The 102,139-nt window shown below is 41.8% G+C and overlaps 1 protein-coding gene across 3 annotated transcripts; it reads left to right on the top strand.

Moving 5' to 3' along the window:
• The first annotated feature begins 46,962 nt into the window (after positions 1-46,962).
• On the top strand, positions 46,963-93,629 carry FBLIM1 (filamin binding LIM protein 1). Of its 3 annotated transcripts, none has more exons than XM_056795732.1 (9): positions 46,963-47,219; positions 53,184-53,307; positions 57,813-58,085; positions 65,143-65,330; positions 67,548-67,665; positions 69,777-69,946; positions 74,199-74,377; positions 88,040-88,157; positions 93,248-93,629. In XM_056795732.1, the coding sequence occupies exons 3-9, from the start codon at positions 57,842-57,844 to the stop codon at positions 93,359-93,361; spliced, it is 1,131 nt and encodes a 376-aa protein (XP_056651710.1). In that variant the 5' UTR covers positions 46,963-47,219; positions 53,184-53,307; positions 57,813-57,841; the 3' UTR covers positions 93,362-93,629. The 3 variants fall into 3 exon arrangements, with proteins under 3 accessions (XP_056651710.1, XP_056651711.1, XP_056651712.1); XM_056795733.1 differs by lacking the exon at positions 46,963-47,219 and adding an exon at positions 50,364-50,538; XM_056795734.1 differs by lacking the exon at positions 46,963-47,219 and adding an exon at positions 50,364-50,542.
• The last annotated feature ends 8,510 nt before the right edge of the window (positions 93,630-102,139 follow it).

Below are 102,139 nucleotides of genomic sequence, written 5' to 3'. Positions count from 1 at the left end.
AATGGGGGTTAAGTGACTTGTCCAGGGTCACCCAGATAGGAAGTTCCTGAAGTGATATTTGAACCCAGGAACACCTTGACACTTAATTATTGAGGACCGTTCTCCAAATAGTTTCTGTTTATGTGTCATATCTGTTGTTATTTGGCATATTAAAAATTAAAATACCTTCATATTATTATAAAAATAATTTTGACCTCATGGTCCACTCAAAGGCTATTGGGGATTCCCAGGGGCACTGAATCCCACTGGTATATAAAATGCTGCCTTGGACACATGTATTTAAGATGCTTGTTAGTCTGAATTGGCCTGGTCTGCTTCCCTTTCTGATTAAATATCTCTTTGTTGATTTCTCCTACCCTGCTCTTCCTGTGGAATTCTCCATTAATCTTCCTACATGTCTCCCCACTTTCCTTTGGATGGTGATTCTTTGGAGATTGTGGTAATCATGTTCCCTGCTTTACAGTATCACACAGTATGTTGGTGATAGAAAAATGGGCCATTAAATGTATTGCAGTTTCCCAAAGGTAAGCCAAGCCATTCTACTCTGGTTCAATTTTGCACCCAGGTGATTATTCATCTATGGTGTCCATCTGAGATACATATACACCCATTAATCCACTATTCATCCAACTGCATGCTATAAACTGGTAAATTGGAAAGGATGTGTTGACAAATTAGCAATTAACTCTTGGAAAGGGGGGAATATCAGACTTCACATAGGGTTTTCTTGGCAAAGATATTGAGGTGGTTTGCCATTTCCTTCACATCAGGAAATCAAGGCAAGCAAGGTTAAGTGATTTGCCCAGAGTTACACAGTTAATAAGTGTCTGAGGCTAGACTTGAACTCAGAAAGATGAGTCTTCCTGACTCCCAGATCAGTACTCACTCTATCCACTGTACCACCTGCCTGTCTACAGGACACACTTTAAAATTTAATGTCATTATTAATATATTCTCCTTCATTTTCTTCAGACAATCATCAGAATAATATCTGAAGAGTCAGAGCTCTACTAAAAACTTAACAATGAGCTTTTCAGTGGTTTGAGTTGTCTCCATTACACTTCTGCACTCTAGTCAAGTTTTCCTGTGTGAATGGGCCAGACTCTTGATTAGTGAATTAATCTAGAAGCCTTTGCAGTGTTTGGGGCCCTCCACCTGCAAAAAATATCATTGCAAACAAGAGCATCTGGAAGACCTGATCATCTGTAAGGACCCTCTCTTCCATCTGAACTTTGTGCCAGACATCCTTTATGATGTGTTATAACTAATATCTGTTTTATATATATACATACATGTACATATTTGATATCTGTTATAATATTCTAATCCTATATGTATTATACCTTTTGAGGAATCTTGGCCCAGTGCCTGGCACATAGGAGATACTCCTTGAGATCAGGGACTATCTTTTTGCATCCCCAAACTTAGCATGACTACCACATAGTAGGTGCTTAATAAATGTTTATGTATGAAATAAATCTTGTTTATTTGATTTAACACATACATGGTGTGGAAAGGAAACAAGACTGACAGTTGGTGGGGGAAGGGGCAACTGGGAGTGGCAGTTGGGTCTTATGACTAGCACTTCCTTTCTGCCAGTTGTACTTTCTTCCTGGGGTTGGAGGTGGGAGAGTGTTAACTTCCCAGTCTGGATTAGGAGTGCCTCTACTCGGTTCAGCCCGAAGACACAGGCCCAACCAGCTCTGAAAGTTAGAACTGTTCTTGTTGCTTTCTATCTACTGCTACGATTCTGAAATTGACAAAACTAGCACAGATATAGCGGTAGATTATTCACCAGCCTGTGAAGCCTGGCCTCAGCTCTAAAGCTGAGAAAGACTCCAACCTTATTTAGGGACCTCCCTCTTCCCTCTTTCCCTGGTATCTCTCCAATCCAAACTGGTTATTAAAATTTCTCTTATTAGAATATCGCAGTCAGATAAGTGGACTATCTTTTCTGGGCATAGAGGGAGCTGAACATCAGCTCAGTCATTCAACAAATGGTCCTTATTGGACCCCTGCTGCTGCCTCTCGGCAGGGGGCATCTCTCACCTTTGCCTCACCGGCAGCAATGTTCCCTCTCTCACTTAAACTCCTCCATTCCCTGCTATAAACCTTCAGTATCCCCTGTTTTTTTCCAATCCACACATCTCTCCCAATAAATATTACAGTTTTTGGCAAGCCAGCTAGGAGTCAAACCTAGAATCTTTTAAAATAACATGGAAAAGAGACTTAAAGGCAAAAATTCTTAACCTGGAATCTATGAATGTGTTATTATTTAATATGTTGATAACTATGTTTCAATATAATTGGTTCCCATTGTGTAATTAGAATTTACTCCCCAGGACTCTCTTACCTAGCATTCCATTTGCATATTTGTGCTATGAACTAATGCTCGGGAGATATAAGTTTTGTGTGACCCCGCCTCTCATTCTCTTTTCCCGGGAAGGTGGTGGTAAAGGTTGGGTAAGAGCCAGGCAGGAGAATTTTACCCACATGTTTTAACTTAGGCTTTATACTTTTGTTCTTTTATTTCTTATACTTTAAGTGATTACTGATAAATCTACTAATAAAATATAATACTTGGAGTTATTGATGTTAATTTAAATTTAGCATTTTTGGTGACCCAGGTGGGACAGAATCCTTGATCTTCTTTTAAAATAGCCTTTGAATAAAAATAAGGAGTAGATTATTTTGAGAAAACCACATTTCTCTCCTGCTGGGGCCCTTTTTGCCCTCCTCCTCAGGGGAACTCTCTTCAGAGTCTTCCTGGCACAGGAGACCCAAAGTGACTGCCCATTTTGGTTTGTGGGACTTAGTCTGGGGGAACTTGCTAAGCCTGGAGCTGCCACCCACTTGCCCCATCTTTTGAGCAAGGCATTTTTCCTGCATGGAAGGTAAAGTATACATTTCCCTTATATTCTAACAGCTGAGTGGCCAACACTGGCCCCCTGCCTCTCACAGACCCCAAACCCATAACCACTTGGTTTCAGCACCACTGGTGTCCTATTGGCTTGGAGTTGAGATGCCCTCATCATAGGTAGGAAGTCCAATGAGCTGGGGATCTTGGGCCTTTTCCATGCTCCCACCCCACCCCCTTCTAGCTTCCAAGTTGATTTTAAACTGACCCTGGGGGTTTTCACATTCCTAGCTGAGAGGGTAGAAACTGAGGGGTTAGCCCACATGGGAGTCTCCCATGCTACCCTCTAGACCCTAAAACCCAACATAGCAGTGGGGCAGCTAGTAGCTCAGTGGATTGAAAGCCAGATTTTTGGAAATTAGGCTCTGGTTTCCTGACCCAAACATGAGATGGAGTCTGTATTCTATACTCAAACACCCTTTTGTTCTCCCTGGTGTTTTAGCCCCTAGGTGGGAGGGAAAGGAAGATAACTCTTCAAATCCTCTTAACTTTACTTAGTACATTGAGGGTTTTTTTTTTCCCCTATAGGAAAATGTGTTTTATTTTACCTGTAATCAAAAGCAATAGAGGGTATCTGAGTAATAATGATGCTAAAAAGCATGCCCCACTATATGAAAGAGCATTACCAAAGAGTGTCTTTTCTTACTACCACTCCTTAGTGTACTTGTATCAATAGGATACCTTGCTGTTAGCTTGAATAATCTCAAGATTCAGAAGGGAGATTCATCTCCCTTAATATCTAAGCATGCCCAGCCTCTGCAACACATCCAATATGGAGTTCATCCACACTATGCTTAGTGTGGAAATCCCTCTCAGTATGGGAGATCCCAGAGCCATGATCAAAGGAATCTAGATGGATGATGATACTTGGGGAGGGAAGGAACCTCAATGAGTCTGGAGATGAATTTTAAGCCTTTTTAGACTCCATTGCCTTATTGATGTTAACTGTTTCAGTTTGTTCCCCTCCCAGGAGTGAAGAAGTCTCTGTAATACAGCTATTAGAATTGGAGAAAAGGACTCTTGAATTGATTGATCACATGTAAAGCCTTCTATTAACATTGAGTGCCTGTATCCTGTCATACTTGTTGTATTTGATGATTGTTTGCTTTAAAATTCAATTTTGTTTTTTAAGTTCACCTATTAATCTAATCTGATCTAATCTATTCCATTACACTATGTCATTTTCACCTACTGTGTTTTGTCCATTAGCTATATGTTCTGTTACATTGTCTTTATTTGTACCCTCCCCCTAAAACTGGACTGGAGAAAATATCATTATTGTGATATTGAAATCACTTTAAAAGACTGATATATATTAATTTAAGGTCACCAAGGAATTCAGCTATGTAATTCCTAAATGAAACACTCAAGTCAGCTGCCAACTTTTTTATGGTGTTTTAATTACAAACAGGAGGAAGAAAGTATTGAGGGAGAGAAAGAGAGGGAAAGGGGAGAGAAGGAAAGAGGGTTTTAAATACCCACTCTGCTCAGGCTGAGCCAAAGTGGACTTAAGACCCTGAATAGGCAAAGCAAGGAAATAGATCAGTCCTTATCACTCATGTGACCAAACTGGAAAAAGCAGTCCTCGGGCTCCTCCAACTCCAAGCACCAGCTTCCAACTGATTCTAGCCCTCCTCACAGGAAGTCCTGAGAACTCCTGAGCTGTCCTCTACCTCACTTCCTGCGTCTCACGTGTGCCAATGGTGGCTCTAGCTTTACCTAGGACCGCCCAGAGGTCTGACTTTTTTTTGCACATGTCTGTTGAAGGCCATATTCTCAAATAATTAAATCTTGAGTTTTGCTGCAGCCCTTTATAAATCCTGTTACCCTGAGTAGGGTGGAGATTGTAGTTTCCAAGACCTGATTCTGTTATTCCAAGTATCTCTATTGTTATTGATCAGGAAATAGCTAAATCCCATCTTCTAAAGAATGGTCTGAATAGGGTGGAGTGGTTTTTAAATTCACATTATAAAAGTCCCATAAACAACTTGGACATAGGTCCTTATGGATTTCGGATTTGTCATCAGATCCATCAAGGCCACATGTTGCCTTAGTGGCATTTTGTTCCTTTTTGCCTTTGTTAATTGTTATACAGATGATGATGGATGGAGTCCATCAAACTGGTTACAACCTGTATCCATAATCTTTAGAGAATTTAATGAGCTAAAAAAAAAACTCAATTGATTTTTTTTAAACCCTTACCTTCCCTCTTGGAGTCAATACTGTGTATTGGCTCCAAGGCAGAAGAGTGGTAAGGGCTAGGCAATGAGGGTTAAGTGACTTGCCCAGGGTCACACAGCTGGGAAGTGTCTGAGACCAGATTTGAACCTAGGACTTCCTGTCTCTAGGCCTGACTCTCAATCCACTGAGCTACCCAGTTGCCTCCTTAATTGATTTTAACAAGTCTTCAGAAGTGATTTTCAGATATCTAGGAGCACCACTACCTCTGACTGATCATTTGCCTACCTTTGAGTTGTTTGTAACAAGAGGTAAGGATCCATTTAGTAGTTGAAGTGAAGTGCAATAGCACTATTGTATTCCCCACTTCCATGTTTATAAAAATATAATGGTTGAGGCATCAGAAGTGATTTTCACTATTGTATTCCTTGTCTCCATATTGCAATGGATGAGAGATATAAATATATGCCTTTTGCAGCTGTCACAATCTCATACCAGAGGAGGGAGGGTTTCCCAAGGGACTTGGTTACCCCTGGATGGGTTTTTAAAAAAATTTTTATAACTCTTCAGCTTAATCTACTCTTTTACCATAATGATCTAAATTCTTGGTGAAATTTTAGACGACTCAAAAGGTCCTTCATCAGCAGTACAAAGGTTTTCCTGGGCTCTCCTGTCAAATTTTGGAATGATGGTAGTAATAGACTTTGTTAGAAATATCTCAGCTAAAGTTAACAGATTGGCTAGATCTGGGGAACTTGTGACAGGTAACCATAAGCTTCATAGGTTTTTAAAATGTCACACAGCAAGTATCACACAGCAAGAGACTCATGTGAATCCTAATGCTACTGTCATTAAATGGACTCTTGTGATTTTGGGGATTTTGGTACTTCTTTGAATATGCATTAGCTGCTGTACTACTTTTTAAAAAAGCTGTTACTTGATGAAAATCATGTGCACTCATACTGTGGATTATGGTCAAGTTAAGAAGGAAATAGATCTCATTTTGGGGTGAGAAACCTTTGTATTGTGCTTCTACTTGGCTGACCCCTTTTCATGGAATGTGAACTATATATATATATATATATACATATATATATATATATATATACATATATATAATATGTATGTATGTATGTATGTATACATATATATGTAAACAATAATATTTAAATGTATATATACATTTAAATTTTAGTATTGTTTTTCCTTGTATGTGCAATAGAGGATTTTTTTCTTTTTTCTCTCATTTTTTGTACTTGAAGAACATTACCAGTATTAATGTTTTTTTTTGCACTAGGATAAGTTTAAAATGTCCATTAGCCCAATGTCAATGCATACCTGAAAGCTTTAGACACCTGTCATTGATTGTTAAATATTATGAGACTTTGATTAATAATTGTGTCTGATTCCAGGAGAAGGGATCACAAAAGAGCCTCTGCACAATGCCAAGGAGCACAAAGTTAACCTGCACAGTGCCTAGGAGCACAAGGTCTAGGAGACCAATCAATCTCAGTGGGGTTGATGAGATTCTGTGCCAAGTCAGGGGACTTGAACTTATTTGGGGGTTGAGGAAGTAGCTCCTTGACACCCTCAGATGCAGGATTCCCTCATGCCAAATCCAGACTTCTACCAAGTACCTCAATTTGGCTGCCATTTTGGCTCCCCTATCCCTGAGAGCAAAGGTAAAATCAGACCATGGAATATTTCCTTTCTGCTTCAAAAACTAGTTTCATAGTATGGCAATTTTCTGTAGTCCTGGCTACTGATTGGATAAGTATATAATTGCTACTATAGGCTTGTGGGATATAAATCACTTTAGTCAGGCCCTGACTCAAGGACCTGTTATGGGCTTATTCTTCCTTACTTAGAATTTTTACACATGAGACTTTGAAATTTTATGTTTCATCCAGAAGTTACTTTTTTCTCTTTTATTTGTTTTTTTTTATGTTTTTGATTTTTTTTTGACAATTGATTCATAATACCTCATAACTCAGCCATGTATCCCGGGGTGATACATATGTTGTTTAACACTCTCCTCAGAGGGGATTTTATTGTTGTCGTAAAATTCTAGATTTATAAAAATTTTTCTTGTTGGAGAGTAATTTTAGGATAAGAAACTTGCTACTTCCCCAAATCAAGAAAGTAAATTGTTTGGAGAAGGTGCCATAAAGAAGCCTGCAGAAACAACACACTGAACCAAAAGATCTAGAATGAACTTTGGGATGTAGTGAATTGAAGTGTGGAGGGTTGAACACATTAATTTTGAATGTAAACTCTTATGCCAAAGGATATTGCCCCCTAATTTTTGTCAATGCACCTAGCAATCATCGGTTTTGTTCTCTTTCTCTTTTATTTCCCTCTTATCCCCAAATTATTATAATTTCCCCTTAAAAAGTGAAATATTATATGTGCCTCTCAATTAAAGATCTTTAGAGATATAAGTTGGTTATGTGTAATGATTCATTGGGGAAACTAGGCATGTAAATCTGAGAGATTTCTACATGCTCATTTCCCAATGGAATCACAGGAGAGTTTGTGTAATTAGAATTTGCTCCCCAGGACTTTCTTTCCCAGCATCTCATTTGCGTATTCACACTACATACTAACATAGGGAAGATATAAGTTTTGTGTGACTCTCCCCTTGCTCTCTTATTGGGAAGGTGGTTGTGGATAAGAGCCAGGCAAGAGAATTTTACCCACATGGTTTTACTTAGACTTTATACTTTTGTTCTTTTATTTCTTCTACTTCAATTGATTACTAATAAATCTTATAAAATATAATACTTGGAATTATTGGACATTAATTTAAATTTAACACCATCTTTTTCATCTAATTTATATAATTTGAAAGCATTATTCCAAGGGGTCCACATAATTCATTGAAATGCCAAAGTATATGAAATGGTTAAGAAACTTTGCTCTAAGGTATTTTGTTCTTCAGATTCAAATGCTATTTTTATAGTTGTCAAAAAACAGTAGGAATAAAAATGCTATTCTGTATAATCGTAAAAAACAGAGTGGGATTTTATATTTGCTACAGTTTTCATTCAGTTGTGTGACCGTCAAATAAGGAAGTCTTCATCAAGGATGCCTTTGATGAGTGTGTAGACTGTTACAAAGATTTCACTAGGAAGGTAGATACATAGGTCAGTAGTTACTGATGTTTTACTGATCACCTTTTCTGGTAGTAATAAAGACTATGAACTTCTCCCCAGGAATTTATATGGTGTCATAGTAGTTAAAGCCCTAGTCTTGGAATGAGGAAAATTTGAGTTAAAATCCTACCTGTTACACTAGTTCACCTTTTGTAGTCCTTGAAAAATAAAATAAAATTGTTTAAGATACTTAATTTTTTTTTCTTTTAATCTCTCTTGGTCTCAGTTTCCTCATCTCTAAAATGAGGAGGCTGAACTAAATGTACTCTGAAGTCCCTTCCAATCTAAATCTAGGATCCTATGATCCTAGCTTCTTCTCTTAGGTATCTTGAAAACTAATCTTTTAAGGCCCACAAAATGCATCCCCTCCAGCAAAGAACTCCTCTATGTATTTTTTAAAAACCTTTATCTTTTGTCCTAGAATCAATACTAAGTGCTAAATATTGATTCTAATAAGAGAGAGCAATGTTAGGAGCTAGGCAATTGAGATTGAGTGGCTTGCCCAAGATCATATAGTTAGGGAGTGTCTCAGGTCAAATTTGAACCCAGGACCTCCTGAATCTAGGCCTGGCTCTCTATTCACCAGTGCTACCTAGTTGCCCCTCCTCTTTGTATTCTTGTTCTAGTTCAGCTAGTCTTCCCCTCTTTGTTTCCTTTAGCATTATCTCTATTCCCTGAAGCAGGAAATCAGAGACTGTGATATTAGAGTACAGATAAAGTGGTTTCATTCCATTGATATAAAGAATGATTTGTTACTGTAATCTTGAAAGATCTTTTCCAGTTTTTTGCTTATCATTCTCCTTTGAGTGTCATCTTTAAGTATTCTCAGGAAGATTTGCTTTAATTGGGTTTCTTGCTAAATTTTCTGCAACCTTTGTTTTTCCTTCCATCAACTCTCATTCTTTTATGAGATGATATTCATAATCTTCAAATATCCTCCTCTATAAGACCTTACCAATTGCCCTTGGCTGCTCTACAATCTACTGAGCAAGGAGATCAAATGTTTTCTGGGTAAAGTTCTTTCCACAGACTTTTGATCTCATTGTGGCAAGTGGTTTATATCAATTAAACTTTCTTAGGATGTGATGATTTGTGTGTATTGATCTGTATCTATTCTTTTATCTATTTCCCATTTTTTTCAGAGTTAATTAATAGCTTGTTGAATAAAGTCAGGTTGGAGCTATTTTCATTGAATGCCATATCTTCAATTTTAATATTAAAATTTAACCTTTGTTTTGTCATCACATAATCATATCTCTATCACCACAATTGTTTCTTGTCAATTTCATTTTTTGTGATGTTGTAGGGTGCTCTCCACGTCTAGATCCTCTAGACTTTCCTTACTGGAAAAGTGATTTGTAGGGATGAAGCTTTTGGTCTCTTCCATTTCTTAACTTCTTGATTCCACATTTTCTTACCTCCTCAGCTTTGTTTTGAAGTCATGAAGTGTTTAAATCTTTGGTGTTTTAATTTAAAGGATTGCTTGTCAAGCTCTTTATAGCATTTCCCTTAAATTAGGCAGCAATTATTTTCATGGTAGTATTTTTATAAATGCTCATTATGAACTCTACAATAGGAGAGCATCAAGTGTTCCATAGAATGTTTCTTCTTGCCATGATAACACCAACTTCATTATTTCCCTCTCTGAGAAGGACCTATACTGCACCATCTCATTGATCACTGGGCAAGGATCTCACATTTAGTATTCTAACAGCTAAGTTATTGTTTAAAACATTCTGTATGTGGCATTTAGCAACCTCTCAACCCTTTTTCTCCTTTTAAATGTTTTGACAAAGATATTTCCTAGCACAAAGTACATGGCCAAAATACCAGTTAGTTGTTTCGTTGCTAACAGAAAGGGGGAATAATTCCTTTAGCTTAGACCATGTCACGCTAACGCTGACCATCATAACTAACTTTAACTTTGTTGCCCATCCACATTGACTTCATCTAGAGCCATTGTACGTCTCTCATGTTTCTCTGCCCTTTTCATATTCATCATTCCTTTTGACCATTCCTTCTCTGCCAGGGCTACTGAAGAAGTGGAACCTCTCTACACAGGGCTGAGGACCATTTTGTATTTTTCTTTGATTCATGGGTTGCCACAATCAAGAATTCATTACCAAGAACTCAGCAAGCTATTGATGGAGGTTTTCCATACTTGCTCAGGCTAATCAGACACAGTTGATTGCTAGGACTATATTTTAAGCTTTCCAACATGATAGAACTTGTCAGAGCTGGAATTGTACTACAAATTCTGAGAATCCAGGTCCATGGCATGGTGAAACATTAGGGTTGGACACGGTAGAGAAACTCAACTAAATATTCAGAGGATATTTATTAAGTGTCTACTTTGTGACCACAGATGAACAAAAATATGGCAGAACCACTGTTCTTAAGGAATTTATTGTCTAATTAGAGTGGTTATGACATGTACATTGTAGAGACTGCTTTATATAAGGCAGAACTAAATTCCTAACAAAGGGGCAGAGGAGAATTGATTAAAGTAGAGAGTTCTTTTAAGTGAGCTACATCTTCAAGGAACATGAATTTCAGAGATAGGAGAGAAGAGAGTGTGCTTATGAGGAAGATGGAGCAGTCCCCATGAAAACAGAGGGCAAGAGAGCACAGAGCCAGATCAGGGACCAAAAACAGTCCCACTGGGAAAGACTATGGAGGTTTTTGAAGGAGAGAAAGCAAAACTTTACGTACTAGTTTTGACACCCAGGGCAAGCAACATCCTACACTCAAAATCTTTAAAATTTATGATGTGAAAATAAAATAAGTCATTAAGAGAAATCAAAGGGAATTTTAGAGACTCATAGATGGCTTTTTTTTATAATCAAGAAGCATTTATTAAGCATCTACTATATGCTAAGCATTGGGGATATGAAGAAAAAATAGGTAATCCTTACTCTCAAGGAATTTAGAATGTGAATGGTCATATTTTATTCATTGATTACAGTAAATTCCAATAATGCATATGTGCCCAAATATAAAATGCTACATCACAAAAGAATTTAGAGGAGATGCCTTTCCCAAGCATTCTAGAAGAAGGATGATTGGCCAAATAAGGGATAGAGATGATCATAAAAGAGAAAATGGACAATTTTAAATACGCAAAATATTCAAAGTTTTGTGCAGATTTAGCCCCGCAACTCTGAGGTTGTGAATCTTATGGAGTTTCATGCTTACCTGAATGGTTTACACATCCCCCAACAGATCAGATTGTTGAATGAATGACACATTCCTGGTACTTTTCAGAAAACCATTGATTTTTCTCTTCCTCAAGTTAGCCTTTCTTAGAGAGCACCAACTTATTGTGAAGAAGTATGTGGATTTATGGTCTTCACAAACTAATACTTAGCTCTGAGCTTACCGACAATTGGTTAAACACTGTCTCTTTCTGGGACCTGCCATATTTCAGGGAGCCTGGTCACATGCCATTGTCAAAATGGAGTTGGCTTGCTACGCGATCAGACTGTATCATTCAATTAATCTTAGCCTTAGCAAAGAATTGGTAAGCAAATCAATGGGACAAAACAAGAGAAGAATGCATAGTAAACACCTACCACACACTATTTCTAGCCCAGTGATTAATACATAGCATTGATTCCAAGACAGAAGGTTTAAAAAAAAAAGAAGAGATATAAGGAGATAGGCACAGTAATAGGCTAGTGGTGTATCAGTCCAACCATTCTGGAAAACAATTTGTAATTATGCAAGAAAATTAATTAAATTGTCATTACCTTTGGACTAGACAACCCAACACTAGATTTTGGCTAAGGAAATTTAAGAGAGAAAAAAAAGTCCAATATATACCAAAATATAGCTGCACTTTTTGTGACAATGAAAAAAAATGAAACAAAATGGGTACCCATCGATTAGGGAGTGACTAAACAAACTGAGGCATACAAGCAAAATTAAATATTATCACAGAATGATGTATAAGTGGAAATTTTGTATCCTTTGGACTTCATCTCCCAGAATTCTTCCCTCGCTCCCCAAATTCCCTTTTTTCTCTTTCTGTTTACATGTGTCCTTTACCTTATGATTTTTTTAAACATTATTTTATTTGGTCATTTCCAAACATTATTCATTGGAAACAAAGATCATTTTCTTTTCTTCCCTCTCCCCCCTCCCACCACCTCTCCCATAGCCCATGTGTGATTCCACTGGGTATCACATGTGTTCTTGATTCGAACCCATTGCCATGTTGTTAATATTTGCATTAGAGTGTTCATTTAGAGTCTCTCCTCAGTCATGTCCCCTCAACCCCTGTAGTCAAGCAGTTGCTTTTCATCAGTGTTTTTACTCCCACAGTTTGTCCTCTGCTTGTGGATAGTGTTTTTTCTCCTAGATCCCTGCAGATTGTTCAGGGACATTGCATTGACACTAATGGAGAAGTCCATTACGTTCGATTATACCACAGTGTGTTTGTCTCTGTGTACAATGTTCTCCTGGTTCTGCTCCTCTCGCTCTGCATCACTTCCTGGAGGTTGTTCCAGTCTCCATGGAACTTCTCCACTTTATTATTCCTTTTAGCACAATAGTACTCCATCACCAACATATATCACAATTTGCTCAGCCATTCCCCCATTGACGGGCATCCCCTCGTTTTCCAATTTTTGACCACCACAAAGAGCGCAGCTATGAATATTCTTGTACAAGTCTTTTTGTCCATTATCTCTTTGGGGTACAGACCCAGAAGTGCTATGGCTGGATCAAAGGGCAGACAGTCTTTTATTGCCCTTTGGGCATAGTTCCAAATTGCCCTCCAGAATGGTTGGATCAATTCACAACTCCACCAGCAATGCATTAATGTCCCTACTTTGCCACATCCCCTCCAGCATTCATTACTTTCCTTTGCTGTTATGTTAGCCAATCTGCTAGGTGTGAGGTGATACCTCAGAGTTGTTTTGATTTGCATCTCTCTGATTATCAGAGATGTAGAACACTTTTTCATGTGCTTATTAATTGTTTTGATTTCTTTGGCTGAGAACTGCCTGTTCATGTCCCTTGCCCATTTATCAATTGGAGAATGGCTTGATTTTTTGTACAATTGATTTAGTTCTTTGTAAATTTGAGTAATTAAACCTTTGTCAGAGGTTTTTATGAAGATTGTTTCCCAATTTGTTGCTTTTTTTGATTTTAGTTCCATTGATTTTGTTTGTACAAAAACTTTTTAATTCGATATAGTCAAAATTATTTATTTTACATTTTGTGACTCTTTCTAAGTCTTGCTTGGTTTTAAAATCTTTCCCTTCCCACAGGTCTGACATGTATACTATTCTGTGTTTGCCCAATTTACTTATAGTTTCCTTCTTTATGTTCAAGTCATTCACCCATTCTGAATTTATTTTGGTGTAGGGTGTGAGGTGTTGATCCAAACCTAATCTCTCCCACACTGTCTTCCAATTTTCTCAGCAGTTTTTATCAAATAATGGATTTTTGTCCCCAAAGCTGGGGTACCTTATGATTTTTAAGCTGTGGGTAATGCCTCCCTTGCTCTCTTTTCCATGTGGGAGGCTGGTGAGCTTTCTCTGTTTCTCTAGCCTTTTATTTTCCTCTTTCTTCAAGTTAAATATGAATAAATATTATTAAATATAATACTTGGAGTATTAGATATTAATTTTTAAATTTTACAATAAAGAACAATGAATGAATATAAGGAATTTCAAGAAGTACAGGAAGATTTGTATGAATCAACAAAGAAGGAAATAACCAAGAATAGGAAAACAATATACACACTAACAACAATGATATTAACAAAAACAACACAAAAATGAGGCCCGAATCTTAGTAATTGTAAGGATCAATCAACAACTCCAAAGAACAGGTGAAGAAACAGACCTGTCCTTCTTTGATAACAAGGTGGATCACTAGGGATACAGAATGTTCAAAGCACTGTCAGATGCTTTTGGATGGGATGGCTTAACTGTTTTTCTTTAGTAAGAGGGAAGGTCCAGTGAGTAAGGGAATACATCTAATAATGACGATGATATAAAAACTAAGAAGGGAAGCTGGGTGGCTCAGTGGATAGAGAACCAGGCCTACAGATGGGAGAATCTGGGTTAAAATGTGTTCTCAGATACTTCCTAGCAGTGTGACTGTGGGCAAACCTCTTAATATCCATTGCCTAGTCTTTATCACTCTTCTGTCTTGAAACCAAAACTTGGCATCAACTCTAAGATAGAAGGTAAGGGTTAATAAAAAAAAAAAGTATTAACCAATCTTCTTTTATACATTAGTTGCCAAAGGATGCTAACCCAAGAGATCTCAAAAGAATTACAGATGATTAAAAAATTCTTTCTTATGAAAGCATGTTCCTAATAATAATAATAATAATAGAAATGCAAACAAAAACACCAAATTTCACCTCATTCCTAGCAAAGTGGTAAAGATGATGGTAATAGATTAAAACAGTCAATGCTGGAAGGGTTGTAGAAAGATAGGCACAAGTATAGATACATAGCTCGAAGGAGAGAGAGCTAGACCTGGAGACAGGAAATCCTGGGTTCAAATCTGGCCTCAGGCTTTAACCCCCATTACCTTAGCCTTTACCACTTTTTTGTCTTAGAACCAATACTTTGGGTTGATTCTATGACAGAAAGTAAGGGTTAAAAAAAAAGATAGGCACTCTAATACATTTTTGGTAGAGCTGTGAATGAGTAGAACTATTCTGGAAAACATATAAATGATGCATGTAAATTCTGGAATTATCCAAATTAGCATGGCAAAAAAAAAAAATTCAAATCCTTTGACTCATGATTCTATTGCTAGGCATATACCCTGAGGAGATCACAAGCAAAAAGAAAGGATCCATATACACCAAAATACTTATGACAGCATTGTTGGGGGGTGGGGGGGTGATAGCAAATAACTGGAAACAAAGTAGTTTGGGGAATGGCTAAACAAATTGTAGTGCCTGATTATAATGCAATATTATTGCATTATAAGTAACTTTGAATATATGAACACAGAGAATCACAAAAAGACTTGCATTAACTGATACAATGTGAAGGAAGCACAGCCAGGAAAACAATATATACATTGTCCATGACAATGTAAATGGTAAGAACAACCATCACAAAAGAAATAAAATGAATGTTACAAAATTACCAAATAAAACTTAATCTCAAAGAAGAAACAAAAGAAAATATCTCTGCCCTGTTCATCCTTTGCAAAGGTGGTGATGGGAGGGGTCCATAGATGTTGAACATTGCAGAGAATATTTTTTTTTTCCATTTATTGATCAGCTTTTCTAATTTTCTTTTCTTTTTTTCTTAAAACAAAAACCTTGGTAATAAAGAATGGTTCTCTTGGAGGAGGTAAAGTAGGAAATCAAGGAATATAAAAGCAAAAGGTATTAATAAAAATAAGCTTTAAAAACCAAAAGATATCAACCAAAATTACTTTTAAAATTGTAAGTGACCTCAATAGCTTCCTTTTTAGAACTAATTCATCTTGCCAACCAGATTCTGAGCTCCTAGTTAGAGACTAGGCATTTATAGCTCCTAAAAAGGTATTAAATTTTTATTCCCTCTAAATTTCAGTGCACTAAGCCAAAGCTTTGTTTCCCTTGTCCCTGAAGTTGACTTTATAAGTAAATCCTGAGATTTCAGGAATTCTGAGTTGCAACAGGACTAAAGTGAAATGTCTGTGTCAAAAATTGTGAACCGTCAGGAGCAGAGGGTCACCAGGCTGTCTAAGAAGGAATAAGCACTCATCAGAAAAACCTTCTAATCAGACCCAGCTATGAGTAACAATCTATTTCTAGCCTGAGTAAGATATGGCAATCCAGTCTCCAAAACAAAACAAAACAAACAAAAAAAGAATTGATCTAGAAGTAATATGGCGAATATATATATATATATATATATATGTGTGTGTGTGTGTGTGTGTGTGTGTGTGTGTGTGTGTGTGTGTTCAACTGGGAGGGACATTATAAATGCATATAAAATAAAGAAGGAATATATGCCATAGCATCTAAATTCTTAAAGTAAATGTTACATGAGTTACAGAGAATTAGACAATAAAAACCATAATGGTGGAAGACCTTAATTTATCTCTCTTAGACCTAGATAAATCTAATAATAATTAAAAAAAGAAAGACCTGAATATAATTTTAGAAATATTAAATATGATAGACTTTAAAGAGCATTAAATGGGGATAGAAAGGAATATATCAATCTCAACTGTATATGGCACCATTTCAAAAACTAACCATGTATTACATCATAAAAACCTCATGAACAAATGTCGATAAGCAGAAATATTAAATGTATGTTTACTGGCAATGCTATTAAGTCATATTCAATAAAAGGTCTTTGAAGCAAGCATTAAAAATTAATTGGAAACTAAATATCTTGTTACTACAGAATGGGTGAATTAAAGAATAAATCATAAGAACAATCAATAATTTCATTAAAGGTAATGACAACAATTAGTCAACATAACAAAATTTTGGAGATTCCACCAAAATATTACTTAGGGGAAAATTTCAATTTCTAAACACTTTCATCAATAAAAGAGAGAAAGAGCAGATCAATTAATGGAACTAAAAATCCAAAGAAACTGATCAATTAAAACCCCTCAATTAAATACCAAAATGGAAACCCTGACAATCAATAAAAAGATTAACAACACCAAAAGCAAAAACAAACAAACCATCAAATCAATTAAGACCAGGAACATACATACATACATACACACACAACAAAATGGACAATCTATTAGCTAATTTGTCTTTTAAAAAACTAAATTATTAATATCAAAATTGAAAAAGGTAAATTCACAACCAATGTACAAGAAATAAAAGAAATTACTAGGAACTATTTTGTCCAATTATATGCCAACAAAACTAATAATTTATTTTATTTTAAATTCAAAGGTATTTTATTTTCCCAGTTACTTAAAATAATAATTTTCAATATATATTTCTCAAAATCATAAGATATAAAATGTCTCCCTCCCTCCCTTCTGTGCCCATCCTACACTGGGAGATGGTAAGCAATTTGATCTGGCCTATAAATGTATTATGCAAAACACACTTCCATATTGGTCATTGCTGTATGAGCATACTCATACAAAAGCAAACCCCCAAATAAAATTGTAAAGACACTGATATGAAAGATTGTATGCTTTGATCCACTTTCATCAGATCTTTCTCTGGAGGTGGATAGTCATAAGTCCTTCAGAATTATCCCAGATCATTGCGTTGCTGAAAGTAGCCAAGTTTTCACTGTTGGTTATCTTATAATATTGCCATTACTGTATACAATGTTCTCCCAGTTTGTGCTTATTTCACTCTGTCTCTGTTCATGTAGATCTTTCCAGATTTTTCTGAAATCATCTTGTTTATAATTTCTTATAGCTCAATAGTATTTCTTCACCAACATATACCACAATTTTTTTTCAGCCATTCTCCATAAAACTGATCATTTAGTGGTGGCCCAAAACTGGAAAACGAGGGGATGCCCATCAATTGGGGAATGGCTGAACAAACTGTGGTATATGTTGGTGATGGAGTACTATTGTGCTAAAAGGAATAATAAAGTGGAGGAGTTCCATGGAGACTGGAACAACCTTCAGGAAGTGATGCAGAGCGAGAGGAGCAGAACCAGGAAAACATTATACACAGAGACTGATACACTGTGGTACAATCGAACGTAATGGACTTCTCCATTAGTGGCGGTGTAATGTCCCTGAACAACTTGCAGGGATCCAGGAGAAAAAAACACTATTCATAAGCAAAGGATAAACTATGAGAGTGGAAACACTGAGAAAAAGCAACTGCCTGAATACAGAGGTTGAGGGGACATGACAGAGGATAGACTCTAAATGAACACTCTAATGCAAATACTATCAACAAAGCAATGGGTTCAAATCAAGAAAACATGTAATGCCCAGTGGACTTACGCGTCGGCTATGGGGGGTGGGGGGGAGGAAAAGAAAATGATCTATGTCTTTAACAAATAATGCTTGGAAATGATCAAATAAAATATATTTTTAAAAAAAAACTGATCATTTAAAAATAGATGAGGGGGCAGCTAGGTGGTTTAATAAATAGAGAGCCCTATACAAGAGGTTCCTAGGTTCACATTTGGCCTCAGATTCTTCCTAGCTTTGTGACCTTGAACAAGTCACTGAACCCACACTGCAAAGCCCTTACATTCTCCTGCCTTGAACTAATACATGGTATTAATTCTAAGATAGAATGTTGGTTTTTTAAAAATAAATTAATTGGATGAATATTTGCAAAAAAAAATAGATTAACCATGTAGGAAATAGAATGTTTAAATAACCTAATCTTGGGAGGAAAAAAAAAACAAATTGATTAAGCCATAAAAGAATTCCCAATTAGGGAAATGGGTGACAGAACCAGATGGATTTATAAATAATTTCTACCAAACATTTAAAAAACAATGAATTGGGGGCAGCTGGGTAGCTCAATGGATTGAGAGCCAGGCCTAGAGGTGGGAGGTCCTAGGTTCAAATCTTAGCCTCAGACACTTCCCAGCTGTGTGACCCCAGGCAAGTCACTTGACCCCCATTGCCTAGCCTTTACCACTCTTCTACCTTGGAGCTAATACACAGTATTGACTCCAAGACAGAAGGTGAGGGTTATTAAAAAAAAAAACAATTAATTATAGCACTATATAAATTGATTAAAAAAAAGAGAAGGGGTCCTATCAAATATTACTATTATACAAAGATAGTCTTGAAATCTAAATCATAGAGTTAAAGCAGAGGAAGAAAACTATAGACCAATACCTCTAATGAAAATTGATGTAAAATTTTAAAATCAAATATTAACAAAGAGATTATAGTAATATATCACAAATATTATACAACATGTCTGGGCTGAATTTATTCCAGGAATGTAAGACTGTTTCAGCATTTGGAAAACTGTAAATTTAAGTGATTGGGCTAATTAAAAAACACAAAACAACAAAAATCATATGGTTATATTAAGAGACCCAGACAAAACTTTTGATACATTTATAACAGTCATTCCTGTTTTCAAAAAAACAAAACAAAACACTAAAAAGCATAGGAATAAAGAAAACTTTCCTGAATATGCAAATTAGTTTCTTTCTAAAACCAAAGCCTAGCATTTTCTGTAGTGGGTTAAGTTATAGGTCTTTCCAATAAGATCAGGTTAAACTAGGCTATCCATTATAATCACTACTATTCCATAGAATGCTACAAATACTAGCTATAGCAGTAAGACAAGAAAAAACATAAACAAAGAAGTTCTTTCAGATGAGGTGACAGTTTGCTTAGAGAATCCTAGATAGTCAACTAAAAAGCTAATGGAAGCAGCCGATAATTTCAGCGAAATTGCAGGATGTAAAATAAACTCACATAGATCATCAGCATTTCTATATATTACCAACAAAATCCAACAGGAAGAGAGAGGGAAAAACCCATAAAAATTTTCTATAGAAAGTATAAAATATTTGGGAGATTACCTGCCAAGATGCATAGGATCTATGTGAACACAACTATAAAACATTGTTCATGGGTAGGTCAAGCCAATATAACAAAAATTACAATATTGCCTTAATTAGTACACTTATTTGGTACTGTAAATTAAACCAACAACAGATTCATTTATAGAGCTAGAAAAAATGACAAAATTCACCTGTAGAAGAAGCACAAGATTCAGAATAGCAAAGAGAAAAAAATGGGAGTCTTAACAATAGTAGATCTCAGACTATACTACAAACCAGTAATCCAAAACAATTTGATAATGATTTAGATAATGATTAAGATTAAGATAATGATCAGATTAGGTACAGAATTTATAAGAGCAAAGGAGCATAGTAGCTTACTATTTGATAAATCCAAAGATCCCAGTTACTGGGCCAAGAAATCACTATTCAACAAAAACTGTTGGGAAAGCCAGAAAACAATCTGGTAATAGAAAATCACTCCATATACCAAAACAAGTTCCAAATGGATACATTACTTAGACATAAAGGATTACATCCTAAACAAATTAGGGGATCAAGGAAACAATAACCAATTAGATCTTTGGATAGGGAAATAAGCTCATGACCAAACAAGAGTAAGAGAGGGTTGTCATCATTGGTGGTGGTGGTAGTAGTAGTTTCATAAAGTGTTTTTTTTTTTAATATGCACAAACCAAAAAAATGCAGCTAAAATTAGAAGACAATCAGGTAACTAGGGTGTGGGAGATCCTTGAAGCAAGTATCTCTGATAAAGGCCTCATTTCCAAGATATATAGGAAATGGATTTAGATTTCTAAGAATAATTAGTGATTATTCTTATCAATTAGTGATATATGAATTAGTGATAAATGATCAAAGAATATAAATAGGCAGTTTTCAAAGGGAGAAATTCAAACTATCAATAACCAGGAGAAAAAATTGTCCATCAACTGGAGAAAGGCTGAACAAATTATGGTATGTAATTATACATCTTGATTACATATAATATATAATAAATATCATAACATACATACGCATGATGAAATACTATTGCACTGTAAGAAATTATTAAAGAAGGGGTGTTTTCAGAGAAACATGGGAACATAGATATATGTTTTGCTTGACTATACATGATTGCAACAGAAATTTAATTTTTCTTACCTCCTCAAGGGGGAGGGATAAGGGGGGAGAGAAAAAAAATGTAGATCTGAAAATAAAACACAACTTAATTTTTTAACCTTTACCTTCTTTTTTAGTATCAATTCTAAGTCAGAAGAGCAGCAAGGGGTAGGCAATGAAGGTCAACAGCTTGGAAGTTTCTGAGGTCATATTTGAATCCAGGTCTTCCTAACTCCAGACCTGGTGCTCTATCCATATAGCTGTCTCAAGTTAATTAAAAATATATATATATGGGGGACAATTTCAAAGAAACCAGAAAAGACTGGTATGAAATGATTGCTATACCCATTACATGGGCAATGACAAAGCTGGAAAAGACAGGTGAAGTAGCAGGTACCAACATTGCTTGACTGGAAAGGAGTTAAGGGGTGAAGTAAAATCAGGCAGGATGGTTAAAAGATATGAACAGACATTTCTCAGATGAAGAAATTAAAACTGTCTTTAGATATATGAAAAAGTGATCCAAATCACTATTAATTAGAGAAATACAGATTAAAACAACTCAGAGATGCTATCTCACACCTATCAGATTGGCTAACATAAAGGAAAATGATAAATGTTGGAGGGAATGTGGAGAAATTGGGACACTAATACACTGTTGGTGGAGCTGTGAAGTGAAACAACCATTCTGGAGAGTGATGTAGAACCACAAATCTGTGCATACCCTTTGGCTCAGCAGCACTGCTATTAGATCTGTATCCCAAAAAGATCAAATATAGGTGAAAAGCACGTACTTGTACAAAGATATTTCTAGCTGCTCTTTTTTGTGGTGACAAAGAACTGGAAACTGAAGGGATGTCCATCAATTGAGGAATGGCTGAACAAGCCATGGTATATGATTGTAATGGAATAATATTGTGCCATAAGAAATAATGAACAAGACAATCACACACACACACACACACACACACACACACACACACAACTGAAAAGACTTACATGAACTGATGCAATGTGAAATGAGCAGAACCAGAAGAACACTGTATGCATTAACAGTAATAATGTTCGGTGATCAACTGTGAATTACTTAACCATTATCAGCAATGCTAGAAGCCAGGTCAACTCCAAGAGACTCATGATGAAAAAGGTTCTCCACCTCCATGGAAGAAACTGATGGAGTCTAACTGTGGATTGAATTTTCTTCATTTAATTTTCTTCATGAGTTTTTTCTTATAGAAGCACATTTATAGCTGATATCACAGTACCTGCCATCTCGGGGTGGGGGTGGCGAGAGAGGAAGAGAACATGGATAACCAAATATCAAGAAATTATTATTAACAATTGTATCTACATATAAGTTGGAAAAGAAAAAATATAATAAATAAGAACTAAGTGTAGGGGGTGATGATCCATCACCAATAAGGAAAGTGGACCCCATGGCAGAGTTCTAGAGATGAAAGAATTAAATCGTCTATGCCTCAGTTTCTCCTCCAGTCAAGGAATGGCCTAGAAATAAGGGGGCAGTGTGAGGTCTGTTTTTTTATTATTATTTTGGCAGCTATGTAATAGATGGATTAAAAAGAGGAGAGAGGAGAAACCAGGAAGCAGGTTATTTCAGCAGTCCATGCAAGAAGACATGGCCTTTTCAGTGGTAAAGAAGAGATACTAAGGCAATAGAAATGAATCCTGAGGGGCAGCTAAGTGGCTCAGTGGATAGAGTGTCAGACCTGGAGTTAGGAAGGCTCATTTTACTAGCCTCAGACATATCCTAGTGGTGTGATCCTGGACAAGTCACTTCACCCTGTTGGCCTTTGTTCCTCATCTGTAAAATGAGCTACAAAAGGAAAAGGCAAACCACTCTTTTGTACCTTTACCAAGAAAATCCCAAGAAGAGGTCATGAAGAGTCAGAATGATTGAAAAATGGTTAAACAACAAGAAAGTCATCCAGTGGCATATGTTATAAGGAAGGCTCTACGCCTCCAATGGACAGTAATACATACTAGACCCAAATAGTGAAGCTTGCCTTAACTAAGCTCTGGTAAAAAGTACAGCCAGGTAGTCAGGGAAGGGATATCAAGCAACAAACATTTAGGAAGCACCTCCTATCAGGGCAGGCTCCTTGGAGAAGGTAGGAGTGGAGTGGATACAGCCTTGTGCTCCCCAATCCTACATCTGGGGAAACAGCTCAGAGGCCACACCTGGATGGCGGGCAGGGGGGCACAGCAAGGAAGAAGTAAGACTCAGACCCCCAAGTTCCATCTTGAATTGAGGCTGACTCAGAAGTGAGTGCCCTCCTCTCTCCCTGAGTCACTGGCTTCTGGGCTTCCCTTGTTCACCATTGGGTGAGGATGAGAAGGCTAGGGAGCAGCAGAGAGCCTTTACTCCAAGGGCCTCAGCCCCCAGTGTCTGAAGGAGAACTTCCAGCCAAAGACTTAATATTCTACTGGGAAAGAATTGTATTAGGCCCCAGAGATCACAGAGATGAAAAATCCCAATTCAAATTAGTTCCTGATGGTCTACATCTCAGATTTTTATTAGAAATATTGCAAAAGTTGCCCACCCAATGCCCATTGCACAAAATAAAAACTCCTCAGTCAATCTGCCACTTAAAGCCCTCCATTCTCTGGCTCCTACTTAGATTTCTAGTCAAATTTTATACTGATCTCTTCCATAGACTTTCCTTTCCAGACAAACTGACTTACTTAGTAGCTGCCACTTGAAGTGGACCATTTATCTTCCTATGCATAAATCATCCACTAAATCATTTTTGTCATTGTCATTGTTGTCTCCTCCTTCATCTCTTTCTCCTCTATCTTCTTCTCTTCCTCCTCTTCTTTCTCCTCTTTCTTCTTCTCCTCCTCCTCCTTCATCTCTTTCTCCTCTTTCTTCTTCTCCTCCTTCTCCTTCATCTCTTTCTCCTCTTTCTTCTTCTTCTTCTCTTTCTTTTTCTCCTCCTCTTCCTCCTCCTTCATCTCTTTCTCCTCTTTCTTCTTCTCCTCCTTCTCCTTCATCTTTCTCCTCTTTCTTCTTCTTCTCTTTCTCTTTCTCCTCCTCTTCCTCCTCCTTCATCTCTTTCTCCTCTTTCCTCTTCTCCTTCTCCTTCTCCTCCTTCTCCTTCATCTCTTTCTCCTCTATCTTTTTCTCCTCCTCCTCTTCTTTCTCCTCCTCCTCCTTCATCTCTTTCTCCTCTTTCTTCTCCTCCTTCTCCTTCATCTTTTTCTCCTCTTTCTTCTTCTCCTCCTTCTCCTTCATCTCTTTCTCCTCTTTCTTCTTCTCCTCTTTCTCTTTCTCCTCCTCTTCCTCCTCCTTCATCTTTCTCCTCTTTCTTCTTCTCCTTCTCCTTCATCTTTTTCCTCTCTCTTCTTCTTCTCTTTCTCTTTCTCCTCCTCTTCCTCCTCCTTCATCTCTTTCTCCTCTTTCCTCTTCTCCTTCTCCTCTTTCTCCTTCTCCTTCTCCTCCTTCTCCTTCATCTCTTTCTCCTCTTTCTTCTTCTTCTCCTCTTTCTCTTTCTCCTCCTCCTTCTCCTTCACCTCTTTCTCCTCTTTCTTCTCCTTCTCCTTCTCCTTCTCCTCTTCCTCCTCCTCCTTGGGACAGAATGGACCTAATGACCCTGTAGGCCCACCCACTGACCCTTAGACTCAGGTCCTGATGATTTCCAAGCTCAAGTTTAGTCTTTAAGAATCTTGCATGTTATACTCCCCATATACACATCAGCTTGGGTACCTGATGAAGGGCAAACATCTTCTCTGAGCAGGAAACTTTCCCTTCAAAAAAGGAGGAAGCCAGGGCCTATAGCAGGCACCCGGCCAGGTAGGGTCCGGAGCTTATCAGATTCAGACAAAAGTCCTGGGTTCCGGTGATAGGCTCTACTGTTTTTCCTGGCGCATACCAATCTCTGAAATTGGAAGCAGTTCAGGGTGTAGCCTGGGGCCCTGGCTCTATTTCATATCTATTTAAGCCTTAGTTTCTTTATCTGTAAACTAAGGGGGTTGGAATGGGTATTTTCTAAGCTTTTTCTCTGCTCAAAAGTCCTTGTTCTTAAGTTCCCACAAAGTTTGACATTCTGGGTTCTAAGGTCTCTCCCTGCTCTGACATTCTATGCTCTGAACTCCCTCTCAGATCTAGCATTCCCTGTTCTAAGGACATTCCCAACTCTGCCAATTCTGAGTCTTCCTTTTTAAAAATCCTCAGGGAGCAGAGGAGAGGGAGGAGGCTGGTGGGGAAGAGCTGGCTTTTCTCTTCTTCCAGGGAAGTGACTAGAGGCCTCAGAGACACATGACTAAGGGGGGGCTGGAATCTTTGGGTACAAGGGCAGTCCTCTGCTCTCTCCTCCCTCCTCTAAGATGTACATTGATCAGACTATATGCTATTTGGACTGACTTGAGAAAGATCTAGAATTCTCAGGATGGGGACTCAGAAGCAAACGAGCTCTGTGAGGGGATGGAGGTTCAGTGACAGAATGGGGTCTCAGTCAGGGACATAGAAAGCTCAGTGAAGAAATAAGGGGTCTCAATGAAGGCAGCATGGGCTCATTAAATAGGATGGTACTCAGTGACTCCAGGATACCATTAATAGGAGTATATGGGGGCAGCTGAGTAGCTCAGTGGATTGAGAGCTAGGTCTAGAGAAGGGAGGTCCTAGGTTCAAATCTGGCCTCAGACACTTCCCAGCTGTGTGACCCTGGGCAAGTCACTTCACCCCCATTGCCTAGCCCTTACTGCTCTTCTGCCTTGGAGCCAATACACAGTATTGACTCCAAGATGGAAGGTAAGGGTTAAAAAAAAATAGGAATATATCCCAAGGAGATCAAAGTCAGTGAGAAAGATCTCTTATACCCAAAAAATATTTATAGCAGACCTTTTGGAAGTAAGAAAGAACTAGAAATAATAATAGCTAACATTTATATAGCACTTACTATGCACCAGCCAGTAAATATTTTATAGATGTTAGCTCATTTGGTCCTTACAAGAACCCTGGGAGGTAAGAGCTAGTATTATCCCCATTTTACAGATGAGGAAACTGAGGCATTCAGAAGTTAACAGACTTGCTCAGGGTCTCACAGCTAATAAGTATATCATGTCATATTTGAATTCAGGTCTTCCTGACTCCAAACCCAGAGCTCTATCCATTGTACCACTTAGCTGACTATAAAAAAAGAAAGTAGATGTCCATGCCCTAGGGCAGTGATGGTGAATCTTTTAGAGATCAAATGCCCAAACTGCAACTCTCATGCATCATGTGAGCCTCTCCCTTACCCCACATAAGGAAAGGAAGAAGCACTCCCATTGGGCTGCTGGGCAGAAGGGTGGGAGGGTGATGTGAGAAAGTCCTTAAGCATGTGTGGAGATTAGGAAGGGAACAGCCCCTTATACCATGCTCTAGCGTGTGCCACAGGTTTGCCAACATGGCCCTAGGGAATGATTGAACAAATTGAGATGCATGAGTATAATGGAATATTATTATACAATATGAAAAGATGAATATGGAGAATTCAGAGAAATTTGGGAAGACTCATGTGAATGGATGCAAAGCAATGTGAGCAGAATTCAGAAGGTGATGGCCATATTAATTTAAAAGAAAAACAATGCTGAGAGACTTCAAAACTCTGATTCATACAGTGATCAGTTGTGACTTCAGAGGACTGGGGGTGAATCATGGCTTAGCAGAGAGGTGGTGGACTCAAGAATCAGAATGTGGCCTACATTTTCAGACTTGGTCAATGTGCTGGGTTGTGTTGCTTGGCTATACTTTTTTGGCACAAGGGAGATAGGGGAGCCATTGGGAAGTCACAGTGATATAAAACCAAGAGCAATAATATAATGTCTAAAAAGGTGGAGGGGGAAGAGGATGAGGTATGGGGTCAGGATTCGCAGACAAGGTGAGCTATGGACAATAGTTGTGTTTTCTTGCTCTCTAAGGAGCCTCTGTGAGACAGTTAAGGAGAGAATGGGTCTCTCCTTGGCCTGTCTATCTCCCAAGCTCTAGTTCCCTTCTTTGGGGCAGTCTTCTTCCTTAGGGGTCAGGGGAGAAGCTTTTGGACTCTGGAGGAGTGTGTGTGCTGGAAGCATTGGTGGTGATGGAGAAGCGAGCTAGGGAAGTGTCTGACTCCAGACAGCCTTGGGCAGGGGAGCAGCCCCCAACCGTGGGAATGAGCTGAGTTAGGGCACAGCTGACTCAGGCCTCTGGAATCACTGAGAGTTTAACGCTGAGACAGCTGTTGACACGGCCTGACTCCCTGGCAATGGGGCTCAGGGAAGGGGGGCTGGGTTTCCTTATGGGTATGACTCCTGACTGCAGCCTGGGGTCCTCCATTCTAAAGTCTGATCTGTGAGATCTTTGGGGAGCAAAGACAGAAGAAGTCATTCAAGAGGTAGGAGAAGCTGGGCTGGGAAGCAACTCTTCGATGGAGACTTCTCCAGTGCTCTGAAGGGTCCGTCTTCTCATAGAAGGGGATGTTCCCTCCAACCTGCGGGTCCCAACTTGTCCAGGCCTGCCAGCCTGGGCAAGGCACATTCATGTCGTCCTATAAATTCCCCACGGGGCCCACCCAAAGTGCCGGAGGTTCTTCTCATTTTCTCTCAACATTCAGAGGATGCCAGTGGAGCTCACAAACTAGTCATCAGTTATCGTTTGCTATGGACACCCACAGCCCATCTTCTTTCTTTGCTTATGCATTTCTTTGAAAGCAGTTTTTCCAGTATTTTTTTCCAGGAATTCCTTTTTTGTTCTGGAAACACAAGGCAACCTGTACTCCTCCATCCTCCATCTGTGAGCATCTTCAGTGCATTCTTACTTCTTGTTTTTGTTAAACCCTTACCTTCCATCTTAGTAACAACTTGAGCTAAGACTGTGAGGAGTCACACAGATAGGAAGTGTCTAAGGCCAGGTTGGAACCCAGGTCCTCCTGACTCCAGGCCTGGCACTCTATCCACTGAACCATCCTTTTTTCTTAAACCATTACTTTACATCTTAGAATCAATACTGCATATTGCTTCCAAGGTGGAACAAAAATAAGGGCTAGATAATAGGGGTGAAGTGACTTGCCCAGGGTCACACAGCTAGAAAGTGTCTAAGATTAGATTTGAACCCAGGACCTCCCATCTCTGGATCTGATTCTCAATCCACTGAGCCATCTACCTGCACCCCCTATCCTTACTTCTTGATGAGATTTGTGATTGGCTATGATCAGGGATATACTGGTAGATATTTAACAACCAGCTACCCTGTGAATTCTAAAACTATTCCACCCTAATCAGACCATACTTTAGAAGATCTGATTTAGCTATTTCCTAATAAATAACAATAGAGATAATTGGACTAACAGAATCAGGTCTTGGGAACTCTACATTTCTCCACCCTCCTTAGTTTAACAAGATTAGGAAGGTCTGCACCAAACTCAAGGATTAAGTATCTGAGAAAAATGACCTTCAACAGACACGTGCAGAAAAAGCAGATAGACCCCTGGGTGGTCCTAAATCAAGCTAAGCTATCATTGGTACAGATGAGATGCAGGAAAGTGATGTAAAACCGTCTATACAAGGCATGTCACTGGCTCTCTTCACTCTCTTTCCCTGGAGAGGAGACTCTGGCTGGCAGCATACTAGGCGTTCTGACATCTTGGAGTGGTGGCAGTTATTTTTCTGGGTTTGGCAGTGAGTTTGCCCTTGAGCTGATTCAAGTTCTGGTATCTTGGCTGAGCCCTTTGGAGTTCAGGCAGATTCTTTTCCTCCTTACTCTTCAAAACCCTTACTTTCTAGATCTCCTAATCTTCCCACCTGGTACGATACAGGTAGGAGAAATCCTACTTTTTTTCCTTCTTCCTTCTTCTTAATCTCCTCCAGTATATCAATTAAATCACCATAAATTTCCAGCTGACTTGGGTATTTTATTATTTGGGATTTTCCCTGGTGACCAATTAGATTTTAAATTTTAAGTCACAATGCTAAAATTATCCTTTACAACCCAAACATGTAGGACACACTTCTAAGTTAAATATGCATCATTGATATTTTTTCATCACTTTAAAAAATCTAAATAATCAACAAAATAATAGATCAGGTCTCAATGTGTATCCTTTGCTGATTTCTAAGGTGCAAATGATCACTCTGAAAACCTAACTGCCTGTGTCTATGGCTCCAGCACACCCTTCTTTCTCCATTTTGGCAGAGAGGAGGTAGACTCTAGGAGAAGAATGTGGCATACATATTTAGACTTGGTCAATGTGCTGGGTTGTGTGGCTTGGCTGCTGTACTTTTTTGGTAGCAATATTAATGAATTGTATAAGTGTAATAGTGTAATTAGGTAAGTCATCCAACTTCCCTAGAAGAATATTGCCTTTAGAAAGATGGGTGCTGGGAGGCAGCTGTGTGGCTCAGTGGATTGAGAAGCAAGGCCTAGATATGGAAGGTCCTGGGTTCGAATCTGCCCTCAGACCCTGCCTAGATGTGTGATTCTGTGCAAGTCATTTAATCCTAATTGCCTAGTCCTTGGATTTAGCTCTCTCCTGATTGTAACAGCGAAGGTACTTAGCTCTTCCTTGATTGTGAAGATTGAATTGTAATCCTCTATTTGTTGATTTCATCCCCAGAAAGGTAAGCACAGTAATTGAAGTTGAGTGGGAAGATCTGCCCATGTTAGATTTGCTCACCAAAGGTGTAAATCTCCCACTTAATCATGAGGTGGGAGATCTGTGACCCACATGTGCAATAGTGGGTAACGAATTAGAATAGACTAATTGCTTTCTGGGCAGTCCTAGAGCAGAACGTCTGTTGTGATTGGTAGACTTGAAATTTAGGGGAGATGACACAAGAGAAAAAGATCTCTAAAATGAGGACAATGGAAGGGAAAAGAGAAAATCTTCGACTCAGAGTTGGATTGGAGGAACTGGACCCCTGGGGGAACTCATGCAGGAGACCTCAGACTGCTTTCCTTTTAGACATCACTGTTGGTGAGTGAAAGATTGACTTAGTGACCCTGCCTTTCTGGAGGCATGAAGCCTCCAGGAAAAAGGCCCATGAGACTCTCTTCCCCTGCCTAGGGCTTAGAATTTCTAACTGGTATCAGAGGAAGCCAGAGCTTGCTCTCTCTCTCTCTCTCTCTCTCTCTCTCTCTCTCTCTCTCTTTCTCTCTCTCTCTTTCCCTCCCTCCCCTTTTCTCTCTTCCTTAATATCTTCCCTCTATTGTAAACAAACTACCATAGATTCCATTTACTTTAGTAATTCATTTTGGGATTTAGAAACCAAATCCCTGGCAACCACCTATATAAATAATCAGAGACCAACCCCAAATAAATTTAACACCCTTATCAATATTTTGCCTTAGCACCAATATACAATATTGATTCAAAGATGAAAAGCAAGGTAAGAAAGAGAGAGAGAGAGAGAGAGAGAGGGGGGGGGGGAAGGGAAGAAGAGAGAAACAGAGAAAGGAAGAGAGAAAAGAGAGAGAGATAAAGAGAGAAAAAGGGATAAAGGGAAAATGGAAGGAAGGAAGGAAGGAAGGAAGGAAGGAAGGAAGGAAGGAAGGAAGGAAGGAAGGAAGGAAGGAAGGAAGGAAGGAAGGAAGGAAGGAAGGAAGGAAGAAGATGGGTACTGAATCTGCAAATATAATGGATAGGACTCAGAGCATGAGGTATTGGAAGAGGGAGCTCCCTGAGTTACTAGGTATGGTTAATATGTAAATCGATTGGAGATTAAAAATTCTTTTACAAATGTTGGGATCTGTTTTTACATGCAGTTGGGAAGAAAGTTAAATTAAATTAAAAAAAAAGAAAAGTAGTGGTCACCCCTAAGGAATACAGTCTAACCAGAGGCTCTGAAACCCTTAGACTCAACCCTGCTCTTCCCCCAGAGAGGGGAAAGGAAAGGAAAGAAGGGACTAAGAGCCCTTCCCATCTGTGGATATCCTAAAGTCCCTTTCACAGGCTGATATTTTCACTGGGCTCCAGGGTTTACAAATCTTACACTAACTATGAGGCAGAGAATGCAAGAATTGCTATATCCATTTTACAGATGGGGGAAGTGAGGTACACAGAAACAAAATAACTTACCCAAGGTCACACAGCTAGTATGCAGGATATAACAGGCTCCAAACTTGAACTACTGTCATCCAGCTCCAAGACTAGCTCCCTTCCTACCATATTGCCAGTAACATCTGTAACTATTTCTGATTCTTACAAAATCTCTCTTAGGTAAACAGTTCTCAGAGATGGAAAGGACCTAAAAAGATGTCCAATCCCCCACCTTTATGCACTGAAAATAACGTATCATTATTCCTATTTTATAGATGGGGAAACTGAGGCTGGGCTTAAGTAACTTTCATTAATCTGCCGACTCAATATAATTTACTGATCTGCTGAAATGGGACAATGAAGCTGGTCATATTCTCCATGGATTGAGACAGCTGCTATAGTTCAGCAGTGAAGGACTGAAACTCTGAACCAATCTGACCATCACTCCTTGATCCCAGGGACCATATCCCAGGTATTATATCAAAGATGATGGTCAGTTAAGCAAAAAAGACCCTGCCTACCCATTCAGGAGGCTTAAAAGGAGAAACATTTTCCATTCTTTCCTTCTTTTCTCTTGGACCTGAGTAAGGAGGCCCCTCTCCCCTTAAAGGATGGGGATAAGGTTTTGTTCCAAATCTTTTTTTTATGCCCATGCTTGGAGTTATTCAAGGAAAATCTTGAACAAAGCATAGATTTGGCTCATATCTAGGGACTCCCTTGAGAGGGATTAATAGAATCCCTTCCAGAAAATTACTAAATGTACAACGTGGTAGATATTAGGTACAGGACAACTATTTATTTACTTCAAGACAAAACAAATACTTGTGAGTGAATATCAACAATTACTTAAAACATCAAAGAATAACCCATCATGAAGGATTCACAAGAGCACATGAACAGATTGAAAAAAACATAAAAGGTTCCCAAAGAATTAATCAAAAACCATGAAGAGCTACAGAAACACATTATTTATGACCTCTCTTACATTCCTCACAGAGGTAAAGATTGCTAGGAGACTTGGAGTTTCTGAACATATTTCAATTTGTATTGTCTAACAACTCGTGGTCTATATATTTTTAATATTTCTATTTCTTTAAATTACATTTGGAAGCAATTTTTAAAACCTTTACTTTCTGTCTTAGAAGCAATATTAAGTTCCAAGGCAGAAGAGCAGTAGGGGTTAGGCAATGGGAGTTAAGTGACTTGCCCAGGGTCACACAACTAGGACATTTCTGAATTCATATTTGAACCCAGGACCTCCCTGTCTCCAGACGTCTAACCACTGAGCCACCTAGCTGCCCCATAGAAGCAATTTTAAGCAATCATTTTCTGAAATTTTTTAATATAAATTCTCTCCCTCCCTCTCCTCCTCCTCTCTTCACATAAGGAAAATAATCTCATAAAGATGGTCCTTACTTTTTAATTCACCTGGTATGCAGGGTTCATCTTCCTGGAAATAGTCATTTCCTGCACTGAGAATGATAAAGCTATAGGAAGCGCTTGCCATTGGGTAGCCAGAACTCCAACTCCTCAAGGGCTTTGGACTTCTCAAGCTCACACAAAGCTAGACTTGGAATGTCTGTCTCAGAAGACACTCAGGAAAGGAAACCCAAATAGCAGCTAGGGATTGGAGATGAATTCCAGGTTCATCTAGACAAATGGTCCTATTGCCATTGGTAAAAAGTTTTTGAGCATCTCAGACAAATGCTGTATATAAAATAATATGTATATATTATTTGTATACATACACTAATATTGTATGTTTTTGCATATATAATATATTATATATTGTATATATTGTTTTTATATATACAATAATATTGTATATTTTGTATATATGCTAATATTATATATTGTATATACTGATATTTATGTTATTTGTGTATATACTTATATTGTATACATTTATGTATATACTAATATTATATAGATTTGTATATATGCTATTTATATACTATTTGTATACATACACTAATATTGTATATATTGTGACAAGGAAATCACTTTAAAAGACTGATATATATTAATTTAAGGTCGCCAAGGAATTCAGCTATGTAATTCCTTAATGAAAACTCAAGTCAGCAGTTAACCTTTTATGGAGTTTAATTACAAACAGGAGGAAGAAAGGTATTAGAGAGAGAGAGAGAGAGAGAGAGAGAGAGAGAGAGAGAGAGAGAGAGAGAGAGAAGGGAATAGGGCTTAAATACCCCTTCTGTTTAGGCTGGGCCAAAAGGCCCAAGCCCTTAGATAGCTGAGGCAAAGAAAAGAGATCAGTCCCTATCACTCACGTGACCAAAATGGAGAAACAGTCTCAGGGGCCTCCACCTCCAGCTTCCTTCAGAGCAAGCTTCTCAGAGCACAACCTCTCAGAGCAAAACCTCTCCAACCAACCCCCCTCTCGTCCTCAGACCCCCCCTATCTTTAAGGAAACCATCCAAGTTCCCTCCCCTCGGTTCTCACATCTACCAATCACTGTCCATGTCTTCCCTGTGCCAATGGTGGCTCTAGCTTAACCCAGGACCACCCAGAGGTCTGTGGCTTTGCACATGTCTGTTGAAGGTCATATTCTCAAATAATTAAATCTTGATCCTTTGCTGCAGCCCTTCCTAAATCCTGTTACCCTGAGTAGGGTGGAGATTGGAATAATTAAATTTTGATCTATGCTGCAGCCCTTCCTAAATCCTGTTAGGACTGAGTAGGGTGGAGATTGTAATTTCCAAGACCTGGTTCTGTCATTCCAAGTATCTCTATTGTATCAATTCTAAAATCAATCATGACTCAAAGAACTTCCTGTTCTATGCTTAAGCATAGGTCAAAGCCCTTTCCATTGTTCAGCAAAAGGTTTCTGTCCTAAAGTAATCTTAAGAAGGGAAGGAGAAGAAACCTCCCATGCCAATGGGGTTCACATTCCAATAGACTATCAGTAAGAAATTTTCCAAGTATGAAATTTCCCAATGGTGAAATTTCCAACATTTATAAGTCTAAGAAATTTTAAGGTTTACAATATGTGTGTATATAATCATATATTATATATTATATATACTGATACTTATGTTATTTGTGTATATACTAATATATAGATTTGTATATATATTTGGATATTACTAATATTTTAGTATTATTTGTATTTATACACAGTGATATAGATATATATAAGATTATATAAATTTGTGTTCATATGATTATATATATTTATATACATACTGATATTTAGATATTATTTGTACATATACCATCATATATGTGTATATACTAATATTGTATATATACTAATAGAATATACCTTCATATGCATTTAGTTGTATATATTTATATATACTAATATATAATTATATAGATTAATATTATATCTGCATATACACTTGTATGTTTTTATACATTTTATATATCATATACAATAAGTATACTGTATGTTATTTGTAAATATACAAATATTAAATATATCATCACATCTTTTTGTATACAAATTAATATTCATATACTAATGATTATAATTAGGCAGCTAGATGATACACTGGTTATAGGGGCTGGGCCTGGAGTCAAGAAGTTGTTGTTCAGTTGCATTCAGTTGTATTCAATTCTCTGTGATGCTATTTGGGGTTTTCCTGGCAGAGATATTGGAGTGGTTTGCCATTTCCTACTCCAGCTCATTTGACAGATTAGGAAACTGAGGCAAGATTAAGGTACTTGCCCAGGGTCACACAGTCAGGAAGTTTCTGAGGCTATGTTTGAACTCAGAAAGATGAGTCTTCCTGACTCCAGGCCTGGTGCTCTATCCATTTTGCCACCTGAGCTCAAATCTGATGTCAGATACTTACTAGCCAGGTGACCTTGGCCAAGTTTACTTCATTGGCCTCAGTTTCTTCAACTGCAAAATGGAGATAATAACAGCACCTGCCTCCCAGGATTGTGATGAGAATCCCAGCCCATCCATGGCTACTCATTCTGGGGCACTCACTCTGGGCCAGTTAAAATGAAACAGTTTCCTGACTTCCTTCTTCAAGAAGCCTTTCGAGGGAGACAGCTTGGTGGCTCATTGATTGAGAGAAAGGCATGAAGATGGGAAGTCCTGGGTTCAAATTTTACCTCAGACACCTCCTACCTGTGACTCTGGTCAAGTCATTAAAGCCCATTGCCTAGTCCTGACCACTCTTTTGCCTTAGAACCAATATGTGGTTTAAAAAAAGAAGTAGAAGAAGAAGCAGCTTTTCCAGGGGCAGGTAGGTAGCAGGATGGATACAGCTCCAGACTTGGAGATGAAAGTTCTGGATTTAAATCTGACCTCAGACACTTCCTAGCTGTGTGACCCGGGGCAAGTCCTTTAACCCCCCCATTGCCTAGCCCTTATGGCTCTTAATGCCTTAAAACCAGAAGGAAGGAAGGAAAAAGAAAAGAAAGAGAAAGAAAAGAGGAGGCTGATAACAGAAAGAGATGGAGAAAGAAAGGAGATGGAGACAGAGAAAGAGAGATATAAACCTTTTTTTTTTTTAAACCCTTACCTTCCATCTTGGAATCAATACTGTGTATTAGCTCCAAGGCAGAAGAGTGGTCAGGGCTAGGCCATGGGGGTTAAGTGACTTGCCCAGGGTCACACAGCTAGGAAGTATCTGAGTACAAATTTGAACCCAGGATCTCCCATCTCTGGGCCTAGCTCTCAATCTACTGAGCCATGTAACTGCCACCTAGTCAATTATTTTTGATACAGCCCCCAGTGAAGGAGGCCTCAGAGACCAATAAGGGATGTCCAAATGGTTGAGCACTCATGCCCATCTCCATGAAAGGCACTCCATTTTAGTTAGAGTGGCATCTCTGATTACCTCCATTACACATTTATTAAGTACCCTCTTTGTGTTTAGTATGAGTTCCCAGTGCTAAATATCTTAAAGACCTGGCCTTCAAGGAGCTTACAGTCTAATCAAAATTTATATATATAATTTAGATATAATATATAAATATTATATGACTATAAATTCATATGTTATAATCTAATTGTAAAGTGAAGACACTTGCATAAAGCTATGGGATAAGGGATTGGTGTAAGCCCCAAGGAGAGTGGGTTGGAGAGACTTTCACTTTTCTGGGGAAGAACCAAAGAAAGCTCCCTGGAGGAGCAGCACCTTAGCTACTCCTTGAAGTGAGGGAAAGATTACAACAGAGAGATCACTCAAGATAGCAAAGTGGGGGGCAGCTGGGTGGCTCAGTGGATTGAGAGTCAGGCCTGGAAATGGGAGGTCCTGGGTTCAAATCTAGCCCCAGACACTTCCCAGCTGGGTGACCCTGGGCAAGTCACTTGACCCCCATTGCCTAGCCCTTATCATTCTTCTGCCTTGGAGCCAATACACAGTATTGACTCCAAGATGGAAGGTAAGGGTTTAAAAAAAAAAAGATGGCAAAGTGGGATATTTTGGAAGGATCTCTCCATTTGCCCCTTCCCTGTATCCCCCTTTACCCCAAAGATTTAAAAGCAGCAGGACTGGGAGCCTGGAGGGAAGAGTCTGAGACAAAAGACTCCACAGTACTTTACTCAATCAGAGAAGGAAAAATTCTAGCATCTGTTCATTCATTATTGAATCAGGCTCTGTCTCAGGCAGCCTTCTCTGGTTTAACAACCTCCTTTAACAGCTCCTCATCCTTATCAACCATTCTCCCAGCCAGGATTTCATTTGATTCCTCACAACAGACTCATATACAAGAGCAGGTCAGGAATTACCTCCATTTGATAAATTGGGAAACGAAATCCTAGAAAGGAGAGGTGACTTGCTTGAAGGATCATTAGTGGCAGAGCAGGGACTAGAATTAGAATGTTACAGCTGGATGGCTCTTAGAGCACAGACTGTCAGAGCTGGGAGCACAACTGGAACACAGAATGCCAGAGCTGGGAGGACCCTTAGAACAGAGAATGTCAGAGCTAGGAGAGACCTTAGAGCAGAGAATATCAGAGCTGGGAGAGATCTTAGAGCAGAGAATGTCAGAGTTCTGAAGGGAACTTAGAACAGAGAATGTCAGAGCTAGGAGAGACCTTAGAGCAGAGAATATCAGAGCTGGGAGAGATCTTAGAGCAGAGAATGTCAGAGCTGGGAGAGATCTTAGAGCAGAGAATGTCAGAGTTCTGAAGGGAACTTAGAACAGAGAATGTCAGAGCTAGGAGAGACCTTAGAGCAGAGAATATCAGAGCTGGGAGAGATCTTAGAGCAGAGAATGTCAGAGTTCTGAAGGGAACTTAGAACAGAGAATGTCAGAGCTAGGAGAGACCTTAGAGCAGAGAATATCAGAGCTGGGAGAGATCTTAGAGCAGAGAATGTCAGAGTTCTGAAGGGAACTTAGAACAGAGAATGTCAGAGCTGGGAGAGACCTTAGAACAGAGAATGTCAGAGCTGGGAGAGACCTTAGAACAGAGAATGTCAGAGCTGGGAGAGACCTTAGAACAGAGAATGTCAGAGCTGGGAGAGACCTTAGAATGTCAGAGCTGGGATGGATTATGGAATGTCGACTGTCAGAGCTGACAGAGTTAATATAACCCCTCATTTTACAAATAGAGAACTGAGTCCCAAGAATGGGAAAGTCAGGTTACAAAACTAGTTGGTGAAAGAGGTGAGGCTAGAACTCAGGTCTCCTGTTTCTCAGCCAAAGTGTCCTTTTCACCAGACCACACTGGCTACAGAGTGTAAGATTCCCTCTGAGATACAGAACAAGTGCTATGTTAGGACAATGTAGCAGAGCACGCCCTGCCTGGGAGCACTGATCTTCCTCCTCTACCCTCCCCTAGCACAAGTCCTAACCTACTTCTTGTCTTACCGATTCTCTGCACTTCACAGTTGGGATCTCAAAGGCCATGGAATCCAACCATCACTAAACATGGCATCTGGGAGGAGAACCCCACTCTCCCAGGGCAGGCCACCCTGTTTCTGAAAAGTCCAAAGATGTAGCTATGAAGTTTTCCAGACTGTCTAAATAGTCATCTTCTCCACGTCAGGAGGTAAGGGCTCTTGGACATTAGATAGCTGTGAGTCCAGAAAGAATGCTTGTGAACTCTGGATGCCCTGAAATGGCACCCTGAAAGCATGATCCCAAATACTGAAACTGGCCAGAACCATCATGGCTGCGTCCTTACCATGGTCCAATCTACAGGGTTCTAAACATGGGCAGCCAAAATCCAACTCAAAAATGGTGCCCCATCACCAGTCCCCCTCCTTGCACAAAAGTCAAAGTTAGGTAAGGAAAGAAAAAGCTCAGAAGTCCCTCCAGAGTCAGAGCTCAGTTGTTTGGGGGGTTGTAATGGATCCTCTTGTGTCTGACCTCTTAGTCTATACCACTTCACTCTTGCTGGAGGATAGCATTGTAGGGGAGACCCCTGCCTGCATCACCCTCTGATCCCCTCTGGCTGCAACTTTTCAGCCTTGGTCTGGGGGTTGTGATCTGCCACTTTTCGGATCTGGATCCCTGATTCCCAGAAAGGAGGTGGGAGGAAGACTCAAAGAGACACCCTAGGAGGAGTGTGATGATAAAGGAAGGTAAGAAAGTAGAAGAGGAAAAGAGGAGGATCCTGGGGGGGAGGGGGGAGGGCTAGCAGGGAGAAGGAGAGGAAGTAACAGTTCTTGGCTGGCTGCCAGACTCCAGAGTCTGCCAGCCCTAGGATCAGGTGAGCCCCATTGTGGGCCAGAAAGCTAATCTTTCCCTTTGGGGAGTAAGGAAGGGTGGAGTCACTCAGATGGGAGGGAGAGACCAGGCTAGAGAAAGGACAGTGTCTCTGTTTTCTCTGTCTTGCCCTTGATTCTGGGGCAGCATGGACTAAGGCTCCATGGACCAACAGGACTCAGGACCCCCAAACTCTAGGGAGCCAAAGACATTGGATTAGGAGCACATCTGGCAGGAATTGTTTCCTCCTCCCCATGCAACCTGGTCTGTGCCTATCAGAACTCCTGCAATGAATTCTCAACTGAGAGTAAGAGAGGAGGGTCACCTTTGGATCATTTTTCCTTCTTTGCATATAATTTGCATATACCTGACAGATTTTTCTCCTGAGCACCCCTTTTGTTCTCTCTCTTTCTCTTCCTTCTCCCCTATTCAACATCACCCACCCAGATCTCTCTCCTATCCCTTTCCCTTCCTCCTTGAAATGTATAGCCTTAAAGGTGGGCTACCTAGAGCCTAGGGAAGGTGGGAGGCATCATGGCCAACATCTTGTAAAATTTTGAGCAGCTTCAGTTTGGAAAATCTAGCAGCCTCTTGAGCAAATAATTCTCCTCCATTGAGACTCAGCTTTCCCAACCTGAAAATTGGGGATTGAATTAGAGGATCTGCCGCCCAAAACCCAGATGGCCAGAAAAGGGAGTCAGTGGGAGCAAACTCAAAATATATCCATGGGTAATAAGCATCATAGCCTGTTTCCTGCTATCCACTTGGCCATCTTCTTGCCATATGTCCTGTTGTCAAGTACCTCTCCCCTATCCTTTTTGTCTGAGAACTCAAATTTGCAACATTATTGCTTCCAGAAAGGGTGTGCAGATCAACTTCTCTATGGCTCTGCAACCTGTCCCTGTGACTTCCTAGACCAAAGCACTCTTCCCTGACAACCACTACCCGCTGCCTGTTTTTTCTCTCATTGTTTTTCTCTCATTGTGAGCTCTAAGACAAGAACTATCCTGACTTTGTATTAGTGTCCTGGATCCTTAGCTTCTTGTTAGCCAAAAGTGCTTGCTTAAGAAGTTCTTTTCAGGGGGCAGCTGGGTAGCTCAGTGGATTGAGAGCTAGGCCTAGATGGGAGATCCTAAGTTCAAATCTAGCCCCAGACACTTCCCAGCTGGGTGACCCTGGGCAAGTCACTTGACCCCCATTGCCTAGCCCTTACTACTCTTCTGCCTTGGAGCCAATACACAGTATTGACTCCAAGACAGAAGGTAAGAGTTTAAAAAAAAAGTTCTTTTCATTCATTTATTTATTTCCCTTTCATTTATCTGATCATCTATATATGATCTAGCCATGTAGATATTATCTGATCAGATATATATGATCCAATGCTTAAAGGTCCTTCCCATTTCTAACATTCTCTCTTCCAAGGCCCCTCCCAGCTCTGACCTTCTGTGCTCTAAAGAGAACTTCCCTTTTCCTTCTCTGGCAGATAATAATTAATAACAACAACAAAAGCTAGTACTTTTCTGGCACCTTAAGCCTTGCATAAAGCTTTATAAATGTTATCTCATGTAATCCTCACAAACCCAGAATGAGGCAGCTAAGTGGCACAATGGATAAAGAATCAGGCTTGGAAGCAGCAGGTCCTGGGTTCAAATGTGACCTCAGACACCTCCTAGCTGTGTGACTCTGGGTGAGTCCCTCCCCCACTAAGGGGTTAACTCTTAGCCTTACCACACTTCTGTTTTCAACCTAATACTTAGTATTAATTCTAAGACGGCAAGAGTTTTTTAGTTTAGTTTAAATTTTTTTAATTCTTAAATTTAAATTTAATTTTAAAATTAAGAAAAAAAATTTAAAGATTGTCAGAATAACAGTGATGAGAACCAACGATCAGAGTCTAGGACCAGCTTGGAATTTAGGAATCTCAGAACTAAGTTCAGTTCAAGAAAAGATCCAGGGGGTGGGAATGGGAATGAGACAACAAAGTGGGACATGGGTGCTTTATGTATTTGAAGAGCTAGCGGGTGGAAGAGGGTTAAGATTATTTATTTCAGTCTGTAAGAATAATTTTAGTGTTTTGACTTAATATCTAAATAAGTTGTCGCCATGGGAAATTCCCAAATATGAAAATACTCAAGACAGCTGGGATTTATGGAGATTTTAATTAATAAAGAAAGAAGGTATTAAGGAAAGGAGAGAGGGAGAGAGAGAGAGAAAGAGAGAGAGAGAGAGAGAGAGAGAGAGAGAGAGAGAGAGAGAGAGAATTAATTTAAACTGCTCTGGCTGAGGCTGAGCCAAGCAGTAGAAAAAGGCCTAGGCCATTTTGGCCTAGGCCTGAACCTAAGGGAGAGGGAGTCAGTCTTTTTCACTTACCACAAGACCATCTCCAAGCAAGCTCCAGTCCTCTACTGAATCTCCTGAACTTCAATCAGCCTGAACTGACTTCCAATCCAAACTGAATTTATTCTCCAAACTGAATTACCTCAACTGACTTTTTACCCCTTCCTTTTAAAGAAATTTTCTGTTATGTCACCTTCCCTAAATTTTCATGTCTACCAATCACAGTAGACTCCAGGACTGCCTGTTCTTAGTTTTCACCTCCTTTTGTTCTCACCTTGTCTAGTTAAATAAAATCTACTGAGTACTTCACACCTCTTTGTTAAGCTTGCCTTTTGTAAGTTGCTTGACCTTTTAGGTACTAATTTAACCTTTATAGGTACTTAACACCTTTTAGTAGTAGATCTAAAAATAGACCTAGCTTAAGGTTCTAGCTTTATCATAAGGTATGAGTTGGGGACTTTCATTGTTCAATCAGGAGTTTACAACTTCATCTTCTCCTAAGGCACTGTCTGAGTAGGGTGGATTAATTTTAAAAGTTCCCAATATATTCCTGATCAAGTATCTCCATTGTTACAATAGGGGAATAGCTTAACCAAATCTTCTAAGGTAGAGTCTGAATAGTTTTAAGATTCACAAGTCCCATCTGTCAGATATGGAGGCTTTAGGTAGAAGTTAGAAAAAGGCAAATAGATCCTTGAGGTCAGGAAACACTTCCTTACAATTACAGCTATCCCCCAAAAGGAATGGTTCCTTCCTTAGGTTCCCCCTGAAAGGAGATTTTTTCAAGCCAAGGCTGAATTAGTCCTTGTTTGGGCATTAGCAAGTGAATAGCAGAGCTGTGACAGATCACAGAATCATAGTGTTAGAACTGGTAGAGATATCATCCAACCAAAGCTGGAAAAAGAATTCCCATTCCATCATTTCCAATAAGAGACTTATGAAACCTCAGAGGTAAGAGGGATCTTGTTTGGGGGGTATAGTTGGGCTAAGTTGCTGCTTAGCTCCTTTCCAACTCTGAAATTCTAATTGTGATTTCAGCATTCTAAGTTCTAAAGTCCCTGCCAGCTCTGACATTCTGTGTTCTAAGACATCTCCCAGCTCTGATATTCCCTGTTGTAAGCTCTCTCCCAGCTCTGACATTCTGAAGTCTCTCCCAGCCCTGATGTTCTATATTCTAAGGGCCTTCTTAACTATTGACATTCTGTATTCTCAGGCTCATCCCAACTCTGACATTTTGTGTTCTAAGGGTCCTCCTAGCTCTGACATTCTCTGTTCTAAGGACCCTCCCAACTCTGATATTCCATGTTCTAAGATCTCTCCCACTTCTGACATTTTCTGTTCTAAGAACCCTCCCAGCTCTGACATTCTGTGTTCTAAGCTCCCTCCTAGCTCTGACATTCTGTGTTCTAAGCTCCCTCCCAGCTCTGACATTCTGTGTTCTAAGCTCCCTCCCAGCTCTGACATTCTCTGTTCTAAGCTCTCTCCCAGCTCTGACTTTCTGTGTTCTAAGGTCTCTCCCAGCTCTGACATTCTGTGTTCTAAGCTCCCTCCCAGCTCTGACATTCTCTGTCCTAAGCTCCCTACCAGCTCTAGGCTTTCTGGTCTAGCCCTGACATTTCTTGAGTTATTTGTTGGGTATAATGTAAAGTAAATTATTTTTCCAGCAGCATGGGTTGGATTAGATAGACTCTAAGGTCCCTCCCAATTTTGACACTCTGTGAGTCTATGCTCTGGGTTCTCATTCCAACTGTGCTATTAATTCACTGTGTTGCATTGAGAAAATAACTTCACTCTCCGGGCCTCAGTTTACTCTTCTATAAAAATAAAGTAATCAAGCTCAGTGAACCTCTGATGCTCTAAATCTCAGGCAGCTTCTAACTCTAGGTTATGAGAGAAGAAAGTGGGAACAGTGGGAATACTTGGAGGGCTCTTGCAATCAGGCACTATTACCTGTGTTATCCATGATGTGGTAATGGGATGAGGTTTAGCATCCTCTCATGCCTGCTTGGTATGAACAAAGCATAAAAGGCCTGTGCCCTCTTCAACTCTGTCTCTGGTCTCTCCTCAGCAAAGGGCTGAAGTGGAGCCCAGGAGATATTTGGCTTTGAGGACCCAAGTGGGCACTCACTGGTTTTATACAACAGAGAGATAGACAAGGAAAGAGAATGAATACCTGGAAAGAGGGCGAGCCAGCCGGAAAGCCTGGTGAGAAAAATCAGACAGTGAGCTGGGATTATTTTCTCAGCTTGCTTCCTGGGTTTTCATTCCAGGAAGTTTGCCACTGCTGACAGTTGGTAAATGAAGGAGAGATGTTTGCAGCCATGACCTTGATGGGGCCGAGCCAGCTTCAGTGAACAGAGAAGGGATCAGGGAGCTGAGCAGGGGTTGGTACCAGGTTGGAGAAAGTGAGAAGACCAGAGCCAAGGCTCCTGGGAACTGAGAGACAGAAGATCCTTCTTCCCTGATCCTGTCTCACTTTTGTGGAGCTCCAGCCATGAACTTTGGGGAAAACCAGAGTCTAGGGGATTTTGGGATTCCTGGCTGCCTGGGCCCTGGAGAGTCCACAATCCATGGGCTGTTGCACCATCAAATGACAAGATCACAGACTTCAAACTGGATGGGACCTTAGAGGTGACTGAAAGTAATTAATTTCCTCATTTTACAGATGAATAAACCAAGTCTCCTAGAACTTGCAAATGTCTGAGGCTTGATTCAAATTCAGGTCTTCTTATATCCAACTCTCTTCCTTAGAAATCATCTAGACCTGATGTTCTAAGCATTTGTGTGTGTGTGTGTGTGTGTGTGTGTGTGTGTGTGTGTGTGTGTTGTCCCTTTGGCAGTATCTGGTGAAGCCTGAGGACCCCTCTCAGTTTAATGTTTCTAAATGCATAAAATAAAATACAGGATTAGAAGGGAAGCCAACTATATTGAAAAACAATTATTAAAATATTTTTAAAACAGCTAAATTTATGGGCCTCAGGTTAACCTCTTGATCTAATCCATCTCATTCATTTTTTAAAAACCCTTACTTCCATCTTGGAATCTATACTGTGTATAGGTTTCAAGGCAGAAGAGTGGTAAGGACTAGGCAATGGAGGTGAAGTGACTTGTCCAGGGTCACACAGCTGGGAAGTGTCTGAGGCCAGATTTGAACCTAGGACCTTCCATCTCTAGGCCCAGCTCTCAATCCACTGAGCCACCTAGTTGCCTTATGTGGACAGCATCTTGAAGTCAATTATTTCTTTTCTTTTTTAAACTCTCACTTTCCATCTTAGAATCAATACTGTGCATTGGTTCCAAGGCAGAAAAATGGTAAGGACTAGGCAATGGGGGTTAAGTGACTTGCTCAGGGTCACACAGCTAAGAAGTGTCAGAAGCCAGATTTGAACCCAAGACCTCCCATCTCTAGGCCTGGCTCTCACTCCACTGAGCCACTCAGCTGTCTCCATTTGTTTTTAAACTTTTACCTTGTGTTTTAGAATCAATATTAAGTGTCAGTTCCAAGGCAAAAGAGCAGTAAGGCTAGGCAAAACTGGGATTAAGTGACTTGCTCAAGGTCACACAACTAGGAAGTGTTCAAATGTTTGAGCTCAGGACCTCCGAGTCTCCATCCACTGAGCCACCTCACTGACCCTCATCCCACTCATTTTACTGGGGCAGCACTTGGAACTGAAAGTTGGTCCATGAGCCTCCAGGGTCTAGAGGAAGCATCCATAGACTATGAGAGATCTAATTTTGACTTCCAGTTCCAACTCTCCACATTTCCTCAAATGCATCCCCCAAACCTTCTCATTGCCTCTGTTTTTTTTTTCCATCTGAAAATGAGGATTACAACCCCTGCCACTTCCTTCTCATGTTCATGAAGTTGGCAACCTGGATGTGACAGCTTACTTCAAGGGAATATGATTTCTTTGCTGTGGACACTCCCACCACTGGACCCTGGGAAACTTGGGAGCAAATAGAGCCCAAGGGGATGGGGTTCCAGAACGGATTCTGAAAGTCGGACCAAGAAGAGCAGGACGTATATGGGATGAAGGATAGGGGCAGGATGTGGTGGGTCGCTTTGACAGATAACCAAAATCAAAGTCAATTCACCACACTGGAGGACTTGGACAATAACAGTTGGTCAACAAATGTTTATTAAGTTCTATGAACTAAGTGCTTTGGGCTAAGTCTTGGGGAGAAAAGAGGCAAAAACAGGGCTTCCCCCCAAGAAGCTTCCAGCCTAACAGAAGAGACAATCTGTAATCAGTAAATGGAAGATATATACAGAATAGATGGAAGTCCCTGGGTTATTTGACCCTAATTTCAGTTCAGTTTGGCAATCATTTCTTAAGCATTTTGTGCCAGGCACTGAACTAAGTGCTTTGAGGAGACAACAACAAAATGAAGCAAACACCTCAGTCACCTTAAGAAACATCCCTTTCAGGGGTGTTCAGTAGATAGAGAGTAAGAATTTAGAGTCCTGGGTTCAAATCTGGCCTCATATACTTTTTAGCTATGTGATCCTGGGCAAGTCACTTTAGGACTGACTCTAAAAAACCCCTACCCTTCCATCTTAGAATGAATATTGTGTACTGCTTCCAATGCAGAAGAGCAGAGAGGGCTAGGCTGTGGGATTTAAGTGGCTTGCCCAGGGTCACACAGCAAGAAAATATCTGAGAACAGATTTGAACCCAGGACCTCCAGCTGTCTCTAGTCCAGGCTCTCAATCCACTGAACCACCTAGCTGCCCCTCTTAAGTATTGATTCTAATACAAAAGGTTGGGTTGCTGTTTTTTTTTTAAATCCCTTGTGCTAGGGGATTGTACACACATACAAATAAATAAATATTAAAAAGCGGGGGAAGGGATGAGAGAATGCTTAATGTGTATTTCCTAAGTAGTTTAGTAGAAGAATTCTCCTGGCATGCATGAAGGCTGGGTTCCCTTCCATGCCTTTTGATGGTAGACTGATATAATGGAAAGAACACTGGTTTTTGGAGTTTGGGGACATGGATTCCAATCTTACTTCTGACAATTACTAATTACCATGACCTTAGTGAGCACTTAACCTCTCTTGACCTCAGTTTCCTCATCTGTAAAATGAAGCATTTGGACCAGAGAGCCTCTGAGATCCCTGTGAGTTATGGACGTCTAGGGGAATCCAAAAAGGGCATCCCTTGAAAGGGGGAGCCATCTGGAATGACTCCCAAGCCTGGGGTGTTTTTTTTAGGGTATTGACCCATTTTGAGTATGTTTCTCTCATTAATGGGGTTGAAGGGGTCCCTCCCCCTCACGACCTCCCAGGCAGCAGATGGGGGGGGGGGCTGGGAGAGCATCTGGGGAGGGGGTTCCTGGGATGGGGAAGGGCAGCTTCACCAGTAGCTACAGCTGTGTGGTTTTAATCAGGGAGCACCAAGGCGGAAGTTACTGTTGACATCGGAATTGGACTCGAGTTTCTCTCTTAAGCTGCTTTGCTCAGGGCTCACCAGGCCTCTGGGGACTAGGTGTCCCTTGTCCCTTCCACTGGCCCCATCCAGGGTTAACCTGTGGCCCCTGGGGGCCTTCGGGAGACCTCTGCAGAGTAGTCTTCCTCTCCTCTCTCTTGAATGGAGCCCCCATTCTCTCTGTCTCTTTCGGGGCTGAGGAGGTCCAGGGAGCACGGAGCCCCCTCCCCAGGTGATTTCTGGGGATTAAATTAGGTGTGATGGCAGAGGGGAGGGATTCAGGGAGGTAGAAACCCCAGACGACCTGATTCCCAGCCTCGGCCTCAGCCTGCTGGCTCTCACCCAGGTCCCTTGCCCCGGGGGAAGGGAAGTCACACCTCCAGGCAGACAATGGGGACAGTGACTCTTGGGACAGTGTTCCGCTGGGAAGGGGGCCGGGCTGGGCCAGGCCTCCATCCTAGGGGAGAGGACAACGATCAGGGATGGGATTTCTCCCCCCTACCTGCCCCGGACCAAGAACAAACAGTCCCAATCTCAAGAGTGCGGCCAAGGAAAGGGCCAGGGCGAAGGAGCGAGGGGACAAAAGGAAAGCAGGGGAGGGGGCGAGCGTTGGGGCAAGGGGAGGGGGACGCCGAGCCCCAGGGGCAGGTAGAGGAGCAGTTTCCTGTCCGCGGTTCCCCCTAGAAAGCTTTCACCTTTTATGGTAAAGGGATTGCCGTGGGACCGGCTGGGAAAGAGGGAGGAAGAGAAAGAAGTGGGGGAGGGAGGGAAGGAGGGGAGGAGAAGAGGGAAGGAGGGAGGGAGGGGAGGGGAGGGGAGGGGAGGAGGAGAGGGAGGGAGGTTTGCAGACAGGGGGCTGGGAGAAAGGAAGGGACTGTGATGTCAGCGGGGAGGCTCGCTTACCTCCCTGACCCGGGCAGAAGGCACTGCGGGGCTGCCGGAGAGGGAGAGCGGGACTGACTGGCGGCGCCCGGAGCTCAGGTGAGTGGAACAATGGGGACTCCGCGGCGGAGGGGAAACAGTCCGGGGGATTCTGGGAGGCTGCGGGGCCACGGGTTCGAGCCCCAACTCCGCTCGGGATGGGGCGGGGAAGGGGCATGGGCTCTCCTCCCGCCCTGGGGGCGAACCCTCTGGAGAATAGAGGCGAACGAAGCTAGGGGAGCTGTCCCTAGTGGTGACCCGGTCCGGGGGAGACGTCGAGAGGGTAGGGAAGAGGGCTCACCCCGAGGGCAACACCAGTGCCCTGCTGACCTCAACTGCCCCAGCACCCCCAGCACCGGCGGGCGCCCTGCCCAGCTCCCTACAGATGGTAGAGGAATTAGCCCTGGCTCTAAGCAGAGATCCCCCCCCCCCAACCCAAGGATAACTAGGCTTGGAACTAAAAGAGCACTTAAAAGTCTTCTAGGCCAATCTTTTCACTTTAAAAACTAGAAAACTGAGGCACAGAGGGGTTTAGTTATTTGCTCAGCGAGGAATTCGAACTCAGGTCCTCCAACTATGAATCCAGAGTTCTCCCACTACACCAGTTCCAAACTTCTGTTTCTAAATCTGACTCTGGGACTCCTTGTTTGATTCCAATCCCTATACTCATGGAAGGAGGGAGGGGAAGATGGGTGATGGGAAGGACTGGGTACTTTAGGGGTGGGGGTCAAATCTTTCACAATCCCTTCGACCCCTTTGTTCCCTGGACAAGAACTCTGGGTGCTGCCCATTCCTGGGACACCTTGTCTGCCTCCTTGGTTGGGTTGAGAGGGAGTTTGTGGAAAGGCAGAAAGGCCCCCTGGCCACAGCTTAGGACCTGCCCCCAAGAAGCTAGGGGATAGATACCTTCCAGAGAGCTCCCTGGATTCCTTTCAGATGACAGAATTTTGACCTGGGTGCAATACCAGAGGTCAACAAGTACAAGCCCTTCATTCTACAGGTGAGATCCAGAGAAGACATGCTTAAGAGTCACAAAGCAGCAGATGGAGGACTTTCCCAAACCCAGGACTTTTTCCCCATCAGCAATCAGGGGTGGGGGTCCCCTCCCCCTCATTCCACCATCTCTGTTCCCACAAGGAGGGGAATAGTCAGTGAACATTGCCCAGCTGCTTGGGGCCTCCCATCCACTCCCGAGCTCTGCTTGCTGGAAGGAGAGGCTGGGAAAGGCTATTTTTGTGACTTCTAATTATCACAGAAGATTAAACCCCAGCCCATCCCCCTGCGGCAGGACTGAATATGTGCCCCTTCTGGAGCACTCCCTTACCACCCAACCTTTGCCATCCTCCCCCCAATGGCCAGCTTTGTGTGTGTTTATTTGATATCTTTTGTTTTCACATAACTTTCAGTTCCCAACAGAACTGTTCCTCCTCATAACAAAGAATTTAAAAAGAGGAGAAAGAAATGAATTTACCAAAATTTCCCCAAACATCAACTAAGTCTGATAACACATCTAATGTCCTCATTTCTGCAAAGGAACACTCCCATCCCTGGAAGTGATTAGATTAAGGTATTAATCACTTACTTGGTGCCAGATACTATGCTAATTATTCCATCATCTTTCCCCTTCTCAGCCCTTCCAGACTCTCATTTATAGAGTGGTCAGTTAACAAGCATTTCTATGGCATTTCTCCCATCATTCCCATTTTACAGAGAAGTAGACTGGAATCTGGGAGCTGAAGAGACTTATCTGGGGTGCCACAGCTAGGAATTGTAGAGGCAGTGGCACACTAGAAAGAGACCTGGATTTTGAATACTTACCATTAGTGGGAATCCAGGTAAATCCCTTTGCTTCTCTGAGCCTCAGTTCCCTTATCTGGAAAATGGGAATAATTTCATGCTTGAACTACCTCCCTCATAAGATATTTGTGAGAAAGCATTTTGTAATGAAATGGGGGTAAGTGCCAGAAGGGAAAACTTGAACTCAAGACATGTGACTGCCAGATGGAAAGGAGAGGCTTTTCCCAAGTTCTCAATCACTGTATGTACTCTGCTCCTTTTTTATTCTGCTAGGGATGATTGCTTGACTTGGTTCATGTCTGTATGTGTTTGTGTGTTGAGGCTCAGGATATGAAGGAAGCCCTAGTTCTAGGAAAAATAAAGGCAGGAACAGTGAAAGCTGAGGTGGGGGAGGGAATATGCATTTAAGGTGCTAAGCATTTTTAGAAACGCCTCTTTTAAAGGGAGACTTAGGGGATAGCTAGAGGGCTTAGTGGATAGAGCACCAGGTCTGGAGTTAGCAGTGCAGTACCTGAGTCCAAATCTAGTCTTAGATACTTCCTAGCTGTGTGACCCTGGGCAAGTCACTTAACCCCAATTGCCTAGACCTTGGCCTTCCGTCCTAGAGTTGTTACTAGGTCAGGAAGTAGGGGCTTAAAAAATGTTTTTAAAGGAGAGAGGCCTGATAGTTCTGGTTCCAATTTTTCCCAGCCCCATGCTCCAGTTTGGCCTCAGACCAAAATGCTGGTTAAGTCACTAAAAAATGTATCAAGCCACAGCTTTTCCGGGGTGAGGAAAGGGTAGGTCACCCCGATACTGTTTGACATTGATAAAACGATTGGCTAGGCCAGAGCCCCTCCAGACCTGCTAGATCCCCTGGGGATTTTGCCTCTTTGGGGGGCAGGGATGAGGGACCCAAAGCAGCCAGCTCCTGCCGGCCCCAGCTCCTCCTCACTCCTGGACTGAGGAGCCCTGAGGCTCAGGCTAGGGCTGGGTCCCAGCCGTCTCTCTCTTCCTTCCTCAGAGCAGGAAATGACTTTCCTTTTCTTTGTTCTTACTTTCTCCTTCCCCACCCCCCAGACTGGATATCCGCTTGGTCCATCGGAGGCAAAGCTGAAGGGGGATGCGAAGTGGCCCAGGTTGGGGCGGGGCGCGTCCCGATCCCCAGATTGGTGGGGAGTGACTAGCTCTATCCTCGGGAGAGCTCTGGCCCTTTAAGGGAGGGAGAGAAGAGGGTCTGACCACCCCCACCACCCCTCCTCCCCTCCCACAGACTTCTGGGGATGACCATCGAGGGAGGCTGGGTTCTCCCCCTCCCCGCCCCCCACCGCGGCCCCAAATGGGGTCAGGCCTCCAGCCCAGCGCAAGGGTCTTTGGGGTGGAATGGGATTTGAAAATTCCAAGCTCCTCGTTCCCATGGGGACTGACTTCCCCACCAGTAACCACAAGCAAGGCCGAGAGAAGGGGGAGGGCAAGAGCCCCGGAGTGCGTTTGCACAGCTGTCAGCATCTGGGCTGCAGGGCCAGATTCCTCTGCCCCAGGCTGCCGCTCCGTTTTTCTAAAGATCCAGGAAGAATGACTTTCCCAGAGAGGGGGTGGCTCTGTGAGTGAGTGAGCGGTGGGGGCGCTCCATTAGAATTGGGGGGGGGGGCTCTGGGCGTTGCTTTGGGGGGTGAAGGTAGGGTGACTGCTGAGAAGGAAAGCTTAAAGGAAAATTGTTAAGGAGTTTAGGTATTTCCCAGAACTGGAAAAAGGACCCTCAGAGATCAGCTAGAATTCTTTCCCCAAAAGTCAAACCCTTACTTTCCGCATGAGTAACCTAAGACAGAAGGGCAAGGACTAGGCAAATAGGGTTAAGTGACTTGCCCAGGGTCATACAAGTAGAAAGTCTCTGCAGACAAGTTTGAACCCAGGTCCTCACAACTCCAGACCTGATGCTCTATGCCACTTAGCTGCCCCATAACATCTTTTCAGAAAGAGAAGTTGAGGCTTAGAAAGGATCACACAGCTAAGAAGTAGTCGATTCTGAGATTTGAACCCAGGTCTTCTGACCCTTAATCTGGTGCCCTTTCCAACACCAGAAGGCTAACCATCTATTTGAGTGTCCTCAGTTCTCAGTGACAATAACAATTCTCTTGGGCTTGGCTATATAGCTTTCCCAGCAGGCACAGCCATATGAACACAGCATTCCTCAGACTTGAGACACTTGAGAATTTGGGGGCTCCTTATATCATCCAAAGGAAACATCGACTTAATTAAAGCACCCCATCACTGAATGTCACCAGAGAGGCACCTGGAATTCTAAGCTTAGATTATATCATCATAGATTTAGAGTAGGACAAGACTTTAGACTGAGTCTATCCCCCTCTGTCATTCTGGGGAAATTGAGGACCAGAGATGTTAAGTGATTTCTTTGCAGTAGCTGAGATTCCCAACTCCGAGTCTGAGACTGGTGTTCAAATCCCAGTTCGGAGAGCAAATTTGAGAAAATTATTAACAATCAGAACCTTAGCTTCTTCATAGGATTGTTGTAAGGAAAATATTCCCCATGCCTTAAAGAGATATAAGCATGGGAGCTAATAATGGAACTTCAGATAGGACAACCTGAACATTACATTTCTGGCCTTTTACCCAGGTCTAGAATTAAGGGTGTGCTGGCCATTGTTTAACAACCAGCTCCCCAGGGGAACAAATGTATACAAGGTGCACTTTTATGTTTCATCTGCATTATTAACATTTCCTCTATAACTTTCTTAAGTCTAGACAATCAAAAACAATCAATTAAGCCCTGATTTGTCACATTTGCTGATTTTTCAGGCATAAAATTCTCACATGGAAAATTTAACAGTCCATAAAATTGTGGACTGGTTCCTATATATCCCTTCCAAATAAAGGGCCCCCTTTTTCTGAAAGTTTAAGATTCCCTTCCACCCCAACTTCTCGAGGACTGGGGACCTCTCCAGACAGTCTGTGGTGGCCAGGATGATCCTTCGTGGATTTGCTTTTTATCACATCCAATGCCTGGTCCTTTCTTTGCCATTGCAGGGTAACACTGACCCCAGGTGTAGACCCACACCTAGTTCAGACCCTTCTGAGGCTCTGAGACATCTGCTGACCAGTACAGCCAAGCTGACTTCTTGTAGCTTTGTAAAAGTGCTGGTGCATAGTGAGGGCTTAATAAATGCTCATTTCCTTCCTTCCTTCCAAGGGTGGCAAGAATGTTGGAATGTTGGTCTTGAAGTCAAGAGAAAGACCTCTGTTAGCTGTGACTGGGGTGTGTGTGTGTGTAAAAGAAAGAGGGAGAGGGAAGAGAGAAAGAAAGGAAAAGGGAAAGAGAGACAGAGAGAAAGGAAGCAGGGAAAGACAAAATGGGGCAGAGGAAGAGAGAGAAAGACAGAAGGGAAAAGGAAAGGACAGAGAAAGAGAGACAGAGACAAAGGGAGAGGGAGAGGGAAATAGATAGACTATGGGCAAACCATTTATCTGAGACTTAAATTAACCTCCCTTATGAAACTGAGGTCACAATACTTGTGCTATTGATCTCATGTTGAGGTTGTAGCATCCATTCTTGGTAGGGAGCAGGTTCTGGAGCTGGAAAAGACCCCAGAGTCCATATTAGTCTCATCTTCTCATTTTAGAGATCAGGATGCTAAGAAGGTCTAAGGAAAGTTAAGTGACTTGCCCAAGGTCATACCACAGATGATTTGAACCTAGGTCCTGTGCCTCTAGGGCCAGTCATTGCTCCCTCCACTGGACCATGATGTCTTCCCTAGAAATATGAGTTGTTATCAAGTAACTTGATGGTGTAGAATAGAGTGAAAACAAAAGTGAAATGCATTGTGAATTCTCCCACACTTGAGATCAAGAGCTAGAAACCGTAGAATCATAGATCTAAATCTGACAAAGAGCTTATTGACCACCAGTCCAGTTCCCTCACTTTACAAGTGAGAAAATTATGGACCCAGAGAGGTTGTGACTTCGTGGGGTTACACAGATAATCTGAGAGGTGGGATCTGAATCCAGGTCCTTTAACTTGTCAGGGATGTTTTAGGGAATTTTTGTTTAGGAGGACTGGATAGTCTCTCAACTCCTATCAGCTCTTGTGTTCTGTGATTCCATTTGCAGAACTTTTATAATCCCTAGCCTTTGGGGTTCCTGGGACTGGACCAATGACTCTAGGTGGGGATGATTCTTGGGACACCCTCCTGGAGCCAGGTAAATCCAACATCTGCTCTGCCTCTCCCCTAGAATGTCTTCCTGAACCCCGATTTCCACTTCCAACTACTCCCAGACCAGTGGATTCTTCTCAGTAGAAGGAACGCCACTGACCAGGGAGTGTAAAGAGCTGAGTGGCTTGGCCCAAGAAAAGTAGGTAAGTGTGGGGTGGGGCTCTCTAGGGAGGGCTTGGGGGAAGCAGTCATTGGGTGTGTGAGTTGGGTTGTGTTGGGAGGTTGGGAAGGAGCCCTTCCTTCTCCCAGGATCAATCATTAATGTGGTGAACAGGGAGAGACTGCCCTTTGCACCATCCAGCAGAGCATGGAGAATGGGTAGGGCGCAAGGCTCCTGAGTTCTATTCCCATATCCTGGTCCCTGGAGGCCTTCCAGGAACCTCAGTTGGTCAGTTTGTAAAATGGAACTCCTGAACAAGGGTTCATTCCCAGGAATGGATGAAGGGAAGAAAATACAAGCAGAGGTATTTGAGAATACTTAGAAGGGGAATAAATACATCAAAAGAAATAATCATATTGTACCTATATCTCTTCCCCTTCCTTAAACCACTGAAGGCAACTGTGACCCACTAAAAGTATTGGAGATATAGAGATAAATATATTTTAAACCCTTACCTTCTGTCTTTGAGTCAATACTGTGTTTTGCTTCTAAGGCAGCAGAGTGGTAAGGGCTAGGCTATGGGGGTTAAGTGACTTGTCCAGGGTCACACAGTTAGGAAATGTCTGAGGCCAGATTTGAACCCAAGACCTCCTGTCATTTCTAGGCCTGGCTCTCTATCCTCTGAGCCACCTAATTGTCCCTTGGGGTTTAGAGTGAAGAAGATCTGACTTCATAGACTGCCTCTGACCTTAACTTAGCTGTTTTTGACCCTGGGGAAGTAAGATGTCACAGATAGTGATGACATTTTGGTCCTCTGAATACAAAGGACAACCATCACCTATCTTAGTCAACTCCCTAAGACTTATCTCTCTAGGCAGAGGTGATTTACAGTCCGCTCTGGGGAGTTCTCCCAGTGGCACTTTTTGGCTGTACAATGCCAAATTGAACCCCACCCTTTGAAAAATGATCAAAGTGATCACCCTGGTGCAAATATCAATAATACAGAAACAGGTCTTGATCAATGACATGTAAAACCCAGAGGAATGGCTCATCGGCTACAGGAGGGGGGTAGGAGGAGGGAAGGGAAAGAACATGATTCATGGAACCATGGGGAAAAAAAAAATCTAAATTAATTAAATAAATAAATGTCCCAAAACTTAAAAAAAAAATGATCACAGTTGATTTAGGGCTAAGAAGAATCTCAGAATATAGAATACCAGAGCTGGCAGAGACCTTAAAACTATAACTGAGAATGTTGTACCTGGGAAGAGTCTTAGAACACGAATGGCAGTGCCAGCAGGAGTTCTAAAGACCCTCTAGTCCAGGGGGTTTTCACCTAGACTTCTTGAAGAGATTTTAAAGGATCCTTGAATTTGGGCAAAATTTTACACCTTCGTTTCCACAAATTTCCTGGGTTTTGTACATTTTTTTTCCAGTTACTTGTAACAATTGTTTTCTGACATTTTAGGGTTCAGGCTTTCCCCCTGCCTCCAGGCTGTAAATAGTCTGATATAGGCTATATCAGTACTTTCATCCAATATATATTTCCATATGGCTCATGTCAGTCCACTAATTGAAAGCCAACATTTCCTTCAATTATGAACTGTAAAATAATGTTATTCTGAGCAAAAAATAGCTAGCCCCCCCTTTTTTAACCCTTACTTTCTGTCCTAGAAACAACTCTAAGACAGAAGGGTAGGGGCTAGACAAACAAGGTTAAAACTTGCCCAAAACCATACAGCTAGGAAGGATCCGAGGTGAAATTTGAACCCAGGTCCTACTGACTCTAGACCTGGAGCACTACCCATCATTATGTCACTTAGCCTTCCCCTATATCCCACTTATCTAGCCCTTTAAGGGTTGAGAAACACTTTATAATTATTATCTCATGTGAACTCCATAACAACCCTGGGAGATAGGTGCCATTATCGGTCCCACTTTACAGATGAGGAAATCAAGGGAGACAGAGGTTAAGTGACTTGCCAGGGTCACACAGTTAGTAAATGCCTGAGGCTGGATTTGAATTCCAGTCTAGCCCTCTATCTACTTTGCCAGCTAGCAGTCTCTAGGAAAGAGTCCATTGACTTTACCAGACTACCCCAAAAATAATCCAAGTCCTTAATTTTACAGATAAGGAAAGTGAGACCCAAGAGGGGAGATTGAATTTACAAAGGTCAGCACACTAGTCAAGGTCAGAGTTGGAGTTCAAACTCAGATTTTCTGATTTTAAATTCAGTATTTGTTTGTTAAACTATATTACATTTCCCCCAAGTTTTTTCAGAGGAGAAACTGTGCTAATCATTTCTAGCCTCAAGCACAATGCTGGGCACACAGCAAGGCACTTAATAACTGTTTATTTATTGAACTGCATGGCTCACACTCAAATCTAACCCTCTGTGGTTTACCCAGTGCTCAAGATTGTCAAAGCAACCCTGTAAAGCAGACAGTGCAAGCAGTATTCTCCCCATTTTATAGACAAGAAGACTAAGGCTCCAACAGGCAAAGTCCAGGGTTTCACAACCTTGCCTTAGGGGCAACACTTTGGAAGAGATGCTTCTGTCTTCTCAAGGGAGGAGCCCTTGAATCTATCCTGTATGGGTCTAAATTTGCACACGTGTGTGCCAGCATGTCTGAACTCATGTACGTAGCTTCTCGGCTTGAGCTCTCTTGAAGCAAATGTGACAAGGAAATCACTTTAAAAGATTGATATATATTAATTTAAGGTCGCCAAGGAATTCAGCTATGTAATTCCTAAATGAAAACTCAAGTCAGCAGTCAACCTTTTATAAAGTTTAATTACAAACAGGATGAAGAAAGGTATTAGAGATAGAGAGAGAGAGGGAGAGAGAGAGGGGAGAGAAGGGAATAGGGCTTAAATACCCCTTCTGTTTAGGCTGGGCCAAAAGGCCCAAGCCCTTAGATAGCTGGGGCAAAGAAAGGAGATCAGTCCCTATTACTCATGTGACCAAAATGGAGAAACAGTCTCAGGGGCCTCCACCTCCAGCTTCCTTCAGAGCAAGCTTCTCAGAGCACCTCTCCAACCACTCAGAGCCAAAACTCTCCAACCAACCCCCCCTAGTCCTCAGACCCCTCTCTCTTTAAGCAAACCATCCAAGTTCCCTCCCCTCAGTTCTCACATCTACCAATCACTGTCCATGTCTTCCCTGTGCCAATGGTGGCTCTAGCTTAACCCAGGACCGCCCAGAGGTCTGTGGCTTTGCACATGTCTGTTGAAGGTCATATTCTCAAATAATTAAATCTTGATCCTTTGCTACAGCCCTTCCTAAATCCTGTTACCCTGAGTAGGGTAGAGATTGGAATAATTAAATTTTGATCTATGCTGCAGCCCTTCCTAAATCCTGTTAGGACTGAGTAGGGTGGAGATTGTAATTTCCAAGACCTAGTTCTGTCATTCCAAGTATCTCTATTGTATCAATTCTAAAATCAATCATGACTCAAAGAACTTCCTGTTCTATGCTTAAGCATAGGTCAAAGCCCTTTCCATTGTTCAGCAAAAGGTTTCTGTCCTAAAGTAATCTTAAGAAGGGAGGAGGAGGAACCTCCCATGCCAATGGGGTTCACATTCCAATAGACTATCAGTAAGAAATTTTTCAAGTATGAAATTTCCCAATGGTGAAATTTCCAACATTTATAAGTCTAAGAAATTTTAAGGTTTACACAAGACAACTACCAGGCTGAGAACAGGAGAATTTAAATCAGCAGATTAGACAATGTTACAGAGAAGGTGCTGACAGGCGCTGGTGTAAGGAGCTTCCTCATCAGGAAGTTCCTTCTACAAGGGAAATCAAAGCACTAGCCCCATCTTCATCCTTCTCCTATTGAAATACAAAGCACTATGCTTAATTCTGGAGGTTGTTGTTATTTTTAATTTTTTTTAAACCCTTACCTTCCATCTTGGAATCAATACTGTGTATTGGCTCCAAGACAGAAGAGTGGGAAAGGCTAGGCAATGGGGTGAAGTGACTTGCCCAGGGTCACACAACTAGGAAGTGTCTGAGGTCAGATTTGAACCCAGGACCTCCCATCTCTAGGCCTGGCTCTCAATCCACTGAGCCACCCAACTGCCCCCTGTTGTTATTTTTTAAGGGGAAAAAATGACTTGTACCTTTCCTCAGAAGTAGCTTTTTGTCTAAAGAGCTAGATCCTACTAAGCACATTAGCAGGTAGAATGTGAGAAGGGAAAGGGAAAGTCAGGATGATCAGGGAAGCCTTCCTAGAGGAGGCAGCATCTAAGGAGTTGGGTTTTGAGAGAAGGGAGAGAATTCAACAGATGGCAGGAGGGTAGCACTGAAGGAGAGAAGAGATCAGAACAAGAATAGGAGACAGAAAGGATTATAGTTTGTCTGGGACATGAATATGTGAGAGGTTGTGCTATGAGATGAGGGTGGACAGAGAGATTGAAGCCAGACCATGGAAGGAAGGAATGAAGGAACAAAGGAAGAAAGAATGGAAGAAAGAAAGAAAGGATGGAAGAATGGAAAGAGCACAAACAGGCTCTTCCCTAACTAAGTCTTCTCTTTGCTTTAGCCATCTTCTGAGAGAAAAGCCAGAAGGAGATGATGGCTACCAAGCCAGAGAAGAGGATGGCCTCCTCTATCTTCATCACCCTAACTCCCCCTCGACGGAACACAGCAAAGGTGGATGAAGTGAGGCAGGCAGCCTGTGCAAGTCGGTCCAGTCGGGCCCGGGAACCTCCCTTGTCCAAGAAGCCCCCCAGTGATTCTCCAGTGGGCAGACAGGACCCAAGGGTGCCCAGCATTCCCCCAGCACTGCCCCCACCTGTTCTTCTACCTAATGGAGGTAAGACTGAAAACTGGGGCAGGGAACCTTGGGCAAAGGGCACACAGACTTGGTCAGAAAGGCTAGTGGGCACCTTAACTGGCATCTTAGAGCTTGTCATCAATAGTGCAATTAGCAGGCATTTAGTAGGGACTGTGGGACTGAGGAAATGGGTTCAGCATTCTATACCCACTGTGTCACCAGCTACCTCGTGGTGCAAGATGCTAGAGAACCAGACACAGAACACGGGAAACAGTCCTTGTCCTCAAGCGTTTATGCTCTACGGAGGGGTGTCTTCATTTAACATTGTCAGGTCATTTGGGGATTTTTTATTTTGCTCTTAAATACCCAAAAGGCACTTTGGGGGGAAGCATGAAGTAGCTTAGCTCTATGAATAAAGCAGAGCACAAAACTGCAAGCCAGTTTCTTACTACTTGCTCTTAGAAAAGGTGCAGAATACATTTCACATGGTTTTCTCAAAACTTCCCTCCCTGTCTGCACTTCCTTCCAAATTTTCTTCTGTTCCCTTTTATCTATTTGTCTATGTTTCAGCGACACTTTCATGGTGCTTGTTGCATTTGTCTTTATTGCTTTTTAAAGCTTTATTTATATCTTTTATTTTTATATCACAGTTATTTTAAAGGGTATGCGCCTTCCCCCCCCCCCAAGTAGTTTTCCAGTCCCTTCTCCAACTCATTTTGCAGATGAGAAAACTGAGGCTACTAGGGTGAAGTGACTTGCCCAAGGTCACACAGCTAGTAAGTGTCTGAGGCCAGATGTGAATTCAGGAAGATGAGTCTTCTCTGTCTATTTTTCCATTTACCTGCTCCAACAACAACCACCGCCACCCTTTCCTTGGTAAAAAAGGGGGGGAAACACAATTAGGTAAAATCAGAGCTGTGTCATGTGGTAAAGGATGGAAAGGTTTGCAATTTATCCAAAATCCTATCCTAACAGTCAATATCACAACAGAGGCAACATTCATACCCATCATCCCCCACTTTGCCAGTTTAGGACAGTAAGGAAGGTAATGAGCATTTATTTTTGAATTCTTAATTATTTATTAAATAATAAAAGCAGGTTGGGGAAAGCAAAGGCACATTATCACGATTGGTTGTCTCATCTGAGCTTGCCACTCACCATATGCCTGTCCTCCCCCTTCACTCCTGTGGCTCCTAGCAAAGAGGTGGCCGACTTCCTTAACAAGCAATTATTAAGCACCTACTATATGCCAAATAATACAATGAGTGCTTTATAAATATAATAATAGTTACTATTTATATAGCATTACTATGTGTTCAGTGACAGAAACAAGAAGTAGCTTCCCTCAAGAAGCTTACATTCTAATGAGAAAAGACAACATTTATATAGGAAAAAAATACCTACAAAAGTATTTCTGGGGGAGAAGGAACAAACAACCCCTTTAGGACCTTGGTTGATCCCAAACTCTCCTCTCAGCCCCATCCTCTGTAATAAGAATAACTTGCATATAGCCCTTTATGAAGCTCTACTATTTGGTCCTCACAACAACCTTACGAGGGAGGGAATGAATTATTCTCATCCCCCATTTTACAGATTTTTGGAATCCAGCCCTTTCTGGCTCCAAGTTTACAACATCTTGTGAAAGTCATAATAGGAAGGGCTCTTAGAAATCACTGAACCCCTTAATTTTATAGATGAGTTGTTATTGTTGTTCAGTCATTTCAGTTGTGTCCGACTCTCCATGACCCAATTTGGGGAGTTCTTGGCAAAGATAGAGGAGTGGTTTGCCAGCTCATTTTACAGATGAGGAAACTGAGGCAAACAGAGTTAAATGATATGCCCAGGGTCACACAGCTAGGAAGTGTCTGAGATCAATACATTCAGTCTCTGGACCTGGCTCTTAATCCACTGAGACACTTAGCTTCCCCCTTGCATATTTGTTGTTGTTGTTAAACATTTACTATGTGTAATTAGAATTTTGCTCCCCAGAACTCTCCTACCCAGCATCCCATTTGCGACTTCACACTGAGGATAGGTAGGATAAAGTTCTGGTCAACCCCACCTCTCTCTGTGGAGAATTTACTCACGTGGTCTTATTTTTGTTAGATAATTAGCTTTTACACTTCAATTTCTTTTTTATTCCTTCTGCTTCAAGTGATTATTAATAAACCTTATAAAATGAATACTTGGAGTTATTGATATTGATTTAAATCTTACAACTAGAACACTCCTATGGCCATGTCTTCCCAGTCTTGTCCTTGTAAAGTGAATTTCTTTAATCCAACTGTAAGACTTTACACTTTAACTCTATTAAATTTTATCTTCTTACACTCATGCAAGGTTGGGCAGCACTCACCAGCCACTAACTGTGCAACTTCAGGGTCATCCACTTAGCCTTTTTGGGCCCCAGTCTCTTCATCTGTGAGCAGCTAGATGGCACAGTGAATAGAGCCCAAAGTCTGAAGACAAAAGACTCATCTTAATAAGTTCAAATCTAGTCTCAGACATTTTCTAGCAGTGTGACCCTGGGCAAGTCACTTAATCCTGTTTGCCTCGGTTTCCTCATTTGTAAAATGAGCTGGAGAAGGAAATAGTAAACCACTGCAATATCTTTGCCAAGAAAACCCCAAATAAAGTCATGGAGAGTCAGACACAACTAAACAACAACATGACTGTGTCTAGATGGGTTCTCACCAACTCTGGAATTCCATTATTCTGTGTTTCTTGGATATTCCACCCTCCCAGGGTGTTGGAGACATCCTTCAGTTGTCTTTTCCCTCCCCATTCTAGAAAAGGCTAAGTCAAAGCTGGATGGGTTCTCACCAACTCTGGAATTCCATTATTCTGTGTTTCTTGGATATTCCACCTTCCCAGGATGTTGGAGACATCCGTCAGTTGTCTTTTCCCTCCCCATTCTAGAAAAGGCTAAGTCAAAGGGAAGGGGTCCAGTTTGGAAGAACCAAGGAGAAATAATCTGGGAATAGAGCAACTGGTTGTATAGTGGATAGAGTGTTAGGCTTGAAGCCTGGAAGACCTGAATTCAAGTCCAGCCTCAGCCTCTTACTGGTTGTGTGACCCTAGGGAAATCACTTAACCTTGTTTGCCTCAAAAAGAAAGAAAGAGTCTGAGACCGAGATGGGCACATAGCATAGCAGCTGGGAGAAAGACAGGGAGAATAGTTTGGCAAAGACTTTCTTGAGAGAGCAGCTGCTCCCTGGCTTTCCTCGGGACCCCTGGGCAGGCGGTCTTCTCCCTTCTGGCTCTCCTGTCCCCCAGCAGAATCTCTGAGCCCAGCTTGAGCAGCTGTTCAATCCCACAGACACCAGAGCAGAAAATGCCTGTGATGGAGCCAGGAGCTGCAGCTGTTGGGGAGAGGAGGTCTGGAGGACAGATTCTCCTTCCTCAGAGTCCCAGCTTGGAGAGCTCTTTGGGGATGTGCTAAGTTGTGTTTGTGTGTTGTGGTGATTCAAATTATCTTGAAAGACTGATTTTCCTTAATTTCAAAATAATTTATTAATGGATGGTCAGGACATCCTAATGACTTTCTCAACCATCATGAGACCCACAGAAACTCCTGGGCCAGCTACCTATCCCTTGAACATCCTGAACCTTTCTAATTGGTGATAGCTAATGAGGATGGGGTCCATCAGACCCTCAGCCCTTCTCCAAACGGACAGGTGGAGTTTGCACCCAAAAAACCCTTCTCCCTTCCACTTATGGACCAAATTCTGTTAAAAAGGAAGCCATTCATTGGGATTCCCAAGGAAAAGGAAAATGGAAAAAGCAGCAGACACAGGAATACACCGTAATTCTCCCTAATAGATAGGAATAAATACAGTATATGAGAGAGAAATTCTCCTGATATGTGTATGTAGGTGGGCATGGGAAGGTCGGTATATTTGTGCTTATCCTGACCAAACCATCCCTAGCAATTGTCAGCAGAAGCCACTTCTTCGGGCAACACCTTCGGGAAATCAGACAGCAGCTTCTATGTCTCCAGCCCCATCTCCATCCCCATCCCCATCCCTCTCCTCTGTAGTGAAATAAGTATATTAAAATAATGGATAAAACCTACAATTATAACAAAATAACAATTTCAAGGGAAGGGAAGGGAGTTGGGACAATTTATCTAAACCCCAAATCAAGTTGTTATCTTACACTGCCTACCACTTCTCTACCTATAAATCTATCTCCTACAACTAGTTAAATTAAACCCCTTAGTTAATATATAAATTGGGAAGGAAATGAAGATAACAGGAACGGGGTTCAGAGGAAAGTCTCACTGACAGTTGTCCTTCTGAGTCTTGAACAGCTCTGCTGAAAATCACTCTTCAGCAGCAGCAGCAGCAGCAGCAGGGATAGGCAGAATATCAAGGAAAGCCACAGGAGAGGGAGTAGCTGGCGCTCTGGATACACCTCAGAAGAACCAAACAGAAAATCCTCCTGGCTGCTTAATGGTCTCACCCAGAAAAAGAAACTCTCTGCCCTGTAGGATCTCCTGCTCCTGCTCATTTCCCTTTAACAGGAGCCAGAATAATTTGCCTGTAGATAGTGCTTGAAGGTTTCAAAAATACTTTGGATGCTCTTGTTTGATTGTTGCAACAACCTTATGAAGAAGGAGTGAACTATTCTCATCCTCCTTTTACAACGGAGACAACTGAGCCTTAGAACATAAAGGACTTGACCATAGTCACAACTTGCTAGTAAAGGTGTTACATGCAGAGTTTGAATGGAGGTAGCACAGTGGATGATGGAGCACTAGGCTTGGAATTATCTTCATAAATTCAAATTCATCCCCAAACACTTTCCTAGCTGTGTGACCCTGGGCGAGTCACTTAATCGTGTTGGCCTCAGTTTCCTCATCTACAGAATGAGCTGGAAAAGGAAATGGCAAACCATTCCAGTACCTTTTTGGAGGGAAAGTAGTATTTTCTCCCCTAAACCCTTACCTTCTATCTTTGTATCAGTTCTAAGACAGAAGAGCAGTAAGGGCTAGGCAGTTGGGGCTAAGTGACTTTCATAGGATCACACAGCTAGGAAGTATGGGAGGCCAGATTTGAGTGAAGATCCTCCTGATTCCAGATCTGGTTCTCTAACCACTACACCACCTAGCTGCCCCCACTCTAGTACCTTTGCCAAAAAAACCCACATGAGGTCATCATGAGTCAGTCTTGACAAAACGACAACTCTCAGTTCCAAATCAAGTCCTCTTTCTCTGTGATACTTAGTAAGACTAATACATTCATTTAGCCATTTAGTCTGTGAATCTATTTCAATTATTATTAATAATAATAATAGTTAATATTTCTGTAGCACTTCAAGGTTTGCAAAATGCTGTAAATTTGAACCATACAACAAGTCATGGGAAGAAGGTGTGATTATTATCATCTTGATTTTACAGATTGGGGAGTTGAGGTAAACAGGTCATACCCAGGGTCACATAGCTAGTGTCTGAGTCTAGATTTGAACTCAGGTCTTCCTGGTTCCAAACCCAGTCCTCTGTACACTATGGCACCATCTAGAGGCCTAGAGACCTGATGCAGGGAGGTTCATTTGGAGGCTTATAAAATAGTTTTGAATTTCCTTTCCCTGCCTTTCATTCAAAGCCAGATTATTTTAAAAGGTTAAGTAATTTAGCTGCATAACCCTGGTCAAGTCCCTTCTTATTTCTGGGCCTCAGTTTCTCCATCTGTAAAATGAGGCCCATGCACTCAGTGTTCTCTAAGGTCTCGTTTCTGACTCTAAATTCAATGATCTGTTACAATGAAGAGGTTGATGGCTCTCAAGTCAGAGAAGACCTGAGATTCAGACCCATCTCTAATGTTTACTACTTAGGTGACCTTGGGCAAATACATTACCTCAGTGGGCCTCAGTTTCCTCATCTGTAAAATGACAGGGATGGCCCAGATGGCCCCTGAGGTTCCTAAACCTGTGATCCTATAAACTGACTGGGAATTCCTAGTGGGGGAGAGGATTTGGGGGAGGAGCTGGGCTGCGTAGGGTAGCGGTGACATTCCTAGTTGTCATGAAAACAGGGGTAGAACTTGGGAGCCAGCTCCTGCTCCCTCCCTCCCTCCGAGGCCCCTAAAGCAGTGCAGCTCAAGAGGCAAAAAGCCCTGTGCCCCTTTGGGACAGCCTGACCCTGCTTTGAGACTGGCACTAACCCAAGCCCCAGAAGTCTGCCTGGGTGGCTCTCTCCACGCCAGCTCTGTGATTTCCCAGTACATCCCATCTGTCAGGCTTAGGAGTTAAAACTAGTGATCCATTCACCCGCTGGCATTTGTTCCCACAGCAATTATCCACCATTGTTGTGGCAACCTGGCAGATGCTGGGCGTGTGGTTGTGGGGATGGCTCCCTGGTGTTAATTACACCGGGATAATTGTTAGCAAACAAAAGAAGGAGGTTGAGAATTGCTGCTGGCTGACCACTAACTTAATCCTGCTCATCCTTCTCCATCCCCCTATCCTTAGAGCCTCTCAAGACCTGGAGAGACACAGCAATGACTAAGAGGCAGGATTTCAGGGGACCACTGCCTCCCCCTTCAGTTTTCAGATACCACCAAGATTTTGGGTAATCTTGGGCAAGTCCCTCCAATTCAGTGCTCTGAGCCCTGGTTCCCTCCTTCATGAAATCTCTATGGGCCCTCCTAACTCCAACATTCTCTGTTCCAAGTTCTTCCCAGCCCTGACATTCTCTGTTCTAAGGTCTCTCCAAGCTCTGACATTCTATGTTCTAAGGATCTTCCCAGATCTGACATTCTTTGTTCTAAACTCTCTCTCAGCTCTGACATTCTCTGTTCTAAGGACTCTCCCAGCTCTGACATTCTGTGTTCTAATATCTTTTCTAGCTATGACATTCTATGTTCTAAAATGGCATCATCTCTTTAGATTAGCTGTTCAGAGGGCAGGACTCTGAGAAGATTGGATTTGGGGAGTGGGATTTTATGGGAAAGACTAAGAGGTCTGAGGGCTGAATGCTGCCAGTACCAAGGTAGGTCTTGATGGCATGAGGGAGTATCTAAGACAAATGGCACCTTCATGATTTCACCAGAAGTTCCCATCTTGGTCTCCATCTTGTTCTTTCTTCTATGTTCAGGGTCCTCCCTTCCTCCTCCAGCCCCAGATCCTGAGGACAACTTCCCTGACCTGGATCTCCTTCCACCTCCACCACCCCCTCCAGCCTTCCTGCTCCCACCAGATGAGGACTGCCTGGCCCAGGACGGGAATTTGCTCTCAGAAAATCTCCAGCAGCTGCATGTGGCCCCTCCCCCTCCCCCACCACAGGTACTGGTTCCTGTAACCCCCCAAAAAAGTATAGCAGCCTCTCTGCCTCCTTGTAACCTTATTGGGGAATGGGGAATGCTGGGCAGAGGCCTAAAAAAAGAAGAGAAATCCTTGGCCTTGGAGACTATTAGAGTCATTCCTTAAACTCTAGGAAGCACCAACTGCATCATAAATGGAAGAAGATATATTTTTAAAGACCCCAAAGAAAAGGAGCCCATGTTCTTCCTCTTCATCCTTTCCAATATCTAATAATAAGAGTCACAACAGTCATAGTGATGAGAGTAGTAATAAGAATCATAATGATGACAACAAACAGTGCACATTGCCTGAGCATTTTCTGCTAACCAAGCAGTATCTAGCCTTATTTTATTTCATACTTAAAATAGCCCAGTAAAAGTGGTGCTGGTACAAATATTTTTATCCCAATTTAACAGATGAAGAAACTGAGGCCAAGACATGAAATTACTTGCCCACATAATTCATAAATGTATATAGTGACTCAAAGCCACTTAACTCTTTGTTCAGACCTCTTTCCATTATACAATAACCCTGGCTATTTGGAAGACATTTCTTCTATCTCCCCTGAATTTCTTATGCAGAAGAGGAACTCTCTGTTTCTTCATCTGCAAATGAGGTGGTTGTAAAAAATATATATATATTTCTAAGAGACTTTCCCAGTTCTCATATTCTCCATTCTTAGGTCCCTCCCAGCTCTAACATTCTCTGTTCTAAGGTCTCTCCCAGCTCTGACATTCTCTGTTCTAAGCTCTCTCCCAGCTCTGACATTCTGTGTTCTAAGCTCTCTCCCAGCTCTGACATTCTCTGTTCTAAGGTCTCTCCCAGCTCTGACATTCTCTGTTCTAAGGTCTCTCCCAGCTCTAACATTCTCTGTTCTAAGGTCTCTCCCAGCTCTGACATTGTCTGTTCTAAGGTCTCTCCCAGCTCTGACATTCTCTGTTTTAAGGTCTCTCTAAGCTCAGACATTCTATGTTCTAAGCTCTCTCCCAGCTCTGACATCCTGTGTTCTAAGGCCTCTCCCAGCTCAACTATTCTGTGTTCTTAGGGCTCTGACATTCCCTGTTCTAAAGGGCCTCTAAGCTCTGACATTCTGCATTCTCAGGACCCTCTCAGTTCCACCATTTTTTGTTCTATGTAATCTTTTTGGTCATAGATCGGGCCATTTCCAGAACAATGTTTTAGTTATTGGTTTTAAATTCAAAACAGAAAGAAATAAAAACAAATTTCATTTAAAAAAAGATGATTTTCCCCCCATCCAAGTTCTGGACTCTATCATTATATAACCCTCACCTTTGGACCCGGCTTTAGAACCTCTTTTAGAAGATCTCTTCGAGCTCTGATGTTGTGCTCAGAGCCCTCTTAAAACTATCTTAAAAGTATTTCTTGTCCTGCTTGGCCTCAGACAGCATAACGGAGCCATGGGAAGAAGCTGGGAAGAGAGTGATTTAGGCATGATGCCAGGAAAGCCTTCCTCCTGATAGAGCTGTTCCATAGTGGAATCATCAGGATCCCCCTCACAGAAGGTCTACAGGCTAAGCCTGGATGACCTCTGGTCAGTGATATTGGCCTAGCTGGTTGCTGGCTCCCTTTCTAATGCTGAAATTCTGCAATTTGAACATTCTCTGCCTGTTGGCCCCTTCCAACTCTGACTTCGCTTGTTCTGTGATGCTACAAAATCCATTTCTCTTGCTTTATCCTCAGTGGAGAGACAAACCATCTGGTTTCCCAGCCATCCTATGATAACCAAAACACTTTTGGTTGTTCATAGACTGGTGAGAACTGAGGAATGGAATGAGGAGAAGTGCCCACTTGTCTACTGAGGCAGGCTTAGGCCAAAGGCCAAGGGCTCAGGGGAAAGCAAGATCTTGAGCAATTTCTTGGGAACTAGACGTAATCAATCATCTGTGTTATCATGGGAAGAGCCTGGGGCTGAAAGCAGAGAGACATGAGGTCTAGTCCTAGTTCTGTCCCTAATTTGCCCTATGACTCCCCACCCCTACCAGGGCCTCTGTTTCCCCATCTATAAAATATAAATTTCCTCCTTTGTGATGAGAGCCCTACAGTAATGCATGTGCTTTGTCATTGTCAAGAGCTGTGCAAAGATGGGAAGAGGGTTAAAGCAGGGCATAAAAATGTTTCCTGGTATTGGAGCTGAGTATCTGCTCTCAAGTTTTTTTTTCCTTTTTGTCTCTATTACAGGTCCTAACTGAGCCCCACCAACTCAAGCCTAGACCCAATCACTTCAAGGGAGTAGAGGAAGAGCTGCCACCACCTCCTGAAGAGTCATCTGGCATCCCAGAAAGGGAGGAGTCCACAGGTATCCCCATGGGTAGAGGGCAGGAGTGATGGCCCTCCTAGTCAAGGCCCAAAGAGTTTCCTGCTCTGTTCTGGGACAACCAGAGATACCGAGAATAAGGAGAGGCTTGGGGAGTAGAAGGGGAGGTCATTGTCACCTCTCCATGTTGGCTACAGTGTGGTACAGTTCTGAAGAGCACTTCTGCTTCCTAGCACTGTGAAGGACAAGTTAGGAGAATTAGATTCCACCTCTGTCTTTTCTACAAAAAGTCACATAACCTTGAGTGAATCCCTTCCTCTCCCTGGGCTTCAGTTTTACCCTTTTTTTTTTTAAACCCTCAACCTCCATCTTAGAGTCAATACTGTGTCAAGGCAGAAGAGTGGTAAAGGCTGGGCAATGGGGGTCAAGTGACTTGCCCAGGATTACACAGCTGGGAAGTATCTGAGGTCAGATTTGAACCCAGGACCTCCCATCTCTGGACCTGGCTCTCAAACCACTGAGCTACCCAGCTGCCCCCTCAGTTTTATCTTTTGAAAAACAAAGGGGTTGGATTAGGTAATACCCAGACTCCTTTCCAGCTCTGACATTCTGTTTTCTGAGTCCTCCCAGCTCTGACATTATGTTCCAAGGCTTCCCCCAGCTCTGACGTTCTCTGTTCTAAGGTCTTTCCCAGGTCTGACATTCTCTATTCTAAACTTCCCTCCCAGCTCTGACATTGTCTGTTCTAAGGTTTCTCCCAACCCTGATATTCTCTGTTCTAAAGTCCCTCCCAGCTGACATCCTGTGTTCTAAGACTTCCCCCAGCTCTGGCATTCTCTATCCCAATGTCCCTTCCAGCTCTGACATTCTCTGTTCTAAGATTTCTCCCAACCCTGATATTCTCTGTTCTAAGGCCCCCTTCATCTCAATAATTCCTCTGGGTTCTCTTTCTAATAAATTCTCTTCAAATCTGGAAAAATATATGACACTGTCCCCTAAAAAAAGTACAGCAAGGCAAACCTCAACCAAGAAAGCTTTGAGCCTCTAGGTGCATTTCTAAGACCTAGACCAAAGTGAGACCTTAGCCATCATCTGGTCCAACTCCTTCATTTTCTAGTGGAGGAGCCTAAAGCCCAGACTTGCCCAAGGTCCCACACTAGTAGCAATGCTAGGATTTGAAGCCACATCTCCTGATTGAGCTCAGGGGTCTTTCCACTAGACTACACAGTGTTCTCTCTCTGTGTCTCTCCACATTAGTGGGTCTCTCTTAATGATTATTCATTCTTTTTACCCACAAAGCACCACTACAATGTGAATTGTTCTTACAAAGAGCATCTTTTTTTTCTATACTGAGAGCAATGTCAGTTTCTCTGCTCCTTTTTTTAATTTAATTTAATTTTTCCCCCTGCTACATGACTCTTGCCTCTCACCCCTCTTCTCTCTCCACTCCCAGAGCTGACAAGCAATTGTACTGGGTTATACATGTGTTATCACTTAATACCTATTTCTGTATTATTCATTTTTGTAATAGAGTGATCTTTTACAACCAAACCCCCAAATCCTATACCCATATAAACAACTGATAAATCATATGTTTTTCTTCTGCATTTCTACTCCCAGAGTTATTTCTCTCGATGTGGATAGCATTCTTTCTCATTAGTCTCTCAGGGTTGTCCCGTATCATTGCATTGCTATTAGTAGCAAAGTTGATTACATTTGATCGTTCCACAATGTTTCACTTTCTGTGTACAATGTTTTTTTGGTTCTGCTCATTTTGCTCCACATCAGTTCATGGAGGTTCTTCCAGTTCATATAGAAATCAAGCAGATCATCATTCCCCAATCGAGGGCTGCCCCCTAATTTTCCATTTTTTTTTGCCACCACAAAGAACAGATTAGAATAATTTTATAAAACCTTTTTTTATCATCTCTTTGGTGTATAAACCTGGTAGTAGTACTGCTGAATCAAAGGGCAGGCTGTCTTTGAAAGTTCTTTGGGCACACTTTCAAATTGCCTTCCAGAATGGTTGGATCAATTCACAACTCTACAAGCAGTGTATTAGTGTCCCAATTTTGCCACATTCTGGTGGGCTGAGAATGGTTTTGTATTCTCTCAGGATGGGCTCCTGACTCTCAATGTATCCCATCCCCCAGACATCTGTGCCTTCTGCCACAAAGTTGTGTCCCCCCGGGAGCTGGCTGTGGAAGCCATGAAGAGACAGTACCATGCCCAGTGTTTCACATGCCGAGCCTGCAACCGACAACTGGCAGGCCAGCTTTTCTACCAGAAGGATGGCCGGCCCCTCTGTGAACCCTGTTATAAGGTAGGTATTCCCTGTTCAGCCCTTGGGAGGGCTTCTATAGAAATGAAGATGGAGGAAAAGGCAGAGGACTCATGGAATCATTACTTTAGAACTGCTAGGGATAATAGAGGCTTCTATAAGACTCCAACCCTTCCTCTTACACATGGAGAAACTGAGGTCCAGAGAAGTTATATAGCAGGGGCTAGTTTTCAAACCTAGTTCTTCCATCCTCAAATCCAAGATTTTTTTTTCCTTTCGTCATGACAGGTTGGATGATGGGGAGGAGGGAAGAAAAAGGTGGGAGAACCTATTACCCTAGAGGAACTCAAAGTGAAAGAGGCAGGAAGGGATTAGAAAGGTCCTGAAAAGAGGCCCCTTTAAGAAGGAATTTAAGGGGCAGGTGGGTGGCTGGGTCAATGGACAGAGAACCAGGTCTAGAGATGGGAGCTTCTGGGTTCAAATCTGACCTCAGACACTTCCTAGCTGTGTGACCCTTGGCAAATCACTTAACCTTAATTGCCTAGTCCTTACTGTTCTGCTGGCTTAGAACCCATATTCAGTATCAATTTTAAGATAGAAGGTAAAGATTCAAATAAAAATTTTTAAGGAATTTAAGGCTATATTGGCCTAAACTGTGTCCCCGACACCTAGAATCCTTTCAGAAGAGGCTACAGAACCACTTGTCAGTTGTATTGTAGATAAGGATTCCTGCTACACTTTAGGGATTTGATTAGATGGTTCCTGGGGGATCATTGAAACCTGAAACCCTCTGATTGTTTAGAAAATAAGATAGGCCAAAAATGAAAGAAAGAAAAAAGAAGGAAAGGAAGAAAAGAAAGGAGGGAGAGAGGAAGAAATAAAGAGAAAAAGGAAGGAAGAGAGAGAGAAGGGAGGGAAAGAGAAAGGAAGGGAGGGAAGAAGAAAGAAATAGAGAGGAAGAAGGAGAGGGAGGAAGGAAGGAAGGAGAAAGAAGAGAGAGAGGAAGAGAGGGAAAGAGGAAGGGGAAGGAGGAAGGGAGGAAGAGAAAGGAGGAAAAAGAAAGAAAAGAAAGAGAGAGAGGGAGGAAGAGAGGGAAGGAGGAAGGGAGAGAAAGAAGGAGAAAGAAAGAAAGGAAAGAAGAAAGAGATGAAGGGAGGAAGAAAGGGAGGGAGAAAGAAAGGAAGGGAAGGAAGAAGAGAAAGAAAGGAAGAAAGAGAAGGGAGGAAGAAAGGAAGGAGAGAAAGGAAGGAAGAAAGAGAAGGGAGGAAGGGATAGAGAGAGAAAGGAAGGGAGGGAATGGGAAGAGAAAGGAAGGAAGGAAGGAAAGAGAAAGAATGAAAGAGGTGAAGAAAGGAAAAAGAGAAAGAGAAGAAGGGAAAAGGAAGGAGAGGAAGAAAGAAAAAGAGAGAAGAATGGAGGAAGGGAGGGAGAGAGAAAGAAGGAGAAAGAAAGGAAAGAAGAAAGAAATGAAGAAAGAGATGAAGGGAGGAAGAAAGAAAGGGAAGGAAGGAGAGAAAGAAAGGAAGGAAGAGAAGCGAGAAAGGGATAGAGAGAGAAAGGAAGGGAGGAAATGGGAAGAGAAAGGAAGGAAGGAAAGAGAAAGAATGAAAGAGAGGAAGAAAGGAAAAAGAGAAAGAGAAGAAGGGAAAGGAAGGAGAGGAAGAAAGAAAAAGAGAGAAGAATGGAGGAAGGGAGGGAAGGGATGAGAAAGAAGAGGAAGAAAGAGAAAGAAAAAGGGAGGAAGGAAGCAAAGGAAGAAAGAAAAAGAGCAAAAAAGAAAAAAGAGAGAAAGAAGTAAAGAGGGAAAAGAAAGAGAAAGATATTCAGATTCTTCACCTAAAACTATCAAAGAGTCTTCCCCTTGGCCTCCTCCACTCTGTTTTGGTTTGGGTTTGTTATTAGATAGTAAGGTATTGTAAGTATGTTGGACTTGTAGTAAGGAAGCCTTGAATTCAGCCTTGAATAATGACTCCTCCTTTGCGGTATGTTGTTATGAGGATCAAATGATTTAACCTATGGATGTAATCTATGTTTTGTAAGGCCTGGGAGTATTTTATTATGGCTCAATGAGAAGAATGGAAAGAGAGGAGAAAAGGAATATATCTGGAGGGTAAGGAAGAGAAAGATTAGGAAAATTCGCTCACATAATTCTTTTAGTAGATCCCTATTTACTAACAGGCTGCTAGATGGCACCATAGTACATACAATGCTGAGTCTGGAGTCAGGAAGACCTGAGTTCAAATTTGATCTCAAACACTAGTTGTATGATTGTGGGCAAGTCACTTAACCCTATTTGCCTCAGTTTCCCCATCTGTCAAATGAGATGGAGAAGAAAATGGCAATCCACTCCAGTATCTTTGCCAAGAAAACCCCAAAATGGGGTCACAAAGAGTCTGCTGAACCAACAAGCAGACAGCTCTACATACAAAGAGGAAAGGATAGGAGGAACAGCTCATCTGAACTGGCTAAAGAAAGGAAGAATATGTACATACACACAAAGGGTTGGGTAATACATTTCATTCAACAGAAAAATAGGAGGGAAAGGGGAAGTGGAATTAGAGGGAAGGTAGATCAAGGGAAGTCCTAAACAAATCAAACTAAGGAAATAACAAATATAACTATTTAAACTGTAAGAGTAAAAATGAATAAATACTCCTACTATTTAAAAATATGTAGGATTTTTAATCCTAAATCAAAAGAGAGAGAAGAGGGGAAAAAAAGTTCTTTCAGTCAAGTGAGCGGAGCAAAGAGAGCAGAGACTCCCACCTGCAGCACTTTACCAAAAGCACAAGCTCTGAAAAAAGGGCCTTGCTGGGTCTCCACCAAATGTATCTCCCAAGCCTCCTTAGACAAAATGAGGACGTAACTTAAAAGGATGCTGGGAATGTAGCTCGGGTGTTGCAAATTTTCCATCTGCACAATGCTTTTTTTTTGAGGCAACAAAGAATGGGAAACTGAGAGGGAGCCTATCCATTGGGCAATGCCTTAACAAGTTATAAATAAATATAAATTATATATTATGTGCATAATATATAATAGAAATAGAAATAAATTCCCAAAAGTTCATAAATATGATGGAATCATATTATATTATAAGAAACAATGAAGGGACTTGTTTTATAGAAACCCAGGAAGACTTGTATGAACTGATGCAGGGCAAAGTGAGCAGAACCAAGAGTACAATGTATTCAACAACAGCAATATTGTAAAGGCAAACAACTTAGAGAGACTTAGGAACTCTGAGAAGTGCAATGACCACCCACAATTCCAGAGGACTCACAATTAAACATGATACTTATCTCCTGATAGACTCCATGTACAGAATTTGACAATTTTTTTGGATATGCCCAACATAGATATTTGTTTGGATTGACTATACATATTTGTAACTGTGCTAGAGTTTGTTTTTCTTTAGTTGTGTTGGATTTAAATTAATATCTCCAAGTTCTTATTTTATATCACTTGAAATAGAAAAGGTAGATAAGTATGGCAGGGCAGGGTTTGAGTATGAGGGTAAGAAGGCAGATTTTTGCTGATAAAAAATGGGGGGGAAGTGCTTTGTACATCTTAAACACTATATAAATGTTAGCTGTTATGAAACTTGCCTTTATTGTAGAAAATACAATTTTATAATAATCCCATTCCTCCCTTTCAGAATCTGGGGGCCCCCAAGGATAGACCCCAAATAGTAGCATAGTAGAAAGAGGAATGGATTTGTAGTCATAGAGCCCTGGACTTCAGTTTCTACAACTGAAATGATAAGATCAGTAGAGGGACAAGTCTGGAGACAGGAGGACCTGGGTTCAAATTTCATTTTAGACACTTCTTCACTGTGTGACCTAGGGAAAGGCACTTAATTAATCCTAGTTACCTAGCTCTTGCTGTTCCTCTAAGAATGGAGACATGGAGCAGCTCGGTGGCTCAGTGGATTGAGCCAGTCCCAGAGACAGGAAGTTCTGGATTCAAATTTGGCTTCAGATACTTCCTAGCTGTATGACCCTGGGCAAGTTTTGACTCCCATTGCCTAGCCCTTAGCACTCTTCTGCTTTAGAACCAATACATTGTATTGACAGTAAATACATTGTATGGACATACAGTAAAAGTTTTAAAAAAGAAAAAAAATGATAGGATCAGTTGAGATTCCTAAATCTAAATTTAATTCCTAAATCTAGCTCTAAGTCCTATTATCCTATGACTCCCAGAGTTCTCTTCTCCCCCTTTCTCTTTCTCCTGTCTCTTCAGGGGCAGCCCCCAGCAGGCAGCCCCTCCATCGGCTGTGGCTTTCTTCCCCCAGGACACTCTAGAGAAGTGTGGCCGGTGCCAGGCTGTGGTCCTAGAACACGTCATCCGAGCTCTTGGCCAGACTTTCCACCCAGACTGCTTCATGTGCGTGGTGTGCTCCCGGCGCATTGGGGATGAGAGCTTTGCTTTGGATGACCAGAATGAAGTCTACTGTTTGGATGACTTCTACAGGTAGAGTGTGATGGGGAACTGGAATGGCGAGAGGGAGGAGGAGCCTGAGTATGGCCCACTAAAGGGAGAAGAGATTGAAGGAAGCGGAGAAGAGAAGGCTGGGGGGTGGGAATGGGGAGACAGGGAGAAGACATGACCACAGGCTAGCAGCCCACTCTTCTTTTTCTTAATAAATTAAAAAAAAACAACTTTAAAATATATCTGAATATTATTTTTAAAGACTGGGACTCCTTATCTTACCCAGGCTAGATGTTCAGGGGCTACTCATGGCCCATTTCCACAAGTCATTGACCTGCAGCTTTCTAACCTGGGCTGTTCTCCCAAGGGCTCCCCATGTTGGTACCTGACTTAGTGAGGACCAGGATCTGTTTGGCATAGTCCACTGCAGCTTGAACTCCCAAGCTCAAGAGATCCACCTGCCTTATCCTCTTCCAAAGCAGAGGGGTCAGAGCTGTGGGTCACCATACCCAGTCACCCCTTCTTTTTCCTTCCTCAATTTCCCTGATGACTCCCTTTAGTACAATATTTTTTAGAACAATTTAGTGCAACTTTTAGTAAATTTAGTACACATATATTACAATTTTAGTATAATTTAGTACAATTTTAGTACAAATTCATTTCAATTTAGTACAAATATATTACAATTTTAGTACAATTTAGTACAAATTATTATAATTTTAGTACAATTTATTACAATTCTAGTACAAATTTATTATAATTTTAGTATAACAATACAATTTTTATCAGATTTAGTACAAATTTATTACAATTTTAGTATAATTTATAATTTTCATACAATTTAGTATAACTTAATACAATTTTTAGTGAATTTAGCACAAATTTAGTATAATTTTATTACAATCTTAGTAAATTTAGTACAATTTTCAGTAAATTTAGTACAAATTTATTACAATTTTAGTATAATTCAATACAACTTAATACAATTTTTAGTAAATTTAGTACAATTTTTTTTATGAGTGAATAGATGAACAAAGAGCTAACCTCTTTAATGAGAGGAAATTATATTAAGACACATTTTCTCTCAGGACGAGAAAGATTATCCTAAGAAATTAGAGCTAGTTGACAATGAAATAGGCTAACACATGGTGTAGTGAGCTCCTCGTTATTGCAGGTATTCAAGAAGCTAGAGGATTACTTGTTGGGGCTGTTAAAGAGAGGATTCCTGTCCAGATAGAGGTTAGACTAGAAAGGTGGGTGGTGCAGTGGAAAGAGCATTTGCTTTGAGCCTGGAGGACCTGAGTGTGAATCCTCACTCTGCTTACTTGTAACCTGGTTGACTGGCTAAATCATCCAAAGCTCTCTAGGTCTGTTTCCTTATTTATAAAATGAGAGATAGAAGGTGGTGGCGGCCAATTAGATGATCTCTGAGATCTCTTCCTACTCAAAACCTTGACTAGGCAATAAAAATTGAGTCAAACACTGTGTGCGAGGTGGTGCTAAGGACTCAGGATACAAAAATAAGAACTTAGACAAGCAGTCTCTGCTCTTAAGGAGCATATACTTTAATGAGGAAAGACAACATGCAGAGTGAAGCTGAGGGGCAGCTAGGTGGCTAGAAATGGGAGGTCCTGGATTTGAATCTGACCTCAGACACTTGCTAGTGGGGTGACCCTGGGCAAGTCCTTTAACCCTCATTGCCTCACCCTTACCGCTCTTCTGCCTTGGAATCAAAACTTACTATCAATTTCAAGATGGAAAGTAAGGCTTTAAAAGAAAAAGAATTTCTTTCTTTCTTTTTTTTTTAACTTTAGGAGAGAGGAAATGAGGCACAGCACTTAGTGTAGGACCTGGCTATGTTGTTTAGTCATTTCAGTGATGCCTGACTCTTTGTGACCCGACTTGTGTTGGGGTTTTTGTTTTTGTTTTGTTTTTTTTTTTTTTTGACAAGAATCCTGGAGGGGCTTGTCTTTTCCTTCTCCGACTCATTTGACATATGGGGAAACTGAGGCAGAGGTGAACTGACTTGCCCAGGGTCACATAGATAGTGCCAAAGGCTCTGATCTTCTTGCCTCCAGAGATTGTACCATGTAGATGCCCACCTGGCCCATAGTAGGTACTGAGTGTTGAAAGATTGAGATAAGTTTTGGTGGCAGGAAATACCTCGCAGGGAAGATAGTGGCATCAAACTCAAATAGAAACAGATGTCTGCAGGTGGCACATTCATTTAGAAAATGACGAATGATCAGGCTCTCTCTTTGTGTTTTCATTCTGTTAAGCATTTCCTAATTTTATGGCCTGGGTGGGGGATTTTGAGGCCCTCTTGTGGCCTCCCACCCACAGGGTTGGCTCTTCTGGTCTAGAGTGCCCTCAGGCTCTTCATCTGTACCAGGAGAAGGTTGTCCTGGATCTTTTTAGGGGACCTGGGCCCCTTTGGGTGACGCCTATGGATCCTTTCCCAGAGCCATATTTTTAGATGCATCAAACAAATGCATAACATTACAAAGAAAACCAATATATTGAAAAATAGTTGCCAAAATATATTAAAAAGCCAAGTTTGCAAACCCCTAGATTTAGATGATCTCCGCTTGTTGAAACACTGGATAAGGTACTGAGTCTGGAGTCAGGAAGACTCCTCTTCCTGAGTTCAAATCCAGCCTCAGACCCTTACTAGCTCCAATCCATCATTCATTCAGCTACCAAAGGATTTCCCTGAAGCACAGGTCTGATCCCCACCTTCATACTCATAAACTCCAGTGGCTCCCCATTGCCTCCAGGAGCAAATATAAACTACCCTTCACAGCCTACCCCCTTCCTACCTTTCCAGGCTTCTCACACCTTACTGCCTGACATATAGCCTTTGATATAGTGACTGGCCTTCTGGCCGTTCTCTCTGGTCTCTGGGCATTTTCTCTGTCTGTCCCCCATGCCCAGAATGTTCTCTCCTCTGCTCTAACTACTGATCTTCCTGACTTCTTTTTTTTTTTTTTGCTTCCAAAGGTCTCCATTTCTTTTTAATTTATAATTTAAATGAAAATAAATTAGTTAAAATAAAAATTTTCAGTTCTCTATAGAAACAATTTTTTACAATTGTGTTTTCTGCCAGTTTAAAATCCAGATTTTCTCCTTCCCTCTTTTCCTCATCCCCCCCATTCCTAGATGATAAATAATCTGATATAGGTTATACCTGTACTTTCATGCAATACCTATTTTCTCATGTTGTGATAGAAGATACACATCACACATACAATAGAAATCTCACAAGGAAATATATAAGAAGATGGCAGCATTTGATCTGCCTCAGATTCCACTGATTCCTTCTTTGACTGTGGAGAGCATTTTCATCATGAGTCCCCTGTGGTTAACTTGAAGACTTGCTTTGCTGACTGCCTTTTTAAAAAATAAATTTATTATTTTTTTAACATTACTTTTCATACAATTTTGAGTTCTGAATTCTCTCCTTCCCTCGCCCGCCCTTAAGAAGGCAAGCGATATATACCAGTTATCCAGGTGAAACCCTGGAAAACATATTTCTATATTAGTCATATTGCAAAAAAGGGGGAATCAAAGGCAGAAAAATAAGAAAGTGCAAGAAGGATGCTTGAGTCTGCTCTCTGAGTTCATTGGGTCTCCATTGGTGGAGAGCATTTTTCATCACAAGTCATTTAGTCATTTGGAATCCTCTTGTAGCATGTATTGATCAGAGGAGCTACTCCTTTCAGAGTTGATCATTGTTTTGATATTACTATTCCTGTGTGATGTTCTCCTGGTCCTGCTCACTTTGCATCGGTACATGGAAGCCTCACTCCCTTTCAATCCCAACTAACGTCCTATCTTCTACAAAAGCCTTTCTCAATCCTTCTTCATTTTAGTGCCTTCCCCCTCTTAATTATTTCTTATCCTGCCAGTACATAGCTTACTTCTACATAATTATTTGGAGAGTAGAGACTGTCTTTTGCCTTTTTTTTTTTAATTTTAAAAATTATTTTATTTGGTCATTTTTATACATTATTCACTGGAAACAAAGATCATTTTCTTTTCCTCCCCTTCCCCCCTCCCGCCTTTCCCTCTCCCATAGCCGACACATGATTCTAGTAATTAGTTCCTGGCCCAGAGACAGTTTCTAGCACATAGTAGGTATTTAATAAATGTCTATTGGCTCATTAGAGTGAAACAATTTCCCTGTGGGCACAAAGAGTATCCCAATGTTCCATGGAAAATAGTATATTTTTTTGGAAATTTTTATTTAATTAGTTAATTTAGAATATTTTTTCATGGCTACAAGATTTATATTCTTTCTGTCCTCTCCTCCCATAGCTGACCCACAATTCCACTGGGTTTTACATGTCATTGGTCAAGACCCATTTCCATATTATTGATATTTGCATTGGGTTGACTTAGAGTCTACATCCCCAATCATATCCCCACCAACCCATGTGATCAAGCAGTTGTTTTTCTTCTGTGTTTCCGCTCCCACAGATCTTTCTCAGGATGTGGACAGCATCTTTCTCCCAAGTCCCTCAGAATTGTCCTGGATCATTGCATTCTGCTAGTAGAGAAGTCCATTGTTAGATTGTACCACAGTGTATCAGTCTCTGTGTACAATGACTTCCTGGTTCTTCTCCTTTTGCTCTGCATCACTTCCTGGAGGTTGTTCCAGTCTCCATGGAATTCCTCCACTTTATTATTCCTTTGAGCACAATAGTATTCCATCACCAACATATACCACAATTTGTTCAGCCATTCCCCAATTGAAGGGCATCCCCTCATTTTTTAATTTTTTGCCACCACAAAGAGTGCAGCTATGAATAAGAAAATAGTATTTTCTGACATTAAAAATATATGAACATGGAAAAATATTCTAAATTACTTAACTAATAAAAGTAAATAAAAATAAAATCTATATAGAGGGGGCAATCTAGGTTGCTCAGTGGATTGCAAGCCAGTCCTAGAGATGGGAGTTCCTGTATTCAAATCTGGCCCTGGACAAGTCACTTAACCCCCATTGCCTAGATCTTACTGCTCTCTTCTGCCTTAGAATCAATACATAGTATTGATTCGAAGACAGAAGGTAAGGATTATATATATATATATATTTCCACATAAGTTTTCTGAAGTTATATGATCCAAATTGTTTCCCCCCACTCCCACCTCCTTCCCTCCCCCTTCCTGGTGCTGGCAATCAATTCAACCTGGGTTATACACGTAATATCCCGTGAACTATAGGTGGTATTGGTTAAGGTTAAGGGCTCAAAAAATTCTCCTTTGGAAAGTGTTACAAGGGAATCACTTTAAAAGACTGATATATATTAATTTAAGGTCGCCCAGGAATCAGCTATGTAATTCCTAAATGAAAAACTCAAGTCAGCCGTCAGCCTTTTTTTGGAGTTTAATTACAATAGGAGCAAGAAAGGAATTAGAGATATATATAGAGAGAGAAAGGGGAGAGAAGGGAATAGGGCTTAAATACCCCTTCTGTTTAGGCTGGGCCAAAAGGCCCAAGCCCTTAGATAGCTGGGGCAAAGAAAAGAGATCAGTCCCTTTCACTCACGTGTCCAAAATGGAGAAACAGTCTCAGAGGCCCCCACCTTCAGCTTCCTTCAGAGCAAGCTTCCCCAGAGCCCAGGAACCACACTGCTCAAAAACTCCCCCTCCTTCAGTCTCCAGCCCCTCCTATCTTTAAGGAAACCATCCAAGTTGCCTCCCCTCAGTCCTCACATCTACCAATCACTCTTCATCAATTTCCCTGTCAATGGAGGCTCTCGCTTAACCCAGGACCGCCCAGAGGTTTCTGGCTTTTGCACATGTCTGTTGAAGGTCATATTTTCAAATGATTAAATCTATACTCCTTTGCTACAGCCCTTTCTAAATCCTGTTAACTTGAGTATGGTAGAGATTGGAATAATTAAATTTTGATCTAGGCTGCAGCCCTTACTCAATCTTATTAGGACTGAATAGGGTGGAGTATCTCCATTGTATCAATTCTAAAATCAATCAAGACTCAAAGAAATTCCTGTTCTATGCTCAAGCATAGGTCAAAGTCCTTTCCATTGTTCAGCAAAGGGTTTCTGTCCTAAAGTAATCTTAAGAAGGGAAGAGAAGGAACCTCCCATGCCAATGGAGTTCCCATTCCAATAGACTCTCAGTAAGAAATTTTCCAAGTATGAAATATCCCAATGGTGAAATTTCCAACATTTATAAGTCTAAGGAATTTTGAGGTTTACAATCCCCCCTGATGATCATTGGGAGACTAGTCTCCCCATTGATCATTTAATATAATCATTTTGTAGTTCTAAATTCACTTCTAACTAAAGATATATACAATATTCAATTTTCTAAGAGAAATTAGAATAGTGAGAGAGGAAATAGAAAAGAAAAGAAAGCAAAACCAATGTTTGCTAGGCGCATTGACAGAAAGCCAAATTAGGGGCAGTCCCTTTTGGCATAAATGTTACAATAAATGTTCAATCAAAAGTTCAGTCCAATCAATCACATCCAAAGTTCATTCTTGATCTTCTTGATGAAGTGTAGGTTTTTGGCATCTTTCTGCAACAGTTCATTCTCTGGATATAAAAGTTTCAAGCTTCTTTCTTGAAGATCTTTTCTCGAACAAAATCAAAATCCTTGAAATTTTTTTTTTTTTATAACAGTAAAATCTTAAACAAAAGTCTTGGATTTTTATAAAAATACAATCTCAAACAAAAAAAAAATTCAAAAATTCTTAGATTTTAAATTAAAATACAATCCCCCCTGAAGTAAGTATTTAAAAAAAAATATATCAAGTTTAGCTCAGAATGCAATGTTCAGTTATGGGGGTGTATGTGTCAATTATCAAAAGAATAGAAAAATAATCAAAAACATAAGAAAAATTCAAAATAGACCTTGTATAGGTCCAGTTTAAAGTAATTTCTATCTCACAAGTATGTAGGACAGAATGCAGTAATATTTCATTTAGCCATTTGTAGCCAAGACTACAGGAAGTTGCCATAATATAAGAAGAAAAGAATTAGAATTCTATTTTGATGGGGAAATGTCATTCCCTTGTCTGATTTTTTCCTCAGGGATATAGGGAGCCAGCATGATAGTCAAGCTTTGTACTTGTTTGAGTACTTCAAAAGGAGTGTAGATACAAGGAAGTCCTACGACTTAAACATAAGTTAAGCGTCGCAACCTTGAGTCTCACTTTAATATTTCATGTGTGCTCTATTGGCACTATTCAGGTTTAGTCTGTGCTCCTTGTTTTTATCCCTTTTCCTGGAATCAGACACAAACATTAATCACAGTCCTATAATATTTTATCAATAAATGGCAGGTTCCCATAGTTTAAAGCTTTTAGGCATATATTGATATTATAGCAAGAGTATATATATTAACTTGTATTACTGCAGGGAAAAAAATATTAATATTAATTATGTGTACCTTCAGTACAAAAAATGAGAAAAAAAATCAGTAATTCAATATATTCTTGAAAGAAAAAAGAAGCATCCATTTGTCTATGGATTATTATCTCCAATTTATATGATAAGATAGAGTCACAATTCATATGATAGGATAGAGTCAATCAGTCTCAGCAGAAGATGCTTTCTTCACATGTGAGCAGTGAATCCAAGAGTCTCTTTCTCCAATCTTTATAGATGTTGGAGTAGTTAATAATATTTGGAATGGTCCTTCCCAGGAAGGTTCAGTTGCTCCAGTTCGCTTGAAATTCTTGATATAAACTTTATCTCCTGGGTTCAGGTCATGCAGAGAAAAGTCTAATGGTCCAGCTTGTACTGCAGCTCCAGATTCATGAAGTTCACGTAGTTTGTGCTGTAACTCCTGTATATAGGAAGCAATAGTAATATCTCCCCCTAATAGCGATGTATAAGCCGGGGAGAAAGGCTTAGCCTGTATAGGCGGATGTCCAAAAAGCATCTCAAATGGTGAAATATGTAAGTCTCCTCTAGGCCTGCTTCTAAGATAAAATAGGGCCAGAGGGAGAATTTCAGGCCATTTTAAATGGGTCTCAGTGCATAATTTGCCAATCATAGTCTTAAGTTCTTTATTCATCTTTCCTACTATTTGGAGAGGAGAGAAAAAAAAACTGAAAAAGGTTAATTAATATCAACAAAATCAATACAATCTAAGAAGAATCATCTTTATTATACTGGGAAGTTCCCTGGGCACCCTCCTGAAGGGCACCTCTCTGAGGATCATTAGCACCTCGAGTAATTTTTGGACGAGCGCCATTTCTCATATATTGTTGAGTATTATCATTAAAATTTTCTTCAATTTGGGCATTGTCATTAAATTCCCAATTCCTATTTCTATAATTCTGGTTTCTAAAGTTCTTATTTCTATATTCATTATAGTTATTTCCATAGTCATTATTATAATTTCTAGAATTCTGGTTTCTATAACCATTATCATAATTTCTATAGTTATTATTTCTAAAACCATTATTAAACTGTGTATTCCTTCCAAACATCTTAAGAAAGGTTCTACATTCCATCATTTTGTGGCCCTTCTTCTCACAGAAGTGGCAAGTAATGGATTGATAATTGGATTTCTGGAGAGGGGCAATTGTCGTTGGTTCATTATCATGCCCACTTTCTAATTTAGTTATCCTATCTATTACACATCTCATTTTTTTCTTCATTTCCTCCATGTCATCATTATTCTCTTTCTCCTTTTCTTCGTTTCCCTTAAAAACATATATAGCTGTTTTTCGCAATTCTTCAAGGTCCATATCTGACCATCTTGGGCATTGTGTTTTAAAATAATTTTTAATTACTTTGCATGAATTATTTACAAAGATTCTTCTAATTTGTCTTAAACTATTCTCTTTATTTAAGTCCCAATCTAAGTATCTGTCCCCAAACTCGATAATTCTGTCCATAAATCTGGAGGGTGTTTCGTTTTCCTTTTGCTTAATTTTTTCCAGTTCCATCCACTTATCTGTACTGTCCGCACATTCCTTCATGGCTGTGAGGATGGCCTCTCTACAACGGTATAGTTGTAGATAGTCCTCAGGATTATTATAGTCCCATTCGGGATCCTGAGATGGCCAATGTGCTGCATTACGCCCCCGGGTTTTGTTGACATGAGCAATTATTTTATTTTTTTCACGTTCACTTAAAAAAGCCTGTAGTAAGCTCTCAACGTCCTTGTAAGACGGATTATATTGAAAAAATATGTCTCCCATCTTTTTTGTTACTAGAAAAGGATCTTGTTCATATGTGGGGATATTTCGTGTAAATTCATTTATTTCTTGGGGAGTAAACGGTATCCTATGTCTTAAAGTCACCACATCCCCATTTCGTCCTATTTCAGGTACTTCTCTTAGAGGAAACAGGCCTCTAGTTGAATTTTGCACCTGTGGGTCAGTTTGACAAGGACAGGTTTCTCTAGGAGGACAAGATCTCCCTTGCATTGGAATTTGGTTTTCTGTAGGAGAAGGAACATGAGAAGCTGGGATTGCAGGGGAAGGGTTTTGGGGATTAAATTCAGACAAGATTTGCACTGCACGAGAGAAGCAATCTGTTAACTGGGCTATAGGGAAGGTGTTGTCCATCTCTATTTCAGGGAAGGAAATTTCCTCATTCAAAGGTTCAGAAACAGGTCTGTTTCTGGTAGAGTGGGTGTTTGCCCATTGATCCTGTAAGAAACATTTTAGATCTTCTAATTGGGCTTGCATTTTTTCCTCAATTTTTCCTATTTTATCTTCCATATCTCCCATTTTATCCTCAATATTTCCTATTTTATTCTCAATATTTCCTATTTTATCCTCAAGTTTTTCTATTTTATTCTCAATATTTCCTATTTTATCCTCAATTTTTTCTATTGTATCCTCAATTTTTTCTATTGTATCCTCAATTTTTTCTATTGTATCCTCAATATTTTCTATTTTATCCTCAATATTTTCTATTTTATCCTCATTTTTTTCTATTTTATCCTCAACATTTTCTATTTTATCCTCAATATTTTCTATTTTATCCTCATTTTGTTTTATTTTATCCTCATTTTGTTTTATTTTATCCTCATTTTGTTTTATTTTATCCTCAATATTTTTTATTTTTTCATCTCTAAATATAGTATTGAGGAGTACAAAAATGACAGTACCTATTAATATAAAAATTTGGAGGTATCCTTCATTCCTCAATGCCCCTACTTCTTCAGCTGCCATATAATTGTCAAAGAATGTAGTACTCATTTTTATATGTATATTTTGTAATTTCACAAAACACGTGGGGAGCAGGGCAAAGCAACAAACTTTCCACAGGGTTTTTTTTTTTTTTTAATCCAGGAAGTTGTTCCTTAAGGGAAAGGATATTTAGAAACAGTTCTTCCAGCCAGGACTTTATGCTGAGATTTAAAAACAGCTGTTTTCTGTCTATCAGAGTCACACAGCTGGGAAGTATCTGAGGTCCGATTTGAACCCAGGACCTTCTGCCTCTAGGGCTGGCTCTCAATCCGCTGAGCTACCCAGCTGTCCCTTAAGATTAAAGGGAAGAAAAAGAAAAAACTGCTGATTCCAATTTAACTTAAGGAGAAAAGAGAAAAAGTTTTTTTATACTCACGTGTTCTAGCAGCTGTGTCTTTAAGCCAAGTTTTTTTTTTTTTTTAAAAAAAAGGACTAAGTGGTGAAACAGTATAGTAAAAAGGCAAGGAAAAAGTTTTATTGAGAGGATTCTTTAGACTCCCGTGTGGTCAGCCACAATGTTACAAGGGAATCACTTTAAAAGACTGATATATATTAATTTAAGGTCGCCCAGGAATCAGCTATGTAATTCCTAAATGAAAAACTCAAGTCAGCCGTCAGCCTTTTTTTGGAGTTTAATTACAATAGGAGCAAGAAAGGAATTAGAGATATATATAGAGAGAGAAAGGGGAGAGAAGGGAATAGGGCTTAAATACCCCTTCTGTTTAGGCTGGGCCAAAAGGCCCAAGCCCTTAGATAGCTGGGGCAAAGAAAAGAGATCAGTCCCTTTCACTCACGTGTCCAAAATGGAGAAACAGTCTCAGAGGCCCCCACCTTCAGCTTCCTTCAGAGCAAGCTTCCCCAGAGCCCAGGAACCACACTGCTCAAAAACTCCCCCTCCTTCAGTCTCCAGCCCCTCCTATCTTTAAGGAAACCATCCAAGTTGCCTCCCCTCAGTCCTCACATCTACCAATCACTCTTCATCAATTTCCCTGTCAATGGAGGCTCTCGCTTAACCCAGGACCGCCCAGAGGTTTCTGGCTTTTGCACATGTCTGTTGAAGGTCATATTTTCAAATGATTAAATCTATACTCCTTTGCTACAGCCCTTTCTAAATCCTGTTAACTTGAGTATGGTAGAGATTGGAATAATTAAATTTTGATCTAGGCTGCAGCCCTTACTCAATCTTATTAGGACTGAATAGGGTGGAGTATCTCCATTGTATCAATTCTAAAATCAATCAAGACTCAAAGAAATTCCTGTTCTATGCTCAAGCATAGGTCAAAGTCCTTTCCATTGTTCAGCAAAGGGTTTCTGTCCTAAAGTAATCTTAAGAAGGGAAGAGAAGGAACCTCCCATGCCAATGGAGTTCCCATTCCAATAGACTCTCAGTAAGAAATTTTCCAAGTATGAAATATCCCAATGGTGAAATTTCCAACATTTATAAGTCTAAGGAATTTTGAGGTTTACAAAAGGTAATATTCCTCTCTTCCAGCAGGGATCTGGCAAGACTCTTCCTTAAGACCTCCCTGAACTTATAAGAAAGAACAAGGAAAAACTGTGGGGGGAAAAAAAACACAGAAGAAAAACAACTGCTTGATCACATGAGTCAAGGGGATATGATTGGGGATGTAGACTCTAAACAATCACCCTGGTGTAAATATCAATAATAGGGAAATAGATCTTGAAAACCCAGTAGAATTGTGTGTCAGCTACGGGAGGGGAGTGGGAGGAGGGGAGGGAAAGAACATGACTTGTGTAACCATGGAAAAATTTTTTGATTAAAAAAAAAAGACCTCCTTGACCAGGGGTCAATATTTGCAAGGGTGTTGGTTGGGGCTGGATTGGGGAGAACCAGTCTATGCAGTTGAGGAGTTTCTCTCTTTTTCAAAGCTAACACAATCATAGGAAATTCTGTGGTCCTGGGTCCAGGGGCAGGAAGTAGCACAGTGATAAAATGCCAGATCTGGAATTGGGAGGTCCTGGGTTCAAATCTAGCCTCAGACAGCTCTGTGACCCTAGATAAGCCACTTAACCCCATTTCCCTTCTGCCTTAGAGTTACAAAGAAGAAAGTAAGGATTTGAAATACGTATGCAGTTACATTTACTATTTTCCCATTTAATATATTCCCTCCCCCTTGGTTTTTAAATGGGAAGAGGGACAGGCATGTTGTCATTCTGGGCAGGATGAAAGGGGGCTGACAATAGTGTTGCCATTAAAGGAAGGCTGTTGAATCAGAACATTGAGAGGTGCAGTAGCCGGAGCACTAAATCTGGGTGAGATGGGAGTCCAAATCTGGTCTGTTTGACTTGGTATCTTCATTAGTTTCCTTACCTGTTAAGTGAGGCTCAAAATAACACCTCCCAGGGCTTTGTAAAGTGCTTTGTAAACCTTCAAGTACTATACAAATGTTCCTTATTAAAAATACACAGAAGGAATCAAAAAGTTGGAGAGTTTTGAAAATATAGATATGATATATTATATCATATTACATTGTATATATTATATAAGATTGTAATAATAAAACAATATATAATATGTAGAATTTATTACAGCCCCAAACAAGTAGTATAGAATAGAAATTGTTTCATATGTTGTTGTTGTTCAGTCATTTTAGTCATGTCTGACTTTTTGTGATCCCAATTGGAGTTTTCTTGGCAAACAGACTGGGGTAGCTTGCCATTTCCTTCTCTAGTTCATTTTACAAATGAGGAAACCAAGGCAAACAAAGTTAAGTGACTTGTCCAGGGTCACACTGCTAGTAGAGGTCTGAGGGAGGGTTTGAACTCAAGTCTTTCTACCTCTAGGCCCAGAGCTTTGTCCACTGTGCCACTTTTTGTGGGAGCATAATAAATAAATAAATTCAGAAATTTATTTTCAATTTATTTTTTTATTTAATTAATTCATATTTAATTTATTGTTATTATTTTTTAAACCCTTACCTTCTGTCTTGGAAGCAATTGCTTCCAAGGCAGAAGAATGGTAAGGGCTAGGCAATGGGAGTCAAGTAAATTGCCCAGGATCACACAGCTGGGAAGTGTCTGGGGTCAGATCTGAACCCAGGACCTCCCATCTCTAGGCCTGACTCTCCATCCACTGAGCCACCCAGCTGCCCCCTTAATTTATTTTTTAAAATAAATATAATTTTTATTATATATTTATAAGTAAAATGATAATGTTTCTAAAAGGGGGAATTGAGCCTTGTTGCCCTTCCTGTTTGTATTGTGCCCTAGGCAGCTGCCCACAAGGCCTATTCCTGATTTTCTGTGTCCTCCCCTTCACAGTGACTTTAGAACACATGATATTTCTTCTCCACTTCCTCCAAGTAAAATAGCCCCGGGCATTTCCTCATCCCAGGGAAATTATACCCTGAGAAACTGCAGCTCCAAAAATGGACACATCCGTGGTCAGAGTTCCAGGTGCAACCCTTAGGGACAACCACAGGCAGGGGGGGTGTAATCAGTCAGTGAATTCCCAAGGCTAATTGCTATGATAGCCTGTTTCCTTTCCTTTCTTCCACCAGGAAATTCGCCCCCATGTGCAGCATCTGCCAGAACCCCATTATCCCTCGAGATGGGAAGGATGCTTTCAAGATCGAATGCATGGGTCGAAATTTCCATGAAAACTGCTACAGGTGTGAGGTAGGTGTGAGAGCTGGAAACCCTGCCATTCCTCCATTGTTCCTCAGTATGTGCCCACTGCAAAGGCATCTGGGAGAGCAGGCGCCAGCCCAGATGCCCAATAAGAATGCAAGGTCTTTGAGGGCAAGGATTGCTTTGTTTTTGTCTTTCTATCCCAAGTGACTAAAACTAACTGGCAGGTGATCCATGCTTATGGAAGGGAAGGTTTTAGTTGGCTCTCTACTAGTGGGGATACCCAGCTTCATATCCTCCTTCTCTACCCCAGATGGAAATAAGAGCATTCCCTAGAGAAATGGTTAAGCCCAGCTAGGTATGCTGTCTCCAGATTTCTTTTAAAGCCTTGCCTTCTGTCAATATCAGTCAGTTCCAAGACAGAAGAGCAGCGAGGGCTAAGCAATCAGGGTTAAGTGACTTGCTCAAGATCACACAGCTGGGAAGTCAAATCTAAAATCAAATTTTAACATGGTTCTCCTGACTCCAAGCCTGGTGGTCTATCCACTGTGCTACCTAGCTGCTCCTGGAGGGGCAAATATTAAGAGGAGCCAGCTAAATGAAATGATCCAGGACAATTTGGAGGAGGACCTTAGGACAAAGGATGCTCTGCCCTCCAGAGAAAGAACTGTTGGAGGAAGAATGCAGATGAAAGCAGACAATTTTTCACTTGTTTATTTGGGTTTATGTTTGGACATTTTGGTTTTATAAGATTATTCGCTTACAAAAATGAACACTATGATTATAACAAATTATTACTCTGGATTCAAATGTTATGTGTGATAATACATGCTTAACCCAGATAGAATTGCTTGTCAGCTCCGGAAATGGGGAGAGAAGAAAGGAGGGAGACGATATGGATCCTATAACTTGGAAAAATTTATGTGGAAATCTGTTATTAAAACAAAAATGAACAATATGGAAATGTGTTTTACGTGACAATACATGGATAACCCAGAACAAATTGCCTGGCAACACGGGGAACAGGAAAGGAAGAAAGGGAGGGAGGGAGATAAGTGTGATCATATAACTCGGGAAAAGTTGTGTGGAAATTGGTTATTTACGTGTAATTGGAAAAACAAATTTAAATAGATATATTTTGAAAATGAGCCAGCTGCAGGCCCAGGGAAGGCAACATTGTCATGTTTTCGGTTTTCTCTTTTCCAGCAGGGATAGGTTAAGACTCTTCCTTAAGACCTCTCTGATGAGGGGCCCGTATTGGCAGGGATGCTGGCTGGGGCTGAGTTGGGGAGAACCAGTCTGTGCCAGATAACAGAGTCATGGCAATTCTGTGGTCCTGGGTTTGCTCCTCTGAGTACTAGTCTGTAAAGCAAGTGTGAAGGAGAAAAACAGAAGGAAGGGCTTCCTCAGATCTAGATTAAAAGGTAAATGTGTTACGGGGAGATTGTCCTGATTCCAGAGGATTTTCCACCTGAAATTTACAAAGGCACCCCAATAAAATGGAAAAGATTTGTTAGGGAGACTGATGGCTGGGAAGCAGCTCTCTAGTGGGAGTCTACGTGCCCCCAAGTGACCAAAAGTGGGGCGTTTATTGGTTTTACTGGAGGGAGAGCTGAATCCTCACCAAACAAGGGAGCAGGAGACATGTGACTTACAGATGACTTGGGAGAGGACTGGAGGTGGTGACTTTGGGAAGGGCTTGAGGTTGACATGTGCTTGCCCCAGGATCCAGAATGGCTATTTTTATGCCTCTGCCTTTGGCACAGCTGGGCTTTGAATTCTGGCCTTCTGACTACAAGTTCTGGATTCCTCGCTGTACCACAATTAAGTCAGGGTAGACATACTTGGTCAATTTGATCTCTGTGGAAAGTGGTGTAGACCAAGGCTGTATCACTTGAGAGCACAGAATTCAAAGCAATGGGATTCACATTTCTGTGAAGTGTCAAAGGAAATGGCTTTGGATGTTCCTTCCCACTCCAAGATTCTATAACCTTTGCCATGACAAACTATGTTATTATTGTGACCAGAAACAGATTGTAAATTCAATAGAGAAAATCAGCTGTGGAAAGGCAGGAGCCATTTAATTTTTTGCCTTTGGGTCCCTAGGACTAGCACGGTGACTACCATATAAAAGATATATGACCCTGGGGAAGTCACTTGACCCCAGTTGCCCAGGAACCTAAACGGCTCCTCTGCCTAGGAAGCAATACTCAGTATCAATTCTAAGACAGAAAGTAGGAGAAGAGAGGGGGAGGGAGGGAGGAAGGAAAAGAAAGAGAGAGAGAAAAGAAGGAAGGAGAAAGAAAGGAAGGAAGGAAGAAATGGAGGGAGGGAGGAAAAGAAAGGAGAGAGGAATAAAAGAAAGAAAAGAAAGAAAGAGGAAGGAAGGGAAAAGATAGGAAGGAAGACAGAAGGAAGGAAAAGGAGAGAGGAAGGAAAGAAAGAAAATAAAGAGAGGAAGGAGAAAAAAGAAAGAAAAAAGAGCAGAAGGAGAGCGAGGAAGAAAGAAATGGAGGGAGGGAGAAAAGAAAGGAGAAAGGAAGGAAGGAAGGAAGGAAAGAAAAGAAAAAAGAGAGAAAGGAAAGGAAAATAGACAGGAAGGAAAAGAAAGGAGAGAGCAAGTAAGGAAAGAGAGGAAGGAGAAAAAGAAGAAAAAGAGAGCATAAGGAAAGAAAGAGAAAAAGAAAGAAAAAATGGAGGGAGGGAGGAAAAGAAAGAAGGAGAGAGGAAGGAAGGAAAGCAAAGAAAGAAAGAGGAAGGAAGGAAAGAAAAAAGAGAGAGAAAGGAAGGAGAAGATAAAAAGGAAGGAAAAGAAAGGAGAGAGGAAGGAAGGAGAGAAAAGAAAGAAAGAGGAAGGAAGGAAAGGAAAGAAAAAAGAAAGGAAGGGAAAATATAGACAGGAAGGAAGGCAGAAGGAAGGAAAGAGCAAGTAAGGAAAGAGAAGAAAGAGGAAGGAGAAAAAAAGAAGGAAAAAGAGAGCATAAGGAAAGAAAGAAAGAAAGAAATGGAAGGAAGGAAGGAAAGGAAAAAAAAGAGAAAGGAAGGGAAAATATAGACAGGAAGGAAGGCAGAAGGAAGGAAAAGAAAGAAGGAAAGAGCAAGTAAGGAAAGAAGAAAGAGAGGAAGGAGAAAAAAGAAGGAAAAAGAGAGCATAAGGAAAGAAGGAAAGAAATGGAGGGAGGGAGGAAAAGAAAGAAGGAGAGAGGAAGGAAGGAAAGAAAAAAGAGAGAGAAAGGAAGGAGAAGATAAAAAGGAAGGAAAAGAAAGGAGAGAGGAAGGAAGGAAAGAAAAGAAAGAGGAAGGAGAAAAAAGAGAGCAGAAGGAAAGAGAGAAAGGAAGGAAGGAAAGAAGAAAGAAAAAGAGAGAGAAAGGAAGGAAGAAAAGAAAGAAGGAAGAAAATTGATATTAAGGCAGAAGGTAAGGATTTTAAAAAGAATAAAAAGCTTGTTGGATTGAATTGACTCCTGATTCAAAGTAACATAAGAGTATCATTGTTCAAGTTCCAAGTGCTATTTATACTTTGCAAACACACGAGGGCGCTCTAACCAACCAGGAATAAGACAAATGGCAAAGTTCATGACTATAGTGGTGTCTCCCCTACTTAGAGAGCTTTAGAGTTTGCATGACAGTGATTTGGAGGTGGTACAAAGGGCAGGAAAATGGAATTTGCCTCTCTGCCGGTGTGAGCCTAGAGGGATGTGCTGGTGATTGTTTTGTTTTGTCTTTAACAATCAGCTTATGAGCTTTGAAGTTTCATGTGCATTATTACCATTTCCTCCATCCCTTTCTTAAGTCTAGACAATCACCAAGACAATCAGTGGCCCCCTGAGTTGTAGCAGTGTCCATTTCTAAGGCGTGAGGAGTGCTCACATTGAAAATGGACAAGTCACTTCTCCCCAAACCTGGAGAAGCTGGCTTCCGCATTCCCCTGGATCTCGCCCAAGTGACTCAACCTTAATTTCCTGCTTTTTTAAATGAAGGGATTGGATTAATTGGCCTCCAAGGTCCTAACTGGCTTTCAATCCTATAAATGATTTTTTCCCAGCTACAACTCATGGAAGTCCACTGCTTGTGTGACTTTGGGCAAGCTTTTCTGGGCTCTAGTTTACTCTTCTGTAAAATAAGGGGTTAGACTAGAGGATCCCAAAGGTCCCTTCTGTATCCATATGAATGATTCTATAAGGTTGATGGTGTGAGTATTAATTAATGTCATCATTTAACAGATGTGAAAACTGAGGTTCAAAGCCACAGCGATGTGCACCCAAGGGTGTGCTAGCCGATGAGATCTACATGTGCAGTGTGATTATTCGCACCTTGGAAATCAGGAAAGACTACAAGTCAAGGCTTGGTGGTGGTGTTCCATTATTTCTACATTTAAGAAAGTGATACAGAAAATGTTAATGATGCATATTAAATTTAAAAGTCTGGGCACATTTTCCCAGCGATCCAGTTGTTAAAAATTTACCACCATGTCACTGGTTGCACACGTAATAAGTTAGGAATTTATAGAATGGACCTTGGCAATCTTTGTGTTAATCTCATTTTATTGAAGGGGGAACAGGCCCAGAGAAACTAAAATATCCTGTCCAAGCTCTCATAGTTAACAAATGTTAGTGACATTCCTAAGAAGTTAGGCAGCATGACCCTGGGCAAGTCACTTAACCCCAATTGCCTAGTTTTTGCTGCTCTTTTTAAAACTGATACTAAGACAGAAGGTAAGGGTTTGGGGGGCAAGGGAGAAGTTAGGCAGTAGAGTGGGACACTTGAAAGATTGATCATTCTAGAGACTTGGGTTCAATCCTACTTCTGATTCTCACTAGCTGAGCAAGTGGCTCTCCTCTGAGCTTTAATGTCCTTGTCTGCAAAATGAGGGTAATAATACTTTGTGTTTTGCATAGGGCTGTTGTGTCTAAAGCACTTCATAAACTTTAATGGCTTGTAGGAAGGTGAGCTGTTATTATCTAGCAGATTGTCAGCTCCGTGAGGGCAGCCCTTGGCTTTGCCATCTGGGGGTATCCCCAGCATCTAGAGCAGAGCCTTGCATGGAGTCGGTAACTGCATTCCCACTTGTGAAATTGTTATTGGAAGGCTTTCCCAAGTTTGGCAGGTCTCTTAGCTGGAATCCTTCTCTTTTGCAGGATTGCCGGGTCCCGCTATCTGTGGAGCCCACAGACCAAGGCTGTTACCCCCTGAATGACCATCTTTTCTGCAAACCATGTCACGTCAAGCGCAATGCAGCAGGATTGCAGTAGAAGGCACTACATGGGCCCCTGGCCCCCAATCTCAGAGAAATGAGTATTTGTGATGATTCCTGCCCTGGAACACTTCCTATGTCCTCCACAGCCTCCATTTCCCTTCTTTATCTGCTCCTGCAAAAGCCATCCCAAACCACAGGGAGATTCCCACCTGCAGGAATGCTGGGGATACTGAAGGCTGTGAGGAGAACCCCCTGCACCCTCAAACTTACAGCTTGGTATCAATGAACCGATCAAAAAAATCAATAAATAGTTGTTAAATGCCTACTGTGTGCCAGGCCCTGTGTTAGGCACTGGGGATACAAAAAGAGGCAGAAGACAGTTCCTGTCTTCAAGAAGCTCATAATCTAATTGGAAGAATCCTGGATTTGGAGACAAGGACCCTACATGGAAACTCTTCATCTGCCTTAGCTGGGGAATTACGGACAAATCCCTTCATCTCTCTGGCCCTTAGCTTCCTCATCTGAAAAATGAAGGATTTGAACAGGAACCTATCTAGAGTCCTCCTCGGGGCTAAAAATAAATCCTCTGATTTTCCCTCTCCCCACTCCTTCCCAGGGGGATACTGCCCAAGGCTTGAAGATAATCATGTATTCACATCTCCTTCAGATTTTATGTTGCTCTAAGCCTCCCTCCCCTCCCTCTAGTCCTGGAGATAAGGATTCTGTCCCCATGAGAGCTTGGTGGCCTAGGCAATTCTCATGCAGGAAGGGAGGGAGGGAGGGAGAAAGGAAGAAGGAAAGAAGAAAATGGAAAAAGGAAAGAAAGAAGGAAGGAAGGAGGAAAAGAAGGAAGGCAGGAAGAAGGGAGGGAGGGAAGTAAGAGGGGAAAGAGGTGAGGAGGGCGAGGAGGAGACAAAAAAGGAAGGAAAGAAGGAAAAGATTTATTAAAGGTACAGGGGAAAGAGTTTGAGAGTTAGGAGGCCTGGGTTTGAATTTTGCTTTTGCTGTTTAATTTGCCATGTTACCTGGGACAAACCTCTTGCTTCTCTGGTGGTCAGTTTCTTTATGTAGAAAATGGAAATGTTGGACTAGATGCAATAGCCTCCAACCTTAGGACTCTGAAAGCCCCTGACTTTTCTTGCTCTCATGGCTGGATAGCCTGAGCAATGGTGTGCTTTCCCCTGAGGAAGTCCCTTGCCCTACTGCTGGGCAGAGAAAGGAGAAGTCAGAAGACCTTGAGTTCTGCCCAAGCCTCCCCAGGTGAGCAAGTACCACTGTGAACATGGAACCACCAAGGCAGAGAGAGCCAGTATCCACCTACTGTCCCCTGAGCCAAGCCCATATGTCATGGGAGGATGGCAAGTTGGCCTTTGAGGAGTTCCCTAGAAGACCTCAGGGATCAGCTAGGTGATGCTCCCATGATTAAGACCAGCATTGATTCCCATTAACATTCCAGCCTGACCCTCAGCCCCACACAGACTCCTTTCCTAAAGGGGTGGGTGAGCAGATCTCCTTTCTCACCTCACCAGCTGGCTCATTGTTGGGAAAAGCCTCTTCATTTTTCAAGATCCTGCTAGCCCTGGGAGGCCACCTTATCACTACCCTGCCCCTCTTGCTGGACTCTAGAACCATGAGCTCCCAACTCTCCACCATACCCATGCCAGCCATTTTCAACTTTCTTTTAAAAACAAACAACAGCCCTTACCTTCTGTCTTAGTGTCATTTTGAAGACAGAAGACTGGTAAGAGCTAGACAGTTGGGGTTAAGTGATTTGCCCAGTGTCACGGGACTAGGAAGTATCTGAGGCTGGATCTGAACTCGGGTCCTCCCAACTCCAGGCCTGGTACTCTCCACTGTGCTCCCTGCCTGCCCCTCAACTTCCTTTTGTGCATTGCCTTTTCCTAGGGGTTGTATGAGTGGCATAGTGGATCTTCATCTTCAGGAGTTCAACCTGACCTCAGATACTTACTAGCTGGGTGATCCTGGGCAAGTCACTTAACTTTGCTCTCAGTTTCTTCATCTGTAAAATGGGCTAGAGAAGGGAATGGCAAACTGCTGGAGTATCTCTGCCAAGAAAACCCCCATCTGACTGGTTAGATGTGACTCCACAAAAACAAGGCAGGGACAGTGCTTTTGCCTTTCTTTGTATCCCCGGAGCTTAGAACACTATAGCAGACCTTAATAAATGTTTTTTGGCTGACTGAGGGGGGCGGGGGTTGTGGTTGTGGTGAGCCCTGCCAAGAGTCTGCAGCACTGACACTTTAACAGCCCTTAGACAATAGACAAAGTTTGTTTAGAGCCTAAAAATACTAGTTTGAGTCACAGACAAATACGGAAACTAAAAAATAAATAAAGAGCCTGAAAATGCATTTGACTTACCTGGGTGTAATTCAGAATTAATTCACTTAAGTGAAGTTCAGTGGACAGAGCCCTTCATCTGTGCCATCTTGGGTGCCTGGACTTGCCAGCCTCAGAGCCCCTTCTAGGTTGAAACCTTTGATCCTCTGTGCCAGGCACTGTGAAAGCCTGGCAGATATGAAGGCAAACATTGGGAATCAGTCCCTGCCTTCAAGGAGCTCCCTTTCCCTCCGTCCCTTCTCATCCTGGGTCATCTCTGTCCTCATTTTCCCTTTGGTCCTCCCCAAAGGGTCTGTCTGTCTCCCTGGATACCGTGTGGGAGCTGGTGGTCATCCTTCAGCCCCATTGCTGTGACCACTGCTTCCTGACTACAGGACCGGCCCACTCCTTACCGTGTGGACAACAAGGCGTCCTTGGAATGTCCTCCTGGGGGACCCATAAGGAAGATGATCTGTCCAGCTTGAGATAATGGCTGCAGCCAGAGTGCTTTTCAAAGGAAGAGTCGTGCATCTGGTTCTGGAATGAACTTTGGACAATTTGGACAGAGCCACGGGACGCCCGCCCCCTGCACTGCTCAGCCTCCCAGTCCTGCGTCTCCCCAGCCCTTAGCTGGGGTCTCTCTATACTTCTCTACAAAAGGATGCTATATTCCAAAGGGTGGTTGTGACAATGTACTTAAAATGATATTCAAAGTCAGTGATTGGGATTAGGATTATGGGTATGATTGGTACGCTGAGTCTGTGACCTGCTAGAAAACTGGGGAACTCTGATGCTGCTCCATGCCCAGGTCTTCAACATTTTGGCCTCTCCTGGGGCGGAAAGTGTGTGGTGGGGAGCATGCTTACCGCCTGGATAGAATTTAAAGGACCACAGGGTACAGTGGGAAAAAATTGCCATGTCTGAAGGCAGAGGACCTGGGTTCAAATCCTGTCAATAATACTTTTTTTTTTTTTAAACCCTTACCTTCCGTCTTGGAGTCAATACTGTGTATTGGCTCCAAGGCAGAAGAGTGGTAAGGGCTAGGCAATGGGGGTCAAGTGACTTGCCCAGGGTCACACAGCTGGGAAGTGTCTGAGGCCAGATTTGAACCTAGGACCTCCCATCTCTAGGACTGGTTCTCAATCCACTGTGCTACCCAGCTGCCCCCTGTCAATAATACTTATTAACATTTACTGTGTTCCAGGAACTGTGCTAAGTGCTGGGGATACAAAAGGTAAAAACTACAGTCCCTGCTCACATTTCCATTGGGGTGGGAGTGGGAGTGGAACAGCATTGTCTTCTCCAGCCTCAGTTTCCTTATCTTTAAGATGAAAGGAATTGGACTGAGGACCCCTGTAGTTCTAAATCTCTTCTGTGGTGCTTTGAGCTCCACACTGAATCCTGCAGGAACTAGAACTGTCTCCGTGCCCTCCCAGCCTTCCCATCCACCATTTTGGATCCCACCTTTAGCATTCATTCATTCATTCATTGATTGAACAAAAATAACGAATGACTCCTGTTTGCAGAGTCCTGTCCTGGGCACCGAAGGAGATCCAAAACCAGTCCTTGGGGATGAGATAGAAACGCACATAGCTTTGCAAGATGCAAACCTATCTGAGAGGGCCAGACCAAAGGAAGGTCCCAGGGACAACTTCATTCACAGAGGAGAGGGAGGCTTTCCAGAGGAAGGGGCATCTGAATTTGGCTTCTGAGGATAAGCAGGGATGGAGGAAGCTGAAAGCAGGAGACGGCCTGGACCCCGATTGGGAGTGGGAAAGGAGTCCGGTCTGGCGGAGGGAGACAGGGTTGGAAGGGAGAGCCTTGAAGGCCAAGCACAGGAGTTGGAATTGTGTCCCATTAAAGACTTTTGAGTAGAGCACTGAGCAATTCCTCCGGCCCCTCTGCTCTTGGAAGGCAGCCCGCTGGAAATGCCTGTGGCCCCACAGAGGATGATTTCTTTCATTTGCTTCCAGCTTGCTATTTGTGTCTGTACGAAGCCCCAGTGACCTTTCTGGCCCAGGAATCCCAGCCCAGCAGCGCCTTCTTCCCTCTCACCGAAGTCGCAGTCGCAGTCGCAGTTTCTAGGGGACTTCCAGCCCGAGCTGGTGTGGAATGAGTTCAGCCAGCGTGGGCTGGCTGGTTTTCACTTCGCGCTGGGTTTTAAATAAAGTGTACTTTCCCTTTTTGGAATGAGTTTCCCAGTATCTATCACATGCTTCGGCAGGGCAGAGCACCCAGTAAAGATGACTTGAGCTGCCAGGGCCAGGGAAGGGTCTCCTGGCAACCCTAAGTTCTGAGTGTGGGGATTGAGCCCCCAAAGGGAGCTGGGCCAACTCACCTCAGCGAAGACCCCCAAAATGGTGAGTGTGCGCTTTGGGATGGGGGCGGGGCAGCCCAAATCCCACTTTCTACTGCAAGCTTTTCAGATGCCCTTAAGGCTGACTTCCGGAGGAGACCTCCGGCATTGAGATTGACTATGTACATATCGTGCCCATCTGGGTCTTCTCCATTAGAATGGGCGCTCCCTGAGGGCAGGAACTGATTTTGTTTGCGTTTGAACTAGTCTTTCTAAACCCTGGGTCTCACCTTAATAATGTTTATGGACTTGACTTTCTGGGAATGTTCCTCCCCCGGGGCCTCCTCCCTTCAAACATTCCCTTTCCTAACTATTTCCGGCTGGGCTTCTTGGGATGTCTGTCCCCTGCTGTGGGACCCTCCGGGTTCTACCCAACGTCTGGGGTGATTCAGAGTTAAGCCCTTAGTAAACTGGCCTGCTCCATCAAAATGGCCGGGTTTTATTACTCCTAGTCACCAAACTCGATTTTTATCAGTCCATCGAGTCACTCAATCCTGACTGGAAAGCCCAGATTTGTTTACCAGGGAAGGGGGGGTGTCGGAGTAGAAGGGAACCTTGGATCTGAGTCTCAGCCGCGATGCTAACTCTCTGGGGTCTGACCTAAGTGATTTCACTTCTCCAGGAGCTTCCTCATGTGTAAGATGGGGAAAGGCGACTTCTTTAGCTACCTCTCAGGGCTGTTCTGTGCTCTGGTCCCCTCCCGAGCTATATACATACATACATAAATACAGCTGGTGGTCACATTGTATTGGTAGGACTATTGCTACCAAGTCACAGTTGGGCTGACTTCTCCAGTGATATTTCTGGTGATGAATGAGCTAAGATGGTCCCGAATCCACCTGATGCCAAGGATCCAATGGCAAAAAGCCTTGACTCTACAGTTCTTTTTCTCTTGCTAAAAAAGTATCTGAGTCTGGGGCAGCTAGATGGCACAATGCCAGAGCTGGAGTCAGGAGGGTGTGGGTTCAAATCCTGCCTCAGACACGTCCTAGCTATGTGAACCTGGGCGAGTCACCTAACCCCATCTGCCTAGCCTTGGCCACTCTTCTATCTTAAAACTGATACTAAAACCAAAGGTAAATTGTGTGTTTGTTTAAGCATATGACTCCCTGCTGAAGGAAGGAGCTCTTTTCTCCTTTCTCAGTAAAGTCTTTATCATTCATTCTTTTCTGGTTTTAACACTTTCCCTACAAATCTACTAGGATTATCTGCTACACGCCAAAATACTTTCCTGCAAATTAGTGAGGGAATACATCCTGACCTAGACCCTGTCAACGTGGAAATCTGGAGATCCCCAGTTTATTTAGTTGGGAGGTAGAAACCCCAGGATTTTACCTTGTCACAGGAGAGTTTCCCCCTGAGGGAAGGTCCCACTTCACCAGACAATAGACATCCACTTCAGCTTTGGCGCAGTAGGTAGCTCATTCAGCTTCAAGCTGAAGGTCCTGAGTTCGATCCTTGGAAGGAGGGTGTGATATACTGGGAAAGGCTTCTGGAGACAAAAGAGCTACTTGACTTCGGATGGGGTCTACCTCCCACCTGAAGTGGATGTCTATTGTCTAGTGAAGTGGGACCTTCCCTCAGGGGGAAAACTCTCCTGTGACAAGGTCAAAACCTGGGGTTTCTACACTCAAACTAAATAAACTGGGGATCTCTAGATTTCCACGTTGACAACCCCAAACTAGGCTTGGAGGTCCCACTGCCCTGTTTAGTTGCATTCGAAATATAGAGGGTGCCTGCTATGTTTAAAACACTGTGATAGATGAAGAGAGAGAGAGAGAGGAGGAAAAGGAGGAGGAGGAAGAGAAGAGAAAGATAGAGGCAGAGAGAAAGAGAGGGAGAATAAAAGGGAGAGAGAGGAAGAGGAAGAGAAGGAGGGACAGAGGCAGAGCAGAAAAGAAAAGGCAATGTAGCACAACCAACTCAGCTATGTATCTGGAGCCCTAGGATCCTAGATTCACAGGTGGGAGGGAACTCAGAGTCCATCTAGTCTAACTCACTTATGTTACAGATGATGCTAACTGGTCCACGGTCCCACAGGCAGTCAGCATCAAGGGTGCTACTTGAACTCAGGTCCTCTGCCTCCAGAACCAGATGTTTCTACTGTTCTGCTCTGCCCTTTACTAGCCTTTTGTCTTGGATCTCTATAAAAGAGGTGCTACTGGGGCAGCTTTGAATAGGAGCACCGGGCCTGGTGAAGGAGCTGGGTTCAAGTGTGACCTCAGACACTTCCTCGATGTGTGACTCTGGGCAAGTCACTTAACCCCCATTGCCTACCCCGATAGCTTTTCTGCCTTACAATGATCAATTCTAAGACAAGAGTTTTTTAAAAAGAAAAGCTATTTACTCCCGATAAAATCCTTAAAGGGCAATGCAAATGTAAGCTATTGTGATGCTGCATGAATAATTGGCCCCTAAATTCCAAGTAGGGCTTGGTGAGCTCTAGGGAGGGAGAGCCTAGAATGTCGGGGCCAGGAGGGCCTTCGAAGACAATGCACAAGAGATGGGAGACCTTAATGGTTAAGTGGCCCGGCTTCATTTTACAGAGGAGATAATTGCCCATCGGAGAGGTTGTGCGGTGTATGTATTGATCAGTAAATGGGAGGTGTGGGTTTCAGTCCTTTCCTCGGGAAGCCCCCACCCTCTTGGGAAGACCAGAGAGCCCTAGACTTGGAGCCAGGCTTGGACCTGTGCTCAAGCACCAGCTGCCTCACCTCCCAGGGTCTCAGTGCCTGCAGGAGCTCTTTTCGCTTTCTTTCTCAGTAAAGGTCCTCATCATTCACTTTTCTTGTTGTAGCACTTTCCCTACCTAGTATTTTATCCTCTTATTTGTTTGTGTTTCAGTCTCATTTAAAAAAAAAAAAAGAAGAGGACTTTTCAAAAGACACTTTCTAGAGTGCAGCCTGGGAAATCCCCTTTCTCTTCTAGAAGGCTAGAGTCTGGGGCTGAGCTACCCAGCACTTGCGTTGCCCAGGAAATCCCCCTTTCTGTAGCCCAGAGGCCGGGGTCCAGCCCTCGTCAGCGCTGGCATCTAGTTCCAGTTCCGACATGCCTTGGCCCCAAGGCAGCCATAAGCGGCGGGGGATGCAGGAGGGAGCGAGGGCTGGGAGGGGGATGCTCCCCTGAGCTCTCTACGGGAATGGAGTGTAGCATATGCAGAAGAGTCTCCCTTACAGGTCAGCCCGAAAGGGGGTGGCTCGGATCTAAACCAATCAGATCATCCATAAGGCCCAGGAGCTATCCATTATCTCCCCGAGGCTGCCAACTGTTATGCTGTTCACGCTCCTGGGAGATGCTTTCAAAGCCCCAAACAAAGGCTCGGCATCTTCTACGCTCCTTTAAGTAATCCGGAACTCCCCAAATCAATCCCTTACGTGCAAAACCCCACAAAACAAAAGCCTCCCCCCAAAGGAACCCCAACCTAATCCACTGAAGGGGCTAGACTAGCTGATTTCTACCAGTCCATCCCATTATCAGTTTAAGATAGATTTGAAGAGATGCTACTCTTGTTTGCCAAGTCCGAATCTGGCCTCAATTCGTTGTTGTTTGTTTGTTTAAGTCATCTTCCTGGTTACTAGGTGGTCCAGTGGATACCCCATTTCTGGGTTCGAATCTGACTTCACCTGCTTCCTAGCTGTGTGACCCTGGGCAAGTCACTTAACTCCAGTTGCTCTTTATTCTCTTCGAATGGATAGTAGGACAGAAGGTGAAGGTTCAAACAAATATCACCTTCGTTTCCCAACTCATTCCTTCCCTCCTCCCCAACCCAGGAGTCATCAAGTAAGACAAGATAGCCAAAAGAAGGGGGTGCAGGGAAAAACAATTCCCCAAAGTGAACCAGCCGCGTCTGACAATTGGTGCGGCGTTCTACCTCTTTAGACTTCCGGGTTACTACGCCTCAGGTACTTATTAGCCGGGTGACCTTCCTGCCTCAGTTTCTTCTTCAGGTAAACGGGGATGATAATAGCCCTTAATTCCAGGGAGGAGAAAACGTAAAGTGCTTCGCAGACCTTAATGGGCGATCTAATTGCTAGCTATTAGCAGTCTCTGGAGGGAGGTGCTGTCTCCAGGACCCTTCTTCGGAGCCAAGTTTGGTCCTTCTAATTACACAGGATTCCTTTGCATTTCCCATCTATTTTT

This window comes from Monodelphis domestica, chromosome 4 (genome assembly GCF_027887165.1).
Source record: "Monodelphis domestica isolate mMonDom1 chromosome 4, mMonDom1.pri, whole genome shotgun sequence".
Taxonomy (NCBI): domain Eukaryota; kingdom Metazoa; phylum Chordata; class Mammalia; order Didelphimorphia; family Didelphidae; genus Monodelphis; species Monodelphis domestica.
Note: the sequence above shows the minus strand (reverse complement) of the source record. Positions and strands in the feature narration are given on the sequence as shown.

Coding starts and splice junctions, on each gene's coding strand:
- FBLIM1 (XM_056795732.1), top strand. CDS start 57,842: ATGATGGCTACCAAGCCAGAGAAGAGGATGGCCTCCTCTATCTTCATC. Junction 58,086..65,142: donor TGTTCTTCTACCTAATGGAG/GTAAGACTGAAA, acceptor TTCTATGTTCAG/GGTCCTCCCTTCCTCCTCCA. Junction 88,158..93,247: donor AAAACTGCTACAGGTGTGAG/GTAGGTGTGAGA, acceptor TCTCTTTTGCAG/GATTGCCGGGTCCCGCTATC.